General features: G+C 44.6%; 2 protein-coding genes across 2 annotated transcripts; one reads left to right on the top strand and one right to left on the bottom strand.

Moving 5' to 3' along the window:
• Window positions 1-39: 39 nt before the first annotated feature.
• LOC115477021 (X-ray repair cross-complementing protein 6-like) lies at window positions 40-43,442 on the bottom strand. Its single transcript, XM_030213675.1, has 5 exons — window positions 43,428-43,442; window positions 42,929-43,019; window positions 37,856-37,968; window positions 25,229-25,367; window positions 40-302 (listed from the first exon to the last, which is right to left on the bottom strand). The coding sequence occupies exons 2-5, from the start codon at window positions 43,002-43,004 to the stop codon at window positions 40-42; spliced, it is 591 nt and encodes a 196-aa protein (XP_030069535.1). The 5' UTR covers window positions 43,005-43,019; window positions 43,428-43,442.
• Window positions 43,443-58,666: 15,224 nt separating this feature from the next.
• Window positions 58,667-141,008, top strand: LOC115476953 (the record flags this gene model as incomplete). Its single annotated transcript, XM_030213585.1, is given in 7 exon segments — window positions 58,667-58,749; window positions 72,744-72,817; window positions 88,181-88,259; window positions 93,049-93,107; window positions 122,251-122,318; window positions 140,596-140,658; window positions 140,955-141,008. Coding segments are annotated over 7 exon segments (480 nt in total), but the record flags the coding sequence as incomplete, so codon positions are not given.
• Window positions 141,009-144,179: the final 3,171 nt, after the last annotated feature.

The raw sequence follows: 144,179 nt of genomic DNA, 5'->3' as shown, positions 1-144,179 counted from the left end.
AACCTTTCAGCTGAAGGTATTATGCTACTAGCTATTATGCTACTGACCTGTCTCCCTAAGGTCACTGGCTTTAGTGAATGCCAGATTGATTTTGGTGCTGTCGCCCACATGAGGATGATCATCATTGGTGAACAGCATGATGCGTTTGTGGCTCATTCTCAGCTTGACATCACTGAACAGATTGGCACAGATCCAGAGAGCATGACCCAGAGAGAAGTCCTTGCTGTGGCCAATGTTCTCATTAAAATAAGCTCTCCCCTTCTTCCCTTTGTACTTGTCAAGCTCCAGCACTCGCTTGGCACCTGAGGGGGAAAAAGCATTAATATTCCATGTAAATTTAAATAAGATCAGTGCTTTTTTTGTAGAAAAAAAGGTGCCAGTACTCATTGTGGGCGGAGTCACCACGTATGGCTCCACCCCTTATGATAGCCACACCCACATTGGCCACACCCCTTATAGCAGCCATGGTGCATATAAACAGACATCATTGAAAATATACTAGTATAGGAGAAAAAAATATCATGATTTTTTTCATTATAAATAATTTCTGTAAGCTGCTACAGCTCCAGTATACCCAGTGCAAAATAAGACAACAGATGTAAACACTAAAATGAAAATAAAATGATTTTTTCTACCTTTGTTGTCTGGTGACTTTGTTTTTCTATCCATATTGGTCCCAGCCTCTGATTCTGCTGCTCTCTATCTGTTCTCTTAACTCCATTTATTTCTTTCCTTTCCTCTTTTTCATTTCTTGCCCTACATCCATAAGTAAAAGCTGGATCCTCCTCTGCGGAATTGACTGGAGGAGGTACAACATGGATCCAGCTTTTGCCTATTTTCTCCATCCAAGTGCAGTTTTTCTCCTCTCTTTCCTTTCCCTCATCTCCATCCATGTGCATCTTCTTTTTTTCTTTCCTCCGCTCCATCCATGTCCAGCATTTCTCCTCTCTCTTCCCTCCCCTGTATCCATATAAAGAAATAATTCTCTCTCCCCTCTCCTCCATCCAAGTGCATTTCTCCTCTCTCCCCGCCAACCCCTCCATCCATCCATGTCCAGCATGTCTCCTCTCTCCCCTGCTCTCCCCTCCCATGTCCAGCGATTCTCCTCTGTCCCCTGTCCTCCCCTGCCATCCATGACCAGCCATTCTCCTCCGTCCCCTGTCCTCCCCTGCCATCCATGACCAGCCATTCTTCTCTGCCCCCTGTCCTCCCCTGCCATCCGTGACCAGCCATTCTTCTGTGCTCCGTCCTCCCCTGCCATCTGTGACCAGCTATTCTTCTCTGCCCCCTGTCCTCCCCTGCCATCCGTGACCAGCCATTCTTCTGTGCTCCATCCTCCCCTGCCATCCGTGACCAGCCATTCTTCTGTGCTCCGTCCTCCCCTGCCATCCGTGACCAGCCATTCTTCTCTGCCCCCTGTCCTCCCCTGCCATCCATGACCAGCCATTCTTCTGTGCTCCGTCCTCCCCTGCCATCCGTGACCAGCCATTCTTCTCTGCCCCCTGTCCTCCCCTGCCATCTGTGACCAGCCATTCTTCTCTGCTCCGTCCTCCCCTGCCATCCACGACCCATTCTTCTCTGCCCCCTGTCCTCCCCTGCCATCTGTGACCAGCCATTCTTCTCTGCTCCATCCTCCCCTGCCATCCGTGACCCATTCATCTCTGCCCCCTGTCCTCCCCTGCCATCCATGTCCACTGATTATCCTCTCTCCCCTCTCCAGCAATTTTCTCTTCCCTGCCCTCCCCTTCTTCTCCAGCCCCAGCATTAGACCCTCAGCCCCAAACCTCAGCGTCTGTCCTTGGTCCCTTTTTCTCCCAGCCACAGAGTCAGACTCTTCTCCCTAAATCAGCTCCCTTCTCCCAGCCCCAGAAAAATACCCTTCTCTCTCCTCAACCCCTAGCGCCCAGCATGTGCCCTGTTCTCCCATCCCCAGGCTCTGCCATTCATCCAACCCCCAAATCAGACCTTCTCCCCACCCGACGTCGAGATCCAGCGCCCCTGCCCCAGCTGCCCGCCCTCTTTGCTTCCCGACAGCCCTGCTTTCCGGTCCAAACCTCCCCCCCCACGACGCGTTTCAATCTTTTATTTATTTATTTTTTTTACTTGCAGTCACAGCGCCGGCGTTGTTGAGAGGACCAGGCTCGCCTCCTCATGCTTTCCTTCCCTTCGGTGTTCCGATTCGCTGCCTCAGTGTCCCGCCTTCCTGTGACGTGTTTCCTGTTTCCGCGAAGGCGGGACACTGAGAGGCAGCGAATCGGAACATCGAAGGGAAGGAAAGCATGAGGAGGCGAGCCTGGTCCTCTCAACCACGCCGGCGCTGTGACTGCAAGTAAAAAAAAATAAATAAATACAAGATTGAAACGCGTCGCGGGGGGGGGGGGGGGGGGGAGGTTTGGACCGGAAAGCAGGGCTGTCGGGAAGCAAAGAGGGCGGGCAGCTGGGGCAGGGGCGCTGGATCTCGACGGGCGGCAGGAACGCAAGTCAGGAACCCTAGGGAAAAAAGGTGCCGGTACGCCGTACCGGCGCGTACTGGCACAAAAAAAGCACTGAATAAGATCTTCAACCAGTCTCTACTGTAATAACTAAGGTTAGTTTTAGAGGAAGAATGGATTTTGTACCATTATTTTTATCAATTTTTTCCATGTACAAGTCTACATAATTACAAAACCACAAATCAAGAAAAAAAGTTCCAAAACTGAAGTATAAACACAATTTCAGTCCAGACCAACTGAGTAAAAATGGAAAACAAACCAAGTCTCCATTTATGACGGATTAAAAATACAAGATAGTAATTCTAGCAGCATATTTCCATAAAATAAATGCAAGCAGAATCAGATACCTTTCTACAAAGAAGAGAAAATAAAGTGTGATGCTGTCTCTAGAGCAAGTATTACATTCTCAAAGACAGAAAACTAGGTCCACCAAATTTTTTTTTACAAATGGCGTATCAAGACGTTTTTTCTTTCTTGAGTTGTATTTGGTGCATGTCTTCCAGTTGTAGCTCAAGGCGAGTTACTTTTAGGTACAGTAGATGTTTACTGTCACTGTACCATTCAAAAAAAATATTCTTATCTTGGTTTTGACCTTATATTCCTTCCTAAGTCATTAACATGGTTACAAGTATTGAGTGTCTTATTCCTTTGTTCTGTAGGACCTTGCATCCTCTACAATAGTGTTTCTCAAGTCCAGTCCTTGAGTACCCACTGCCAGTCAGGTTTTCAGGATATCCACAATGAATATGAATGAACTTGATTTGCATACACTGCCTTCATTATATACAAATCTTTCATGCATATTCATTGTGGAAATCCTGAAAACCTGACTGGCAAGGAGTATTCCAGGACTAGACTTGGGAAACACAGCTCTAGAATGAAGAGTCAGTGTAGGTAGTGATCCCTCTTTCATCTAGTGGTCCAACTGATTATTTTACTGGCTTCTTGCTTCTTATATACCTAAAAAAGTTTTTACTATGTGTTTTTGCCTCCAACGCAATCTTTTTTTCAAAGTCTCTTTGCCTTCCTTATCAGCGCTTTGCATTTGACTTGCCATCCCTCATGCCATTTCCTATTATTTTCAGTCGGATCCTTCTTCCATTTTCTGAAGGATTTTCTTTTGGCTCTAATAGCTTTCTTCACCTCGCTTTTTAATCATGCCAGCTGTCGTTTGGCCTTCCTGCCTTCTTCCTATATCTAGTCTGGGCTTCCAGTATGGTATTTTTGAATACCATGTAACAGAGAGCGGGAACTAAGTACAAAAAAGGTCCAAGCAGAAAAACAGCACAAAGGGCCTTTAAAAACAAAGGGAACACAGTTCTTTCATCAAAAGAATCCTTTAATAGTAGAATTTGATTGGATTTTTGAATAGCATCCATGCCCAATGTTAACTTTTGACCTTTGCAGCTGCTCCTCAATTTTTTTTTGTTTCCATTTTATCAGAGTCTCTTTTTTGAAAGGTAAATGCTAATATATTGGATTTCCTGTGTGTATTTAATCTAGAGATCAAATCTGATCATAGGTCCTCAGCTTAACTATTAGTTAAATGACAAAATATTTCTTCCTTTTCATTTTAAAAGTGTTACCATGTAACTTCATTGAGTGCCCCCTAGTCTTTGTACTTTTTGAAAGAATAAACAATTGGTTCACGTTTACCCATTCTACACTACTTAGGATTTTGTACACCTCTATTATATCCTCCCCTCAGCCACCTCTTTTCCAAGTGAAGAACCCTAACCTCTTAAGCCTTTCCTCCTATGACTGGAGTTCCATTCCCTTAAATCACCCTTTATTAAACCTTTTCTATTTCAATTTCTGTTTATTGTGAGTCATGTATATTGTGAGTCATGTAGTCAATCACAGCATAGTAAACATAAGATAGAAACAAAATAATATACAAAATTTGAATTTACTTCAACAACTAGTGCAACTTACACTGGGAATACTTTAAACTCTCACATGTCTACCAACTCTACCAAATGTAAAGAAAATTATGCTCACACTTTTCTCCCTCCCTAACTCCCCCCTCCCTCCCTCCCTTAATGGTAAGATGGTAGCAAACTTATACACTAAGTCTCTCACAGGGGTTCACATGTTCATAAGGTGTCCTTTTCCGGCTGGAGTGAGCGTTTGCCAAAAAGGTGTCCAAACACAAAAGAAGGCAGATTCTGAAAACCTCAAATCAGACCTAGCCACTCTCAACTCAAACTTCATATAGTCAATCATTTTGCTGCGCCATTGTTGGATTGTAGGACTTTTGGAGGAGATCCATTCTTTCAAGATAACTGCTTTAGCTGTTGTTGTTGCTCTGCGTACAAATCCTTTGTATCCTGCTGGTATAGGGGTGATCAATAATGGTTTTCCAAACAATTAAAGGGGAGTGCGCTTCCATGTAGTGTGCCACAATGTCGAAATATACTGTAATAGATTAGTCCAGAAGGCTGTTATCTTGGGACAGGACCAAAACATATGGCCCAAAGTGGCGCCCTGAGCTAGACACTTAGGACATGCACCGTCCGGAGACACTCCTGCATAGAATGCCCTTCGAGGCGACATATGTATCCTCATTGCAAACTTATAATCCATCTCTTGATGCGACACCAACTTTGAGGAACTCTTGATACTGAGAACAAAATCTTGAAGAGTTGGCCTTGACACTGACACTGCCAGCTCCTCGCTCCAAGATGCCGCCAATGCTGTGTAATTGGGCTCCTGCACTGAGTCTCTAATATGTCTGTGGTGCATCCGCATTGGCACCTTTGTTTGTGATTGCAAAGAAAAGGCGGAGGACAACTCCTCCTGTACATCTTCCGTTAGTGTTGTCCATGGGATGCTATGGACATAGTGCCTCAGTTGGTAATAATGGAACGATCAGAGGGTAGTAACCTGAATTGGTTTTGTAACTCCTCAAACGACCGCATCTGGCCCTCCTCTGTTAGTACATGAACTAAGTAAATTAGCCCGTTCCTCTGCCATCTGGCAAATGCAGGATAAATGTTTCCTGGAGGGAAGTTAGGATTACCACAAATTGCCATAAATGGAGTCGTTCTTGTTGAAAACTGATGGTGACGGCAGATCCACCTCCATGTTGCTTTTGCCGTGGGAAGGATGTGCGAGTCAGTCAATATGGGTGGAAGTGGGCCCCCTCCCACATGAAGCAGGCAACTAAAATGAGTGTCCCGAGTGAGTGTCGTCTCTATTTTAGTAGCAGAAAATGCTGAAGTTGATCGAAACCAGTCTGAAATATGCCGCATGCTACTAGCTATAGTAAGGTAACGAATGCTCAGCAAACCCAACCCTCCATGCTCCATCGGGACACACAGGGACTTAATGGAAAGTCGAGCCCGCTTTTTTCTCCACAGGAAACATTGTAGATGTTTATTCAATTTCTTCTCGTCTGCTGGCCTGAGGAAGAGTGGCAGAGTCTGAAAGATGTAAATCCACTTCAGCACTAGCAGGATATTGTACAGCGCTATTCTACCTAATAGGGACAGGGGATAATCTGTCCACAATCTCAACTTATGACAAGTCATCTCCATCAAGGGAGTTACATTCTCATGATATAATCTCGTCATATCCTGAGTTATGTACGAGCCAGGGTATTTAATTCTATTCTCTGCCCAAGATAGAGGAGTACCCAATTCCTGTGCGCCCTCAGTTGTAGGGAAAACCCTAAGGCCTATGGATTTATGCACATTTAAGGTAAAGCCTGACATTCTCCCAAATTCTTGAATCATATCCAGCAGCTTTCCCAAAGTAGTCTGCGGCTGAGTAGTAATGATCATGAGATCATCTGCGAAGGACAAGGCCTTAATTGTTTCTCCCCCTACTCGAACCCCTGGGATCTCCCTTGAGTATTTAATGGCCCTCAACAGGGGTTCCATGGCCAGTATAAAAAGCGATGGTGAGAGAGGGCATCCCTGTCTAGTACCCTTTTTTATGTAAAAAGATTGGGACTGAACTCCATTAATTAGCACTGCTGCTTCCAGGCCTGAGTACAGGGCTCTTATGGCCCCAAAGGTCCACCCACCAAACCCCATATGGGTCAACACAGTAAATATGTATTCCCATTCGATCTTATCAAATGCTTTTTCAGCGTCGAGGGAATACATACAGGTTGGAATTTGCTGTTGTTGGCTTGATGCCATGGCCAGTAGTAGTTGTCGAACATTACTAGCCGCTTGTCTGGTTTTGATATGCCATGAAACGTCGGGCTTTCTGATGTAATAAAGAATTAAGGGCCACCTGGACTGTGTGGAGCTGTTACTTTGTGGATGTAGTAGAGTGTTTAAGATGTTGCTTTTTAGCTCTTTTAAGGTCTTTTTCTAACTTTAATATTGCTGAGGCAATTTTTTGTTATGAGCTGAGACATAGGCTATATCATCGCCTCGCAGCACTGCTTTAGCAGTTGCCCAAAATAGGCCAGGTTGATCCTTATGTTGATCATTATTGTTGGTATAATCTTCCCATTTCTGAGCTAGATATGATCTAAAATCTTTATCTTGGTACAGGTGAATTGGGAACTTCCATCTCCTCGCCTGCTGGTAGAACCCGGGGGACTCCACATCCATCCACACAATAGAGTGGTCCGAGACCTCCTCCGGACCAATTTCCACATTCAACACCCATGGAAAGGTGGTGGGAGAAAATAATATGTAATCAAGTCGGAAGGAAGTCCCATGAGCACGTGATTCGTGGGTGTAGTCTCGTTCTGTTGGATGGAAATGAGAAAGAGCATGTGATCTCGGACCTCCTCTATGTGCTGAATGAGGGTTGGAACAGTCATATTGTGGATGGGACACCAGATTAAAGTCACCCATCACCATGAGCTGCATCGAGAGGTAGGGCATACACACTCGGATTAACTGAGCTAAAAATTTAGGATCATAGGTATTTGGGCCATATAAGCCCAGTATCATAAATTCCCTATCTTGTACCCACACCCAAATCAAAATATAGCGCCCGCCCTGGTCCACTTCTACTACCTCAGACTTGACCGCCAGGCCTTTCCGGATTAATATGGCCACCCCACCCTTACGATCACCAAATGCGGATGAGTAGACCTCTCCCACCCACTGGCGCTTTAACTTTGCGTGCTCTGCCGCCGAGAGTCTAGTTTCCTGTAGGCAACCCACATCTGTTTTATGCCAGTTCAGTGCTGCTAGTATTTTCGCTCTTTTAATCGGAGTTGAAATGCCTCCCACGTTCCACGTGGTGAAGCATATGGACTTAACTTTTACATTTGTGCAACTTATCCACCACAGATTCTAAAGGTTTAATGCCATTCCTCGGGCGCCCAGCCTCGCCCAAGGAACCCTGTGACCTAGTTCGCCACCCCGTATCTATAAAACCCGGTATTATATGTAGGTTTCGTGTAAACCCAGTAAGTCCCGTAAAATGTGCATAAATCATGATCTCAACCCCCCTCCCTGACCCAATCCTTTATCCAACCTGCTACTACACATTAACCAAACTGTAACTCTTATGGAAATCAATGATGGTGGCCTCCCCTCTCCCCCACCACCCCGCACCCCAGGACAGCAAGTTGTTTAACCTTCATTAAATTAGCCTGTTCCACTAACATACTCACAACTTCAACAGTTAGAACTCTATCACCCAGATCTCTCTGGTTATTAAAGTTTAATCCTCAAGGAGGAGGAGATCAAAGTAAGTCTGTTGGAACCTCCTGCGGTGCTCTGTAGGTCTGCCATTTCTCCTGGTAATATACTTTTAGGATCGCAGGATATATCAAGGCGAATCTTTGTTTAGTGAGAGCTAAAGATTTACATATAGGTCCAAATGCTTGGCGTCGTTCTTGAAGTGCAGCAGAAAACTCCTGGAATATTTTAACAGGACTACCTTCAAAAGCTAAAGAGTCTCTCTTCTGCTGCATCCCACGTAAGATTTCCACTTTATGGATGTAATTGTGTACTTTTATCATAATTACTCTTGGTCACTGATTTGGGCGTGACTTGCGTCCCACTCGATGGGCTCGTTCAAGGCACAATGGCTCAACACTATCCAACAAGGCGAATTCCGATTTTAGCCACTTCTCTAGTACTTCTGATAAGTGGTGTTCCGGAGTGGATTCCGGGAACCCGATAATCCACAAATTATGCCGCCTCGATCGATTTTCCAATTCATCTACAAGCTGGGTGTGTTTCTGCACCAACTCTGTGAGCTCCGTCAACCGCAACGACATTCCGGCCTCCTCGTCCTCCACCGCCGACATTCGCTGTTCTAACTCACCCGTTCGCTTTGTGGTTTCCGCCAATAGCGATTCAAGGGAGGTGAGTTGACCCGAGAGTTGCTGGAGTTGTTGAAGTTGCGGTTCCATTGCCGACTTTACAACCACGGTCAGTTGCTGTAACTGCGCGTCGGTAAACTCCGCAGGGATTTTCTCTGGTGCCGGGTTTACGGCCATCTTGTTATCGAGCAGTCTAGTCTTCTCCTCTTTCTTCCCGTTTTTTGGAGGCATGCTGGATTCTGAACGAGTGACAAACAGGTCCATAAAGTCCTTTTCAGTCTCCTCCTCTTGGGGTGGTGGTTTGGAACCGTGGCCCTCTATGCTGGGTGCGGGTGACAGGGCGAGGCCTCAGAAGAGAGCTATACCACGTCTGCTCCCTTCAACTCATCACGTGATCTCCTTATTAAACCTTTTCTAATTTTGCTTTATCTTTTTTGAGATACAGCGACCAGAATTGCACACAATACTCAAGGTGAGTTTGCACCATACACCAATATAGAGGCATTATATTATTCTTTGTTTTATTTTCTATCCCTTTCCTTTACACATCTGTAACAGCAGATCAACAGTTTCATGATTGAGTTCTTGTGTATACCATCTGGTCCAGGTGTATATTCCTCCCTATACTAGTCCTGTAAGATGGGCCTGCTAGCCCTCAGATTTGCTGTCATCAGCATAAATTTAGTTTCTCCCTGCAGCTGCATGTAAGCAGAGTGCTTGATCAGTACATGGAAAGTATTGGTCACATGTCAAGGAGAAACAAAGGAAGAACTGAGGCTATGCGGCCCATATATGGTAGATACAAATGGATACAACCTTGATGGTGAAGAGAGACTGAGGACCCTCCAAAGTGCAAGATGTTCCACCGGAAATATGGGTTCAGAGAAGAAGGACACTATGAGACGTATCTTCAAAGCACTCAGCCTTACAAAGTTCCATAGGTTACTATGGAACTTTGTAAGGCTAAGTGCTTTGAAAATGAGCCCCCAGGTGTTTCATACTACTTGTTTGTTAACATGGTTTTTGCACGCTGGGATCACACTTTACTGATAAGGAATTAGCCAATGGCAACTAAGTGTGCATGTGAACAAAAGCAGGAGAGGATGATAGAATAGAGGAAATTGCCATTTTTGTACATATATAAAAAATAACAGATTACTATATTGTGTAATGGAAGGAAACAGGAAAATCCATATATGAACACAAGTTAGATTAGGAGAAATTAAACTTGTAACAGTATATAAATGAAGACTGAGAAAGTTTTGCTGAGAGGATTTTGTTATTCAATCTTTGCGTCTGGCTTTTCTGTGTGACATCCTGCTCCAGAGAGAACAATTATTTTGTACTGGCTTAGTGAAATACCACTAAAGATTTTTACTGGTTGCACCTACACCTAAGTCTGATTGTCTCTCTTATTCCAGCCCCCTAGGGCTGAAGTGTTTTTCCCTCCCCAGGGGAAAGGGATGGGACTACACAAAGGTGATTTACTACTCTTTTTTATATTTAAATTTCTTTATTGATTATCTTTTATAACATTCATAAACGAAATAGTTATCAGAATATCTGAAAATTATACAATAAGAAATACTACATTGAAAGAAAGTTTCCAAATTGCTTTTGTCCACAACATGGAGATCCAAGATATAGGAAAAATTAAAATAATTTGCAATTACAATCTGCTATTAGAGCGGAAGGTATCCCAACAATACAATCAGACAGTAGCATTATTCTGGTTTACTACACCAGAGGGGTTTCTCATACTTTCTTTACTTACTACAAATTCTTGAAGTTTCTTGGGGTCGGTAAAAAGAAAATTATTAGTTTCATAACAAATTAAACACTTACTAGGAAATTTAACAAAGAAGGTCGCCCCTAGGGCTATCACTCTTGGTTTAAACGCCAAGAGCTCCTTCCTTCTCAACTGTGTTTCTTTAGACAGGTCTGGAAATACATTTACCTTCGATCCCATGAACACTTCATTCATATGTCGGAAATATAAACGCAAAACATTTGTTTTGTCCAATTCAAAAGCGAAAGAGACAAGTAAAGTTGCTCGTTCAAGTTCAACTGATGTTTCTAACAATTCAGTAACATTTAAAGCCTCACTAGGCCTTTGATCATTTAATCTCAAATTTCTTTTTATATAGTAAACCGGCAGAGAATTATCTTTTGCAATTCCTAAAATTTCTAAGAAATATTTCTTTAACAGTTCCAACGGAGAGATAAACGTAGATACAGGAAAATTAAGAAATCTTAGGTTATTTCTCCTGAGTTGATTTTCAAGAGATTCCATTTTCTTAGCAGTCACATTTTTCTCCTTAATCAATGTAGTTATTACTTCCTTAGATGATTTCATCTCAAATTCTAATCTTTTAAAGTCATTCTTTTGTTCTTCAACTTTATTGGACAATTGTTGAAAATTATTCTTAAGTTCTAGAGAGTGTCTAGAGTGACTATAGCAGGTCTTACCGAACAGCAATCTCCCCCGGGAGCTCTTTCTCTGGGCAGTGTAGGCGTTGCGGTAACCCTCGTAGCCCCATCCGATATTTCTCCAGCAAAAAGTTCAGTGGGGGAGCCTCCTCCGAGCGCCTGGACAACCAAGCCCGCTCTGGACGTCTCCAAGCGTTCACTATCCAACACACCGTTGCTTCTGGGTTGCGGCGGGGTCATGCCTTGCGGAGGAGGGTTTAAGGTAGCTCCCTCCGTGCTGGTGTTCACGGCTATCTGCCTGGTTTCCCCTGGAGTATTCGTTGGGACACCCGACATCCGAACTCCGTATTGCTCCAAGGTAGGTTGGCGTGTGGGGGGGTTCCCAATCGGTCCCAAGGAGGTTGGGGTACCGATTTTTCCCTTTTTCCCCATATCTTGGGGACGCACCAAACTACCAACCCAAACTTGAGGTTCAGGAGCACTCACGATGTGCGTCCGCTCTCCAGCACCATCTTGGATCCTCGCCCACACTACTCTTTAATTTGTCAATTTGGCTCATTACATATTCTAGGTTCCTCAGCATTATCACCATTGAAACCCATTTCTAGTACATCTTCTTTGGTAGAGACCAAAGAGAAGAATTCATTCAGTCTCTCTGCTATGGCCTTGTCCTCCCCAAATACCCATTTCACTATTTGATGATCCAACAGTCCCATGGTTTCCCTCACAGGCTGTTATTACTAGGAGTTTTCACCTCTGTGGCATGTTTCTCTTCATATTCTCTTTTAGCCTTCTTTATCAATGTTTTGCATTTAACTAGCAAGTGCTTAGTTGCTTCTTGTTTTCCTCATTTGGATCCTTTTTCCATTTTTTGAAGGATGTTCTTTTGACTTTAATAGCCTCTTTCACTTCTCCCTTTAATCATGCTATCATTTGTTCTTTAATACGTGGAATACATTTAGTCTGGGCTTCCAAGATGGTATTTTTAAACAACATTTATGACTGATTTAAAATTCTAACCTTAGCGTTTGATCCCATTAGATTTTTTAAAACAATTTTCCTCATTTTATCATAATTTTCAAAAACTAAATGCTGCTACAGTAGATTTCCTTAGGGACTTCACACGCCAGTTAAGTCAAATTCGATCATGTTATGATCGCTGTTCCCAGTGGACCCAACACTGTTGTATTAAGTCCTGCATTCCAATAAGGATTAGATCTAAAATAGCTCCCCCTCTTGTCGGTTCACGGACTTGTTGCTCCAAGAAGCAGTCATTTATTACATCTAGGAATTTTAACTCCCTAGCATTCCCTGATGTGACAATCATCCAATCAACAAAATCACAATAACATGTATGATTATCTCCCAATTGGTGAGGTGTCATATGTGTGTGCCCGATGCAAAGAGCTCCTAGCTCTCAGAGAACGTGTCCGTTCTCTTGAGGCTAGAGTAGCAGACTTGATGGAGCTGAGGGAGACAGAGAGGTACATAGAGGAGACCTACAGGGATGTTGTAGAGAAGTCCCACCTCCAGTCAGGTAGCCCCTGTGCTACCTTGGAGGAGGGAGGTCTCCTAGAAGGAGAGCATCACCCTGGTGAAGTAGGAAGTACTCCTGTAGCCAGGACCTGCCCACCAGGGGATGTATTATCCTTTCGCACCCAGGATATATCTCCAAATGTTGCCCGGGAGGGAAAGGTTAGGACAGCTGTTGTACTTGGTGATTCGATCATTAGGCATATAGATAGCTGGGTGGCTGGTGGACGTGAGGATCGCCTGGTGACTTGCCTGCCTGGTGCGAAGGTGGCGGACCTCACGCGTCACCTAGATAGGATTCTAGATAGTGCTGGGGAGGAGTCCGCTGTCTTGGTACATGTGGGTACCAATGACATAGGAAAATGTGGGAGAGAGGTTCTGGAAGCAAAATTTAGGCTCTTAGGTAGAAAGCTGAAATCCAGATCCTCCAGGGTAGCATTTTCTGAAATGCTACCTGTGCCACGCGCAGGGCCCAAGAGACAGGCAGAGCTCCAGAGTCTCAATGCGTGGATGAGACGATGGTGCAGGGAGGAGGGCTTTAGATTTGTTAGGAACTGGGCAACATTCTGGGGAAGGGGGAGCCTATTCCGAAAGGATGGGCTCCATCTTAACCAGAGTGGGACCAGGCTGCTGGCATCGGCGTTTAAGAAGGAGATAGAGCAGCTTTTAAACTAGAAATGGGGGGAAGGCCGACAGTCGCTCAAAAGAGCATGGTTCGGGATAAGGTATCTTTCAAAGATATCACCATAACAGGGAAGATAGAGTATCCTGATAGTGAGGTTGCAAAAGAGATTGTAGTAGATCGGGTATCTTTAAATAACAATAAAAATCAGACAAAAGATTGCCAATTAATACTGTCAAGTACTAAGCATGATGTACTTAGGAACAACAAACATAGTTTGAAATGTCTATATGCGAATGCCAGGAGCCTAAGAAATAAGATGGGGGAGTTAGAATATATTGCACTAAATGAAAAATTAGATATAATAGGCATCTCTGAGACCTGGTGGAAGGAGGATAACCAGTGGGACACTGTCATACCGGGGTACAAATTATATCGTAGTGATAGGGTGAATCGGATTGGTGGAGGGGTAGCATTGTATATTAACGAGAGCCTTGAATCAAATAGATTGAAAATTCTGCAGGAAACAAAACACTCCTTGGAATCACTGTGGATTGAAATTCCATGTGCAAAGGGGAAAAGGATAGTGATAGGAGTGTACTACCGTCCGCCTGGCCAGGACGAACAGACGGATGCGGAAATGTTAAAGGAAATCAGGGACGCAAACAAACTGGGCAACACAATAATAATGGGGGATTTCAATTACCCGCATATAGACTGGGTTAATGTAACATCTGTACACGCAAGGGACATAAGATTTCTTGATGAAATCAAGGACAGCTTCATGGAACAGCTAGTTCAGGAGCCGACAAGAGAAGGAAAAATACTAGACTTAGTCCTTAGTGGTGCTCATGATCTAGTGCAGGGGGTAACGATACGAGGGCCGCTTGATAACAGTGATCATAATATGATCGGTTTTGATATTGGCATTGAAGGAAGTGAAACTAGGAAATCAAGTACGCTAGCGTTTAACTATAGAAAAGGTGATTACGACAAAATGAGAAAAATGGTGAAAAAAAGACTGAAAGGAGCAACTCGCAGAGTAAAAAACTTGCATCAGGCGTGGATGCTGTTTAAAAACACCATCCTGGAGGTTCAGGACAAGTATATTCCACGTATTAGAAAAAAGGGAAAAAAGACTAAACGTCAGCCGGCGTGGCTAAACAGTAAGATAAAGGAAATCATTAGAGCCAAAAAACAATCCTTCAGAAAGTGGAGAAGAGAACCAACTGAAAGTAACAGGATAGATCATAAGGAATGCCAAGCCAAATGCAAAGCGGAGATAAGGAGGGCAAAAAAGGACTTTGAGAAGAAATTAGCGTTGGAAGCAAAAAGACATAGTAAAAATTTTTTTAGATACATTAAAAGCAGAAAACCTGCCAAAGAGTCGGTTGGGCCGCTGGACGAAAATGGTGTTAAAGGGGCGATCAAGGAGGACAAAGCCGTAGCGGAGAAATTAAATGAATTCTTTGCTTCGGTCTTCACCGAGGAGGATTTGGGGGGGACACCGGTGCCGGAAAGAATATTTGAAGCGGGGGAGTCGGAGAAACTAAACAAATTCTCTGTAACCTTGGAGGATGTAATGGGTCAGTTCAGCAAGCTGAAGAGTAGTAAATCACCGGGACCTGATGGTATTCATCCCAGAGTATTAATAGAACTAAAAAATGAACTTGCGGAGCTACTGTTAGAAATATGCAATCTGTCCCTAAAATCGAGTGTAATACCGGAAGACTGGAGGGTAGCCAATGTTACTCCGATTTTTAAGAAAGGTTCCAGAGGAGATCCGGGAAATTATAGACCGGTGAGTCTGACGTCGGTGCCGGGCAAGATGGTGGAGGCTATTATTAAGAATAAAATTGCAGAGCATATACAAAAACATGGACTGATGAGACAAAGTCAGCACGGATTTAGTGAAGGGAAGTCTTGCCTCACCAATCTAATGCATTTTTTTGAGGGGGTAAGCAAACATGTGGACAATGGGGAGCCGGTTGATATTGTATATCTGGATTTTCAGAAGGCGTTTGACAAAGTGCCGCACGAAAGACTCCTGAAGAAATTGCAGAGTCATGGAATCGGAGGTAGGGTATTATTATGGATTAAGAACTGGTTGAAAGATAGGAAGCAGAGAGTAGGATTGCGTGGCCAGTATTCTCAGTGGAGGAGGGTAGTTAGTGGAGTCCCGCAGGGGTCTGTGCTGGGTCCGTTGCTTTTTAATGTATTTATAAATGACCTAGAGATGGGAATAACTAGTGAGGTAATTAAATTCGCCGATGACACAAAATTATTCAGGGTCGTCAAGTCGCAGGAGGAATGTGAACGATTACAGGAGGACCTTGCGAGACTGGGAGAATGGGCGTGCAAGTGGCAGATGAAGTTCAATGTTGACAAGTGCAAAGTGATGCATGTGGGTAAGAGGAACCCGAATTATAGCTACGTCTTGCAAGGTTCCACGTTAGGAGTTACGGATCAAGAAAGGGATCTGGGTGTCGTCGTCGATGATACGCTGAAACCTTCTGCTCAGTGTGCTGCTGCGGCTAGGAAAGCGAATAGAATGTTGGGTGTTATTAGGAAGGGTATGGAGTCCAGGTGTGCGGATGTTATAATGCCGTTGTATCGCTCCATGGTGCGACCGCACCTGGAGTATTGTGTTCAGTACTGGTCTCCGTATCTCAAAAAAGATATAGTAGAATTGGAAAAGGTACAGCGAAGGGCGACGAAAATGATAGTGGGGATGGGACGACTTTCCTATGAAGAGAGGCTGAGAAGGCTAGGGCTTTTCAGCTTGGAGAAGAGACGGCTGAGGGGAGATATGATAGAAGTGTATAAAATAATGAGGGGAATGGATCGGGTGGATGTGAAGCGACTGTTCACGCTATCCAAAAATACTAGGACTAGAGGGCATGAGTTGAAGCTACAGTGTGGTAAATTTAAAACGAATCGGAGAAAATTTTTCTTCACCCAACGTGTAATTAGACTCTGGAATTCGTTGCCGGAGAACGTGGTACGGGCGGTTAGCTTGACGGAGTTTAAAAAGGGGTTAGATAGATTCCTAAAGGACAAGTCCATAGACCGCTATTAAATGGACTTGGAAAAATTCCGCATTTTTAGGTATAACTTGTCTGGAATGTTTTTACGTTTGGGGAGCGTGCCAGGTGCCCTTGACCTGGATTGGCCACTGTCGGTGACAGGATGCTGGGCTAGATGGACCTTTGGTCTTTCCCAGTATGGCACTACTTATGTACTTATGTACTTATCAAAGTTAACCAACCCAGGATAACACTCACCCACACCACAAAATTAGTGGAGAATATAAGATCTTAGAATGCTGTACATATATACCCTTCTCATTCCAACTTCACAGTAGACAGTGCACCATCACAGGTCTCAAAAAGAATTCCACTAAAAATAGCAACCATTTAATTCATGCTTTACTATACAAAAAGTTATCCAATGGTATGGCTTAAACCTGTGAAAAGGGAACAGCTCAGTCCAAATCTATGAGCTAAGAATACAATAAACGTGCACTTAGCCCAATTTCAGGGTATCTCTTGAAAATTTAATGCAAAAGCTCCCAGCTTAATAGAAATAACTCAATAGCTCTCTTGATAGGATTTCCTGTTTCGCCTCTGTGGCTACATCAGGAGAAATTCCACTGTTCATAGGCACAACATTTCTCAAAATATTGCTATTTTTAGTGGAGTTTTTTCAAGATCCATGATGGTATGCTATCCATCCTTAAGTTGGAATGAGAAGGGGATACATGTAAAGCATTGAGGTCTTTTTTTCTCCATTATTTTTGTGGTTTGGTGGGCATTATCACAAGAATAAGTAACAAGAACTGTTATTGTGATTTTCTTGGTTTAGAATTCTTGCTCCTGATTAGGTTGACAACTGAAAATCACCATTATACTGTTGCCAAATTTGCTAGCTTTCCTAATTTGTTAGCATTTTATTCATTTCTTTCTGGCCCAGCAGACGGGTAGTACAGCCCTACCAGTATACTCTCCCTTCACACATGGAAGGGAAAGAGTATTCCACATTGCTACCTGTTTCCTGCAGAATTTTACAATTTTGCTCGACTCAATTCCCTCTAACATATAGCGCAGCCCACCCCCTCCAATTTGATCCACATTATCATTGCGATATAATTTGTACCCTGGTGCGTCAACAAAACAAATTATGGAGAAAAGGGCACATCTGTATCCAACAATTCTGAAGGGCTCAAGTGTTGCATACCTGAAGCCCCCTGAACAGCCCCCGAAGCAGGCTGCTGAAAAGGAATCACAGCATGAGGAGCCGCCTAGGAGGAGGGAACTGCAGTAAGTGTGCACTGCTCCAAAATGGCCGCCATTCCCATACTCAGGAAGCCATGGTCCGAAACGGAGCCCAAGTCAGCTGAGGCCCCCCAAAATTGCCGATGACTCCATGGAAAGGAAGAGCAAACGCTGCAGTGACCCAACACCAATTAGCATGCCCCCCCATTTTGAACAAAGCTCAAGAGATTCAAAAGGCACCATTAGAAGATGCCAAGCAGCCCCAATCTCAGAAAGAAAATCCTATTCATCACACCTGAGAGTCAACCTGACGAAGGGACACTGAAAGGTTTCTCTGTACAGAGGCTGAACCAACTCTTTAAAAAGACATGTACCCCCCCCTTTTGAAGGGAAAATTAGGTTCTTACCTTGGTAATTTTCTTTCCTTTAGTCACAGCAGATGAATCCATTAACTGATGGGTTATGCCCGCCTACCAGCAGGTGGAGATAGAGAACACTGAAAAACCATAGTGCTCTATGGACGGCTAGTTCCATCTGCCTTCAGTATTCGAAACTTCCAAAGCAGAGTGTATCCTCAAAGTAGAATAACATGAACTTTCCTCACAGCGAACGAATGCCCCAGAACAGGAGCAATAATCACACAAAGGAGGGACGATCTCAACATCCTGTAACAGAACAGAAATCCTGAAGACTGTTTTCCAACTTCTCCCAATGAGGGAACATGTCTGCAGGAAACAACTGAACAAATAGACAGGGAGGGATCATGGATTCATCTGCTGTGACTAAAGGAAAGAAAATTACCAAGGTAAGAACCTAATTTTCCCTTCCTTGTCATCAGCAGCAGATGAATCCATTAACTGATGGGATGTACAAAAGCACTCCCTAGGTAGGGCGGGAATCTTGTCACTCCCCGAGCAAGCACTTGCGCTCCAAACTGCGCGTCCCGCTTTGCTGCAACATACAGCCTGTAATGCCGGATGAAGGAGAGCTTAGAAGCCCAAGTAGCCGCACTACAGATTTCCTGAAGAGAGAGTGCTCCTGTTTTGGCCCACGAAGAGGAAATCGCTCTCGTGGAATGCGCTTTAAATGCGTCAGGCGTAGACCACCCTGACAGCAGGTACGCAGAAAAAATGGTTTCCTTGAGCCAACGGGCTATAGTGGCCTTAGACACTGGAGGCTCTCTTCGAGGACCTGACAACAAGACAAAAAGGTGATCAGAGGTCCTGAAGTCATTTGACATTTGCAGATACTGCAAGAGAGCCCTGCGAACATCCAGAAGATGTAACTGCCCAAAAGATTCCGGAAACTCCTCCCTAGTAAAGGAGGGCAGATAAATGGGCTGGTTTAGGTGAAACGCTGAAACCACCTTAGGCAGGAAGGAAGGTACAGTACGCATCGTAACTCCGGACTCTGAGAATTGCAGAAAGGGATCTCGACAGGACAGAGCCTGGAGCTCAGACACACGTCTCGCCGAAGTTATGGCCACCAAAAAGACTGTCTTTAGAGTCACATCCTTCTCTGAAGCTCGCCTCAGTGGCTCAAAGGGCAAACACTGGAGCACCTTCAACACCAGCCCCAGGCTCCAAGCTGGACACGGCAGCCGCACTGGCGGGCGAAGCCGGAGCGCCCCTCATAGAAATCGGGCAACGTCCAGATGAGCGGCCAGGGAAAGGCCAGAGACCTTCTCTCGAAAGCATGCCAATGCTGCCACTTGCACTAGCAGGGAATTTTAGGCCAAGCCTTTTTGTAAACCATCCTGCAAAAACTCCAGTATTGGCGAGACTGTAGCCCTCGTGGGTGTGATCGCCTTTGAAACACACCATACCTCAAACTGGCGCCAGATCGGAGCATAAGCAACAGAAGTGGACCGCTTGCGGGCCTGCAAGAGAGTGGAGATGACTTTGTTAGAATAGCCTCTCTCTCTCAATTGCGCCCTTTCAAGAGCCATACCGTAAGATCAAAGCGGCAGGGATCCTCCATGGTCACCGGGCGCTGCATCAACAGGTTAAGTACCAGCGGCAAAGGAAGAGGGGCCTCCACCAGCATCCGCGTACCATGGCCGTCTGGCCCAACCCGGGGCAATGAGAATCACCACTCCTTGATGTAGCCGAATTCGCAGGAGGACTCGCCCTATCAAGGGCCAAGGAGGGAACACATACAGGAGGCCCGGAGGCCAGGGTTGAGCCAAGGCATCCAACCCCGCCGAGTGAGGACCTCTCTGTCTGCTGAAAAAGCACGGGACTTTGGCATTTGCACTTGATGCCATTAGATCCGCTACGGGCGTTCCCCATTTGACACAGATCTGAAGAAACACTGTCTGCCAGTTCCCACTCCGCTGGGTCGATTTGATGCCTGCTTAGAAAATCGGCTTGCACGTTGCTCTGACCTGCTATGTGAGCTGCTGACAGAAGCTGCAGATGTAGCTCGGCCCAGTGGCACATCTGAGCGGCCTCCGCGGCCAGTGCTCTGCACTGAGTGCCACCCTGTCGATTTATGTAGGCCACATCTGTCGTATTGTCCGACAGAACTCTGACAGTCAGCCCCTCCAGAGTCTTGTGAAAGGCCAGAAGAGCCTGGAATATTGCTCTCAGTTCCAAGCGATTGATGGACCACCCGACAGGCCCTGGGCTTAGCTTCCCTTGCAATGTGCTCCCCAGCCGACCAGGCTGGCATCGGTTATCACCAGGCACCAAGAGGGAAGAGCCAGCGGCATTTCTCACCGCAGCATGCTGTTTGAGAGCCACCACTCCATACTGAGCCAGGCCGCAGGGAGCCACGTGAGTCTGCGTTGACAATCCTGGGACATTGGAGACCATCGTTGAAGCAGGGCAATCTGCAGAGGTCTCAAGTTTGCTCTCACCCATGGCACTACCTCCAAAGTGGCCGTCATCGACCCCAGCAGCTGGACAAAGTCCCAAGCTCGTGGGCGAGGCATCCGCAGGAGCAGACGGACCTGATTCTGAAGCTTGCACCGCCTTTGGTCGGGTAGAAAGACAAACCCCCAAATATTTGAGAGATTGAGAGGGGGTTAGGTGACTTTTGGGTATATTGACGACCCAGCCCAGAGATTGCAGTACTGAGACCACTCTGGCTGTGGCCAGATGACTTTCGTCTGCCGAATCCGCTCTGATGAGCCAGTCGTCAAGGTACGGGTGAACCCAGATACCCTGTCGCCTGAGAAAAGCAGCTACTACCACCACAACCTTGGAAAAGTTGCAGGGAGCTGTGGCAAGGCCAAAAGGCAAGGCCCGAAACTGGAAATGTTTTCCCAACAACGCAAACCGGAGAAACCGTTGATGCGGGGGCCAAATAGGCATGTGCAAGTAAGCTTCTTTTAGGTCCAGAGACATGAGAAATTCTCCTGGCTGTACCGCCGCAATGACGGAGCACAGGGTTTCCATGCGAAAATGTCGCACTCTTAGAGCCTCGTTGACTGAGTCGAGGATCGGTCGGAAAGACCCGTCTTTCCGAGGCACCACAAAGTAAATGGAGTAGCGACCGCAGCCGCGTTTGGTGGGAGGCTCAGGGATCACTGCTCCAAGGTGCAACAAGACTTGTAAGGTCTCCTCTACCGCCGCCCGTTTGACGGCAGTACCGCATCGGGACTCCACAAACACATATCTCACCGGGGCGCTGAATTCCAATCGGTAACCTTCTCTGATCAGGTCCAGGACTCACACTGATCGGAGGTAATCTTGGTCCATTCCTCGAGAAAGAGGGAAAGACGTCCTCCTACTGCAGGAATCGAGGAATGGACCAGCACCCAACTCCAGGCCTTGAACCGGCCGCTGCGGAACGCTTGTTCCTCTGCTGAAAATGGCACGTTGAGAAACCCCAGCAGAGCGCCTCGGGCGATATCTGCGAGCTTCAAAGAAGCGAGGTCTGGAAGAGGAGGGCCACAAAGAATCCTTGGAAGAAGGCCTCGGCCTATCCTCGGGTAAGCGCTAGGGTTTAGGGTCCCCCAGGTCTTTCACAATCTTCTCCAGCTCCTCTCCAAATAACAAGTGGCCCCGAAAGGGAAGCTTCACCAGCCTGTGCTTTGAAGCCATGTAAGCCGCCCAATGCCATAGCCATAGAAGGAGGCGGGCCGCAACTGCCACAGACATCTGCTTAGCCGAAGCTCTGACCAGATCATAGAGGGCGTCAGCCAAAAATGACAGGGCCGACTCCATCCGCGGTGCAACCTCAGCGAGGGACTCCGCACCATCAGCGGGCTGTTCCACTGCCCGTTGTAACCAAGAAAGGCAGGCCCGGGCAGCATAGGAATTGCATATAGAAGCCCTTAAGGCGAGGCCAGAGATTTCAAATGACCGTTTCAACGCGGATTCAAGCCACCGGTCCTGTATATCTTTCAGGGCAACCCTTCCCTCTAAGGGGAGGGTGGTCCTCTTAGTCACCGCCGTGACCAAGGCGAACACTTTAAGCATCTCCAAAGGGGCCAAGTGCTCCTCACTTAGAGGGTAAAGCTGACCCATAGCCCTGGCCACTTTCAAAGGCCCTTCGGTTTCAGACCATTGAGCTGAAATAAGCTCTTGGATGGAGTCATGCACAGGAAAGGCTCGAGCAGGCTTCTTAGTACTCGCCATCCTCGGATTACCAGAGGAGGCCTCGCCCTTGGCAGGATCATCAATCGAGAGGGCCTGCAAGGCGTCCGAAATGAGCGCTGGCAGCTCATCGCGGTGGAAAATCCTCACAGCATTGGGATCATCCAGATCCCATGGCAAACCGGCACTTTCCTCTGGCTCTTCAGACCAAGAGGCCCTGCCAGAACCCTCAGAATCCACACCGCCCGACCACGGGGGGGGGGGGGGGGGGGGGAGAGAAGTGCGCCACTCTCTGACAGGGAATTTACCAGTCTGTGTTTTGCGTCCTTCCAACGCTCGGGGGAATCAGCCAGCCCCGGGCCATCAACACCCGGGGGGAAACCAGGTAGCAGCGCAGTGTCAGACACGTGCGGCAGAGCTCTTTTCAGCATGAAAGCTTTATGCATTAAAAGCACAAACTCCAGGGAGAAACACTCACCCTGACCCTCCGTCTCCAAATCAGGAGAAACGGGAACGGGAGCTCCTCTGGTAGCCTTTAACCGAAGCGTCCCCCTGCACTCAGACTCCTCTGCAACAGCGAGGGTCGAGGCGTGCGGCGCTTACAAAATGGCGCCCGCTGCCAGCTCCATTTACCAGGAAGAATCATCGCTCGCCATGCTCGTACTAGCTCTAGCGTCTAAAGAGCACATCTTACAGAGCCCCGCTGCTGATCTACGTTTACCACAACGGGAGCAGCGTTTAACTGCTTCAGCAGCCATCGTCCGAAGGGACGGAATTATATAAGTAAAATGGCGGCTTCGCGGCAAAACTTACCCCAATCAGAACGGCGTCCACGGGACCTCCCCAGAGGAGCTGGGCACCACTCTCACCTCAAAAGACCTAGTCAAACGAGCTCCGGTCAAGCTGCATGTGGAAAATAGCCTCAGAATAGCCACGCAGAACCAATGCATATTCCTTTTTTTTTTTTTTAAATGCTGTGAGGAAAGTTGGAGGCAGGCAGCAACAGAGGTACTCCGGTAGGCAGGGGGACAGGTAAGGCAGGGAAAGGGCGAACCTATATGCCTTCAAAGTGGGCACCACAAGCCACAACACCCCTGCTTCAACTGGCAAAAGCACAGGAGCCACCCCTGGCAGAATTTTTCCAGGAGCTGATCAAGCTACATCCACACCTGCTGGGAGATAGAGCAATACTGAAGGCAGATGGAGCTAGCCGTCCATAGAGCACTATGGTTTTTCAGTGTTCTCTATCTCCACCTGCTGGTAGGTGGACATAACCCATCAGTTAATGGATTCATCTGCTGCTGATGACAAGGAAATTCTACAATTTTTTTTTAAATACAGGAAGGAGACCCGTTCAGATGGGGGAGGGGGAAGAGGGGGAAATGCCCAGCACCACCAGGTGTTCCCTGCACTGCCTAAGACAACTAGCAATACCCATAAATACATACATAAGACGATAAGAGTAGCCATACTAGGTCACACCAATGGTCCATCTAGCCCAGTATTCTGTTTTCTGAACAGTGGCCAAGTCAGGTCAAAAGTACCTAGCAGAAACCTAAATTGTGGCAACACTCCATACTACAAATCCCAGGGCAAGCAGTTGCTTCCCATGTCTGTCTCAATAGCAGACTATGGACTTTCCCTCCAGGAAATTTGTCCAAACCTTTTTTAAACCCAGATACGCTAACCGCTGTTACCAACTGGCACCAGGGGAACTGGACCAGGTGTAGTGTCTAAGTCAATCCAGGAGAAGTGCTAAGGCACGCCCACCACCTGCTGGAGATAGAGGAATACTTAGCCGTTTCACTGTTCACTGCCTATTAGGGCACAACCTCATTTTGTGTTCTCTATCTCCACCTGCTGGCAGACAGGCATAACCTACAAGTCCTAGATTGATCTGTTAGCAACAATAAGGAGCATTTATTTGTTGTGTGTCAAGGGTGAGAGGGGGGGATAACTTTCTACAGGTTTGAGACCCATTCCTAGGACCTCTAACCAAACATTTACGTAGTGCGCTGCTAAACTCTTCCTGACTTGGATCTAATTAAACCACCTATCTTTCAAAGGTAGAAGGGATGGGTGCGATGGGGATTGGGGGTAAGGTGAGGATAGAGACTGGTTGATGGAGAAATGGGAAAATTTTATAATCGTTGCATTGTTTAAAGCGGCTATGGTCTTGATATGTTTTTACACTGTTAACCGAGGAATGTTCAGAATGTGGTTATCAAGCTTATTATGGAAGAAAAAAGTGTGACCAGATTGTTGAGGGAGCCCATGACTGTCAAACTGAGGCATGTCTTCATTTCAAACTGATTTTTTAATGTACAATTATAGAGATGTCCCACAGTATTTAGCAAAGGCTATTGTCCTATATGAATCACCAAGGGCACGTAGGTCCTTGCTGACAGGTCTTTTATACCCATGTTGAAGTGATTGTTGATTGACAGCAAGCATTTGACATCATGAGGCCCCACCCAGTTCTGGAACAAATTTCCTCTGATATTGTGGATAGAGTTGAATATTCTTCAATTTTGGAAGCAGTTAAAGGTGTTTCTTTTAAAAAAAAAAAAAAAGCATTGGGGAAGGGGTGGATTTCTAATTTATGTATTCACTATTCAACATTTTAAAATTTGTGTTTGGTTTTTGATTGTACTCTACTTTGGCACAGGTAACTTAGCTAAAGGCAGAATATCAACTTGAAAATTTTCGCTGATTTTCACAATATAAAAATTAAGCTTAACAAAAATGAAAGGTTCCAGTCAGCGTTACATAAATACGGACTATTACTGTGAGAGACTAAATGCATTTAAATGAAAGGTTTGCTTACAAAGACCAGAAAGTGACTCAGTTAAGAGATCAGGGTTCCATAATGTTCAAAGGACAGCAGGGCAGGACTAACAAACATTCATAGGATTGTACAGTTAAATCCTTTGTACACAATGATGCAGGGTGCAGTACAAGAAAAGATGCAGGAAACTAAAGCAAATATTGCACTGAAGTAGTTCACAATATAAAAGGGTAGTAGTTCATCAGGGGTTACATCTGTTGTACTTAACTTGGAACACTTAAAATGGTCATTCAATTACCTGGCGTGTCCAGTTCATGTAGGACATAGACATGCTCAAAATTCACAGAGTTCTTGTGCTTGTCCGTGCCAAAGAACACCACACCTAAGAGATCCCGCTCACTATTGATAATCTTACTGGTATACACACTCCTGATGCACTGGAAAACAGAGCACAATTATGAATCATTCTGTGACCCTATCAAATTACAGTTCTCATGGAAAAGCCAGTACAAGTTTATTCTGTAGTTTTAAGTTGGTATCAGTTCTGAACCCAGCAGTTTTTTTTCCTGTTCCTTCAGGACTATCAGCAAAAATCAGACCTAAAGCTGGAAACTGGTATCATTCACAACTACCAGGGAATGTTTGTATCCCCTCCCAACTTGCTTTTAGTTCAGCTTTTACAGTGTCTACAAAGCAGGAGTCATACATCAGAGGGTCTTTCCAGGTCCTGCAACGACTCTAAATCTGGCCACTAAGTGTCACTTTTGTACAATGATTTTTCCTTTTATTTTTGAAATGTAGTAAAATATTATCAAATATTCTCATTTTAAATGTAAAAGACATGCTATGCTACAATATTTATGCTACAATATGTTAAAAGCTTCCCTCTGCCACAACTTTACTCTTTCTTCCTCTGCTTTTAAAAGAATAGGCAAAGGACAGCCCAAACAACAAAAGCCCATTATTCCTTTTACATTTTTAAGATTTCTGACATTTTTTCCAGCCCAGCCACAAGCTCTTTGCTCTTGCTAATGTGTCATTTACAAGCTGTGCTGCAGTATACAGAGGTGACAGCAGTATGTCATTCTGTGACAGCTTTCTTCCACAAATTAGAGAAATATCTAGGGCAGGGGTGGGCAACATCGGGCCATCAAGGGCCACAATCCAGCTGGGTTTTCAGGATTTCCCCAATGAATAAGCAGGAGATGTAATTACACACAGTGGAGGCACTGCATACAAATAGATCTCATACATATTCACTAAGCACAGTGGGCATTATAAGTGCGGACAATATGTGTATTGCTGCTTGAGTATTGAAACGGAGAGGGACAAGATTTCACACACTTGGAGAGTTTAAATTACGTTCATATACTAAATCTAAACGTAAACAAGTAATTTATGGAATCATATGTCCTTGTGGAAAAAACGTACATTGGTCAAACCATCAGACCAGTGAAGTGTAGAATAGCTCAGCATTTAAGCAATTTGCAGCGATGGGAGGTACCTCTGGTCATGCATTTGAATCAGTTTCACCACTGACCATCAGATTTGCGACTCATAGTGTAATGAGGGGGAAGGGGGATATTGCTTCAAATTTAATGCAAAAGGAGCAGAAATTTATATATATTTGGAATACTGTGGAACTGGTAGGACTCAAAGAAGCAGAATGGTCACAGTTATGACTTCAAAGACTAATAACACAAGTGTGTTTAGAAAAACTTAATTAGCAAGCAATGGGCATATTGCATATATCCGAAGAGTTAATATATCGGAACGTCATTTCCGGTGGCAGCCGAGATCAAGCAGGTAGTGCTTAAGAGCGACCTGTTGATTTAGTCCATTTTGAGGTGGTTTGAGTGTTTTAACAATGCACATAAGGTAAGAAATTGAATTAATGGCATTGTATGTACAAAATAAGAAGAAAATATTGAATCTGAGTGGTTCATATTTTTATTTTAGTGACTGATCCTGATGACACCCCAGTGGAAAAACATGGTACCATGTAGAGTCCGGACATCAACTGGGTTTTGAAACATGAACAGTTTGTGAGGTTTTGGACTTGGTATAAGGTGGCCTATAACTGTTCAGTACATGAAGAGAGAAATCATATTAAATTTGAAGGGAGCAACTACAAATTTGAAGTTTGGTAAGAAACCGGCACTGACAAAAAGGTTTAATGTTTGGAAACAACTTTTGGGAACACAGAAGAACTTGTAAACCGGGAACTCACTAGTATCCATTTATGACCCTGTAAGAAAGAAATTTTGTTCACAGGAGAATGGGGGTGGGGGTGGGGGGGTTGTGACCCTCAATTCTGTGTTTAGCTACACTGGCAAATTTTAATGAAACTAGGAAGTGATAAAATATATAGATGAAGCTTTTTAGCTTTTAAATATTTGTATTCAATAAAGTAGTATCATTTAATGATAACAATTTGTAGGTGATTTGATTGAGGTGTTACAGCAAATTTACCACTTTGGAATAGACTGTGAATTTAGTTATGTTTTGAACAAAAATACATATTCATTGGGGAAATCCTGAAAACCCGATTGGGTTGTGGCCTTCCACGATCAAGGTTGCCCACCCTGATCTAGGGTCGCCTGTCCTACCAGTCAATGAGCTTTGGAAAATTTGTAGCCAAGCCACTATGAAAAAAACGCAACTGCAGTCAGCCCAAAGAGAAATGGTAAATGAACTTCTCTTTCTGAGAAGTTCTGAGACAAAAGAATATTTCTGTGGTAAGTGATATTTTATTCTGTGCTTGGTAACGTAAAGATTAGGTTTAAAAGAGGAATTGTAGGATATTGATAAACACAGTTAGAATTAAAAAAAAAAAAAAAAAAGTAAATTTTATTAGCTAGTCTCCATACCCTTTTCCCAATAGTTTTAAAACTTGAATTTTCTGCACAGGATTAACAGGTACTCTCTAGAAGGCACCATAGGGCCTAGTTCAGTCCTCATTCCCACCTACCCCAAGCCCAACTCTTCATTTATAAGACAAAAAGAGGGGAGTTTTCATTAGAGTTTTAATTACATTTAATTAGTTTCTGAGAAGCAAACACTAAATAAATCACACCAGTCTTAAGGCTCTTTATAATCATCTGATATCCCTAGTACTTTAAGAAGTTAAGAACTCAATAATATTAAGATGCAGACAGTAGTCCAGCAGCGAGAGGGGGTCTATCCAGTCTTTTGCATCGAGTATCATAAGTATGATTATCTCCCAGTTGGTGAGATGTCATATGTGTGTACTCGATGCAAAGAGCTCCTAGCTCTCAGAGAGCGAGTTCGTTCTCTTGAGGCTAGAGTAGCAGACCTGGAGGAGCTGAGGGAGACAGAGAGGTACATAGAAGCCTACAGGGACATTGTAGAGAAGTCCCACCTCCAATCTGGTAGCCTCTGTGCTGCCTTGGAGGAAGGAGGTCTTCTAAAAGGAAAACATCACCTTGGTGCAGCTGGAAGTAATCCTGTAGACAAGAGAAGCACACCAGGGGATGCAATATCCTCTTGCACAGAGGATGTCTCTCCAGGAGCTACTGCCCAGGAGGGAAGGGTTAGGACAGCTGTTGTAGCTGGCAATTCGATTATTAGGCATGTAGATAGCTGGGTGGCTGGTGAACGTAATCGCCTAAACACTTGCCTTCCTGGTGTGAAGGTAGCAGACCTCACACGTCATCTAGATAGGGTTTTAGATAGTGCTGGGGAGGAGTCAGCTGTCTTAGTACATGTGGGAATCAATGACATAGGAAATGTGGGAGAGAGGTTCTGGATGTCAAATTTAAGCTCAAATACAGAACCTCTTGGGTAGCATTCTCCAAAGTGCTACCCGTTCCACGCGCAGGGCACAAAAGACAAGCAGAGCTCCGGAGTCTCAATTCAATGTGTGGATGAGGTGATGGTGCAGGGAGGAGGACTTTAGATCTGTAAGGAACTGGGCAACATTCTGGGGAAGAGGTAGCCTATTCCAGAAGGATGGGCTCCACCCTAATCAGGGTGGGACCAGGCTACTGGCATTGGCATTTAAAAAGGAGATAGAGAAGCTTTTAAACTAGAACCTGGGGGAAGACCAACAGTTGTTCAAAAACACATGGTTCGGAACAAGATATCTTTCAAAGATATCGCCAAAACAGGAAAGATAACGAGGTTGTAAAAAAGACCATAGTAAATCAGGTGTCCTTAAATAAAAATCAGACAAAAGATTGCAAATTAACACAGTGAACTGCTGAGCAAGATGTAAATAGGAACAACAAACAGTTTGAAATGTCTATATGCGAATGCTAGAAGCCTAAGAAATAAGATGGAAGAGTTAGAATATATTGCACTAACTGAAAAATTGGATATAATAGGCATCTCTGAGACCTGGTGGAAGGAGGATAACCAGTGGGACACTGTCATACCAGGGTACAATTATATCATAGTGATAGAGTGGCATTGTATGTTAAGGAGGGCCTTGAATCAAATAGATAAAACACATCTTGGAATCCATATAGATTGAAAGTCCATGTGTAAAGGGGAATACAACAGTGATAGGAGTGTACTCCCATCCATCTGGCCAGGATGGACAGATGTAGAAATGTTATCAGAAATTAGGGAGGCTAACATACTGGAAAACACTATAATAATGGGTGATTTCAATTACCCACAAAAAATATACCTTTCTACCTTGTATACAATGTGTTTGCAAGCAACTATGGCATCCCCTGGGCGAAAAAATTTAACAATCATCCAAACAAAAGCAAAAACGTGGAGAAAAAAAAAGACATCAGATATTACAGAAACACCTCTTTGTCAAAGGACAAGCCTTTTGTATAATGAGGGAACCATATCAGTCATATGTCTTCAAAAAAAACTCCACAAAACTCTTTTGCCACTGGCTTAACCATGTGCTCTACAAACACTTGTAAAGGAGACCTAAATAACACAATTTATAAGGCTTGGAGAGAGTACTTATCTTGGCTGAAGAATTATCCAACTTTGTATTATGAACCCAGCCTCGCGTACACTGTACTCCACACTTCTATAAAGTCCCGACAGGGTCACCCTGTTTCGCTACAATATAGCTGCTTCAGGGGAATATTTCCATATGTAAGAACAGTCCAAGCTCTTAGCGTCTCGCCGTCTCCACTTTGCTCTGGTTCAAAAAATGGCGGACAGCTTCTCCACTTTCATAATCTGCTTATATACTCAGCGTCTGACGTCACTCAAGAATCTTCCAATCACATAGCATACTCGTCAGAGGAAAGCTTTCCATTCAATCGCTACATTTAAAACCCTGGGCATGACAGTCTTTAACTCAAAAATCCATCGTTGTTCTCTTTGTCTTAAAAGACGTCTAATGTCACCTCTTCTTTCTGAAACTCTCATTTGTTCCAATACAACACATCTCAATTCTGAAAACTGATGATGATATTGTATACAGTGCGAGACCATAGGTTCATATATCTTACCAGCTTGGATACAGTGTCTGTGTTCTATTAACCGAGTTTTTAAAGTACGAGAAGTCTGACCCACATAACATAATGCACATGGGCACATTATGATGTATATTACGTTCACTGAAGTACAGTCCGTTATAGCATACAGCTTGTAAATCTTTTCCGAAGTTGGATGAATAAATTGGTTAGAATCTAACATAATATTACACACAGAACAATGACCACAAGCACTATGAAACCCCTCTTCACGTCTTCTGATCGTATCTCGATTCCAAACCTCTGCTGGACATAAGGTATCATTAAAATTGCTGTTACGTTGAAATGCAAAAATCACTCTTAAGTCCCGAAAACAAGGGTGAACTTGCAACATAGGTAAATGACGTTTGATGATCTTAGACATTTTATCAATTACCCCCATACTGACTGGGTAAAAGTAACATCAGGGCATGAAAGGGAGGTAAACTTCCTTGACAAAATCAAGGATTGCTTTATGGAGCAACTGGTACAGGAGCCAACAAAAAAAGGAAAAATTTTAGACTTAGTCCTTGGTGGAGTGCATCATCTGGTGCAGGAGGTGATGGTGCTGGGGCTGCTTGATAACAGTGATCATATGATCAGATTTGATATCGGCTTTGGAGTAAGTACACATAGGAAATCCAATACGTTAGCATTTAACTTTCAAAACGGAGACTATGATAAAATGAGAAGAACGGTGAAAGAAAAAGAAAAAAAAAAAAAAAACTTAGAGGGGCAACTGAGGTCAAAAACTTACATCAGGCGTGGAAGCTGTTCAAAAATACCATCTGACTACCCCAACTGATTCAAAATGCTACAGCAAGACTAATAGAAAGTTGTAAGTGACATGACCACATCAAACCATTTTTGAATAAACTTCACTGGCTACCAATACAGAACCAAATTTAAAACTGATCTTCAAGGCCCTTAAAGAAAATGATGACCCAAAGCATTTGAAGAACAGGACCCCCCCCCCCCCCCTACACACCTTCAAGGTCACTAACGTCCTCCCAAGGAGATTCCCTAACCACACCCTCTCCAAAGGACATCACAAAATGTGATACCCACGAGTGAGCCTTCTCCGGAGTAGCCCCCACACTCTGGAATGCACTCCCTGAAAGGATCCGCTTAAAACAAGACTACCTCTACTTCAGGAAGCAGGTGAAAGCTTGGTTGCTCAACCAGGCCTTTAATAGAAGAAGTAAATATCATTGGCTGCACATAATATAGCAGGACATCTTTATCCACTCCTACCCTAGCCAAGATAAGGTTCAAGCACCTTTCTGACCTCATTTGCAACTCTCTTTAACTAGTCCCTTATTTTCTTGCTCCTGACATAAGAGTAGCCATAGTGGGTCAGACCAATGGTCCATCAAGCCCAGTATCCTGTTGCCAACTGCCAGGTCAAAAGTACCTGGCAGAAACCCCAATCGTGGCAACAATCCATGCTACAAATCCCAGGGCAAGCAGTTGCTTCCCCATGTCTGTCTCAATATACCAGACTATAGACTTTTCCTCTAGAACTTGTCCAAACCTTTTTTAAACCCAGAAACGCTAACTGCTGTTACCATATCCTCCAGCAAAGAGTTCCAGAGCTTAACTATTTGTTGAGTGAAAAAATATTTCCTCCCATTTGTTTTAAAAGTATTTCCATGTAACCTTCTTGAGAGACCCTATCTTTGTACCTATGGAATGAGTAAAAAATTGATTTACTTCTACTCGTTTTACACCACTCAGGATTTTGTACACCTGAATCATATCTCCTCTCATCCATCTCTTTTCCAAGCTGAAGAGCTCTAGCCTTTCCTCATATGGAAGGAGTTTCATCCCCTTTATTATTTTGGTCGTTCATCTTTGAACCTTTTCTAAATTCCACTATATCTTTTTTGAGATACGCTAACCAGAACTGAACACAATACTCAAGGTACGGTTGCACCATGGAGTGATACATAGGCATTATAGTATTTTCGGTCTTATTCACCATCCCTTTCCTAATAATTCCTAGCATCCTGTTTGCTTTTTTGGTCACTGCCAAACACTGAACAGAAGATTGCAGCATATTATCCAAAACGATACCTATCTATATGTTCCATCTTTGCATACACGCTAGGTTGTCTGTTAAAATGTTTGTGTTGGCATTGTAATGTAGCATACTATTGGGCTCATTTTCGAAAAAGAAGGACGCTCATCTTTCAACATAAATCCGAAGATGGGCGTCCTTCTCACAGGGTCGTCCAAATCGGTATAATCGAAAGCCAATTTTGGACGTCCCCAACTGCTTTCCGTCGCAGGGATGGCCAAAGTTCAAGGGGGCGTATCGAAGGTGGGACTTGGGCGTGCCTAACACTAGGACATCCTCGACCCATAATCGAAAGAAACAAGGACATCCCTGATGAACACTTTACCTGGTCGTGTGTTTCTTACGACCAATACACAAAAAGGTGCCCAAAATGACCAGATGACCACCGGAGAGAAATCGGGGATAACCTCCCCTTACTCCCCCAGTGGTCACTAACCCCCTCCCACCCTCAAAAAACATCTTTAAAAATATTGATTGCCAGCCTCTATGCCAGCCTCAGATGTCATACTCAGGTCCATCACAGCAGTATGCAGGTCCCTGGAGCAGTTTTAGTGGGTGTGGTGCACTTCAGGCAGGTGAACCCAGGCCCATCCCCCATCTGTTACGTTTGTGGTGGAAACAGCGAGCCCTCCAAAACCCACCACAAACCCACTGTACCCACATCTAGGTGCCCCCCTTCACCCGTAAGGGCCATGGTAGTGGTGTACAGTTTGGGTAGTGGGTTTTAGGGGGGCTCAGCAGACAAGGTAAGGGAGCTATGTTCCTGGGAGCAATTTATGAAGTCCACCACAGTGCCCCCTAGGGTGCCCAGTTGGTGTCCTGGCATGTCAGGGGGACCAGTGCACTACGAATGCTGGCTCCTCCCACGACCAAATGGCTTGGATTTGGTCGTTTCTGCGATGGACGTCCTTGGTTTCGATTATTGCCAAAAATCAGAAACGACCAAGTCTAGTGACAACCATCTCTAAGGACGACCAAATTTCAGGATTTGGGCGTCCCTGACCGTATAATCGAAACGAAAGATGGACATCCATCTTGTTTCGAAAATAGGGGTTTCCCCACCCCTGGATGGGGACATTTTGCGAGGATGTCCTCATCAAAACTTGGGACGTCCCTTTCGAAAATGCCCCTCCACGCCATACTTTATATTGTTGTTTGAATATTTTTACTGCTGTAATTACATAAGTACATAAGCACTGCCACGCTGGGAAAAGACCAAAGGTCCATCAAGCCCAGCACTCTGTCTCTGACAGTGGCCAATCCAGGCCCCAAGAACCTGGCAAAAACCCAAAATTTAATAATGATCAATGGACTTTTCCTTCAGGAATCTGTCCAGACCCCCTTTAAACTCAGCAAGGTTAGCTGCCGTCACTACCTTCTCCGCACCTTCTCCGATTCCTTTATATCTTTTTTGAGATGAGGCGACCAGAACTGAACACAATACTCCAGGTGCGGTTGCACCATGGAGCGATATAACGGCATTATAACATCCTCATGCTTGGTTTCCATACCTTTTCTAATAACGCTCAACATTCTGTTCGCCTTCTTAGCCGCCGCAGCACGTTGAGCTGAAGATTTCAACGTCCTATCCACGATGACTCCCAGATCCCTTTCTTGGTCCGTAACTCCTAAAGCGGAACCTTGCATGACATAGCTGTAATTAGGGTTCCTCCTTCCCACATGCATCACTTTGCACTTGTCAATGTTGAACTTCATCTGCCATCTGGACGCCCAATCCCCCAGTCTCATGAGGTCTTCTTGCAATCTTTCACACTCCTCCTGCGATGAGACGACCCTGAACTTTGTGTCATCTGCGAATTTAATTACCTCACTAGTTACTCCCATCTCTAGGTCATTTATAAGTATGTTAAAAAGCAGCGGTCCCAGAATAGACCCCTGAAGGACCCCACTAACTACCCTTCTCCATCGAGAATAATGACCATTCAACCTACTCTCTGCTTTCCTATCTTTTAACCAGCTTTTAATCCATAATAATACACTGCCTCCGATCCCATGACTCTCCAGTTTCCTTTGAAGTCTTTCATGAGGAACTTTGTCAAACGCCTTCTGAAAATCTAGATACACAATATCCACCGGCTCCCCTTTGTCCACGTTTGTTCACCCCCTCGAAAAAAATGCAGTAGATTTGTGAGGCAAGACTTCCCTTCACTAAATCCGTGATGAGTTTGTCTCAGTAGCCCATGTGCTCTGTAATTTTATTCTTAATTGCCTCCACCATTTTTCCTGGCACCGATGTCAGACTCACCGGTCTATAATATCCTGGATCTTCTCTGGAACCCATTTTAAAAATCGGCGTTACATTGGCCACCCTCCAATCTTCTGGTACCACACCTGATTTTAGGGATAAATTGCATATTACTATCAGTAGCTCCACAAGTTCGTTTTTCAGATCTATTAATACTCTGGGATGAATACCATCCGGTCCTGGTGATTTACTACTTTTCAGTTTGCAGAAATGCCCCATTACATCCTCCAAGTTTACCGAGAAATCATTTAGTCTTTCTGACTCGTCTGCTGCAAATACTTTTTCCAGCCCCGGTATCCCTCCCAAATCCTCCTCGGTGAAGACCGAAGCAAAGAATTCATTTATTTTATTTTTGTTACATTTGTACCCCGCGCTTTCCCACTCATGGCAGGCTCAATGCGGCGGGCAATGGAGGAATAAGTGACTTGCCCAGAGTCACAAGGAGCTGCCTGTGCTGGGAATCGAACTCAGTTCCCCAGGACCTAATTTCTCCGCTACGGCTTTGTCTTCCTTGATCGCCCCTTTAACACCACAGTTGCCCAGCGGTCCTACCGATTCTTTAGCCGGCTTCCTGCTTTTAATATACCTAAAAAAAGTTTTGCTGTGTTTTTGCTTCTAACACTAACTTTTTTTCAAAGTCCTTCTTAGCCCTCCTTATCTCCTTTTTGCATTTGGCTTGACATTCCTTATGTTTTATCTTATTTTCTTCAGTCGGTTCCCTTCTCCATTTTCTGAAGGATTGTTTTTTGGCTCTAATAGCTTCCTTTACCTTACTGTTTAGCCACGCTGGCTAACGTTTGGTCTTTTTTCCTCTTTTTGTAATACGCGGAATATATTTGCCCTGTACTTCTAGGATGGTGTTTTTGAACAGCATCCACGCCTGATTCAAGTTTTTTACCCTTTGAGCTGTTCCCTTCAGTCTTTTTTTCACCATGCTTCTCATTTTATTGTAGTCTCCTTTTCTAAAGTTAAACCCTAGTGTATTTGATTTCCTGAGTTCACTTACTTCGTAGGCAATATCAAAACTGATCATATTATGATTACTGTTGTCAAGTGGCCTGCGCACCATTACCCCCTGCACCAGATCATAAGCTCCACTAATGATTAAGTCTAGTATTTTTCCTTCTCTTGTCGACTCCTGAACCAGCTGTTCCATGAAGCCGTCCTTGATTTCATCAAGAAATTTCACCTCCCTTGCGTTAACCGGTTTCGTTAACCCAGTCTATATCCGGATAATTGAAGTCACCCATCAATATTACATTGCCCTTTTTATTCGCTTCCCTAATTTCCCTTGACATTGCTGCGTCCGTCTGCTCGTCTTGGCCAGGCAGACGGTAGTACACTCCTATCACCGTCCTTTTCCCCTTTTCACGTGGAATTTCAATCCACAAGGATTCAAATAGGGGTTTTGTCTCCTGCAATATTTGCAGCCTATCCGAGTCAAGGTTCTCATTTACATACAGTGCTACCACTCCTCCAATCCTATCCACCCTGTCGCTACGATATAATTTGTAGCCCTGTACGACTGTGTCCCATTGGTTATCTTCCTTCCACCAGGTCTCAGAGATGCCTATAATATCCAGTTTTTCATTGTGTGCAATGTACTCCAGCTCTCCCATCTTATGCCTCAGGCTCCTGGCATTTGCGTATAGACATTTCAATGTATGCTTGTTGTTCCGTTTTTATTATGTTTAATACATGGCATTATTAATATGTTGTCTTCTGTCTGGTCATTAATTTTATTTTAGTCCATCTGATCCTCTATGATTTCTTTGTCATCCTTACTCACAAGTAACCCTTTTTTCCCTATCTGGGTGATATCCTCAAAAGATACCTTCTCCCGAACCATGCGCTTTTGAGCGACTGTCGGCCTTCCCCCCGTTTCTAGTTTAAAAGCTGCTCTATTTCCTTTTTAAAAAATGACGCCAGCAGCCTGGTCCCACCCTGGTTAAGGTGAAGCCCATCAGATCGGAATAGGCTCTCCCTTCCCCAGAATGCTGACCAGTTCCTGACAAACAAAAGAGCAGATCGCTAGGTGGTATTAATCAGACTTTATTGGAGAAATAATCGCCCGACACAGACTGTGTTTCGCCCACAAGGGCTGCGTCAGGGGCGAAACACAGTCTGTGTCGGGCGATTATTTCTCCAATAAAGTCTGATTAATACCACCTAGCGATTTGCTCTTTTGTTTGCTTCCACATTGGATTTTGCGGATCATCTGCCTTCTTGTTTTCTTGGACCAGTTCCTGACAAATCCAAAATCCTCCTCCCCATACCATCGTCTCATCCACGCGTTGAGACTCTGGATCTCTGCCTGTCGCTTGGGCCCTGCATGTGGAACAGGTAGTATTTCAGAAAATGCTACACTAGAGGATCTGGATTTGAGCTTCCTTCCTAAAAGCCTAAATTTAGCTTCCAGAACCTCTCTCCCACATTTTCCTACGTCGTCGTTACCCACGTGTACCAAGACAGCCGGCTCCTCCCCAGCACTATCTAAAATCTTGTCTAGGTGCCGCATAAGGTCCGTCACCTTCGCACCAGGCAGGCAAGTCACCAGGCGATCCTCATGTCCACCAGCCTCCCAGCTATCTACATGCCTGATTGAGTCGCCAACTACAACAGTGGTCCTATCTTTTCCCCTGTGGGCTGTAATTGGAGACATATCCTATTGTTTATGTTTGACTTATTCTTGCTGTACACTGCCTTGAGTGAATTCCTTCAAAAAGGCGGTAAATAAATCCTAATAAAAATAAAATAATTTTTGTTCAATAAAGCTTATTTTTAAAGTTTGATTACTAATGTTTTTTGACTGATATTTTTATTTTAATTCTTGACTATTGTTTCAGTTCTCTTTGATGTAATTCACGTTGAACTTCGAGACATATGCAAAAAAACATTGCTAACTATGCTCCTTCCCAAGCTTGCCAGGTTTTCACTTCCAGTGTGTAGGGAGGGGGGTGTTGTGAAACGTTATGATGTAATTTGGGAGAATTAAAAAAAACAACAAAAAAACCCAAAACCTCAACATCTAAAGTTAAAAAAGAAAAACACACACACATAAAGGTGCATTTCTGCTTCAGCAAGAACCTTCCAGGTTACAGTACTGAGCTGATACATGTCTTGCCTTACCTGAATGGTTATGTCAAAACAAGTGTTCCCATCCTCATTTAGGTTTTCAAACATAGCTTTGGAGGCATCAACTAAGAAAATCAAACTGTCCCGGCCAGAGAATCGATAGTCCCCTGAAAAACAGAGCAATAATATGATGCCCTCAGAATCTGTCATTCAAAAAGCCCATGATGTTTTACAGTTTCAGAAAACACATGTCCAGTTCTTGAAAGGACTGACTCATCAATGGCAGAGCAAGGCTAAACTCATTTCAAGTTTTAATACTCCATACCCTCTTCCCCTGTTTTTCTTTAAAAGAAGCCAATGTATTTCAGTGGTAAGAATATTATTATTATTAATTACATTTGCACCCCGCGCTTTCCCACACATAGCAGGTTCAATGCGGCTTACATAGTAAATAGAATTACAAAGTCTTGAAGGAGAATGTTACAAGTTGTAGTAAACATAGTAGTAGCAGGGTTTTGAGCATATGTAAATTAAGCATGGAGAGGTAAACAAAGATAGGATGAGCAAAAGGAGAAGAGATTGGGAGGGGTAAGGAGTAGGAAGGATGGAGAGGAAGAGATTGAGGAATGAGCATAAGGAGATTGTGAGACATGGTCAAAGGTATAATAATCATTGTGGCAGGAATCATGTGGATGGGCTTAAAAAGTTAAGTTGGGTCATTAGGGTAAGGTTTCTTGAAGAGATGGGTCTTCAACATTTTTCTGAATGGTAGATGGTCGTTCATTGTTCAGATGGATCTTGGCAGAGCGCTCCAAAGCTGGCTGCTCAAAAAAGAGAAACTAGATGCATAGGAGGTCTTGTATTTAATACCTTTGCAGTTGAGAAGGTGTAAATTGAGGTAAATACGAGAAGAGGATGATCTATTTCTGGTTGGGAAGTCGATGAGGTTATTCATGTAGTTAGGGGATTCTTCATATATGATCTTATGAATCAGAGTGTGGACTTTAAATGTATTCTTTCTCTGATGGGGAGCCAATGAAGCTTCTCTCGAAGAGGTGTTGCGCTATCGAATCTTGACTTGCCAAAGATAAGTCTGGCTGCCGTGTTTTGGGTAGTCTGAAGTTTCTTCAGGATTAGGGCCTTACATCCTATGAAAACACTGTTGCAGTAATCTGTGTGCATGAGTACTGTGGATTGTACTAGGTTCCGAAAGGTGTCCAGGGAAAGGTATGATTTCACTTGTTTCAAAATCCACATCATATTAAACTTTTTTTTTTTGTGATGAATGTAGCATGGTTTTCGAATGATAAATGGTTATCAATCGTTACTCCAAGTATTTTTAGGTTGTCAGATATGGAGAGTTTAACGTCTGGGGTGCTATGAGTAGTTGGGAGAAGTGGAGAGTATTGAGATGAAAGGACTAGACACTTTTATTAAGCCAAAAAACGTTTTAAGGTGTAAGTTTTTTTTTCTGTCAAAGCAACTTTGCTGTTTTTCTAAACATTAGGAAAAGAACAGTTAGGTTCTGACTGGGACTGTGCATAGTTTTAAGACAGGGGTGGGCAGGCTTTATTTTTTTCAATGTGGGCCACATTAATGACTCTTACCAACACCATGGGCCAAGGGTTCTCCTTAGAGCACCAGCTTAGAGAAGAACTTGAAAGGGAATCCTATTTGAGAGACAGGAGGTCCCCCTTGCAACTCAGGTGGGGGGGGGGGGGGAGGAAAGAAGGCGACACACATCGCTGAGTCCAGGGTGCAGGGAAGAGCAACTTTTACAGTTTCAAACTCAAGTTTTTCTCCCAGACAGCCGTTCATATGCATCTCCATCCTGCTGGCCTGGCAATTGAGGTTGCTGAGAACAGCTTATATTTTTGAGGTATATAATGTCTAATTTAGTGAGTTTACATTGATTGCCAGTGACTGGCAGAGTTCAAATGCCTACATTTGCCCTTTAGGATGTTACATTTCTTTCCATAGTCAAACTTGGACTCTAGACATCAGAAACACAATCCTTGTATTCCAGCCAACAAGAGTTGCTGGTTGTTCCAAATCCTAAAAAAGCATGTGATCTTGTCAATTATTTGTTTCTTTGCTATAGAAATGACAAGATCACATGCTCTCTCTATTGAAGTAGTTCCCAGGATTAGGAATTCTCTTTATCTTGAGCTTTGTGTAGAAGATTATACGAGGTTTCATAAGCAGAGAACTTTATATTTTCGGTCTTGCCATATCATTTTGTGAATTTATATTGTTTGAGTGATGTGATGCGAGACAAAACAATCAGAAGCTAAAATAGGAGTGGAGGAGTGGTCTAGTGGTTAGGGTGGTGGACTTTGGTCCTGGGGAACTGAGTTCGATTCCCACTTCAGGCACAGGCAGCTCCTTGTGACTCTGGGCAAGTCACTTAACACTCCACTGCCCCATGTAAGCCGCATTGAGCCTGCCATGAGTGGGAAAGCGCGGGGTACAAATGTAACAAAAAAATATACTATATATATATATAACTATTTAGTTACATTTTAGATGTATTAATTATATTTGTGAATAGCTGATTATGATCTGCCTAGTATTGTAGAAGATGAGCAAATATTAATAAAATGAAATCAAAACAAAATGAGTGTGTAGTGATTTAAAAAAAAGATTTCAAGCATGGTTGGCATTACAATGGCGCAACCTGGGCAACTGCCCTGGGCCCCCATCCCATGGGGTCCCAAGCCAAACTGCGACTCAAGGAGCAATAGCCTAAAACATAAGAATAACCATACTGGATCAAATCAATGGTCCATCTAGCCCAGTATCCTGTTTCCAATAGCGGCCAATCCAGGTCACAAGTATCTGGCAGAAACCCATATAGAGTAACATTCCACGCTACCAATTCCAGGGCAAGCAGTGGCTTCTCCATAGCTGTCTCAATAAGTACTACAACTACTACTAAACATTTCTAAAGCGCTACTAGGGTTACGCAGCGCTGTACAGTTTAACATAGAAGGACAGTCCTTGTTCAAGGAGCTTACAATCTAAAGGACAAATGTACAGTCAGTCAAATAGGGGCAGTCTAGATTTCCTGAATAGGTATAAAGGTTAGGTGCCGAAGCAGGGCCGTGCCAAGGGTCTGTGGCGCCCCCCTGCAGATCAGTTGGCGCCCCCAGCAGACGAACAGTTGGCCCGCGCACCCCCTCCCCCCCCGTGAAAATGATCGCTGCCCTCCCATCCACGCTCCTCTCTCCCCTGCCCTCCCGCTCCCATGTCCCAACTGCCTGCCCGCCCTCTTCTCCCCCCCCCAAGATCCCTTTTAAATTTACCTCCGTCCGGCAGCGAAGGCGCAGCGTCAGTGAAGGAGGTGGCGCTCCCGTCTATACTAGTCTTCCCTTCGCTCAATGTCCCGCCTTCTTCTGACGCCTCCAGCGTATATATCCAGACTCCTCAGGCTTGTGTTGGAGGCGGTGTGGTAATAGGGGAACAATGGGGCATGTGTGGTGGCATTGTGTAAAAGTCAGAGCGTTCTGGAAATCAATACATAGTAGGCTGCAGAGCTGGCTGGGGTGCACAGTTAATTGGGCCCCCGAGATCTTTCTCTTTTCTGTAAAGGCAGGGGGGTCTAACACCTGCTCATCAGGCACTGTTGAGGCATGCACTGTGTGCAGCAAGGGTGGTCATAGCCTGTTACTGGAAACGGGCTGTGGTTCCTCCATAGAGATAGCTCTATAAATTGAAGTATGTCTGTGAAATTGAGAGACTCTTAGCAGAGCGCAGACAACAGCAGAGTAAATGGTATTCTGTTTGGAAGCCTTTTCTTCTAAGTGCTCAGAGTGTGTAGTGAGAGTTGTGACAGTGGTGAATGGAAGGATGTGTTAAGTGACCTCCCTAGGGTATGGCTGGGGGGAGGGATGGGGGGAGATGGGTGGGTGTTGAGGGGGGGGGGGGGAAGTATTTTCCAGTTAAAAACTTTAAAAAAAAATTATGAAGTTCCTTATGTTTCTTAGCGGGACATTGAAATGTGGAAAAGAGGTGCCTAAGTTGCATGTAAATGCCTGTTTCAATTCAGCAATTATGTATTATACGTACTGCTACATGAGCTTTCTGTTATGTTTTAATGGATAATAAAGACTTCATGAAATAAAAAATAAAAAAAAGAAAGGAGAGGGATGGAAGGAAGGAAGGAAATGTTGAAGAGAGCTGAGAAGGAAGAGGAAAAAAAAAGATGGTGAGATGATGAATACAGAGGGTGGACAATGTGTTCCTGCAGTGTACAGTGGTTTCAGATGGAGAAACAGATTAGGAAGGGAGAGTACCAAGAAGAGAAAGTGTACTGGATCCATAAGTAGTAACTGGGAGAAAAATAAATGTAAAGAAAAAAAAAAGATATAGCAGAATTAGAAAAGGTTCAAAGAAGAGTGACCAAAATTATAAAGGGGATGGAACTCCTCTCATATAATAGGCTAAAGAGGTTAGGGCTCTTCATCTTGGAAAAGAGACAGCTGAGGGAAGATATGATTGAGGTCTACACCACTCAGGATTTTGTAGAACGAGTAGAAGTGAATCAATTTTTTACTCTTTCAAAAACCGAGGACACTCAATGAAGTTATATGGAAATACTTTTAAAACAAATAGGAGGAACTATTTTTTCACTCAAAGAATAGTTAAGCTCTGGAACTCGCTGCCAGAGGATGTAGTAACAGCAGTTAGCATTTCTGGGTTTAAAACGGGTTTGGACAAGTTCCTGAAGGAAAAGCCTCGCCTCACCCTATGCTTGGAATAAACTTCCTGAGCCCTTGCGCCAAGCCCCCTCCCTACCCATCTTCAAATCCTTGCTCAAAGCACACCTCTTCAGTGTTGCCTTCGGCACAGGGCTGTGCCAACACGGTAAGCGAGGTAAGCACGGCAGGAGGGCCCTGATTCAATATTAAACTCCAAGTATTCCTTTAAAACTTTCCTATAGCCCTCCACCACCTACATTTCTATTACTATGCTGGGCTGAGCCATATGGGGCCACCATAAGCTACATCCCTACAATATGAGATAACATACAAAGACAATGTGATCAAACTTTGTTAAATCACTCAAATTGTTTAAGGTACCTTTCCGTCCTCTACCCAAGATCACACCCCTCTGTCCTAGTTATACCTCCAGTTTCAGCCCCTTCTTCCTCCTCCTCCTCTTCTTCATCCTCATCTGGGTTAAAAGACTTCCAGTCTGCCATGGTTGTTTTTGTTTCCTAAAGTAAAAAGTGAACAGCCAAAACATTACACAAAACAGGTTAAATTTTTCTCCATAGTTTCACATTTTGCACAAACCTTTTCTTTTCACAAAATAGGTAAAGAGAATACAGCACCATAGGAAACCAAAACAATATCACACAAGTTCAGAAGCATGAAAACAAGTCGACCAGAAGAGCCTAGAGAAAATGGTGGTGCCATAACCTTCCCACATCCATACAAGCTGACTACCCAGATTACAGCAATTACCACACCCTCAAACACTGCAAAAATACCAAAGTCACGCGTATTAGGTTGCCCTCGCACGTCCACAGCTCCTCTTCACACGCATGCAACAAGAAGGTGCAAGTGTCCGCAAGTCCGTGCGCCACGCCCTCCCCCGGTCAGGCATCTGTCCCTCGTCCCACCTTGTCTTTTCCACTAAAAAACAGCCCGTCACCCAAACTACCTGCGACTAAATTTAGGGTCTTCCCTGTTTGTTTCTCTCTTCCGCGTCCGTCCCGCCCGGAAACAGGAATAGCGTCAGATTAGGGTGGGACGCGGCAGAGAGACGGCTCCGGGGGTTGGTCGCTGCAGGTATCTTGTGTCACGTGCTGCCGCTGGCTATCTTTAGCGGGAAAGACGAGTTTAGGACAGGAGGGGGAGGGGGGGAGAGATGTTGTACTGCGGGCTGGGGTTGTTGGTTATTGTATGTTTTTGCTTCATCGCGTTTGGAAACATTGATATATCGGGCCGGCTTTGACCTCACTGACGTCCTTGTGTTGGGGTTAGCCAGGAGCTGCCTGGAGGAAGGGTGCAGGATTTAGCTTTGGAAATGCTAAAGGAGAGAGACAGCGCCCGTCTCATTCAGAGCCGCAGTTTGCAATAGGCTTTCGATTGCATTCAAGTTTATGCGCGTATCATAACGAAACTATACACGATCTACACAAAACCGAACTCTTAACACATGACTGATTAACCTCTATGATATTAATGATTAAGCTATTCACTTAAACCTTATGCGGAATAGGGACTCTATTTAGTCGACGACCTGCATGTTACTAACCAATCTACTACTCAGGAGCCTTCATGCACTACCACAATTTTTCTCTTCTTTACCATGTATGTATGCACATGTTATATATATATATATATATATATATATATACCATGATCTATTCCATATATGTTATGCTCCATGTTTGCTACCATGTATGTAAGCACCTTAACGCAATACCATTTGTAACTCTGCTACCCGGAAATGGCAATCACCATTACGGCAAATGTAAGCCACATTGAGCCTGCAAATTGGTGGGAAAATGTGGGATACAAATGCTACAAATAAATAAATATGAACTTTATTATTAGGAAAGGAATGGAATAATGTTATAATGCTTTTTTTTTAATTGCTCCTTGGTGCGACCACACCTCGAATACTGTGTGCAGTTCTGGTCACCGCATTTCAAAGCACTTAGACTTACAAAGTTCCAAATTTATAGTGGAATTAGAAAAGGTACAGAGAAGGTGTTTATCTATTGGATCTGCCTCTTCTGTTTGGGCAGCAGCGGCATGGGCTTTCTACTAACCTGGAAAGAACTTCATATCCCCTCTAAATACTTAATTATTCTAACCTTGTATCTGCTCATGACAGATTTACAGTCTACTCCCCTATCAAGGCTCATATATAGTTTTAACCTCCACCTTAACCATATATCATATAGAAATCATTCATATGTTTTTTTATGTTTTTTATCGCCTCAGCAGTGCACATGACCAACTTCACTCTTTTATTGGACATTCAATAGCACCCGAATCCTCACTGGCGATAATATTTTATTAAACTGTTTCTTCATTTACTTATTTAACTGTTCATTTTACTTTTTAATCTCTAAGTTACTTATAAGCAATACTTAACTTGCACTGAACGGTCAGACCAGGGGTTCAACAATGCCCGACATGCATGTTTTGCCCTAAAAGGCTGTGTCAAGGGCTCCCCCTTAGCCGTTCTTAGTACCAGCCTCGCAATGTTTTCTTTCTGGATTTCCTCCTGCTAAGATTTACAGTCTAGACCAGTGATGGGCAACCTTTTGAGCTTGGTGTGTCAAAATTCACCAAAAAACCGAGCATAACTCGGGTGGTGTGTCACTTCGAGAAAAAAACCATAATTTCGCGATATTTATAGTTTAAATAACAAAAATGTATAATTGTAATATATAACTGTATTTAATAAAACAAAACCTAATTATTTAACTTACCTGCTTAGTGACTTCTTTGTTCATCTGTCAGTTGGATTCTTTTGTTGGTCTTGATATTATTTAACTTGTGTGGGGTGCCGTGAACTAAGATAAGTGAGGGGGAGGGGGAATTCTTTAACTAATCTGCCTATTAGTGACTTTTTTGTTGCTGAATTTCATTGGCTAAATCTTCAATTGAAGGTTGGTATTTTGTACACTTCAAGCCCAAGCAAGTGCTACTAACGTCATCTTTCAATCTGTTTCTTTTGTTGGTTTTGATATTATTTAACGCTGAGAATAAGGTTTCACAAAAGTACGTAGAGGGAAAAATTGTGAGTAAAGCCATTGCTATATTTTTCAGGGTGCTAAAAGTGTCTGGTAATCGGATCCAGGCACTCCAAATTTCCTGGTAACTCAGATATTCTCTTAATAATTGCATCTTTATTCTGCATATCGTGAAATAGAACTGGTGCACATCTTAGGAGAGTTTCTTTAATAAATCCTCCCTCACTGAGTGCTTTTCCATGCTGAGCTATGGAGTGAGCAATGCTCAAACTTGCAGATGTTAAATTTGTAGAACCTTTTACAAATGTAAGGATGGAATTAGATTGGCTCTTATAAAAGTGTAGCTGCCTGGAAATGTATTCCTTCCTTTCATCCTCACTTTTTTTCAAGAGCTGGGAATGATTAGTTTCAAAATGTCTATTTATATTCCACGTTCTGCTTACTACCGTTTCAGTACATAGAACAGCAAGCAAGTGAATTAATATTTGAGAATCTGAAAAAAGCAGGTCTGAACAATGAGTCCTGATACAAACTGGTACAACTTTTAAATCAAATATAGCACCTGTAATGAAAGATCAGATGAATAAAATGGAGCTTATTAGTTTTGGTATACAATGATACAGAGGTAATACAGAGTTCATGAAATGGTATGAAAGGTATGAAAAGTATGAAAAGTATTGCAGCCGGAAGATGTGAAACTGTTATCTCAACGCTTCCCAAAACATGTTGATAATTAGCAGTAGCTGAGAACGGAAGGAGGTGGGCACATCAGATAGCAGATCGCGTGGGAAAGTATGATCTCAGAAAGTGAGAAAGATTAGGAGCAAGGTATCTCACCATTCACTTCTATGGAGAGGATAGAGTATAAAAGATGGGAGATTTTGGCTTAGTTTGAGAGTCTTCTCCGAAGCTTCTGTCAGACGGCGAAGCCCTGTGCGGCTGAAACCAGAATCTGATGTCTGTATTTGTATCAACTTGAAGACCTGTGTTTGGGTAAGAAATAAAATGTATCTATCTATCTAAACCTATCTCTGTCTTTATTTTTATTGATTCTATCTTCTCTTTACCTTACATTTAGCCTACAAGGTAGATCATATACAAGTGACACTCAGTCTTTGCAGAAACTTAGACAGATGTTTAATAAGATTTATGTGGGAACATAAATGGCCCAGAGTATATCTAGATCCAGAAAACAAACAGAAAGCAGTAATTATGGGAATTAGTTTTCAATTACGGCTCCTAATGCCACCCCAGAATAGACCTTGTGATTGGGTGACAATGGAGGTCAGAGAAACTATACAGAATCTGTTATATGAAATAAGTACTTTTAGTCCCCCGTATGACAGAGTCAGAAAGAGGTCTATAAGAAGAGGTAATTAAAAACAATAGCCTGTTAGCCCTGCAGGCAATTAGGGGTTAACTAGCCTAACTGACCACCTTATGTAAATTAAGATGGCTGCCGCTATTTCTAATGGCGGGAAACGGCACCCATAGCACATGCCCTCGCCTCTCCCAGCCTCCCCCTCACCTATCTCAGTAATGATGGTCAATTAGAAATCCACGACACCCCAGAACAGTAGATTGGATGATGGTTGCTGTGGTTATGTGGTTGCTGGTAATGGCGATCACAGGGCCCTCAGAGATGCGTCCCCCACGGCATTCCGCTGCTCTCTGCTCCGCTGGCCGGAAGTGAGGTCAAACGGCCGTGCAGGAGCCGGGGCAGAGGGAGCAGCAGGGAGGGAACGAGCGGAGGACTCGGAGGGAGCCAATAGGAGCGCACACGGGTAAACATGCACCGGGGGGGGTGTGATTTCGCCGGGGGGGGGGTCGCGCTGCACCTTGAGGGGGGCGCATCGGCGATCCGCCCGGGTGTCAGCAAGGAACGCCGCTGCTTCTCTTTATGCGGCCACATGCGGCCGCGTGTCATCGAAAATGGCTACGCGTGTCAGTACTGACACACGTGTCATAGGTTCGCCATCAGGGGTCTAGACAGTAGCAAATTCAGTAATTAGGAGGAAACCCAGTATTCAAAAGATATAGTAAGATAGTTTATTAGCATAAGCATCTTACCCAAAGGCAGTACAGACAATCAGGTAGAACAGCACTTCACAACAGATGACATGTGTCTTCATAGATCACTGGCTTCTTCTCCGTCTCACCCCTGCACTGCTTAGGTAGCAGACCTTTTATACTTTTTTGGTCCCATAGATTCCTATAGACATTTCACTTTCCCACCTGCACTTTCGTCATAATTGGCACAGATATCCAATTATGCCCAAATTCTAACTTTTCTTATCTTTCATCCAATTAGGACCGAGTTTCAACCTTAGCAAGTTTGCTTATCTCTAATCCAATCATGACCAAGTCTCAGTTTTCTTATCTCTTATCCAATTATGACCAAGTTTTCAGCTCTCCTATCTCCGAACTTCGCTTTACCCTTAAATTGAACTTTTCTTCACCTGGCCCAATTAATTTTATAGTTTCTCAGTATGTCTATGTCCAGCTATACACAACCCTTTCCAACTTTGTAACTGTGCCAAGGTTAAGTAGGCTGTCACATTTCTTCAGTAAAGTATCAGGACTGAGAAATGCTATGATTTTAGAGGCCTAGTTTACTTTAGAAAGCCTGAACCTGTTTTTCACTGCATTCAATTTGTGACAATTATTTACATCTCCCCTCTTCAAAGGGCAATGAAATAATAAAGGGAATGGGACGACTTCCATCAAACATATAAACGGCGAGTGACCGTACTCACTCGCAAATGCGCAGTAGAGACCTCTGCCCCGCCCCCACGTCAATACGTGATGACGGGGGGCGGAACACAGAGGGTCTGTACTGCGCATTGCTGAGGGAGGGACACCGCCGTCTAACGCTCCCCCCACCCGAGTCGCCGCCGCCACCCACCTTCTACCCGGTCGGGCCCTCACTCCACTATTGAAACAGCGAGGGTCCGGGAACGCAGCACTGAGCTCTGCTGAGCTGCCGACATCGCCCTTCCTTCTTCTTCTCTGCCTCTGTCCCGCCCTCGACGACGTTACGTCACATGAGGGCGGGACAGGCAGAGAAGAAGAACGAAGGCCGACGTCGGCAGCTCAGCAGAGCTCAGTGCTGCGTTCCCGGACCCTCGCTGTTTCAATAGCGGAGCGAGGGCCCGGCCGGGTGGAAGGTGGGTGGTGACAGCTCGGTGGGGGGGGCGCAAACTCGGAGGGGGAGGGGCAGCGGCGAACTCGGCAGTGGGGGCGGGCCTTTCAACCCACCCTTCCTATAATAGCCCATTTTTACGGGCTCAAAGTCTAGTATAAGACTAAAGCGGCTAGGGCTCTTCACCTTGGAGAAAAGAAGAGTGAGAGGAGATATGATAGAGGTCTATAAAATAACGAGTGGAGTTGAACAGGTAGACTTGAATCGCTTGTTTACTCTTTCCAAAGATACTAGGGGACATGCAATGAAGCTATAATATAGTAAATTTAAAACAAATCGGAGAAATTTTTCACTCCAAGTGTAATTAAACTCTGGAATTCGTTGCCAGAGAATGTGATAAAAGCAGTGAGCTTAGCGTGGTTTAAAAAAGGTTTGGCTAGCTTCCTAAAAGAAAAATCCATAAGCCATTATTAAAATGGACTTGGGGAAAATCCACTGGTTATTTCTAGGATAAGCAGTATAAAATGTATCGTACTGTTTTGGGGTCTTGCTAGGTACCTGTAACCTGGATTGGCCACTGTTGGAAACAGGATGCTGGGCTTGATGGACTTTCGGTCTGTCCCAGTATGGCAACATTTATGTACTTAAACTTGTGAGGTTTATATTGTTTTATTAAAGCTCCTAGTAGTGCTATCCAATTCACGATTTGAATCAGTTTAGCTCCAGGAAGAACCCTAAATATATGCACCATATTTTCCAGCTAGAAACTTAAAATACTTTCAATGCATGTAATGTGCTCCAGGACAGTAAATGAATATGAGCAAAGAGCCCTCTGGGTCATTCACTCTAGGACATCATCATCTTAACATCATTTGAAATTACAATCATTCTTCATGTCATATGCACTATTCTGTTGACTATATCGGATGCCTTTGAGTACAGGTTTGAAGAGCTCATAAAGCTAATTTCAATTTACGGTCACAACATAAAGGGAAGGAATTTTCAGTAGCCTGCCTAGGTGCAAAGTCTGCAGATGGTTTTGTATCCATGGTCATGGTAGGTAATTCTCCAAAAAATATTACATAAGTACTTTTAACTTTTGTTTGGAAATTTTCCTTAGGCTTGCACCTGATGCTGAAAGAACCCAGGAACCTTGCACCTGCCTTTTTTTAGGGGGAGGGGAGAGAGAAAAATATATACACACGCAAATTTGATAATATCATTCTACATTCTCTTATACTATATTTACTACTTGATGTTTACGTCCTGACATGGGCCCTAACCCTAAATTACTTTGAAACTTTTATATGATGGTAAATTACTTTAAGTAATTTATCAAAGATATAAGTATTAGACTGCACCGATGAATGTTCTGTTATAATATACTCACTGCTTGATGTTTACTTCCTGACATGGTCCCTAGCCCTAAATCCCAATCTGATTATAATGTATATATTTGATACTGCATACTGTACTACAGGCTGAAACTACAAGCTGTACTACATACTGTACTGCAAGCTGAAACGATTTCTATCTCTGTTTCCCGATTACATAACTCCACCACCTAAACTACCATCGCTAATATCCTCCTGTTTACCACAACTCTCACACTCCACAAGCAACCAACACACCTCACCAAAATGTTCTTCCTAAAAATACTCATCATCATCTACACACTCACGATTATCCTCGCAACACCCACCGCCCCCCTTGAATTCAATACCATTCCAGTGCTCCACCACTACAAAAGAACAATCAAGCTAACCACATCCTCATGTACCGACAACAACCTAAGAAACAAATCTCCACGCAGACAACTTCCGCCTAAAACAGAAACAACCTCACCTAAACCTAAAACATCTATAACAAGACAACTCATTCATATCCACCCATCAACCCTGATTGACGAGCCGTACCTAACCATCCGTGTAGGATACATCAACGCAAGATCAGCAGTCAGCAAAACTGAAATCCTTACAGACTGGATTAGTTCAGACAATCTTGACCTCTTATTCATCACAGAAACTTGGGTTCGTAATCCAAACGATCCCATCATTCTCGATCTATGTCCCCCTGGCTATAAAATCTTACACTGGGCCAGAAAAGAAAAAAGAGGCGGAGGCATAGCGCACATCTACAAATCAAATTTCTTTGCTGAAACCATCTCTGAAACCATTACACCACAACTTGAAATTGCTTCAATCAAACTTCACAGTCTCGCGTTGTTTGATCATCTAACTTGTATTCTATTTTACAGACCTCCCATTAACTGGAACAACAACCAATCCACCTTCATGGAATTTGTACCAAACACTTGCATCAATAATTCCAATGTATTACTAATTGGAGACTTAAACATACATTTAGAAGATTCCAACTCTGCCTGCACCCGTGAATGAAAAGATCTTCTCCATCTCTGTAATCTCTACCTCCCTCCCATTCAACCTACCCATTGCAAAGGCCACTCACTCGACATCATCTCTTACAAATTCTCTACGGACCAAAACAGCTACATATCCAATATCAACTGGTCTGCCACCCCCTGGTCGGATCACCTTCAAACGAAGGAAGGGATCCCCAGAAGCTTAGCCGGTGGTGGGAGGCAGGGCTGGTGGTTGGGAGGTGGGGATAGTGCTGGGCAGACTTATACGGTCTGTGCCCTGAAAAAGACAGGTACAAATCAAGGTAAGGTATACACAAAAAACGACATACGTGAGTTTGTCTTCTTGGGCAGACTGGGTGGACCGTGCAGGTCTTTTTCTGCCGTCATCTACTATGTTACTATCCAGTTTATAATCGAAAGAGAAAAACGCTTAAATTGCGACCCAAATCGGGAGATGGATGTCTTTCTCCCGTGGGCGCCCAAATCGGTATAATCGAAAGCTGATTTTGGGCGTTTCCAACTGCAATCCGTCACGGAAATGGGTAAAGTTGATGGGGGCGTGTTGGAGGCGTGGTGAAGGCGGAACTGGGGCGTGGTTATCGGCCGAGGAGAGATGGGCGTCTTTAGCTGATAATCGAAAAAAAAGGCGTTTTTACCGCGATTTTGGACCCTTTTTTTTCACGAACAGGTCCCAAAAAAGTGCCCCAACTGACCAGATGACCACTGGAGGGAATCGGGGATCACCTCCCCAGACTCCCCCAGTGATCAGTAACCCCCTCCCACCAAAATAAACCCACTTTAAAAACTTTTTTTCCAGCCTCTATGTCAGCCTCAAATGCCGTACCCATCTCTATGACTGCAGAATGTGTTCTATCCTATGACAGCCTTTCCCTGGTTCTGATGTGGCTCTCGGGTGAGTGTGACACCTTTTCTGTTATGCGCACCGCAGAGTCACATCAGCAATGCATTGTGGTGGGTGTAGGGTATTGGGCTCCGTGATTCCAGTAGCTTGTGGCAAATGCTCACGATGTTGGTAGTTGGTAGGCTCTACTCTCTTGGTGCTTTTCCCCCTGCTTACTGGGTCAGAGTGTGCCCTGTTTTGTTTCCGGTAGTCCATGAGGTAGTGGCCATTTTTGTAACACAATTTTAGATCCCTTTCACGTGTTAGCCACGTTACAGAACTTAGTTCTTACCTTGAATGTGGCTGAAAGAGGGCATTGTACACCATTCTGCCAGCTCTGACCTACTGCTACTGCTCATCTCAGTACCAGGGAGACTCGTTGCCAGTGGGGCACAACCTCTGATCTGCAGTTAACTGTGAGTAAGCGTGCTTATTCCAATAAAGGACGTTTTTGAAGAGATTAGTCTTCAGGTGTCAACTGGTGTGCCAATGTTATATAGCAGCAACCAGTCCTAGAGGCCTGCGTGTATGCAGGTCCCTGGAGCACTTTTAGTGGGTACCGCAGTGCACTTCAGCCATGCGGACCCAGGCCCATCCCCCCCTACCTGTGACACTTGTGCTGGTAAATGGGAGGCCTGCAAAACCCACTGTACCCACATGTAGGTGCCCCCTTCACCCCTAAGAGCTATGGTAGTGTTGTACATTTGTGGGTAGTGGGTTTTGGGGGAGGGGGGTTGGGTGCTCAGCACCCGTGGTAAGGGAGCTATGCATGTGGGAGCGTTGTCTGAAGTCCACCGCACTGACCTCTAGGGTGCCCAGTTGGTGTCCTGGCATGTCAGGGGGGCGAGTGTACTACAAATCGTGGCCCCTCCCACGACCAAATGGCTCGGATTAGGACGTTTTTGAGCTGGGCGTTTTTAGTTTCCATTATCACTAAAAAAAACAAACGCCCAGCTGAAAAACGTCCATTTTTTTAAAAATACGGTCTGTCCCGCCTCTTCACGTACCCGTTTTCGGACATAGACGCCCATGGAGATAGGCGTTCGCGTTCGATTAAACCCCTCCACGTTAATCTTACACTGGCGGAAAAATGGCCAGCCAAAAACACAAGACCTTACAAAAATCATCACTAGAGGACGGATCAACAAGGAAAGGTTCTGGGAACAAATTTACAACAACAACTGGTCTGCCCAACCAGACTCAAATCACTTCCTAACAGAATGGGGCCAACAGATGCAAACTTATAGTGGACGAAATAGCCCCATTACATACTAAAACTGTACGCAGGCACAACCCATCACCATGGTTTAATGACCTACTGAAAAGCCTAAAGTCACAAACCAGGAAACTAGAAAAAACATGGAATAAATCTAAAAACAACCTCACCTACAATGCATGGAAGCAGTCACACAGAAAGTACAAAAATGCCATTAAACAAGCTAAAAGATCCTACTACACACAAACAATTACAACCAGCGGCACAGACATAAAAAAACAGTATCAACTCATAAAAAATCTACTCAACACCAACCCAATCATATCCACACCTTCAAACTACCCATCTGCAAACCAACTAGCCAAATACTTCAATGATAAAATCACCATTCTTTGCAGCACGATACCCCAAGATTGTGCAAATCTCGATACCTTCCTTGACGAATTGGACCCCGTACATAGATGAAACCCCAGCTGACCGCTCATGGACAAATTTCACCCCCCTCACCACTAAAGAAATTTCTACAGCAATCACAAAGCTCTCCCAATCTCACTGCCATCTCGACTCATGCCCCAACTACCTAATGAAAGATGCCCCAGAATGCTATATCACAGAACTTACCTCCCACCTAAACTTCCTGCTACAACAAGGCTCATTCTCTATGGAACACAGCAATATACTACTCACACCAATACCTAAGAACCCCAAGAAACCAGCGAGTGATGTCACCAACTATCGTCTAGTTGCATCCATCCCCTTGCTAATTAAATTGTTGGAAAACAGGGTGACCTCCCAACTAAACGACTTTATACAAAAATTCTCCATCCTGCATGAACCACAATTGGGCTTCCGTTCAGCCCACAGTACAGAAACCATCCTACTCACTCTAATATCAACATTCAAACATGAAATCGCATTTGGAAACAACATCCTCCTCCTACAATTCGATTTATCCAGTGCATTCGACATGGTAAATCACTATCCTAACCAAACTACTGGATAAACTCGGAATCGGCGGAAACGTCATTAATTGGATAAAAGGCTTCATCACCTCAAGATCTTACCAAGTGAAATCAACCTCAACTACCTCATCCCCATGGTCTCCAGACTGCGGCGTACCTCAAGGTTCCTCTCTTTCCCCGATCCTTTTCAATCTCATGATGATCCCACTAGCAAAAGCTCTATTCAGACACGGTCTTAACCCTTTCATATATGCTGATGATGTCACCATATTTATTCCCTTCAAATCCAATCTAACTGAAATTTCCGACAAAATATCCTTGGGCATGCACATCCTAACCGCCTGGGCCAACGCCTTTATGATGAAAATGAACAAAGAAAAAACGCAATGCCTAATCCTCTCATCCCAGTACTCTGCGCCCCTCCCTACAAACCTCAACATCTCTGGCACCACAATCCCCATATCCAACAACTTTAAAATCCTTGGAGTGACATTAGATAACCATCTCTCACTCGAAGATCACGCAAAATCCACTACAAAGAAAATGTTCAACATGATGTGGATACTGAAACGCATAAAACCATATCTCCCACTGAAAACATTCCAGAACCTGGTGCAATCCACAGGACTTACCCACGCTGACTACTGTAACAGTATATTCTTAGGCTGCAAGAACCATATTCTGAAAAAAATTCAGACTGCCCAAAATACAGCAGCCAGACTCATTTTTGGCAAACCACGATTTGAAAGTGCAACACCTCTTCGAAAAAAACTCCACTGGCTCCCTATCAAAGAACAAATCAGTTTCAAAGTCCACACACTAATCCACAAGATTATCCACGGTGAATCGCCAAGCTATATGCTCAACCTGATTGACCTCCCCACCAGGAACATGTCTACAACATCACGAACTTACCTCAACCTACATTACCCCAATTGCAAAGGACTCAAGTACAAAACCTACTACAGATCCAACTTCTCCTTCCTGGGCAGCCAACTCTGGAATGCCGTCCCCAGACCAATCCGATCACTCAATGACCATCTGCCCTTCCGGAAATGACTCAAAACCCACCTGTTCAGGCAAGCCTACCCAAATGGCCCAGACTAATCCCTATGTACCTATCTATTCATCACCTATCCAGGAGACATCGACAATGACCCAAACTACATCTCCCGCCACATCTCCCCTGCCTATCCCTCGCTCTATCCCCTGTCGCCTCACCGACCCCTCCCCTAATGCTAACCTACCCTTGCTCTCACCTCTCCTACTCCCTTCACTCTAGCACATCCCCTTCCACCTCATCTACCCCTCCAATTGCTCACCTACACGTGTTCACCCTCTATCACTCCCCTCATCCTTGCATCTCTACATTCTTATCTCTTTTATTACTCCGATTGTATTACTCCAATAACACCCAACTTAGTTATCTTCATCAATACTTTGTAATTCCAACTACTATGTAAGCCGCATTGAACCTGCTTTGAGTGGGAAAATGCGGGGTACAAATGTAATAATAAAATAAAAATAATACATTCATATTTTACTGTCCTGACCTAAACATATCCCTCCTCTCAGGAAACAGCCTTTTCAGTCTGGATAAAAAAAACCCACATATTATGAGACTTGTGCTTATATTTAGGTGTTCTGAAAAGGGCATTTTTTTCAGACAGGCCAAGTTATCCAGGCTAGCAAACTCGGCAACACAATAATAATGGGTGATTTCAATTACCACTAATTATTCACAATTTTCTACTATAGAAAACCCTGTATTGCAGGTGCCAATGCACATGTATATATGAAAAAATACGTGGAGAAAAAAAGACTTCAGAGTCCTCAGGAATAATTCTCTTTACAATGATATTTTTCAAAACAAGAGAACTCCTTACTACAATCATTAGTCTTCACAAAAAAAACTCCACTCTTCTTATTCACAAAATACTAGTGCATGCACTTCAAACAATACAAAAGGTAGAGGCTGTTTCTCACGCCACAAAGCCGGTGAACCACTTCTAAATTATAACTTAGCTTGTATCTTCTGTATATCCATTCTTTTCCAAAATGTCTGCTACTGAAACGCCCAACAGGAGAACCCTGTTTCGCCACCACCGGGCTATTTCAAGGGCTAATATTTTTTCTTTCTTCAAGCGTCATTCTTCCACCACTAACTTGCCTCTTAATGGCGTCTTTAAACTTCGGATGGCTTCCTTCCTAATTATACAACTCACTCTCCCCCGTCATTTCCTCTAACGTCATGTCCTTCTTGACGTCCAATACTTTTCCAGGATCCTTAACGCGTCACTACAGGTCAGGCGTGAGAAACAGCCTCTACCTTTTGTATTGTTTGAAGTGCATGCACTAGTATTTTGTGAATAAGAAGAGTGGAGTTTTTTTTGTGAAGACTAATGATTGTAGTAAGGAGTTCTCTTGTTTTGAAAAATATCATTGTAAAGAGAATTATTCCTGAGGGCTCTGAAGTCTTTTTTTATCCACGTATTTTTTCATATATACATGTGCATTGGCACCTGCAATACAGGGTTTTCTATAGTAGAAAATTGTGAATAATTAGTGATATAGTTTCTACTAATCCTTTACTTTTGATGATTTCAATTACCCCAATATTGACTAGGTTAATGTAACATCAGGGCATGCTAGGGAGGTAAAATTCCTTGACAAAATTAAGGACTGTTTTATGGAGCAGTTGGTACAGGAGTCAACAAGAGAAGGAAAAATTCTAGCCCTAGTCCTTAGTGGATCGCATGATCTGGTGCAGGAGGTAATGGTGCTGGGGCCGCTTGCTAACAGTGATCATAATATAATCAGATTTGATATCAGCTTTGGAGTAAGCACACACAGGAAATCCAATACATTAGCATTTAACTTTCAAAAAGGAGACTATGATAAAATGAGAAGAATGGTGAAAAAAATGTAGAGAAGCAGCTGTGAAGGTCAAAACTTTACATCAGACGCGGATGCTGTTCAAAAATACCATCTTGGAAGCCCAGGCCAAATATATTCAGTGTATTAAAAAAGGAGGAGGGAAGACCAAACGACAGCCGGCATGGTTAAAAAGTGAGGTGAAGAGGAAGCTATTAGAGCTAAAAAAAAATCCTTCAGAAAATGGAAGAAGGATCCGACTGAAAATAATAAGAAATAGCATAAGGAATGGCAAGTCAAATGCAAAGCGCTGATAAGGAAGGCAAAGAGTGACTTTGAAAAAAATAAGACATAAGAAACCCACTTGTAAATTACATGCTCTGTAAGTTAAGCAGGTATTCATAATAGTGTGTAAGTACCCTGATAGCAGTTACATGAGAATGCCCACATATATGCTCATAAGTGCTAGTATTCTAAACATTTACGCTGTCTGTCATCTACTGGTACAATCTTTGGTACTTACCAGCTTAGATTATTGTAATATTGTATATATTGGCTGTAAAAAAATCATTGCTGACTAAACAGACAGTGCACAACATTGTCTCCCGCCTGAAGTTTGAAAGGGTATCTCTGTTACTGGTGAGGTTGCATTGGCTACCTGTTGAGGCTCGATCATTTTTTTAAGCTGTGCTCGTTTATCTTTCAAATAATATATGGAATTGCACTTGGTTATATGCAAGGGCCTATCCAGTTGTCAGATAGGAATATTGATTCTCAGTCTAGGAATTACTTAACTCTCTTTTCTCAGCTGTAGGGATATTATTTATACATTCAGCCAGCTTTCCTTATTTGGCATCACAATGGTGGAATACTCCCACTGCTAGAAATCAGGTTTTTGGGATCTTAGGGACTGTTTTGAAAAGCGTTAACATATTTTTTTATTCTGGAAATTTTTGGATTAACAATGTGACAGTTTTTTTTTTTTACTTTCTTTAAACTTTCTTGTGTTTTACCTAGTTCCAATTTATAGTTGTAAGGCACATAGAACTTTACGACTAATGTGGGATAGAAATGGCAAATATTATAATGTAGTGTACACTCCTAGATTATAGAATTGCTCTTTATGGTGGAAATTCAATAAGTGGGCATCCTGATAATGCAGGGTTAGTGGCTGTTCTATAACGGAATCTGGGTGCCCAGATTCCATGATAGAATACTAGCATAACCCAGTACTGGTAATTTATAGAATTTAGGTGCTCCCTTTTATACTAACCTGAGAATTGAGTGCCTATGTTCAGCAGGAGGCTCACGCAATTTACAGTATTCTGTAAGTTGCCCGCGTAAATGTCTGCCCACCTTTGACCCAGCCATGCTCAACGTGGCAAAACTGGCAGTCAACCCACCTTATTATGATGTAACAGGCTGCCTCTCTTTAGGTATGAATTAATGGTGTAGACAAATTGTTGAAGCAGTTCCTCTTAAGAGAGGTTTTGCATACATAAAACTCATTATTACATTTGCCTGTATGTCACAGATGACAACATAAAGCAAGTGTGGGGGTGTATTGGGCTTACAGAGTTTGCTATAAAGCTTGGATGGGGTGAGGAGGGAGATTTTGTTATGCCCTACATTCAGCTTCATACATAGCAAGTTGAGTCCAGAGAAACAACATGGCACGTAAAAGCCAGAGGCTTCAGGAGCAGGAAGAGGCAAGGTGCAGTGAGGACAAACTGACAGGAGCTACCATGAAAAGGTAAGGCAATGTTATGAGGTTCCATGTCAGAAGAGAGACCAGAACTTTAAATGACAGATGAGGAAATTAAACTCAGTTTTCAAGAAGAAAAATGCTAGTACTATTTGTTTTTGTTAAGGGAAACTAACAGAAGCACAACAATATAGCTGTGTGGGGATGAGCCCTTTATGAATATAACAAGTATTTACTGATGGAGGTTTTAGGACTAGTAATCTCCACCATGCAATAGATTAAAAATGAAGATTACGTTTCTTAAGAGAGGGAGAAGAATGCAGGCTGTGGATATAGGCTCATTATATTCTATTTACATAATGTTTAAGGGGTTAACATGAACCCTGGAGGAGTTGAGCTACCCAGTTATAAAGGAGTGAAGTTGATACAGCTGTGCATTTTGTGGACTAGTAAGTGAGCAAAGTCAGAGAACATATCAGTTGTTTATTCAGAAAGAAGGTAATAAAGCTTAGAAGATGAATGTGTATTAAAACTGGACCTTATCCTGTCTGCCTGTGTGTCATATACTGAACATCTTCATAACTTTGTTTTGCCATGTTTCTCTGTCACTGTATACTGAGATGTGACATTCCTTCTTAGAACTGTCATGCTAAGCAACCCAAGTCTTCTCTGAATCTCCTGGACAATGCACAGGACAGTCACTCGTCTTCCTCTTCCCAGGTTCCTGAAATAGCAACATGTGCAATTGGAATATTGTTAGCAAAATCATTCAGTACCCATGGCTATTGCTCCTCCACAGTGGCATGCACTTCCAGTGTAGAAGTGAAGTGCCTGACTTGCAAAAACTAGAAGTCTGAGTAGGGGCAGGGATATTTAGTGCACAAGCAGTATTTCCATGGTGCTCACTGCCTTTCTGTTGGTAGGGTGATAAGGGGGAAGTGGAGGCTGGTGAAAGTGAGACATTTACGCTGAGAAAAGGTGCATGGAGATTGGACTAAATGAGAGGGTAGTGGAGTCACTGGAGGGAACATTAAAACAAATATACTATTCTTAACATCCTGCTAGACAAGTCCAGGCAAGTGAGTTGTGCCCCCCACCCCAACCAGCACATGAAGGTAGAGGACACTGATTTCCAGTGACGGCATCACCAGTCCTTCAGCAGATGGTTGCATGGTGGACTGGTGCAGCAGGATTCTGGTCATATGGATGGCTTCTTGGAAAACAGACTGAGGTTTGTGGCCCTGAAGTGGAGCTCCAGTGCCATGGGATAGGCTTGGTCTGTGGACATTTCCTCTAACTGAGCCTGGACTTGTCCAGGACTCCAACCTGCAGGTCTCTGTCCTGGTGCGCTGCATCATCATTGGCAGTGTAGTCCCCATGGGGCACTCCCAGGGATAGTACTACTACTACTACTTTTCTAAAGCGCTACTAGGGTTACGCAGCGCTGTACAATTCAACATAGAAGGACAGTCCCTGCTCAAAGGAGCTTACAATCTAAAGGACAAATGTACAGTCAGTCAAATAGGGGCAGTCTAGATTTCCTGAAAGGTATAAAGGTTAGGTGCTGAAAGCAACATTGAAGAGGTGGGCTTTGAGCAATGATTTGAAGATGGGTAGGGAGGGGGCTTGGTGTAAGGGCTCAGGAAGTTTATTCCAAGCATAGGGTGAGGCGAGGCAGAATGAGCGGAGCTTGGAGTTGGCGGTGGTGAAGAAGGGTACTGAGAGGAGGGATTTGTCCTGTGAGCGGAGGTTACGGGCGGGAACGTAAGGGGAAATGAGGGTAGAGAGGTAATGAGGGGCTGCAGACTGAGTGCATTTGTAGGTAAGAAGGAGAAGCTTGAACTGTATGCGGTATCTGATTGGAAGCCAGTGAAGTGACCTGAGAAGAGGGGTGATATGAGTATATCGGTTCAGGCGGAATATAAGACGTGCAGCAGAGTTCTGAACAGATTGAAGGGGGGATAGATGGCTAAGTGGGAGGCCAGTAAGGAGTAGGTTGTAAGCTCTCTTGAGCAGGGACTGTCCTTCCCCATGCTAAAATTGCACAGCGCTGCGTAACCCTGGCAGCGCTATAGAAATGCTAAGTAGTAGTAGTAGTAGGTTGCAGTAGTCAAGGCGAGAGGTAATGAGAGCGTGGACGAGAGTACGGGTGGTGTGCTCAGAGAGGAAAGGGCGAATTTTGCTGATGTTAAAGAGAAAGAAGCGACAGGTCTTGGCTATCTGCTGGATATGCGCAGAGAAGGAGAGGGAGGAGTCGAAGATGACTCTGGGGTTGCGGGCAGATGAAACGGGGAGGATGAGGGTGCCATCAACTGAGATAGAGAGTGGAGGAAGAGGAGAAGTGGGTTTTGGTGGAAAGACGATAAGCTCAGTCTTGGACATGTTCAGTTTCAGGTGGCGGTTGGACATCCATGAAGCAATGTCGGATAAGCAGGCCGATACCTTGGCCTGGGTCTCCGCGGTGATGTCTGGTGTGGAGAGATATAGCTGGGTGTCATCAGCATAAAGATGATACTGGAAACCATGAGATGAGATCAGTGAGCCCAGGGAAGAGGTGTAGATTGAAAAAAGAAGGGGTCCAAGGACAGATCCCTGGGGAACTCCAACAGAGAGCGGGATGGGGGTGGAGGAAGATCCATGAGAGTGTACTCTGAAGGTGCGGTGGGAGAGATAGGAGGAGAACAGGAGAGGACAGAACCCTGGAACCCAAATGAGGACAGTGTGGCAAGAAGTAAATCATGATTGACAGTATCAAAAGCAGCGGATAGATCAAGGAGGATGAGAATGGATTAGTGGCCTCTGGATTTGGCAAGGAACAGGTCATTACAGACTTTAGAGAGTGCCGTTTCTGTCGAGTGTAGAGGGCGAAAACCGGATTGAAGCAGATCGAGGATGGCATGAGAGGAGAGAAAATCAAGGCAGCGGCTGTGAACAGCATGCTCAAGTATTTTGGAGAGGGAGATGGGGCGGTAGTTGGAGGGACTGGTATGGGATAGTATGGGCCCTTAGTAGTCTCACTTGTTCCTCCCCTACTCCTGGTTTCTTGGGAATTGGCTGCTGTGGTTTATCCTCTGTTTATATCTTCTGATATGAAGCTTGTTTAAAACAAATAGATCTAAAAGAGAAAAATTGTCAGTAGCAGTGATGGCTGTGCAAACTGGAGAGTGGTAGGGAAAATCCCTGGGAGTGCAGGTGAGGGGGTATGTGGAAATCTCAGCAACTGTTTGGCAGTGAGTGCTGGGGCAGAAGAAGGGAGCAGTGGTGTGAAATACACCTGAATGTAGTAAGTGGTTTTGAGCCTTGGGAGCTACCGCCCAGATAGCACAATTGGCTCATTTTGTCCTGCTTGCCTCAGAAACACAGCAGGACCATTAAGACAGGTGGTGGAGTAATCTTCAGATTGTCAGGAAGGTTGGTGCAGGTGTCACATCCTTCACCTGTTTTCTGTGGTCTCCAGCAGCATTCCATGCCAAGAAGGATCTGTTTACTTCCTGGAAACCCAGCACTTCCTTCATAGTTGAGTGGCCTTCCCATCCAGTGGCAGCAGGAAACGCCTTCATAAAGCTCCATCTCATGCTGCCACTAATCCCACGGCAGCAGGAGATGACATTTTATGAAGATGTTTCCTGCTGCCGCTGGACAGGAAAGACCACTCCTTTTCCCGCTGGGCGCTGGCTGCAAATGAGGTGTGTTGGGGAGGACCAATGGGTTGGTATGGGCAGAGCAATGGGCAGAGTTGTGGGTGGAGCAATGGGTGGGGTGAGGCAGAGCAATGGGTGGTGGGGCAGAGTAGGCTGGGGGCAGGCCCTTTATCTCCCACTGAGTGGGTTGGCCCCCTTGGCAGCTCTGAAGAGGGTGCTTGGTGATGTCATCACTTCCTATTGGGTAGTATTTAAGGAAGTTCCTGTCTTCCAGCCAGTGCCTTTGCAACAGGTCTCCTAGAGTTGTCTAGTGTGTGTTGCAGCCTTGTTCCAGTTTGTCTCCTGTGCCTGTCTATGTCTTGTTCTAGCCCCGCTCCATGTTCCAGCCTTGCTCCAGCCCTGTCTTCCTGCTCCAGCCATGTCCGAGTGTCTTGCCCACCGCCAGTCAGGGCCTAGCAGCCCTCGGGTTGGCTAGGTAATATCAACTCAGCTGCAGCCCAAGGGATCGCCCCGAGTCATGACAGCGGGTAAGACTCACAGTGCCCGTAGCCTCCTTGGATCTCCTGTCAGTGAGAAAGGTAGATATTTTCCATCCTCCCTTCTTAGTGGGGTGGTCTCTCCATTTTCCAGCTGCCTTCACCACAAGTTGCTGGTCATTTCCCTTTGGGTAATGGATTCTGTATCTAAAGGGGCATTAGATGGTAACCTTATCTGGAGGGACGTTTTGTAAGCCCTTCTGAGGTATTACCCTTTTATGAGGCCCTTAAAGGTGTCCCCCAATTTGTTGGATTATTTGTAGTAAATAATTAGCAGATTTTAGTACACACAGCTTCAGCTTTAGAAATGTTAATTTCTTTCTTCATCTCTCTCTCATTCACCCCTGAATAATTCACTGCTGAGTCACTTTAAAGTTGAAGTAACAAAACATCTGTTTACTCACAGTTTGTAGTTAGATTATAATCAGACAGGCTTATATATACATATTACTATACATTTGTCTTATCAGCTCCTTCCATGTGCTTAGATGGTAATGGATGCTCACACCACCATAGATCCTCTCAGGTTAGGAGAGATCATGAGCTCCATGTGCTCCATGTGCTGCATGTGCTGCATCTGCCCCCACAGGAAGTTGCATAGCTGTGTGACCTCTCTAAGTAATTCACATCAGAGGTCACAGAGTAATCACAGAGAAATAATAGGTGACAGTCAATGCATGTAAAATACAATTACATTCCAACAAACCCCTTCTCATGCATAACTGTCATGCAATTATTTATTCATACAAAGTCCAAGCTTTATACGCAGATTCACAAAATGTTCTCTGGGTAACGGTTTGGTCATGATGTCAGCTGTCATCTCACTGGTGTGACAATAGTGTAGACTGATGACCCCTTCTTTTGCCAACTCTCGCACGTTGTGGTATTTCGTTGCGATGTGCTTGGTGCGTGACTGAACCTTGTCATTCTGTGACAGTCGGATGCAGCTCTGATTATCTTCCATTATCTGGATTGGTCTCTGTTCAGCAATTCCAAAATCCAGCATAAGTTTTTCAATCCACATCAGTTCTCTGCACGCTTCCGATACAGCCACATATTCAGCTTCTGTAGAAGACAAACTCACAATACTTTGTTTATGACTGGCCCATGAAATTTGTACATTTCCATACATAAACACATATCCACTTGTGGATTTATAATCAGAATGATCCCCTGCCCAATCTGAATCACAGTAACATATTAGTTTTGGATTACTATTGGCTGAAATCTTTAATTTACAATCAATGGTACCCTTTAAATACCTTACCATCCTTTTAACTGCAGTCCAATCTGATTTGGTAGGTGAGCTGACCCTTCTGCTCAAAATTCCTACTGCATTTGCTATATCAGCCCTGTATGTGGTAGCTAGATATAAAAGCTTACCTATGGCTGATCTATATTGGATGTTATCTGGTAAAGGTTCTCTTACTGTTTCATCCTTCAGAAAATCAGTGATCATGGGAGTGCTTACAACTTGGGCATCTTGCATACCTAAACTTTCAATAAGCTCATTTATTTTCTGCTTCTGGCTTAGAAGATAAGAACCATCATTTTGTTTCTCAATTTCTATACCAAGATAGTATGACACATTACCAAGTTCTTTTATCTCAACATTGAGGTTTAAACACTTTACAATGTCCTTGTACTCTTGCTCACTTTTGCTTGCAATGAGCAGATCATCAACAAAAGCTAAAATGTATGCATATTGTCCATTTCTGCACCTAGTGTACAAGCATTTATCTGCTTCACCTTGCTTAAATCCTAAATTTGTCAATATTTCATGCAATTTGTCATTCCAACATTTTGCACTTTGCTTTAATCCATAAAGACCTTTGTTTAATTTACATACTAGCTGTCTTTGTTTTGTATTTATGAAACCTGTTGGCTGTTCCATGTACAAGTCTTCAGTTATATCTCCGTGAAGAAACGCTGTTTTCACATCAATGTGTTTGACTTGCATGCCTTTTGAGACTGCAATGCTCAGAAGTGTTCTGATTGTCGTGTGTTTCACTACAGGTGCAAACACTTCATCAAAATCTTCTCCATATTTTTGAAGATATCCCTTTGCCACTAATCTGGCTTTATACCTTTCCACTTTTCCTTGTGCATTCCTTTTTAACTTGAATACCCATTTGCATCCTATAGCTTTCTTGCCAGGAGGTAATTTTGTAAGAATCCAAGTATTATTTTTATCCAATGCATCAATTTCTTCTTGTGCAGCTTTATGCCATTCAGCAGCTTCTTCTGCTGGCATTTTCTCAATCTCATCCCATGTTAAGGGCTCTTGAGCTTCTGCTGACTTTGTTAGGTAAGACAGTCTTGGGGGTGGAACACCTTTGTTTTCCCTGGATGAGCGTCTGACAACAGGTTGGTCTGACCTTTCCGCATCCTCTAAATCTGAGAGTTCTTCTCCAATTGATTCCCCTTCTCCAACTGTACTGTCTTCTTCAATGATCCTTTCTGTGTCTGTTTCCTCTGCCTGTTCCTCGTTAGATACAGATGAGTTGCTTTCAGACATCTGCCTTGGTATGGCATTTATATACACTGGCATGTCTATTATGGTTCTAGTTTCATATTCTGGATGATAAGGCTCATCTGGGATAATCCAGCCTTTATCAACCCTTTTGTTTTCATCAAAATATGTAACATGTCTTATGCCAACAATGCCAGTTTTCAGATTCAAAATTCTATATCCTTTGTGCCCTGGAGCATAGCCAACTAAAATGCCCCTTTCTGTTGTGGAATCCAGCTTATGCCTTCTTTGCTTTGGTACATGAGCATATGCTGTACTTCCAAATGTTCTTATGTGTGACAGGTTTGGTTTCCTACCATGCCATGTCTCATGTGGTGTGCGCTCAGCGCCTTTAGTTGGCATTCTGTTTTGTAGGTACACTGCTGTGAGAATGGCTTCCCCCCATAGTCTTTTAGGGAGATTGCTATCTGACAGCATACATCTGGTCATTTCCACAAGTGACCTAAATTTTCTCTCTGCAACAGAATTTTGCTCTGGTGTGTAAGCTACTGTTGTGATATGCTGAATGCCTTCTTGTTCTAGAAATGTGCGCATGCTTTGTGAAGTGAACTCACCACCATTGTCGGTCTGAAGAACCTTTGGTTTTCTTTCAAATTTATTGCTCACCATGGCTACGTATTTCTTCAGCATGTCTGTGACTTGACTTTTTTCTTTCAGCAAATAGGCCACACAATATCTAGAGAAATCATCCAAGAATATTAGTACAAATCTGTTATTTCCCAATGATGGGATATTAAACGGTCCACATAAGTCACTGTGTATTAAGTCCAGCACTTTATTACTCCTATTTCCTGTGTATGCAGGAAATGAGGGTCTTACACCTTTTTGAGTAACACAGTCTATGCATTTCTCCATTTTACCAGCATCTGCACTTATCTGAATGCCAGTGGCTAGTTGCTTACTGTAAAGATCCTGGATCACCTTAAAATCACGATGTCCCAGGCGGCGGTGCCAGATTTCCAGACTACATTTACCATCATTCTTCCTTACTTGCGCCATATGTGAGGCTTCACCTGAAATGTTCAGCTTATAAACATCATTATGCATAAAAGCTTCAGCATACACTTCATCATTTTTAGAGATTGTGCACTTACTGTTTTCAAAATGAATCACAAATCCCTTCTTATCTAATGTAGATACACTAAGCATATTGCAAACTGCTTGGGGAATATACAAGACATCACTTACAGGAATTTCTTTAACTTCATTAGACACTTTGCATTTTAAGAATCCAATACCTTTTGCTTGGATCTTAGCAGTCCCTGCGTTTGCAGTTTTAAGAATACCTTCCTCTGGACACATTTCCTGAAAGAAATCCTTACAATTGGTTAAATGGCATGTGCTCCCCGAATCCAAAATCCAAGTACTTTCATTTGAATTATTATTTACCATAGTCAAAGATTTTTCTGCCATTAGAAAGCCCTTGTGTTTATCTTTGTCCTTCATACATTTCCTGGTTTGAAAATTCTTTAGTTCCATTGGCTTAGGTGAGCTAGAGGGAGTGTTTTGTGTTTCCTTACACCATTTAGATACATGTCCCTCCTTTCCACATGAGTAGCAAATCAGCTTGCCCTTGGGTGGAGTTTTTCCATAGCTCCGCCTTCCTCTGTTCTTTGCCAAGAAATTTGTTTCATTTCTCTCTGACTGACTTTGAGAACACATCTCCTCAGAATCATTTATTATGCATTCCTGCCTTAGTTTTGATGTTGTCTGTTCAAAAGATTGCCCTTCAATGGCCTCATTTACAGACCTAAAAACATCAAACTTCTTTGATAGTGAGGTAAAAAGAAATGCTCTTTTCAATGCATCACACATGGGAATTCCAGAAAGTTCTAGCTTTTGAAATGAAGACATAAGATACATAATGTGATCATTACATTTACTTTTATCCCTTAATTTGGTTTCATTCAACTCTGCCAACCAAATTGGTTGCTGCTTTGCATATGTAGTTGCATACATAGTTCTCAGTTTATATAAAATGTCCTTTGGTGTATCTTTTCCCTCCACTAATATGGCTTGTTTCTCTGAGAGAGCTTCCAAAAGCATGCACTTCACATAATAGTTTGCATTGTCCCATTCAGCCATATTTTCAGCTGTTCTGTCTTGATCTAAGCATATATATAATCCTTTTGCTCGAAGGAGACATATGAATCTTAGTTCCCACTGCCGATAATTAAACTCAGTTAATTTAGGCACCTTGAGAGAATAGAACAATGGTGAATTTCTTCCCTCAGCCATTTTCTTAGCCTTCTGTCTGCTGTGTGGGGGGAGAGAGAGACAGACTGAATCTTTCCTTTAAAACTTAAGAGAAAAATGTGGCCTTTTTTTCTGCCTGGTAATATTTCTCTTCTTTTTCAATTCCTGGACCCTGGGCCCATAACCCTTTTGTTGGATTATTTGTAGTAAATAATTAGCAGATTTTAGTACACACAGCTTCAGCTTTAGAAATGTTAATTTCTTTCTTCATCTCTCTCTCATTCACCCCTGAATAATTCACTGCTGAGTCACTTTAAAGTTGAAGTAACAAAACATCTGTTTACTCACAGTTTGTAGTTAGATTATAATCAGACAGGCTTATATATACATATTACTATACATTTGTCTTATCAGCTCCTTCCATGTGCTTAGATGGTAATGGATGCTCACACCACCATAGATCCTCTCAGGTTAGGAGAGATCATGAGCTCCATGTGCTCCATGTGCTGCATGTGCTGCATCTGCCCCCACAGGAAGTTGCATAGCTGTGTGACCTCTCTAAGTAATTCACATCAGAGGTCACAGAGTAATCACAGAGAAATAATAGGTGACAGTCAATGCATGTAAAATACAATTACATTCCAACACAATTGCTATCCAGAACCTACCTATTTGTGGCGTTGTTGTGGAGTTCCACACGGAGGAATGGACTAATATGTGCCAATTACATGCAACAGGAGCATCTATATTATGTTTCACACTTTTTCTTAGCGGTTCAATATTTAAACAAAGCAAACACCAACTCCATATGGGTAACCTGCAGATTTATTTTTTCCTGTTCCAGGTCACTCTTTGCCAAATATGATACATTTTAATTCTCATCGCTTCCCCTCACCTTTTCCCCCCCAGTGAGAACATCATTTTCAGATCCACCATGCATCACCCTATTTACTAAACCTCCACAACACTTCCAAAACCAGGTCTTCTATTCTCACCTTCCCATCTCCCCCACTGCCCCCGTCTCTCCTGCCTTCCCACTTCCTCATTTTCCCCTCCCCAATTCATTCATTTATGTCACACATTGGTGTATACCACAGCATCCACTATATTCAAAGAGAATTTAAGCCAGCTTTGAGCTCTTGGCTCCAAAGTAGTCATGAAACCCTGTTTGTGCCTCAGAGTACCCTCTTCCCCTCCCCCCACGCCCTCTCTGTCCCCTAACTAGAGATTGACAAAAAAAAACTGTCGGAAAGCTTTCAGCCAAAACTGAAATTCATCACCTGGTTTTCACCAAAACCAAAACTGAAACCTCAAGTTTGGTTGTGTCAATGCAAACCAATGACAGTGAGAGCTGTTAGGGATTGTCAGAGCTTGCAGTCTGCATCTCTCTGCTAGACTCACAGTATCCTAGCCAGAATAAAATAATTTAAATAATGAAAGACCATATTTTGCCTCCAATATTCAATATGTTTGTTTATTATAGCCCCTGACGCAGCCCTTTTTTGGGTGAAACACGGCCTGTGTCGGGCAACTGTCTTATATACGGTATCTTCAATAAAATATTTTGGATAATATACTGATCTGCTTGCTCATTCTCCATGCTTACTATTGATACAATATTGGCCACTCCCCGAGGAGGGATTGGGCAAGCTCATTGGTGTAACCCAGTGCCGTAGCGAGAGCAGCTGACACCCGTGGTGGGTCGCCACTGCGCACCCCCCCCACCCCGGACCACATTCTTACTAGCATAGGAAAGCGGGGAGTGGGCGGGAGGGCCGATCCGCCCCAACTGCACATCGCTGGGAGCTGCGTCGGCTCCGCTGGTTCCCTGCTCTGTCTGCCCCAGAACAGGAAGTAACCTGTTCCGGGGCAGAGGGAGCAGGGAACCAGCGGAGCCAACATCCCCCCCAGCTGTGTGCACCCAGGGCGGACCGCCCCCCTTCCTACGCCACTGGTGTAACCTGATCTCTATTGGGAGTGGCTTGGACAACAGATCGGTGACGCGGCCAGGTTTAAAAGCCCGGGCGGAGCCTTTTTCATCTGCGCCATCTTTTGAGCATTCAGTGATGAAATTTTGGACTGTTGTTATATTTGGAGGTCCGTGTAAGGATACCATGAAATACCCTTCCTGAGGCAGCTTTTATCTCGGCGAAACAAGGCGCACTTGTCGAAGGGTGACAAGGAATGGTGCCATTAATTGTATGCTAAACAGTTTGAGCACTTCCCGACTACACCACGAACAGCCCGACTTCTACAAGTCAATATAGCTTGGTGCTGAAGACTATAAGATAAGTAAAGGACATTTTCATTAACGAAGTCCAACTGTGTCTTCAGCTTGCAGACAGTGAAGCATTACCAATGCAGCTATGTACCAGGAGTGCTAGAAGAGTGAAGGGTCGAGGCTTAATTAGTGGTTGAGTTTACGGGGAGGATTCTGGAGCAAGTCCGGGTTTATTTCCGGTATGGGAGTTTTGGGGTAAGGTGTCTTACTTTGTTAATTCATAGTATTAGTGAATGAGAGGGAGAGTTTTTTTTTTTACACCATTCGTTTTTCTCATATATTTATGAGTTTTTACGCATGTTTTTTTTTTGCTCTCTTTTTCTCTTTCATTGGAACCAATGATATTACTCTACTCCTGAATATAATAGTGGATTCAGCATTATTTGCAGTGTTTTCCCTATTAGGAGCTTTGAGGTTCCCTGTTGGTTAAGTTTCTAGTAAGGATCTTTGTGATTCTCTGTGAATTACAAGGACAGACACCTGCAAAACTGTAGTTTCAAACTTTTTTTGAGATTTAGAATTTATATTGTAATAAGGCCATCCCTTCTCAAAGCTGAAGAGCCTGAGATGCTTCATAGGGAAGTTGTCCTATCCCCGTTATCATTTTTGTCACCCTTCTTTGTACCTTTTCTAATTCCACTATATCTTTTTTGAGATGTGGTGACCAGAATTGCACACAGTATTTGAGGTATGGTCACACCATGGAGTGATACAAAGGCATTGTAACATCCTCATTTTTGTTTTCCATTCCTTTCCTAATAATACCTAACATCGGGAGGAAGTGACATCATCAAGCTGAATGGCAGCTTGAGCTTAATAATACCTAACATCCTATTTGTTTTCTTTGCCACCACTGCCACACATTGAACAGAGGGGTTCAACGTATCATCAACAATGATGCCTAGATCCTTTTCCTGGTTGGTGACTCCTGATGTGGAACCTTGCATCACATAGCTATAGTTTGGGTTCCTCTTTCCCACATGCATCACTTTGCACTTGCTCATATTAAACGTCATCTGCCATTTGGATGCCCAATCTCCCAGTCTCGTAAGGTCCTCTTGCAATTTTTCACAATCCTCTTGCGATTTAACAACTTTGAATAACTTTGTGTCATCAGCAAATTTAATTACCTCACTAGTTACTCCCATCTCTAGATCATTTATAAATATGTTAAAAAGCAGCAGTCCCAGCACAGACCCCTGTGGAACCTCACTATCTACCCTTCTCCATTGAGAATACTGACCATTTAACCTTACCCTCTGTTTTTCCACAGTCAAAACGCTGTTGGTTCTTTCATATCATTGCTGTCAGCACCAGTTGTTGCAGGCAAATTATACACACATTCTGAACATATCACATTGGCGAATGTAATACGTATTTTGACTCCTGATGCAGGCACACATGCTGAAACACGGCCATATTAATTCTGTTATATATTAGGCAATCGTAATTGCTGACAAGATTAAAGATTTCAAATTACACCCTTGGAATCCTCGTCTTTTTTTGCCTTACTTCCTTTGTTTGCTGTTGCACATTCGTGCAGGGCCACCGAGAGGGGGGGGGGGCAGGGGGAAAAATTCCCCAGGCCTGGGCCTCCAAGGGGGGCCCTGCGCTGGGGTCAGGCCACCGGCACTGCAGTTCCCGGTCTCACCTGCCTGCGTCCTCGGCTCCGGGCCCCCTGAATTCAAAGCGGCAGTCGCAGATCGCCTCCCTTCGGGCCTTCCCTCCCTGTGTCCCGCCCTTGCGGAAACTGGAAGTTACATCAGACGAGGGTGGGACACAGGGAGGGAAGGCCAGAAGAGAGGCGATCTGCGACTGCCGCTTTGAATGCAGGGGGCCCGGAGCCGTGGAGGCAGGCAGTTGAGACTGCGGACTGCAACGACGGGGGGGGGGGGGGGGGGGCGTAGGCGGGGCGGCCTTGTCTCTCGGCGGCCCTGCATTCATGAGGCTTGGACCATTCAGGTTTTTATCAGCCATCACTTACTATGTTACTATGACTGTCCCCTTTTGTCTCTGGACTAATACTAAACCACACCATCCAGTAATCAAGATATCAGATGATCACTCAAAACAACTTCTGAAAATTTACCCCATTTGTGGCACCCCCTCCTGCATGGTTCTATTACCATTTGCTGGCACTGTTCTCCCAATAATGAATACAGATCTCCCTACTTCTGGATGACACCATAGCTGGGATGTCTCATTCAACGTCTGGCAAATTGAAATCACCTATCAACAGCACTTCCCTTTTCATAGCAATGTTGTGAATCTTTTCAATTAAATCTCTGCCTGCAAGAGAAGTCTATATATCACACCAGAACACTGCAAAGTGTAAATAGATGTTCCATTTCCTCTTTCCAGATTAACCCACCGCGCCTCCTTCTTACCTTATAAGCCCTGCAGTTGTATGGCTTTGGCTTTCATATTCATTTTTTTTCATACAGTGTCACTCCTTCTCCCTTTCTTCCTACTATAACCTTCCTGAATATAATAAAGCTAGGTATAACTAATCCCAGTTATGGTTTTCTATGCACCTTGTCTTCATGACCACCACTGTATCCAAGGCAGCCTCTTCCATTACAGTCTCTAAATCTGGATCTTTATTTTTATACTATAGGTTTTATTATATACAACTTTTTGATGTTGTCCTTTTTTTCATTTTCTATACATTTTAAAAAATGTTTTACTTACACGAGAGCTTTGTTCATCTTACCTAGCAGAGGAAGACCAATTAAATTAATAAATGCACCTAAGTCACTGACATATGGGTTTCTCAGAGTAGTTTATCAAGCTGACTTTTCCACTTACTTTTCAATGCATTTTATAATGATTGCTCATCTATTCTTTTTCGCCAGGAACTCGAGGAAACCACACGTGAGTGGCAGTACTAACCAGACATCCTCTGTGGTGGAACAGCGCGACAATATTGGTATGTTTATGGCCAGATATTCTTTAAAACAGAGGTCCTTCTTTAGAACTTTAGAATATTTCTTTCTAAGAACCCAACCTAGTGTGGGTTACCTGTGATATACAATTTATTGACTATCATCTGTACATTAATACTTATTTTATTGTAGGTCTATATTAGACACCCTAGGCAAGCCTTTATGTAAGCTAATTTTAGATCCTTATTTATTTTATTTCTTTATGACACTTATATTCCGCATTACAATTCACTGAATATATTCCATGGGCATATCATGCTGAATAAATATGATCCAGTTATGAATATCATCCAAAACTTTTTTGCTGAACATTTTCTCCCCTATGCCCTAATTTTCCCTTTCCCCTGCCCCCCCCCCCCTTTTGCTTCTAATAGTCCACTCCATATGAATCCAAAATAAGACTTCTGGCCCACTAAAGTTAAACCTTAACCCCACCTAAATATATCGCTGGTACATTCCATTACATATTAGTCTATCCCAACTATAAACTACCCGCTCTCTCTATTACATTCCCCCCCTCATCTGTGCCCCGCGAGGTCTGGGCTCTGATGACCCCACTCGACAACGGATGAAAAGTGTCCTGACTCAACTCCTATATACCCCCCTCTCCCCTTCCCTCATCTCTGATAGTCGTGAGAACTAAAAAATAAATACATAAATAAATAAAACTCCACTTATCAAGTTCTGGCGTGTGCAGCAGGTAGGAAAACCCTACCCCAATAGCAACCCCATAATATCAACTATCCTCATCAACGGCGTCAGTATCTACAGACTGTTTAGAATCAAGCTCCTTACTCTATGTGGAAGGGACTGTATATAAGCATCCCACACTGCTAAAAACAGCTTCTTTTGATTCGGGGAACCATAGGCCCCACGCTTTTCCAGTAGCATCAAAGCATGTAGGCGAGTTCTCCATGCCCAGTAAGATGGCTTCCCATCACCTATCCATTCTCTCAATATGATTCTCTTCCCTAAGGCTACCGCTTTCCACGTGAAGAGTACTATCTCCCGCTTGTGCACACCAAATTGTTCATATTTATCTAGAAGCAGTAATGCAACCGACAATCCCCCCTCTCTAAACTGGCCAAAGAATTCTTCTAAGTGATTACCTAAGTTGAAAGCCAACCCCCTCCTATCTAAAGACTGATGTTAATGTTGTAATTGTAGGTATGCTAGCACATCTCTAGCTTCCATTCCTGTTTTAGCCTGCATTTGGGCCCAGCTAAGCAATTTCCCTTCCTCATTCATCACATGTTGTAAAAGAACCAACCCCTGCACAGCCTATCTCCTCAGACCTTGGAATACCACGTAAGCTTGCACAAACCAGGAACACAGGGCCAAGACAAGACAAAAGTGCTCCCAAGCACCAAAGGGAAAGGCAGGGAAGCCCACAGGGGAAAGCAGGGAAACCCAGCAACTCAGAAGTGTTCCTACAGCATAACCAGACTGAAGTGCTCCTAAGCACTACACTAACAGAAGTGCTCCTAAGCACTATACTAACAGGAGTGCTTCTAAGCACTAAACCAACAGAAGGGGAAGCAGGTGAGCCACAAGGAGAAAGTAGGGAAGCTAAACACATAAACTAACAAAGGTGCTCCTAAGCACCAAGCTACAACAGTGCTCCACAGCACTAAACTAACAAAGGTGCTCCTAAGCACTCCACTAACAGAAGTGCTCCTAAGCACTAAACTAACAGAAGTGATCCTAAGCACTAAACTAATTGGAGTGCTCCTAAGCACTCCACTAACAGAAGTGCTTCTAACAGCACCAAACCAGAAGTGCTTCTAACAGCAAAACAGAAGTGCTTCTAACAGCACCAAAAGGGAAAGCAGGGTAGCTACAAGGAAAAAGCAGGGAAGCTAAACACATAAGTCAAAAGTGCACACTGCACCAACACCTGGACCTAAAGCAAAATGTTGCAAAGGCAGCAAGTTCCCAGGTGGCTAATAAGCTCAACACACTAAGCTCAGCTGCAACAATCTCAAGGCAGCTATGGGTGAGGCTAGCTGCCAAACTTCCACACAAGACTGGAAGGCTAAAATATCTGGACCAGAATGAAAAGAGTCTGGAAAGTCCGGTTCTGGCCACCAGAGGATGAGAGGAGCACAACCCAAGGGGAAAAAAGTCACAAACGTGACATTACTCTTTCTCAAACCAGCCAAATTGACTTCTCAAATCCTAATGCTTCCTCACCTTCCCCTCCAATTATTGATGGTCAATCGCTGCTCTTTTGCGAGACTATGAAAATACTTGGTGTCACTTTTGACTCAAAACTGTCTTTTAAGAAACAAATTGACTCTGTCCTTCAGTCCTCATATTTCACTTCACATAGAATTCAGTCTGTGAAGCCATTTCTACCTTTGTATCTTATTTGAGTTATTCTCTGCCTGGTCAATAGTCATATAGATTACTGTAACACCCTTTCTGTTGGTCTAACTCTTTCCGCCTTAAAACATCTCCAACTTATTCAATCCACAGCTGTCCAATTACTCCATAATGCCTGTCACTTCAATCATGTTTCTTCCTTATTATGCTGTCCTTGCCTCTCAGCATTTGGATTCTTCTTTAGCGCAATTCTTGATGAAGGTTATCCGAAACTTGGCCAGGTTGGGTCTGGTTTCCATTAAACTTACATTTGAGTGAACTTTTGCTGTCTCATCCTTCCCTGGATCTGATGCTGTTTGTACTAACTACTTGGATACTGCAGCAGGTTGTCTCCTGTTTTGTTTCTTCCTTATTGATTGCCAAGCATTAGCTGCCTGTGTCTGCCTGCATTAAGTTTAAGCTTCTTATTTTGGTCATCCATATCCCCCTGATTAGCAAAATAATCTTTTGATCCCCTATTTACCCACACATTCACTTTCCTGTTTGCAAGAAGCCCTTCTGTCTTTACTGCCACCCTCTCATCTTAGGCTGGCTATCTCACTCGACTTTGCTTTCTGTTATGGTGGTCCTAAACTGTGGAATTATCTACCTCTCGCCCTCCACCTTGAACCGTCTTAACCTCAATTCAAAAAATTAATCAAAATCTGGATCAACTTGTAGATCCAGTCCCCTTATCCACTCTTCTGACCTTGCTCCTCAGTCCTTATAATTGTATCTCCTACCTTTTTTCTTTTCTTTCTCCATTCCTCTGTTCCTTATGTCATTATTATTGCAGCTAGGCAGTATACACTTTGCAATTAGTGATATCAAAGTTATAAAATAAATAAATAAGTGGCATGTAGTCTTGGGAAAACCGATAATAAAGGACAGAGGTAGATCTAGAAAAACAAAATCCACAAACAAAGAAACATATAGTCAATAAATAAGACAATATAATGAACCAGCTTGGTATAAATAGCTTTTAATCCAAATAATGTTTAAAATGGCGGTAGAAACACAAAAAAACAACTTGCAAATATATACAATTAAAATTGTTCATCCAAAGACCCCAAACCCAACATGTTTCTGACAGCCACAAAGGTCTAGTATGGGTGAAATTACCCAACCATAAAAAGACTGACTCTTAAATGTGTAACTAGAGTGCAAATATAGTAACATATAGTAACATAGTGTCAAAAGCTTTGCTGAAATCTAAGTAGATTACGTCCATAGCACGTCCTTGATTTAATTCTCCAGTCACCCAGTCAAAGAATTCAATGAGATTCGTTTGGCACGATTTCCCTTTGGTAAAACCATGTTGTCTCGGATCTTGCAACTTATTTGCTTCCAGGAAATTCACTATCCTTTCCTTCAGCATGGCTTCCATTACTTTTCCAATAATTGAAGTGAGGCTTACCGGCAGGTCTCGGAGTTGTCTGATTACATGGATTTTCACAAATGTAATCCCATGAAGTTAACAAAGCTTTCTCTGTTGTAAAACAGCAAAATAACTAGCCAGGTCTCTAATGCAAACAGCTTAATTCTTCAGCCAAGAATATTTAAATGAAATCAGCTACTATAATTGGACACAAGTGGGATCTATTTAACTTACTATGGGCCTTGTTAAGACATTTTTTGGAACCAAGCTAACTTGGGTTTGCTATTAAAACGGGGTTTGAAGTCTTATGCAATACAAATCTTTTGTTTTCTTATTCTTAATTACTTTTTAAATATATGTATTTATTTTTAATAAATTTTTATTGATGATGGTAACACCTCTCAATCATACATTCACAGTAACCATGGGTACATTAATCTGAATAGAGTCAGATACACTGTGAAAACTGCCACATCATCCTTTTACTTAATCCTACCAACTATTAACCTCTCCCCCCCCCCCCCCCCCGTTCACCCCTCCCCTACAATTAGCGTTACTCCAACATCTGTGCATTAATCTCTTATTTTACATGTTTACATGCTTATATATTTAGCATGGGGCCTTTTGCCGCTGGTGGTAATGTCAACTAAAATGGAGTCCAGATTTTACAATAGTCTGATTCTTTAAAACTTGCATTCTGATCCACCATTCTTCTCTCAAATCTCATGAGACAAACCATCTGGCATCTCCACGAATTGTTGGTGATTTATTTGTAATCCATTCCTTGAGTATTACTTTCTTTGCTATAATGACTGCCCGGAGCGCAAAGCCTCAATATCCTGCCGGAGACGTTAGCCCCGGGTTGCCAAACAACACATACGGATCATACCTCCATTTGGCATGCCATGTAGTTGATATATGTTTTAGTAAGATCTTCCAGAAATGCACTATTATTATTATTATTAGCATTTGTATAGCTATTCTTGCACATTGCCAAAACATGTGTCCCAAGAGTACCCCTTGTGCTCCGCATTTTGGGCACGCCCCGTCCGAGGATGCTCCCATGTGAAAGGCCCTTCTTGGTGAGATATATGACTTCATAATAAACTTATATTGCATTTCCCAGTGTGCTATCGTTTTGCAAGAGTTCCGTAGCGACAAAACATGTAACATAGTAGATGATGGCAGAAAAAGACCTGCACGGTCCACCCAGTCTGCCCGACAAGATAAACTCACGTGTCATTTTTTGTGTATACCTTACCTTGATTTGTACCTGTCTTTTTCAGGGCACAGACCGTATAAGTCTGCCCAGCACTATCCCCACCTCCCACCGCCGGCTAAGCTTCTGGGGATCCCTTCCTTCTGAGGAGGATTCCTTTATGTTTATCCCACGCATCTTTGAATTCCGTTACTGTTTTCCTCTCCACCACCTCCCGTGGGAGGGCATTCCAAGTATCCACCACTCTCTCCATGAAAAAATACTTCCTGACATTTTTCTTAAGTCTGCCCCCCTTCAATCTCATTTCATGTCCTCTCGTTCTACCGCCTTATTTATTTGGCTTGAAATTTCAATTCCCAAGTCCAGGCCCCAAGCCTGCGATAGTTTTGCATAGTTTGGCTCCGGTATCACATCTCTAATATGTCTATGATGCATCCTTAACGGGACTTTATTTTGTGATTGCAGAGAGAACGCATCCGATTGTTCCTCCTGTACATTTTCTGTCAATTCTTGCCATGGCAGAGTGGCTATGTAATGTTTCAGCTGTATATAGTGAAAGTATTCTGATTGTCGGCAGGAAAATCTGGTCTTCAACTGCTCAAACGATTGGATTTGTCCCTCTTCAGTCAATATCTGTGATATATATGTTAATCCTTTACTTTGCCATCGCCAAAATACATTATAAATCTTTCCTGGAGGAAACCCTGGATTATCACAAATTGCCAAGTATGGGGTAGTAGTCCGAGGAGAAAATTGGTGCAAATGACAAACCCATCTCCACACCGCTTTCGCCGTGGGCAATATGTGTGATTCCCGAAGTATCGGCGGAATCCGGCCCCCTCCAGTTTGCAATAGGCAGCTGAAATGTGTATCTGTTGTTAATGTTGTCTCTAATTCAGTAGCTGAGAACTCCGATGTATTTCGGAACCAGTCTGTGATATGTCTCATTCCACATGCTACTGTGAGATACCGTATGCTCAAAAGTCCCAGACCCCCGTATTCCACCGGTATGTGGAGCGTTTTAAGAGATATTCGGGCCTTCTGCCCTCTCCACAAAAAGCGTTGCAACTGCTTGTTCAGTTTCTGGTCATCTTCCAACCTGAGAAACAGTGGCAGGGTCTGGAATATATATAGCCACTTGGGCACGATCACCATATTATATAGTGCTATCCTACCCATTATTGATAGTGGGTAGTCATGCCACATTCGCAACTGCATACACGTCTGGGTAACTAATGGTGTCACATTATTGATATATAGTGTAGTCAAATCCTGTGGAAGGTATGTACCCAGATACTTAATTTTTTCTCTCTCCCATGTTAAGCCCTCCTCTCCCAGCCCTAGATAACCAGTCCTTGCATATACCACCAATCCCTTTGACTTCTGTAGGTTAAGAGAAAAACCTGACATGTCCCCATATTCCTTAATTATTTTTAACATTACCTCTAAAGCATCACGAGGGCTAGATGTGATCACAGCCAGGTGCTAGTTCTTTAACCAGCCCTCCTACTATTACTACTACTTATCATTTCTATAGCGCTACAAGGCATACGCAGCGCTGTACACCATACACAGACAGTCCCTGCTCAAACAGCTTACAATCTAGATAAGACAGAACACGTAAGACAGAACAATTAAGGGTATGGGAATAAAGCGGTGAGGATAAAGGACAGGGCAAGTGAGTTAGGAGTCAAAAGCAGTGGTAAAGAGGTGGGTTTTGAGTTTAGACTTGAAAATGGCCAAAGACGGGGCTAGACGTACAGGCTCTGGAAGTCTATTCCAGGCGTGAGGTGCAGCGAGATAAAAGGAGCGGAGTCTTGAATTAGCAGTAGAGGAGAAAGGGACAGATAAGAGAGATTTATCTACAGAACGGAGTACTCGAGGGGGGACGTAGGGGGAGGCGGGGGGAGAGGTACTGGGGAGCGGCAGAGTGAATGCGCTTATAAGTCAATAGGAGAAGTTTGAATTGAATACGGAAACGGATAGGGAGCCAGTGAAGTGACTTAAGGAGAGGGCTAATGTGGGCATAGTGACTTTGGCGGAAAATGAGTCGCGCAGCAGAGTTTTGGATTGATTGAAGAGGAGCGAGATGGCAAAGAGGGAGGCCAGTGAGAAGTAGGTTACAATAATCAAGACGAGAGGTGATAAGAGAGTGGATAAGGGTTCTGGTAGAGTGCTCAGAGATGAGGGGACGGATTTTACTGATGTTATAGAGAAAGAAACGACAGGTTTTGGCAATCTGCTGAATGTGAGCAGAGAAGGAGAGAGAGGAGTCAAAGATGACCCCAAGGTTACGAGCTGATGAGACAGGGAGAATGAGAGTGCCATCCACCGAAATAGAGAAAGGGGGGAGAGGAGAAGTAGGTTTTGGGGGAAAGATGAGAAGCTCAGTTTTAGCCATGTTAAGTTTGAGATGTCATTGAGACATCCTGGCAGCTATATCAGACAGACAGGCTGAAACTTTGGTCTGGATGCTGGTTGAGATTTTGGGGGTAGAGAGGTAGATTTGGGAGTCATCAGCATAGAAAGCCATGGGATGATATCAGAAAGCCAAGGGAAGAAGTATAGATGGAGAACAGGAGAGGACCGAGAACAGAACCCTGAGGTACACCGATTGGTAGAGGGATAGAAGTGGAAGAGGATCCACCAGAGTGTACAGTAAAGGTGCGAAGCGAGAGGTAGGAGGAGAACCAGGAAAGAACAGAGCCCTGGAATCCAAATGAAGACAGCGTATCAAGGAGTAGGCTGTGGTCAACAGTGTCAAAAGCGGCGGATAGATCGAGAAGGATGAGGATAGAATAGAGACCTTTGGATTTGGCCAGGAACAGGTCGTTGGAAACTTTTGTAAGTGCAGTTTCAGTTGAATGAAGAGGGCGAAAGCCAGATTGGAGTGGGTCAAGAACAGTATGAGATGGGAGAAAGTCAAGACAGCAGCGGTGAACGGCGCGTTCAAGTAACTTGGAAAGGAAGGGGAGGAGGGAGATGGGTCGATAGTAGGAAGGACAGGTAGGGTCAAGTGAAGGCTTCTTCAGGAGCAGTGTGACCACAGCATGTTTGAAGGCATCAGGAACGATCGCAGTGGAAAGAGAGAGATTGAGGATATGACGAATAAAAGGGGTGAGAGTAGGAGAGATGGTGTTAAGAAGGTGGGTAGGAATGGGATCAGAGGAACAGGTAGTTCGTTTTGAGGAGGAGAGAAGATGTGATGTTTCTTCATCAGTGACCTCAGGAAAGGAGGAAAAGGACGGAGGGGTTGAGGAATTAGGGGAACGGGCAAGGGGAGGGAGAAGTGGGGGTGGTTTGGTAGAGAATTCGAGGTTTAACTTCTGAACCTTGTCGTGGAAGAACTCAGCTAGGGTCTGGGAAGATATTGAGGGGGGAGTTGGGGGTGGAGGCACATTGAGGAGAGAGTTTAGTGTGGCGAACAGAAGTCGAGGGTTTGAGCCAAGAGAATTAGTCAGTTGGATGTAGTAGTCCTGTTTGGCAAGCAAGAGAGCAGATTGGAAGGAGGTCAACATGAATTTGAAGTGTGAGAAGTCAGCAAGGGCATGAGATTTCAGCCAGAGGAGTTTGGCGGAACGGGTAAAAGAACGTAGGTAGCGGATTTTAGGGGTTAGCTGGGGCTGGGGTTTGGTACATCTAATAGGACGGGGCATGAGAGGTGCAAGAGTGTCTAAGGGAGAGGATAGAATAGTATTGTAGGAAGAGACGGCATCATTGACAGATCTGGATGGTGTAGTGGTAGAGAAGAGGTTCGAGACATTGGAGGATAGGGTATTAGGGTCAATGGCCTGGAGATTCCTAGATAAATTGGTTAAGATTGGACGGGATTGGGAGGGAGGAAGTTTAAGTGTGAAGGTTATTAGATGATGGTCACTCCCTTCACTCCTGGTATCTCCTGCGCAGATTTCAAAGCCCGCAGCAATGGCTCTATAGCCAAGACAAAAAGTAAAGGTGAGAGGGGACACCCGTCTTGTGCCTCTCTTGATCCCAAATGGGCTCGCTTTAACTCCATTGACCAATATAGAGGCCTCTGGGTCTTTGTATAGAGCTGCTATGGCTCGGTAGAACCAGCCTTGAATTCCCAAATACTCAAGTGTTGTGAACAAGTAATCCCATCCCACCTTATCGAAGGCTTTTTCTGCGTCTACACTATATAGGAAGGTCTGTATCTCCATCTGCTGACTCGATGCCATTGCCAGTAATAATCGACGTACATTCCCTACTGCTTGTCTAGATCTAACAAAACCGACCTGCTCCTGTCCAATTAGTCTAGGTAATATTTTGGCCAGCCGATTGGCTAATATTTTGGCTAGAATTGATATCAACATTTATAAATGATATTGGCCTATATGATGCTGCCTGATCTTCTGGCCGCCCGGGTTTAGGAAGTAAGGAAATCAGCGCTATATTAGAATGCTGCGGGAATTTACCTTCTTTTATGACCTGAGTATAATAATCGTAAATAGGTCCTATAAAGGAGCCTGGTAATAATTTATAAAATTCTCCTGTGTACCCGTCGGGGCCTGGCGCCAATCCCAACGGCAGGGACTTAATCACTTCTCGGATCTCTTTCCCCTGTAATGGACTTTCAAGCTCTTTGATTTCTGTTTCTGTTAACTGGGGAAGTCCCACTTGTGTCAAGAAGTTTTTAATTTCTCTGAGCTCTGGCTTTTGGGTAGCAGTATACATAGCTTTAAAATATCTTGTAAAAATTTGAGCTATTTCCTCACTTTTATTACACAATGTTCCTTTCTCATCTCTAAGGGTCATTATTGGTTTTCGGGGTCCCCAGGCCCTAATCAGTCTCATTAACATCGATCCTGACCTGTTTCCAAATCTTTGTACTTTAAATTTTTGATACGCTAATGCTCTGCACATGCGCTCATGCAACAAAGAATTAAGTGCCACTTGCATTGCCTGCAGTTGCTCTTTTGCTGTGGCATGTGGGCTTTGTATATAACGTGCTTTCGCCTTCTTAAGGCTGGCTTCTAACCTCAAGATTGCTATTGAATGTTTTTTGTTTCTAGCATGGACATATGCTATCACATCTCCTCTTAATACAGCTTTCGCTGCTGACCAGAATAGTGTTGGCTGTGCCATATGACCTTTGTTATACTGCACATAATCTTCCCATTTCTGATGAATGAAGGACTGAAAATCCTTATTTTGATAAAGATAGGACAGGAACCTCCAACCCACCGATGTCTGATAAAATTTTGTAGTCTCCACATCCATCCACACCATGGAGTGGTTAGATATCTCCCCTGGGCCTACATCCACTTTGACTACCCAGGAGAATGCTGTTTGACTAATCAATATATAGTCCAGTCTAGAGAGTGTGCCGTGCGCACGAGAGACGTGAGTGAAATCTCGCTCCCCCGAGTGCAGTGCCCTCCATGTGTCCACAAGGCCTAGCGAACGCATGAAAAATCTCATTGCCTGCGCTTTAGGCCCTCCGCGATGTGCCACATTAGGTTCTGAACAGTCTAACTGAAGGTCCGAGACCAGATTAAAGTCCCCCATCACCATGAGCTGGGAAGTTTTATAGGGCATACATATATTAATTAGTTTGGAGTAAAATTTTTCATCATATGTATTAGGTCCGTATAATCTCAGCACCAGAAATTCTGTGTTTTATATCCACAGCCGAACCACTACATAATTGCCCTTAGGATCAGCCTGCACCAATTCAGATTTAGCCACCAGCCCTTTACGTATTAGTATAGCAACCCCACTTTTCCAACCTCCAGCAGAGGCAAAATGGATTTCTCCCACCCATCTAGTTTTTAGTTTTAAATGTTCTTCTGGGGATAATCTAGTTTCTTGAAGGCATCCAATGTCTACCTTATGTCTCTTCAGGGCTGTCAAGATTTTTGCTCATTTCACCGGGGTTGCTATCCCACCCACATTCCACGTAGCAAACCATAAAGTTCTAATCCTCTACTTATTATGGCAATTCTAATATTTATCCACGTCTAATAACACCTCGGGTGCCCAGCCTCACCCGAGGGTCCCACAAGATCTCATTTGTCCTTGCAAAGCATTTATTATCATTGTTCTGATCACCTCCAGCACTCCTTCTGCCCTTGCCACATTTACACTGATGCTTACACAGATGTCTTTCGAGTTCCCCCCATCTATCTCATGATGTCGCTAACTCCCATCCCTCTCCCCCTTCCTCTTTCCCCCCCTTCTCCCCGCCTCTTTAGTCCCTTAAACCTAAACCTCATCCTACTAACAAGCTAATAGAGATCATGCGACACCGAACCCCCCCCCCCCAAGCACTTTTTTTTATTTATTTATTTATTTATTTATTTATTTATTTATTTATTATTTTTCATTTAAACATCCATCTATTAAAACAATAAATGTTGGATACAGAAATATAGTAAAATAACAAACTTATTGGAAAATATTAGTTTCATTTAGACCACAACAACTTGAGACAAGATACAAGGTAAAAATAATAAAAAGAAAAAAGAACAAAAACTAATTAGAGCAGGATCAAAGAGGCAATCCGCAGCCAGACTTCAGCGAGTCCTTCTACCCTATTAGGTTACCTGGGTCGAACATGGTACACTTTCTTTTGAAATCAAAAATTCCTTCAATTTCTTGGGATCCATAAACATATATGTAACAGATTGTAATGTTATTATACAACGACAAGGAAAAACTAATTTAAACAATCCTCCCAAAGCCAAAATTTTGGATTTTAAACCGAGGAACTCTCGCCGACGGGCTTGAGTCTCTCTGTTTAAATCTGGAAAAATTCGAACGGTATGCCCAAGAAATTTACTGTTCAAAAATTTAAAATAAAGCTTAAAGACATTTGTTTTATCCATTTCCAGTGCAAATGAAACAATAAGAGTAGTTCTTTCCGTAATTAGTTCCAATGAGTTTTCAAGAAACTCTGTAATATTAAATTCTGGCTGCTGTGGCTGAGGGTTCAGCGGATTCACTGTTCTCCCAGTTATGTACTGTGTTCGGGTAATAGGCGGAAATCCCTCTGCTGGTATACCCAGAATTTCTCTAAAGTATTTTCTTAACATGTCCATAGCTGAAATTAATGGCGATTTGGGAAAATTAATAAACCTCAAGTTGTTTTTTTTCCCCTGATTCTCAAGAAATTCTAGCTTACGTGCCAGAATCTCTCTGTCCTTCGCCACATTTCCCGCAAAATTTTTTAAAGTGGAAAGTTCAGTTCTCAAAGACTCAATTTGCACTGCTTGAGTTTGAAAATTGTCCACAAGTTGATTTTGCTGGTGCTTTAATGTATCAATATTTTGTGAAAAGTTACTCGTTACTTGAGAAAGCATAGCGTTCATTCCCTGGATAACATCCCATAGGGCATCTAAAGTTACTACTTTAGGTTTTTTTTACCTCCAGTAAAACCAGGGTATTGCTCATCGGAGAAGGGGTAGAGGTCATCAAACCCTTTTGCTGTTCCGCTCCGATTGGGGAAAGACCACCGTCGAGGCCTCCTGAGGGCAGGGGAAAATCAGCCACTTCGGACGTCCCTTCCGCTCTCACCGTCGGGATCACTCTACTTCCTGGTTGTGGAGGATTGGTGTTCCCAGGCGGACTAAGCGATAACGCCTCCTCGCTGGTCTCCGGCGATGTTATTGCGGAGCATTCTGTGGCGGGTTGCCGCATGATCAGTGGCTGAACCCCGAATTGTTCCAGAACCGTTTGTCGCGAGGAGGGAACACTCCCAGGGAGTAAGGAGGCCGACTCCCTGGGTTTTCCTTTCCGCTTCCCCATGTCCTGCACAAGGAAACGAACCTCCTAACGTTCAACGGCCTGGTAAGTCAGGAGCTCAGACACATGCGTCTGCTCTGATCGGCCATCTTGCCTCCCAAGCACTTATTTGTTAACATGTCCAACCCATACACTGCTTCACTCTTTATACACAGTGTCTTAATTACATATTTGTGTATACTCACAGAATATATAACACCTAACCAACTCCAACACATCACAATCACTCACACTTTCCTTTTGGATCTAAACTCTTTTGGTCACCTTCCGCTTCTTTGGAAGCCACACAAACTGTTCCAGTTGCTCATGCCGGGTTTAACCCCGTAAGAAAGTTTTTGGCTTCTTGTGGCGTTTTAAATAAATGCCATTTTTCTTGATGATGGATTTTTAGTGTTGCCGGGTAGATCGGTGCGAATTTCTTTTGGGCGTCCGCCAGGGTTTTGCAAATAGGTTGGAATGCCCGTCTCTTCTCTTGTAAGCTCAAAGAAAAGTCTTGGAATATTTTATTGGGGTTCCCATTGTAAAACAGCTTATCACGCTTCATCCGGGCCCCTGTCAAGATTTCCACCTTATGCACAAAATTATGCACTTTTGTTATGATCACTCTGGGCCTCGGATTTTGATCCGGCTTGCGCCCTAATCTGTGGGCCCATTCCAAGCATAAGGATTCTGTGCTGTCAGAAAGCGCTATTTCCTTCATCAGCCATTTTTCTAGCACCGTTTGCAGCATATGTTCTGGAACTGTTTCTGGGATACCTACGATCCGCAGGTTATCCCGCCTCGAACGGTTCTCCAGTTCATCGATTTGTTGTGATTGCACTAATTTTTGTAGTTCTTCCAGCTGCTTGTTTTTTCCGACCTCCCCCCCCTTCCATTACCGACACTATGAGTTCCAGCTCACCCATGCGCCTTGTTGTATCTTCCAAAAGTGTTTCTAAAGTATTGAGCTGAGTAGACAAATGTTGTAGCTGGGGGTCTAGTGCCGATTTCACTGCTTCTGTTAGCTGGAGTAGCTGCTGCGCAGTAAATGTTGTGGGTGTCGGGTTTGGCGCGGGACTCTGCGCCATTTTGGGATCCATCCCCCGTGGTTTGTCCGCTTCTTTCTTTGCGCTTTTCGCCAGCATCACCGCTTCTAATTTCACAACAAAAGGGTCCATATTTATTTATTTGTAGCATTTGTATCCCACATTTTCCCACCAATTTGCAGGCTCAATGTGGCTTACATTTGCTGTAATGGCGGTTGCCATTTCCGGATAACAGAATTACAAATGGTAACGCGTTAAGGTGCATACATACATGGTAACAAACATGGAACATAACATAAATGGAACAGATCATGGTATATATATACACCATGTGTATACATACATGACAAAGAAGAATAAATTATGGTATTGCATGAAGGTTCCTGAGTAACAAGTTGGATTGTAACATACATTAGGTCATCGACTATAGAGGGACCCATATAAGCGCACAGTCCCTTTTCGCTATTTTCTTGGTTCTCACCCACCTGCAAAACTATGTTTTTGTGCCAGGGGAAAGGCAGGGCTCAAGAGAGAAGCTACTACGCGTCTGCTCCACTCAGCTCATCATGTGATCTCTTTAAATATATGTATAACTAGCCGTTAAGCCCATTAAAACGGGCGAGATTTGTGTTTTGTAAAATGTAATAATTCTCACCTCCATCCATCCATGTGCTGCAAACCTCCTCTCTCCCCTGCCCTCCCCCCCCATGTCCAGCAGCCGTCCTGTATCCCTGGCCTCCCCCCCTGTCCAGCAACCATCCTCTCTCCCCTGCCCTCCCCCCATGTCCAGCAGCCCTCCTCTGTCCCCTGGCCTCACCCCGTCCACCTATCCTCCCCCCATATCCAGCAACCCTCCTGTTTCCCTTGGCCTCCCCCCTCCCCCGTCCACCAACCCTGCCCTCCCCTCATGTCCAGCAACCCTCCTCTCTGCCCTGCTCTCATCCCATGTCCAGCAACCATGCCCTCTCCCTCCTGCCCTCCCCCCATGTCCAGCTACCCTCCTCGCCACCACTCCCTTACCCTTCCGTGCTGGGCCCCCTGCACTGACCTGACAGTGCCTCTCACCTCTGTGTGAAAGCGCTACAGGCAGCAGCAGATTACTCTGCTGCTGCCTGCAGCGCTTCCACACGGAGGTGAGAGGCGCTGTCGGGTCAGTGCAGGGGGCCCGATATGGAGGGGGGCGGGGATGGGGGGGAGGGTGGAGGTTGGAGGTTGGTGCGCACGATGTTCGTTTCCAAGCTCCAGTGGCAGCGTCCGACAGTCTGACTCCGTTTCCCTCTCTGTTTCGCCCTCTGACATCATCACGACGCGAGGGCGGGACAGAGAGGGAAGTCTCTACTGCGCATTTGCAGGTGAGTCAGTCACTTGCCATTTATATGTTTGAATCTTCTTTCACATTGAAAGTGTATACTAAGTTTTGTAGATCAGGGAAACTCCAACTTCAATGCATTTTGAATTGTATATTTTAGACAGTAGAATGTGAAAAATGTACAAGGCACTGTCTGTGTGTAGTAGAACCCATGGGAGTGAGCGTGTGGGGTGGTCTGCTAGTCTGGTTGGAAGTTACACTAACTCTTGGCATCATGCATGTCCTCTACAGGCCTGATGTACGTCTCTGGATCTGGAATGACAAGCCTGTCCCTCACTCTACTGGTTGTTACAGCACTACTGTTAAAGAGGTACTGGAGGAATCACCCACTACTCATTGAAAGGACCTAGAATGATTATTCACTTATACAAAGCAAAATAGTTCCCACTGCATTTTATACCCATTTACTTAAACATGTAGGGACTCCGTGTAGTGCAAGGCTGCTGTGACTTACAACATCATTCTCACTATACTCAACTTCACAAAAAGCACATCCTTGTTATATCACAGCGGTCTAAATGATCAAAGCACTTTAATATGATCCTCAGATCAGCGTACCTGCCTCTATAATGGCTAATGGTTTTTATGAGCCAAGCATATTTCAAGAGGCAGTGCCGCAATCCTCATCAATCCAAATTTTCGATTTTTACTTATTTCTTCATTATAATAGTCACTTATATTATTTATCTTAATTTTTCCACACGTATTTTTATCTTTAAACTTCAAGTTAGTACTTAGCTTTTCAGCCACAGTTGACGATACATGGTGGAGACCCGATGTCACCGACATAGATCCATGTTTCGCTTAATGTTGTTTCAAGGTAGTCTCCAAAACTGTTTTCTTATTGGCGGTTTCTAAAATCCGCCAATAAGAAAACAGTTTTGGAGACTACCTTGAAACAACATGTAAGCGAAACATGGATCTATGTCGGTGACATCGGGTCTCCATGTATCATCAACTGTGGCTGAAAAGCTAAGTACTAACTTAATTTTTCCACATGTATTTTTATCTTTAAACTTCAAGATAAATAATATAAGTGACTATTATAATGAAGAAATAAGTAATCGAAAATTTGGATTGATGAGGATTGCGGCACTGCCTCTTGAAATATGCTTGGCTCATAAAAACCATTAGCCATTATAGAGGCAGGTACGCTGATCTGAGGATCCTATTAAAGCACGTTGATCATTTAGACCACCGTGATATAACAAGGATGTGCTTTTTGTGAAGTTGCCCCATGTAAGCCGCATTGAACCTGCTTTGAGTGGGAAAGTGCGGGGTACAAATGTAAGAAAAAAAAAACTCCCTTCACTACTTAAATTGTATATCTGCCTAGTTATGACTTACAATATGACAGAGTCAGTGATTCGTAAATGGAGCATGACCTGATTTGCTTAAGCCTGAATGCTTTCTGGAACTAAGAGCAGGAAAAGGTCATTTGCATTGAAAAGAGCCTATGAGATTGTATTCAGGGCCAAAGTTGTAGTATGAAAAATGAAGACACATGTTCAGGGCAGTCACTGGACAAAACAGTACCTGTCCTTTATGGGCTTGTGTGGCACATGCTTTTCTGCAAAGGGTGAAAGCATAAATAATTTATAATGGTGAAGACTCTGAGAACTTTGCAAATCACGATGCCCTGTCAAAATGTCCCATGGCTGGCACTTACTCGTTGAGCAAAATGGCGCCCTGGGTCTGGACTGCATTTGGTGCCCTTTTACCTTCAGGGCTGGTGTGTGTGCAGACTCAAAACTGACTTAAAAGAGCAGAGGGTGCCCATGATGATTGCCCTGCTTGAGCCCCCCCCCCCCCCCCCCTTGTGATAGGCCTGGATATATACTGCACTCTGTATATTAGTGGCAACAACATCTGTTTGCCTCTTGGAAAAAAGATTGTACTGCTTATTCATGCATTGACAAAGCTGCCGTCTGTAGACAGATGTCACTGGTGTTGGAAATAGTTCCTGAAAACTCTGATAAAGGTTATTTAAATATATATATTGATGCAGGAATTACCACTATTGTTAGCAGAATCTGTGGTACTTCAGGAGTCAAACACCACACACCAGAATGAGAGAGAAGTCTTCTTTATTTGCCAGCAAACAAAGTAGGACATCAGCGCTAGCCCTCTCCTTCTCTTCAGCTCTCTGTGTCTCTTCTTCTGAGCTCTCTGGGTCCTGCGTCTCCTGTCTGTCCTATAAGCTGCTTCTGTTCTCATTTATATATTGTTCTAAACCCCTCTAGCCCCCCTTTCTCACCAGATGGTAAGGAATAGATTGATTACCCTGTCTTGAACTAATTATCTCTACACATTACTTAAAATATCAGTTACATAGGTTTCAGATATTTCCTAAACTGACCTACGACCTGGGGCCTCTCAAACTAGACAATGTGGCATCTATCTCCTGCATTTTATTATTATTAAATTCTCAGATTCCCAGTCAACTTCATAACTTAAACTCCTCGGGGCATTCATTAAGGGGCCAGTCCTACACTTAGCTATAATCAATCAAGGAAAAGAGTTGACTTTTCCTGACCTCTTTCACCTTTAGCTTCATACACAGAACTAGCTAGGACTGTGGATAATTCAAACCAGATGACCTCTTAAACTGCAGACAATCTCACTTGAAAGTCAGACACTGAATTGAAAAGATATTTTACAGGGAGAAATAGAACTTATTAAGTAAACAGAATAAAACATTTTAAAATAAGCAGAAATCAGAATTCCTTATAAGACAGAATCTAAATTATCAAGAAATTATTTAAATCTAAACTATCTCCTTCTCTCTAAACAGCATTTAGCCTAATCTTTTATATTTAAATCTGTTTATTATTTTTACAAAGTGAACATAGAAGTAAGCATTTTACAACACATAAAAAAATCTGCAGCAAACTTTTCAATGTAAATCAAAACACTTCAGTGCAAGGGCAAAGGGCCTTGTCTCTGATAGCCCCATGTCTATATCCCCACCTTCTATGAAATCCCACTATACAGTGGTGGAAATAAGTATTTGATCCCTTGCTGATTTTGTAAGTTTGCCCACTGACAAAGACATGAGCAGCCCATAATTGAAGGGTAGGTTATTGGTAACAGTGAGAGATAGCACATCACAAATTAAATCCGGAAAATCACATTGTGGAAAGTATATGAATTTATTTGCATTCTGCAGAGGGAAATAAGTATTTGATCCCCCACCAACCAGTAAGAGATCTGGCCCCTACAGACCAGGTAGATGCTCCAAATCAACTCGTTACCTGCATGACAGACAGCTGTCGGCAATGGTCACCTGTATGAAAGACACCTGTCCACAGACTCAGTGAATCAGTCAGACTCTAACCTCTACAAAATGGCCAAGAGCAAGGAGCTGTCTAAGGATGTCAGGGACAAGATCATACACCTGCACAAGGCTGGAATGGGCTACAAAACCATCAGTAAGACGCTGGGCGAGAAGGAGACAACTGTTGGTGCCATAGTAAGAAAATGGAAGAAGTACAAAATGACTGTCAATCGACAAAGATCTGGGGCTCCACGCAAAATCTCACCTCGTGGGGTATCCTTGATCATGAGGAAGGTTAGAAATCAGCCTACAACTACAAGGGGGGAACTTGTCAATGATCTCAAGGCAGCTGGGACCACTGTCACCACGAAAACCATTGGTAACACATTACGACATAACGGATTGCAATCCTGCAGTGCCCGCAAGGTCCCCCTGCTCCGGAAGGCACATGTGACGGCCCGTCTGAAGTTTGCCAGTGAACACCTGGATGATGCCGAGAATGATTGGGAGAAGGTGCTGTGGTCAGATGAGACAAAAATTGAGCTCTTTGGCATGAACTCAACTCGCCGTGTTTGGAGGAAGAGAAATGCTGCCTATGACCCAAAGAACACCGTCCCCACTGTCAAGCATGGAGGTGGAAATGTTATGTTTTGGGGGTGTTTCTCTGCTAAGGGCACAGGACTACTTCACCGCATCAATGGGAGAATGGATGGGGCCATGTACCGTACAATTCTGAGTGACAACCTCCTTCCCTCCGCCAGGGCCTTAAAAATGGGTCGTGGCTGGGTCTTCCAGCACGACAATGACCCAAAACATACAGCCAAGGCAACAAAGGAGTGGCTCAGGAAGAAGCACATTAGGGTCATGGAGTGGCCTAGCCAGTCACCAGACCTTAATCCCATTGAAAACTTATGGAGGGAGCTGAAGCTGCGAGTTGCCAAGCGACAGCCCAGAACTCTTAATGATTTAGAGATGATCTGCAAAGAGGAGTGGACCAAAATTCCTCCTGACATGTGTGCAAACCTCATCATCAACTACAGAAGACGTCTGACCGCTGTGCTTGCCAACAAGGGTTTTGCCACCAAGTATTAGGTCTTGTTTGCCAGAGGGATTAAATACTTATTTCCCTCTGCAGAATGCAAATAAATTCATATACTTTCCACAATGTGATTTTCCGGATTTAATTTGTGATGTGCTATCTCTCACTGTTACCAATAACCTACCCTTCAATTATGGGCTGCTCATGTCTTTGTCAGTGGGCACACTTACAAAATCAGCAAGGGATCAAATACTTATTTCCACCACTGTATGTGCACTCCATGCTGCTAATCTTTACTAGCCTAATCTTTTAAAACTGCCTGCGTGCTGATCCCCTCGAGACTGTCCAGTATGCCTTGCTTAGAATGGCATCCAGGTGTGGTTTATTATTATGCCTATGAACTAGCCTTAACAATCCATCACTCAAAAAGGGACAAAGAAAGTTTTATTTCTCGCTGACCTTTCTAACCTCTAGTCTAGCAAAAGCTAGACATTTGAGTAATTAAAACCAGATGGCATTCTACCACTTACAGGACTGAACCAAAGTTAAACAGAATTAGCAAATTAATATGATTTCTCTGTCCAGGCTGCCTCAATATTATTGGCCATGTTTCATGTCGTCATTGACCTTCACTGGGTTGGACTGCCTTTATGACTTGTTTAAAAAGTGTAATCATGACAGTAACTTTTACGCCAAATACTGGTTTCAGTCCCTTCCCTCAACCTGAAAGGGTCAATTAGGATGCTTTCTTTTCTCAAACTTTTTCTTTTTACTTATTTACAGGAAAATGTATCAACACAAGCGGCTGATTTGGATTCTCCTGACAACCTCAGTCCTTTTTGGTAGGTCTATTTCATTATAAAATGTTGTCCCTTGACCAGTAGCAGGATACAAGGGTCACACATGGGGGTTGCGCCATAGCTAAACAAGCTGGCAGGCACTGAGAAGATCCCAGCTATTTGGCCAATAAACACTGTTTGTGAGAACTAAACAGTGTATCGGCATGCAGTGTCCTACGATGAAAGATCGATCCTCCAGCCCTACTTTTTCCCATTCTTTGAGGCACTGAGAAGACCATGAGTTCAGGGGGCAGTTTAAAGCAGTTTTCCTGTATAATAATAGTAGTCTATTCTACAGCTCCTTAGAGATTATAATATCTAACCCATCCTACAATAGCAAACGTCTGCTAGTCAGGTTTACAGCCTCATTTTACATAGAATGTAGAGATTAGAACTGAAATGTCCATGTCGGGATGTGCTCAGTTCTGATGGTATTTTAGAAAAGGCTCTTCCGACACAGAGCCCTTTCTAAAATACCTGCAGGAGTGTACTTGTATTTCTCCGAGGACAAGAAGGCTCCATATTTTTACGTGTGGGTTGTCATCCGCGATGGCCCAGGAGACCGGAACTTTTCTTCAGAAAAAAAACAGATGTTTTGAGAGGCTCGCCCGCCCGGGCCCAAACGCACCGTGCATGCGCGAGCCGCTTCCCACCCGCGATGTGAGCGTGACTGAACTAGTTCCTTTTTTTCCGCGATTGAGGAGAGTTATTTTCGGACTGCTCTCCTTCGTTTTTGGCTCAGGAGACCGTGATTTTTTTGCGTTTTACGCGCCCTTTTCTTCTTTTTTCTTTTTTCTCCTTCAAAATAAAAACTAAAAAAAAAAGTTGTTCCTTTATTTTTTAGTTTTCTGCCCGGTTGGATGTTTCCTTTCTTTTTCCGTTTGCGGCCGCCCTCAGGCCGCTCGGTCGTGTTTTTCCCTTTTTTCCTGTGCCTTTTCCTTTGGCACAATCGAGCCGTTTCATTTCGCGGACTCTATTTTTCCGTCCATGACATCGAGGACTCCCAGCGGCTTCAAGCGCTGTATTCGCTGCAACCAGACCATCTCGAGTACCAACCCCCACGCATGGTGCCTTCACTGTCTTGGGCCCGATCATCTTCCGGCTGCTTGTAAGCTGTGCAAGTTGATGAAAAAGAGGACCAAGGGAGCTCGAGAGGCTCAGCGTGAGCGGCTTTTCCCAGATTGGTCCGGTCCTTCGACATCGGCATCGACATCGGTACCAAGGTTGGCAGCGTCGACGTCGAGGGAAGCAGCACCGAGAGTCCAGGTAACGGCTGCTGAAAGACCACTTCGAGCTGGGAGCAGCGAGGCATCGAGCGGGTCTCCACCTGTCTCGAGGCCTACTGCTATGCAGGCCCCCTGGGACCGACCTTCGTCGGACCCGTCCCCGAGGAGGCGTGAGGATTCCACGTCCTCCTCCTCGGTTCCGAGGAGTGTCGATGACGGGCGTCGAGCTAAGGCAAAGAAGCACCGTCAATGATCTCCTCCTCACGGTACCGAGCTTCGGGGAGCCGAGGGAGTCAGCACCCGAGAAGCGTCGGTGCCGGGAGGACCGCTAACCCTCCATTCAGGAGGTGCCGATGCGTCGGTCGTCCGGCAGCCTGGTACCGGCTCTCGAGCCCCTTCAGATTCTGGCACCGACTCCTACACCGGCCCTGCAGCCTTTTCCGATGGCAGCTCTCAATGAGCGTCTCCGGGCCATTCTTCCAGAGCTTCTGGAAGGACTGCTCCGTCAGTCTGCTTCGGTACCTGAGGTGCTTGCGCCTCCCGTACCTACTGCTGAGATGGGATCTGGCCCATCTCCTGTGAGGAGGTCCCCGCCTTACCACCTGGGTTGACTCTCCCTCGACGTCGGTGGAGGAAGCTTCGCCGGAGTCCAGGCAGGAGTCGACTTCTTGACATCCCCCGTGAGGACGTCGGTCCTCGAAGTCGAGACAGGCTCAGGTTCGGGCTGCTCTTCGAGAGCTTTTGTCCGACACCGAAGAGGAGCACTCATGGGGAGAGGAGGAAGACCCCAGGTATTTTTCGGAAGAAGACTCCCAGGGGCTTCCTTCTGATCCTACTCCGCCTATTGAAGTTAGACAGTCTCCACCTGAGAGCCTTTCTTTTTCATCTTCTGTGTGGGAAATGTCTAAGGACAGTCCATTTCCCATGGAGACTGTGGATGAGCCCAGGGCTGAGATGTTCGAGGTCCTGGATTATCCTTCTCCGCCTGCAGAGGTTGCAACGGCCCCTCTGCACAATACACTCAGGGAAGTGATGTTGCGGAATTGGTCTTGCCCTCTCTCTAATTCAGTTGTCAACAAGAAGTCCGAGTTCCAGTACAGAGTCCATGGTGAGCCTGTGATGGTGAAGGCCCAACTGCCTCACGATTCTATGGTGGTGGACTCTGCTCTCAGGAGAGCCAAGAGTACTAGAGACTATGCCTCGGCGCCCCCCCGGGCAGAGAGTCTAGGACCTTGGATTCTTTTGGGAGGCGTACGTATCAGGCTGGAATGCTCGCCGCCAAGATCCAAACATACCAACTGTACACCAGCATTCACTTACGGTACTCGGTTAAGCAACTGTCCAGTTTAGTTGAAGCTCTTCCTCCAGAGCTTGCTGAACCTTTTCACTAGGTGGCCAGACAGCAGAAGGCGTGTCGCAAATTCCTGGCCAGGGGGGCTTACGACACTTTTGATGCCTCATCCCGAGTAGCTGCTCAGGGTATCGTGATGCGCAGACTCTCATGGCTGCGTGTCTCAGACCTGGATCAGAAGACCCAGCAGCGAATGGCGGATGTTCCTTGCCGGGGGGATAACCTTTTTGGAGAGAAGGTTGAGGATATGGTCGATACCCTCAAGAAGCATCATGATGCTATGGATTCTCTCTCCCACCGGACGCCTTCTGCTAGTACCTCCTCCTCTAGGAGGTTTTTTGGAGGGAGGAGGAGTGCTCCCTATTCCTATAATAGGCGTAGGTACACTCCTGCCTCTCGAAAGCCTGTTCAGGCTCGCTCCCAGCAGGCTCACTCTCGTCAGCGGCGTGCGCCACAACAGGCCCCTCCGGCTCCCCAGCAAAAACAAGGAACGGGGTTTTGACTGGCTCCGGAGCACCATAGCTGAGGTAAGAGTATCCATGCCGGACGGTCTGCCTGTTGGGGGGAGGTTGATATTTTTTCACCAAAGGTGGCCTCTTCTAACCTCCGACAGGTGGGTTCTTCAAATAGTCTGTTTAGGATACGCTCTCAATCTGGAATCAAAACCTCCAAATTGCCCACCGGGAGCTCAATCCTTCAGCTCCCAGCACAAGCAGGTATTTGCAGAGGAACTCTCCGCCCTTTTAAAGGCCAATGCGGTCGAACCCGTTCCACCAGGGGAAGAAGGGCTGGGATTCTATTCCAGGTACTTCCTTTTTCAAAAGAAAACAGAGGGGATGCGTACCATCCTAGCCCTAAGGGCCCTGAACAAATTTCTAGTCCGAGAAAAATTCAGGATGCTTTCCTTGGGCACCCTTCTTCCCATGATTCAGGAAAACGATTGGCTATGCTCTCTGGACTTAAAGGACGCCTATACTCACATCTCGGTTCTTCCAGCTCACAGGAAGTACCTTCGATTTCATCTGGGAACTCAGCACTTTCAGTACTGCGCGCTGCCCTTTAGTCTAGCATCTGCGCCCAGGGTCTTTACAAAGTGCTTGGCAATTGTCGCAGCATCGCTACACAGACTGGAAGCGCATGTGTTCCCTTATCTCGACGATTGGCTGGTAAAGAACATCACGGAGGCAGGAGTTCTACAATCCATGCAGATTACTATTCAACTGCTCACACTTCTGAGGTTTGTAATAAATTATCCCAAGTCCCACCTAGTTCCAGTTCAGAAATTGGAATTCATAGGAGCTCTGTTGAACACAAGGATGTCTCGAGCTTATCTCCCCCAGGCAAGGGCGGACAATCTTCTAACCTTAGTGTCCTCTGCTCGAACATCTCAACAGATTACAGCTCGGCAAATGTTGAGGCTTCTCGGCATAGGCGGTCGGTGGCCCAACTGTTTGGGGAGGCTAAAGGGGGCGGGGTTAGGGGTGGGGCCAGGGATGAAGCTTAAATCCATAATTGTCTGATAACACGCAGAAAAAATAAATAAAAATAAAAGTCACAATTAATACCTTTATTAAATTTAGATATTAGATATGTATCATATGTCAAAGAATAAAGTGGTTGCTCAAAGCATATTCTAACCACAATCGCTCAACTGCAAAACACTATGCACAACTTTGTCCAAAAACACACTCAGAACCTTACTGTACCATAAATATTACACTGGGCAGACCTAATACATCAATATACCACCCATACGGAAAATGCAGACCGTCAACAATATGAAACAAGGGATCATATCATCACAATTCTCATGTAGAGCCACAAAACACCCTAATTCATGTTTAATGTGGGATAAAATGCCATAAATAAGTAAATAAATATAAACTTTTAATGTTGAGCACCTGATTCTCAAAGTGGACATATGTATTCCAAACACTATAATGAAAATAAAATGATCTTTTCTACCTTTGTTGTCTGGTGACTTTTTCTGATCATGCTGGCCCAGTATCCGTTCTGCTGCTATCTGCCCTCAGTGCAGGTCAGGAAGTCATCCTCGTTAAATATCTCCCTGGCAACCCAGGACACCTCCAGCCAACCCCCCTGCTTTCCCAGCAGTAAGGTAAACAAACCATAAACCAATTTCTACAACTGCTAGAGGGCTTTCACTGCAGCTCCTGCTGTGAGGATGGAGGTAAATCAACAATTTAATCCCCTCAGAGCAGCTGGACTCTACAGCTGATCCATTCTGCTGCAGCAGGGGGGAGGCTTAGCCTTTCCAAGCCTCTTATACCGGACGCCTATGCTTCTCGGCCACATGGCCTCCACAGTTCATGTGACTCCCACGGCATGTCTACATATGAGATCAGCTCAATGGACCTTAGCTTCCCAGTGGTGTCAGGCTACAGGGGATCTAGAGGATGTCATCCATCTTTCCACCGATTTTTGCAATTCCCTACAATGGTGGACCATTCACTCCAATCTGACCTTGGGACGTCCATTCCAAATTCCTCAGCCACAAAAAGTGCTGACGACGGATGCATCCCTCCTGGGGTGGGGAGCTCATGTAGATGGGCTTCACACTCGAGCTTGGTTCTTCCAGGAAAAAGGTCTTCAGATCAAACTCCTGGAATTGCGAACGATCTGGAACACTCTAAAGGCTTTCAGGGACCGGCAGTCCAACCAAATTATCCTAATTCAGACAGACAATCAGGTTGCAATGTATTACACCAACAAGCAGGGGGGCACCGGATCTCGCACTCTGTGTCAGGAAGCCGTCCGGATGTGGCTTTAGGCGCATCAGCACGGCATGATTCTCCAAGCCACGTATCTGTCTGGCATAAACAACAGTCTGGCTGACAGATTGAGCAGGATAATGCAACCTCACGTGTGGTCGTAGAACATGGATGTTGTCCAAAAGATCTTCCAAGTGTGGGGCACCCCCTCGGTGGATCTTTTTGCCACTCAGACCAATCACAAGGTACCTCAATTCTATTCCAGGCTTCAGGCCCACGACAGACTAGCATCAGATGCCTTTCTCCTACATTGTGGGACAGGCCTTCTGTATGCGTATCCTCCCATACCTTTAGTAGGAAAGACCGCGGAACCATGATTCTGATAGCACCTTTCTGGCCCCGTCAGATATGATTCCCTCTTCTTCTGGACTTGTCCTCCGAAGAACCGTGGAGATTGGAGTATTTTCCAACTCTCATCACTCAGAACGAGGGGTTGCTTCTACATCCCAACCTCCAGTCTCTGGCTCTCACGGCCTGGATGTTGAGAACTTAGAGGTTGCCTCTTTAGGTCTGTCAGAGGGTGTCTCGCGAGTCTTGCTTGCTTCCAGGAAAGATTCCACGAAAAAGAGTTATTCTTTAAAATGGAGGAGGTTTGCCGTCTGGTGTGACAGTAAGGCCCTAGATCCTTTTTCTTGTCCTACACGAACCCTGCTTGAATACCTTCTACACTTATCAGAGTCTGGTCTTAAGACTAACTCAGTAAGGGTCCATCTTAGTGCAATCAGTGCTTATCATCAACGTGTAGAGGGTCAGCCTATCTCTGGACAGCCTTTAGTTGTTCGCTTTATGAGAGGTTTGCTTTTGTCAAAGCCCCCTGTCAAACCTCCACCAGTGTCATGGGACCTCAATATCGTTCTCACCCAGCTGATGAAAGCTCCTTTTGAGCCACTGAATTCCTGCCATCTGATGCATTTGACCTGGAAAGCCATTTTCTTGGTGGCTGTTACTTCAGCTCGTAGAGTCAGTGAGCTCCAAGCCCTGGTAGTCCATGCGCCTTATATTAATTTCATCATAACAGAGTAGTCCTCCGCACTCATCCTAAGTTCTTGCCGAAGGTGGTGTCGGAGTTCCATCTGAACCAGTCAATTGTCTTGCCAACATTTTTTCCCCGTCCACACACCCACCCTGGTGAGGACAAGTTGCACACCTTGGACTGGAAGAGAGCATTGGCCTTTTACGTGGAGCGGACAAAGCCATATCGACAGTCCGCCCAGTTGTTTGTTTCTTTTGATCCCAACAAGATTGGAGTTGCCATCGGAAAACGCACCATCTCCAATTAGCTGGCAGATTGCATTTCCTTCACTTATGCCCAAGCTGGGTTCACTTTGGAGGGCCATGTCACGGCTCACAATGTTCGGGCTATGGCTGTGTCAGTGGCTCACTTAAAGTCAGCCTCCATTGAAGAAATTTGCAAAGCTGCAACATGGTCATTGGTCCACACATTCACATTTCACTACTGCCTGCAGCAGGATACCCAACACGATAGTTGGTTTGGGCAGTCGGTGTTACAGAATCTGTTTGGGGTTTAGAATCCAACTCCACCCTCCTAGGCCCATTTCTGTTCTGTTCCAGGCTGCACTCTCACTTAGTTTTGTTTGTTTTCAGGTCAATCTCAGTTATGTCTTCGCCATTGCGGGACCCAATTGACCAACGTTCATTGTTTTTTAGTGAGCCTGAGTGCTAGGGATACCCCACATGTAAGAATATGCAGCCTGCTTGTCCTCGGAGAAAATGAAGATACATACCTGTAGCAGGTATTCTCCGAGTACAGCAGGCTCCATATTCTTACAACCCTCCCTCCTCCCCGTTGGAGTTGTCTGCTTTTATCTTGTTTGCTTTCTATATAACTAGTTCAGTCACGCTCGCGTTGCGGGCGGGAAGTGGCTCGCGCATGCATGGTGCGTTCGGGCCTCTCAAAACTTCTGTTTTTTTTCTGAAGAAAAGTTCCAGTCTCCTGGGCCATCGCGGACGACGACCCACACGTAAGAATGTGGAGCCTGCTGTCCTCAGAGAATACCTGCTACAGGTATGTATCTTCATTGTGCCACCACATGCAGCAGAACCAGCCTTTTTAGAAATATACACATGATAAAAATGAATGGCTTAAACCCAGCAGCTTCCACACAGAGGTGTCACACTTCAGTAATGTATTTATTCCAAGTGCATGTGTTGCACACGTACTCCCTGTCAGACCGCCCCACCCCTCTGTGCCTTAAAGTCATCTTCCTCCAGTTTATGCTCAGGCAGTGGCAGCGGCACTTATAGGCTGCCTGCAGCCTGCACCAGGACTTTCTCTCTGAACGGTCCCGTCCCTTCTGACACAATTTCCTGTTTTGTAATGGGCAGGACCATTCAGAGAGAAAGTCCTGGTGCAGGCTGCAGGCAGCCTATAAGTGCTGCTGATGCTGCCTGGGCGAAGACTGGAACAGAGCAGAGGTGATTTTAAGGTACTGGGGGGGGGGGGGTATAAGGGGCGCTATGGGGGTGCACTCCCTGTTAACAATTCCTGGCTATGCCATTGTTGCACATATATATGGAAGTGGTGCCCCATTTAACAAACCTACATGTGTAAGTGCACCCAAGTAAGTAGTAAGGTCACAATTTTAATTTGGTTTCAGTTTGGAGGTGGAAATGAACTACATGGGCTTAAGGAGAATGATTCCTGAAATCCGTGGTGTAAAGCCCTTGCTGAAATCAACACCTTATTTAAACCTACAGTATGGGCTGGATTCAGTAAATGGTGCCCAAATTTAAGCACTGGAAAGATCCATGCAAAACTAGTATTCTATAAAGTGCATTCCGTACCAAGCGCCCTTTACAGAACAGCTCTTAGTGCTGATTCTGGTGCCCAGCTTTGAGCACAAGGACTTAGACCTGCTGAAACCTGGTATAAATCCTGGTGCGTAAATTGGGCACGCAACCTCAGAATTCTAGAACACTGCGCCTAAACCTTTGGAATGCCCCTGACCCGCCCTTGCCCCTACCATGGCCACACTCCCTTTTGGGTTACAGCCGAGACACTTTGGGCACACAGTGTCATAGAATAGCGCATAATGATGGTAAAAAGTAAGCAGACTAAAATAGAAAGGTCAAAACCAAAGTTTATTAAAACCACATAGATTCACACTGCCTGACACAGGCCATGTTTTGCCCAAATCAGTGCTGCATCAGGGGCTCTAAAATTACAAAAAAAAAATTGCTATGCATAAAATATATCTTAAAGAATGTGGAATAAATGTATGCAGACATAAATCATAAAATAATATAGAGAAATAGCACAGTTATAGTTCAATGTACTCATACATCACAAGTAATCTATATAACTACAACCCAAAAGTGAAACTGCAAACGTAAAAGCCACTTTCCAGCACAGAGTGTTATTTAATTATTTGAAAGACAGATCAATAGTGTTCACTAAATTGTATGCAAACATAGAACCCACACTTATATAGTGGAACATCACAGATATCTACTATAATAAAACGCACCCTCAACGTTCTGAGGACACTGACGTCACTGCAGGCACTCACACACCGGTTCGTAAGTTCATGGTGGTGAAGCCACAACACTCACCATGTCTTCATGCCCCGCCCTTGCGTCACACGTGATGACGTCGAGGGCGGAACAAGAAAACAAGGCAAATGAACGCACGGGGAGCAGTATGTTTCCCTACTCCTCCCCTTCCAAGAAATCCCAGCCGACGACGACATGCCCATCACCCCGGCCCCTTTCGCCCCATCACCCCGCCCCTTTCAAGGTACCGCCCCGCCCCGGTAACACACTCTTCCCCTCATCACCTTCCCTCCCCCCTGTCACCTCCCCTCCCCTTACGCCACTATCCCTGGTGGTCTAGCGGTACCTGTTCGCTCGGGCAGGAACGAAGGAACCCCCGCTTTCCTGCCCGGAGTGCTGCTGCTAGCTGCCCGGCTGCATCGTGTCTGAGTCCGGCTCTCGGCGATTCAAAATGGCTGCCGAGAGTTGAAGCTGCCTCACGAGACTTCAACTCTCGGCGGCCATTTTGAAACGCCGAGAGCTGGAATCCCACACGATGCAGCAAGGTGTCACGTCTGTGGTCGTGACCACCCTCAGACTTACCCTATTTCTGGGAATCAGTGTCTGTGCTGGTTTCTGTCTACTTCTGAGTTGGCTCTGTTTCTGTCTCTGGGTGCTGGCCACTTCCAGCCTAGCACTGATTGCCTCAGTATACTGCACCTGTGTGGGTTTAACCTCTCTGTGCTTCAGGATACTGTTCTTGAGTTAGCTCTATCTCTGTCTCTGTGGGCTGGCTGCTCTAATGGCTTCACTACTCTACACTTGTGTGTATTGGGCCTCTCTGTACTTCAGTGGGCTGTTCCTGAGGTAGCTCTGTCTCAGGCTGGGTGGGCTGGCTGCTTCCAGCCTGACACTAATTACCTCATTAGACTACACCTGTGTGGGTTAGGTCTCTCTGGGCTTCTGTATGCTCCCTGCCTGTGGCCTGAAGGGGTGACCTCATCTGTCAGGGCCTTCTTAAGGAACTGGTGTGCTAGTCTTCATGGCCTTTGCATTGCCAATGCCTACGCAGTGCCTTAGGTCCCAAGGTTAGTGTGCTGTTTGCACAGTTAGCTTTCCTTGTCTTTTCTTGTGGGCTTCCAGCCCTTCTGCTTTGCTAGTTACTATCACCTGTGGGCCTTGCCTTCTGGCTCAGGGTATTATTGCTCTGTGGGCTTTCATCCTTTCTGTGTTTATTGCTCTGTGGGCTTCCAGCTCTTCTGTGTCTATTGCTCTGTGGGCTTCCAGCTCTTCTGTGCCCATTGCTCTGAGGGCCTCCAGTCTATCTGCGTATATCCCTTTATCTGTGGGCTTCCAGGCCTTCTGGTGTATTACTGCGGCCTGGGGGTTTCCAGCCTTTCTGTGGGCTTCTAGCCTTTCTGGGTGTTTCTCTCTGACCTGTAGGCTTTCAGCCTTTCTGTGTATATTTTTCTCTGTGGGCTTCTTGCCTTTCTGTTATCCCTGTGCAGTGGCTCTGCTCCCTGTCTGAGGTTGGTTAGCGGCTGCTGCTGCAGCCATTTCTCTCCTTTCTGTCTGTTAGCTACTGTAGCTCCAGTCTAACCCTTCCTCTGGCAAGCGTATCTGTCATTCCCATTCCCTTGAGCTTAACTTGTATGTAGCTCCTGTGTCCTCTTTCCTGCCAAGCTAAGCTTCCATGGACACCTTGCCTGCCTAGTGTTTGGGTGAACCCGGATCCAGTCAAGCTGTGCCAGTTTCCCGAATCCTGTGGGAGAAGCCTGTATTGAGTATCCTGTATCCTGCTTCTCTAGCCTGAACCCTGCTGTAGGACGTTGTTCCTGGATTCCTTGTTGCTTTCCTCTTCAGCTCCAGCCCAGCCACTCCAGTCCTGTCTACTTCAGCCCGGCTTAGGGTTGCCTGTCTCCTGTTGGGTGTTTTTGCCTGCTGCTGCCACCTCCGTGACAGCGGCCCAAGAGCTCACATTTCCCCGAGAGACCTGACACAAGGCAGCTTGCAGCACCGCTACGGGCAGGAAAGAGGGGGCTCTTTCTTTCCTGCCCCGACCGAACAGGTACCTCTAGACCACCAGGGAGACTAGCGTAAGGGGAGGGGAAGGGACTCCCGTGCCCGCTAGCGCCCGTTTCATCAGAGGCAGAAAAGGGCCTTTTTTACTAGTAGCTTAATAAACTAAAAAAAAAAGCATACACAGGTGACCATATGACTAACCCAATAGTGAAACAGCATGCTAGAGAACCACTATCCAGCACCGAGTGTACTTTTAATTAATATTGAAAGAATAGATCTATACCTTACACTAGATTCAAACATGCTTCATTAAAACCAGAAATCAATATAGAGACAGATCTCTGAAAGCATAAGTATTTCTCAGAATTGGGACACATAGAGGGGCATAATCGAATGCGAACGCCTATCTCCATGGGCGTCTATGTCCGAAAACGGGTACGTGAAGAGGCGGGACAGACCGTATTATCGAAAAAATGGACGTTTTTCAGCTGGGCGTTTGGTTTTTTTAGCGATAATGGAAACTAAAAACGCCCAGCTCAAAAACGTCCTAATCCAAGCCATTTGGTCGTGGGAGGGGCCACGATTCGTAGTACACTCGCCCCCCTGACATGCCAGGACACCAACTGGGCACCCTAGAGGTCCGTGCGGTGGACTTCTGACAACGCTCCCACATGCATAGCTCCCTTACCACGGGTGCTGAGCACCCAACCCCCCTTCCCCAAAACACACTACCCACAAATGTACAACACTACCATAGCTCTTAGGGGTGAAGGGGGCACCTACATGTGGGTACAGTGGGTTTTGCAGACCTCCCATTTACCAGCACAAGTGTTACAGGTAGAGGGGATGGGCCTGAGTCCACCTGGCTGAAGTGCACTGCGGTACCCACTAAAAGTGCTCCAGGGACCTGCATACACGCAGGCCTCTAGGACTTGTTGCTGCTATATAACATTGGTACACCAGTTGACACCTGAAGACTAATCTCTCCAAAAATGTCCTTTATTGGAATAAGCACGCTTACTCACAGTTAACTGCAGATCAGAGGTTGTGCCCCACTGGCAATGAGTCTCCCTGGTACTGAGATTAGCAGTAGGTCAGAGCTGGCAGAATGGTGTACAATGCCCTCTTTCAGCCACATTCAAGGTAAGAACTAAGTTCTGTAACGTGGCTAACACGTGAAAGGGATCTAAAGCTGGCTTACAAAAATGGCCACTACCTCATGGACTACCGGAAACAAAACAGGGCACACTCTGACCCAGTAAGCAGGGGGAAAAGCACCATGGGAGTAGAGCCTACCAACTACCAACATCGTGAGCATTTGCCACAAGCTAGTGGAATCACGGAGCCCAATACCCTACACCCACCACAATGCATTGCTGATGTGACTCTGCAGTGCGCATAACAGAAAAGGTGTCACACTCACCCGAGAGCCACATCAGAACCAGGGAAAGGCATAGAGGCTGGAAATAAAGTTTTTAAAGTGGGGGGTTTTTGGTGGGAGGGGGTTAGTGACCACTGGGGGAGTCCGGGGAGGTCATCCCCGATTACCTCCAGTGGTCATCTGGGCAGTTGGGGCACTTTTTTGGGACTTGTTCGTGAAAAAAAAGGGTCCACAAAAAGTGACCCAAAATCGCGGTAAAAATGCCTTTTTTTTCGATTATCAGCTAAAGACGCCCATCTCTCTTCTGCCGATAACCACGCCCCAGTTCCGCCTTCACCACGCCTCCGACATGCCCCCGTCAACTTTACCCGTTTCCGCGACGGATTGCAGTTGGAAACGCCCAAAATCAGCTTTCGATTATACCGATTTGGGCGCCCACGGGAGAAAGACGCCCATCTCACGATTTGGGTCGCAATATAGGCGATTTTCTCTTTCGATTATAAGCAGGATAGAGAGGCATAAATTGAAAGGGACGTCCAAGTTTTGTTGAGGACGTCCTCGCAAAACGTCCCGAAGGAGAGGAGGGGAAACCCGCATTATCGAAACAAGATCGATGTCCATCTTTTGTTTCGATAATACGGTCGGGGACGTCCAAATCTTGAAATTTTGGTCGTCCTTAGAGATGGTTGTCACTAGACTTGGTCGTTTATGATTTTCGGCTATAATGGAAACCAAGGACGTCCATCTCAGAAACAACCAAATGCAAGCCCTTTGGTCATTGGAGGAGCCATCATTTCTAGTGCACTGGTCCCCCTGACATGCCAGGACACCAACTGGGCACCCTAGGAGGCACTGCAGTTGGCTTCAGAAATTGCTCCCAGGAACATAGCTCCCTTACCTTGTCTTCTGAGCCCCCCGAAACCTCCCCTAAAACCCATTACCCACAACTGTACACCACTACCATAGCCCTTACAGGTGAAGGGGGGCACCTAGATGTGAGTACAGTGGGTTTCTGGTGGGTTTTGGAGGGCTCGCTGTTTCTTCCACAAACGTAACAGATATGGGGGGGATGGGCCTGGGTCCGCCTGTCTGAAGTGCACTGCACCCACTAAAACTGCTCCAGGGACCTGCATACTGCTTTTATGGACCTGAGTATGACATCTGAGGCTGGCAAAAAATATTTTGAAAGATATTTTTTGAGGGTGGGAGGGGGTTAGTGACCACTGGGGAAGTAACGGGAGGTCATCCCCGATTCTCTCCGGTGGTCATCTGGTCATTTTGGGCACCTTTTTGTGCCTTGGTCGTAAGAAAAACACGACCAGGTAAAGTCGACCAAGTGCTCGTCAGGGACGCCCTTTTTTTTCCATTATGGATCGAGGACATCCATATGTTAGGCACACCCAAGTCCCGCCTTCACTACGCTTCCAATACGCCCCCTTGAACTTTGGCCGTCCCTGCGATGGAAAGCAGTTGGGGACGTCCAAAATTGGCTTTCGATTATACTGATTTGGACCAGAGGCGTAGCCAGGTTTTGATCTCAGGGGGAGCAGACTTTTATTAAATTGGCGCTGGTTGGTGTCAGCTAGACAGCAGCGTCTGTGTTGTTGCTCAAGGACTGTGGCGGGCACTGATTAATGCAGGCTGTCTCTGTTGCATCCTGCCTACAAGGAAACAGTAAGTTACATCAGGAGGCAGGACACAGAAGAGGTCCCTGGACTGGCCAGAGCAGGCAACCTGTCTTCTTAACTACAAAGTAAAAATATTCAAATCGTGACCATCACCTCAGAAATAGCACACACATTCCTTCCACTGCTAGACACCTTGTTTATGTTTAAACTGTTTTATTGACGATTATCACAGTACAAATTAACTTGGAATATTCATACAGCATTGATTGATATACAAAACTACATTCCAACAACATATTCAACATCGCCATACACTTTTCCCCCTTTTTTACTCCCCCCTCCCCTCTTAACAAGTTTCCTTGGCAAATGCTAACATTAGATGTTAAATGACTTTTTATTCCTAATATCACATACTTTAATTAACTCGTTAGGTGAAATAGTACTTATCATAAAACACCCGAAAACTATACATCAAAGTGCTGAATCACTGCCAAGCTTTAGCAATATACATCTCACTCAACCCCTCCAACCCCCCACCCAATACCTCCCCCCCTTGCAAGCAGAATATCGCTCTAGACTAAGTCTACCACTCCAGGCTTCCCACACTCCCCCATTGTTCCTCTATTTATCAGGCATTAACAAGCAGACTGCGTCCCCTCGGGCTTAGAATTTGCAGGTATGGCGTCCAAATCTGAAGAAAACGTACTCTGCGTTTAGGCGATTGTTTTGAATCCCTAGCCTCCCAAGAGGCCAGGAGATGCACCTGATTGTGCCAGTGCCAGTATGCTGGCCCCTCCGATGAGACCCAGTATTGCATGATGCATTTCCGAGCTACCAAACTCAGCTTCCTGCATAACATTATAGCGGGGGCGCCTAGTGGAGCAAACGCTCTTGGTTGATCCAACAGAAACTGCCTCTCCGTTCCTTGAATTCTATTCCCCAATCGAATCAAAAACCCTCTTACCCTCTGCCAGAACATACGCACCTTGGGGCATTGCCATAGTGCATGATATAATGAGCTGGGACCCCCTCCGCATTTAGAGCACCCCGAGTTGTCCGGCCCCAACATATGAGCCAGTTGTGCTTTAGACATATACCCCCGAAGGACCACTCTATAGCCACATTCCCTCAGCCTCTCGTCTGTTACCAACGCCCGAATGCCCTTCAAGGTAGCTGACACATCCCATGTTGCTAATGAGGTCCCAAGATCTTGTTCCCATTTCCGCTTAAGATCAACATATTGCCTCTGGGACCTGCGCCTAGCCAGTGCCCCATACAATGCTGATACCGATTGCTTCTCTGTCTGCAACTCCTCAAAGAAGACCCGTAGAAGTTCCCCCATCCGCCCCTTCAGGGGTGCTTGGTTCAGGGATTTCATATAATGTCGGACCTGCGCGTAGGCAAACCTATTGCCCCAAGCTGATCCCACTCTATCCTGAAGAGCGTCAAATGTCATCATTTCCCCGTTTTCCAATAGCAGGTGTTCCAATCTTGTGATGCCCAGCCCTTGCCATCTGCCAAATGTCGGGTTATCTATCCCTGCCTCAAAAATAGGATTGCCTACAATTGGGATTTGATCTCTAACGTGCGGTTGACCCCCCATCTGCCGCATCCACCACTGCCACGCCTCCCGAAGAGGCTGTAGTATTATGCTTTTTTTAAATTTAGAAGGGAGCCGACCACGAGGTAAATGAAGCAGTGCTAATATATCATATGGAGCAAAAAAGGCTCCCTCCAAGCCTATAGGTGTATAATATTGCGTGGTATTCACCACATCTCCTAGGTGACGCAACAAACACGCCTGATTATATAAGAACATATCCGGGATACCCATTCCCCCCTGTCTCCAGCTCCCTATTAACATGTTTTGGCTAACTTTAGGTTTCTTGCCTGTCCAGCAAAACCGACTAAAAAGACGCATCATCCGTTTCAAATCAATCCGTGACAGGCGCATGGGTAAGGTTTGTAGGACGTACAACCAACGCGGAAACAGCACCATTTGGACTAAATGTATCCGTCCCATTAATGACAATGGAAGACTTATCCAAGAATCTAATTTAGCCTTGGTATGTTCCAGTAGGATTTTAACATTCAACTGATATAAGTCTGAAGTATTCATTGTGAGTCAGATTCCTAAATATTTAAAAGACTCTCTAGCCCATCTCAATGGAAACTCAGGCTCCCAGTCCCTCTGATTCACCTCTGGCGAAGCCAAAGCTTCTGACTTGTCTAAATTGATTCGGAAGCCTGAGTAGTCTCCATATTCCCGAAAGGTTTCCAATAACGTGGCTAAGGATTCCCTTGGGTTAGTGAGATGTACCAAAATGTCATCCGCAAATGCTGCGATCTTAAACGTGTGGGTCCCTAAGCCAACTCCCCGGATCAAAGGGTTTGCCATGATATCTCTGATAAGGGGATCTAAAACTAAGACAAAGAGAAGAGGGGACAAGGGGCACCCCTGCCTCGTGCCCCTCCTGATACAAAAACTTTCCGACTCCATCCCGTTTACTCTCAATGTGGCACTTGGGTTGGCATATAAAGCATGAATTGCCTCAACAAATCTCCCTGAAAATCCATAATGTTCCAACGTATCAAAAAGAAACTTCCAGTGAACCTTATCAAAGGCCTTTTCCGCATCAAAGCTGACCAACAACGATGCTGCCTTCGTCTGCGAGCTGTGCTCTAGTGATGTCAATATTGCTCTCAAGTTTTTACTCACTGCTCTTCCTCCCACAAAACCCACCTGACTTTCATGAATCAACCGTGGGAGCAACCTCGCCAGTCTATTAGCCAAGATTTTTGCCAACAACTTGGTATCATAATTTAATAGGGAGATAGGCCGGTACGATGTCGGCTCTAGAGGGTCCCTCCCCGGCTTTAGCAAGACTATTATTTGAGCCCTATTCAAGTCAGGGGGTATCCTCTGTCTCTCTATTAGTTGGTTCAAAAACCTAGTAATGGCGGGTATAACTTCTCCTTCCATCAATTTATAAAATTCTCCTCTTAAACCGTCCGGTCCCGGAGCTTTCAATCGTGGGCTACGGGCTATGACCATACTAACTTCGTCCTCAGTGATTAATTGATTAAGGCTGTCCACCTCTTGTGTTGTGAGCTTTGGTAAGGCTAAATTTTCTAAGTACATCTGATTTAGTAGGCCGTCTTCCTCTGGGGGAGCATACAGCCCTTGATAGAAGGTCCGAAAGGTTTCACAGATTGCCTTGTCTGATGTGTGGAGCCCTCCCCCCCTTTGCCTCAGTGCCAAAATGTTCTTAGTCCCTCCCCGGGGGGTAATTAGTTTTGACATCAACTTGCCTGTTTTGTTACCATGTTTATAAAGCATATATCGATAGTAGAGCTGTGACTTGTGTGCCCTCTCTTGCAACAGTTCATTCAAGGCGGTTTGAAGCTCTAACACTTGTTGTTTATCACCTATCGCGTGTGTCTCCCCATACCTTTTCCGTGTCTTACAAAGTTGGCTACTTAAACGCAAGATCTTTCTATCTCGTGCCTTCCTCACAAAATATGTATGACTTATAACTTCGCCTCTAAGAACCGCCTTAGCCGCTTCCCAAAACAAGACTGGATCATCTACATGATCTTGGTTATGAGTGCTATATTCCGCCCAGCTAGCTTGTAAACGGCCTTTAAGCACTGGGTCTGAGCTAAACTCCAGGGGGAATTGCCATTTATGTCTCTGTTGGGTCGTACCACTTGGTATCCATTCTATCTTAACCCAGGCGTGGTCCGACACCATGTACGGTCCTATTTCCGCTATTGTCACTTCCCCAAACATCTGACGCGATGTCAGAATATAGTCAATTCGTGATTGAGTTGAGTGGGCCCGTGAAAGATGCGTATAGTCTTTCTCGCCTGGGTGTAGCACCCGCCACACATCAACCAGGCCCAATATCTGGCTCAATTGCAAGAGGCCTCTATTATTATAACCTGAAGAAGCCGTCTCCGGAGCTGATCTGTCCAGAGAGGGGTCCCAAGCTGCATTAAAATCACCCCCCATCACCATAGCTGTGTGCGGTTGCCTGAGCAGAAAATTAATCAAGGTTTGATAGAACTTCCGATCATATCTATTCGGAGCATAAACATTACAGATTAGCAGTTTCCGTCGCCCAACTACCACTTCCAAGATAACATAGCGGCCTTCAGTATCGATCAGAAGTGGGTTGATTGCAGAGGCTATGCCTTTTCTGATTAGTATCGCTACTCCTCCCTTTTTGCCTTGTGCATTTGCTGCTATACAATCCCCAACCCACCAGGTGCTGAGTTTGGCATGCTCAATCTGGTTCAGGTGCGTCTCCTGTAAAAGTGCTATGTCTGCTTTCTGCCTATTTAATTGTTGTAAAATCTTAGAGCGTTTTATTGGCGAATTTACTCCGCCTACATTCCACGTTATTATTCTTACTATTCTAGGACTTGAAAGTGTGTAGCTATATCCATAGATGTCCTTTTTTGTAATCGAGGGGGACATCCCAGCCTCTGCCCCCCCTAACTTGCACCTCCATTTTATCAACATCACTGCTGTGTTCTGCCCCCGCTTCCATCAGAGCCTGTCTCCCGTTGCCAAATCGCCTTTCATTGAAAGCTCGTGGAGACAAAGCCCCCCAGAAGCCTTCATTGCTTTCCTTTACATAGTTCCCATTTAATATTTGTACACTGCTTGCAACCCTCCTCCCTCCCCCCACCCCCTCCCCCCGTCCCTCCCCCACCCCCCACATCCTGTATCCCTTATTCTCTGGTCCACCAGTTGGGACCACGACTTCCTTACGTCTCTCCCTCCCCCCTCCGCATTAAACAGTGTTACAGTAAACATAACTTTCAATGTCAAACTGATCAGACACTTACAGGTCTCACCCCTCTTACCAGGGGTTCAAACCATTTCACCCATTGGCCATGTCTTCCAGAAAGTGTCTTATTCAACAGCAGAGAAACTCAAAAGAAAAGTCTAATTCACAAACCATAAAACGTTAACCTTCCAACTGCAGCCGTCTTGGCAGGCCTTTCTGCTGCTACAGGTAGTTCATCTTTGTAATTGGCTGGGATTTTGCTGTATTGTCATAGACTGACCAGACAGGTCTCCTCTGACCCCTCATTATAACATTACTCAATACTCTCAGAGTGTTCGCTTCCTCTATGTTGTTCAACTTGCATCCGAAGGTGCTGTTCCCAACTGCTGTAGAAATTCTTTAGCCGCCCCTGCCGTCTCATGTGTCTTAGTGATGCCATTATGCGTAACCCGCAGCTTGGCAGGGTATTGTAGTGCAAATCTTATTTTCTTTTGAAAAAGCGTTGAACAAACCTCCGAAAACTGGCGCCTTCGGGCTGCTACCCCTGCTGAATAATCTTGGAAGCATCGCACTGAGATTCCCTCGTACACCAATGCTTTTCCGGTTCTAAGCAGCTGCATCACCTCTTGTTTCTGCGCATAGTTCAAAAATCTTAGGATTACCACTCTTGGTTTATTGTTACCAGTCATTTTCATCCCTATGCGATGAGCCCGTTCTATCTGTAATGGCCCCGAGGCTTCTGGGAATTGTAGTTCGCTAGTAAACCAGCGTGTCAAAAAAACCTCCAAGCCCCGTTCAGGTACCGTTTCTGGCAGGCCCACCACTCGGATATTATTTCTCCTGGACCTGTTTTCCAGGTCCTCAATCTTTTCCTCCATCGCCTGCAGCTTTTTTTGAGTTATATCCTGCACTGTCTCCACTTCCGTTACTCTGTCTTCAATTTCATTCACCCGTGCTTGAAACCCTACACAGTCTCGAGAGAGATCAGTGAGCTGTTCTTTTACCTTTTCCAGGTTAGTATTTATGGGGGAGAGCCGGCGGTCCAACATATCCTCTAGCACTGAGGACATTTCCGAAGTAATTTCGGCGATCCAGGCCGATGACACTGTCGGGCCCGGCGGGCTAGCGGGCGGCGCCATCTTGTCCTCTGCTCCTCTACCACGGAGCTTGTCTTTATGCAGGTTTTTAGCTGCCATCTCGCCGCTAGCAGATTTAAAGTGTTCTTTGTCGGCCACTCCAACGTTTCAGGCTGCAGCGAAAATCAATTTTAACTCGCGGTTGTGGGCTTAATCGTGCGGAGGGGGGATTGGAGCCGGAGAGATCTTTTTCTTCAACCCCTCGCGGTCATGACGTCACCGGAAGTCCTAGACACCTTGTTTAAATCAGATGGGCTTTTGTTTGTGTGGTGACTCTACAGGATGTGGAGACCACTAGTCTTCAGGATTTTTATTTTGGTTGACAAGGACCACCAAAGGCAGCCCTTGCCCCAGAGTGGCTGAGCCCACTTTCAAATAGGGCTAGACACTTTTGCCATTCAGGTTTTCAGGCTATCCACAATGAATCTGCATGAAAAAGATTTGCATGTAATGGAGGCAGTATATGCAAATCAATTTCATGCATATTTAATGTGGATATCCTGAAAACCTGACTGGCAAAGGGGTACTCCAGGACCAACTTGGGAAATGCTGCCCTAGAACACAAAACTTACCACCCCATAACAGCCCTAACCCACCTATGAAAAGACAATGCAATATATATTACACTGGGTTTTCGAGCACCAATATACCTACTATTGGGAAACTGGAACAAGCTGCACTGTTACACATTCCTACACAGACACTACATGCTAGCAGAATTCTTCACCTCAGTTGCACATACAGAACATGAGTAGCCATACTGGGTCAGACCAAAGGCCCATCTAGCCCAGTATCTAGCTTCCAACAGTGGCCAACCCAGGTCACAAGCACAAGCAGAAACCCAAACTGTGACAACATTCTATACTACCAATCTAATACAGAATAGGGAGCCACAAAAACCCCCCCAACAAGAACAAAAATTGAAATAGAGACCCCCTCCTCTCTGCCCAAGAAAACCAGACTCTATAAACAGTGGAATACTGGTAAAAAGAAACAGAAAAGCATTTTCTCCTGTACTTTGCAAAATAAACATAGAAAAATATACATTTTACAAAGTAGGTACATCTCAGTCCTTACAAAGTATTAAATAAAAATAATGTTTTTTCTACCTTTGTTGTTTGGGAATTTGGCTGGTTCCAGTCTTTTTTTCCATGTTTCATGAGTCAGCCTTACAAATTCTTTTCCAGGCTGGCCTTTCCATTTCTTCTCTCTCCTCTTGTCTTCTTCCTTTCCTTCTCTACATCTTTTGGCACTGATCTGTGTTACCATCTTTCCCCTTTTCCAAAATTACCTCTTTGTCCCCCATCTCATCCCTTTTTCACGTCCCTATCTCCTCCTCCCCTTTCCAATAGTGCCCTCTCTGTGTCCCTATCTCCTCCCCCCTTTCCAGTATTGCCCCTTTATGTCCATATCCAATCTTAGTTTTCCCTTCCCGGTGAAGCCGTCATCGCCATACTCTCAAAACAAAGCAAGCAAACCTAAGAGCTGCTGCATCCGAGTTGTCACTCTTTATTGTTGGTAGCATTTGTATTTAATCTCACTTATATTTTCAAACATGCCAATTTGTGCAGTATACGGATGTACACAGAAAAAATATAATAACGGAACGGAATATAGGTAGAGTAGTAATTTGTTGTAAATCGTAATCAGTGTGTCATTTGGAGGGGCTAGTTATAGAGGCACTCTAGCACGTGTTATATTCGTGCAGAGATTTTTTTTCTCCTGGTAAAGGCCACTAAAACAGAATATGTAAGCCACACTGAGCCTGCAAATAGGTGGGAAAATGTGGGATACAAACACTGGCGATTCAGTCAGCCTTCTGCCAGCGTCGGGGCTTCTCCTGAAGAGAAAGCCCCGACGCTGGCAGTAGGCTGACTGTGAAATCGCTGGTGCCAAGGGAGAACTCTTCAGGGCAGTAAAAATGAGGACGGGAGACAGCAGGCAGCAGAAGAAACAAGAAGAAAGATGCAAGACTAGGCAGGCAAAGTTACTGGCACTTGGCACATAGGCGCCATTTTTTCAAAAATCTGTTTGGGGGAGCGGTCTGCGCCCCACCTAGCTACGCTTCTGATTTGGACGACCCTGGGAGAAGGACGTCCATCTTCCGATTTGTATCGAAAGATGGGCGTCCTTCTCTTTCGAAAATGAGCCCGATACCTAAAAAGTGACACCAAATTATACCATAGCGGTTTGACTGAAAAACATGAATTTTTAAAATGCAATTATATACTAAATTTAACAAAAAGTAGCCTAATAACATTAAAACAAATGCTTCTCAGAAAAGACACGCACCAAACTTAGCCTGAAGACTACAGCATCAGTATATAAGATTCAGCTTCTACACAAACAGCATTACATGACAATATGTCAGTAATAGTATGCAGTGCAGTCCAGTGATGTCTTTATGCATTCCATTCCATTTATAGTATGCAATGGGTTTCAATGATATCAGAAAATCTATGCAATGCGTATTAATGACAACCTTATGCATTCATTCTAAGTATGTGAGACAGAAAAATAACATCGGTTCACCCAAAGTATAGATAATCATAACCCTAAATAATGTAAAATTTGAAATGTCAATTTAAATTAAAATATATTAATAACTACACAGCACTTCAAAAGAAATCCAGGGCTTTGCATAAATGCTGTCCTTCTTGTATTACATACCATTCGGGGTTGTCAATAGTTATAATAATGCACTATATATCAACTCTAAGCCAACACCCTAAAGCATCTAGAGCAAAAATTATTATGATACCCGTCCACATAAAATACTTGTACTAGCATATGAATGCTCATCAATATCATGCCCATATCATCCAAAAACAATATATAGTGATTTAAAATAGAAACATTATATAAATTAATGATGATATACAGTGCTAGACAATAGCATCCTTATATACTCCATACCATAATATGCATTGCAGATCAATGATGTCAGTGCAAATATTAGTTATTGCATGCAATTTCACACAAATAAACAATCTGCAACGAGTGTGTAGTTATAACAAAGAAACTATCAAACACATCACTCCAATATAGTGTCACACTGGGGATTCAGATCTGAAGGATAGAGTATATTAAATTTTAAAAAATAGCCTCAGTGTAACAGGGAGCCTGACTTTTATGCTCCACAGTAAATATTACCATCACAGGCTTCCACCACCTTCCGAGAAAAAAAACACAGAGAAAAACTCCCAGAATATTTCAAAAATTGTAAAGAAGTGGGAGAAAAGTCTGTGTTTAAAAAACAGAAGGGAGGGTAACACAATACAGATCCAAATACCCACAACACTAAATCTCACTATGAATATAAATCACCCAAGTAGACACTAATTAGCAATCCCTCACTAGACTAAAATCCTCATTCAAACAGAGAAGCCTTCCTGCAAGTAAAGAAAACTCAAAATAGAGCAAAAACTCTTATAACATTACTAGAATTGCTTAAACTTCCATCCTTACTAATGAATGGATTCTCATTCTGACAAAAAGTAAACTTTACTTAGCTCAGAACATCCAAATTGTCCTGACAGAAGTGCAGCCTCATAGGATTTTCACAGTCTGTGGGGTTTCTCCAAAATTAAAGTGTCCAATTTATATTATCCTTCTGGCAAAAATGTCCAATTTCCTTGTTTCTCGACAGTAGGAAATCCTTCTGTTTCGCTATCTTCATCAGGACAAATACATAGCAGTGCATAAAAACTGCTTTACAAATTATCCATAGGACTGTGAAAATCCTATGAGGCTGCACTTCTGTCAGGACAATTTGGATGTTCTGAGCTAAGTAAAGTTTACTTTTTGTCAGAATGAGAATCCATTCATTAGTAAGGATGGAAGTTTAAGCAATTCTAGTAATGTTATAAGAGTTTTTGCTCTATTTTGAGTTTTCTTTACTTGCAGGAAGGCTTCTCTGTTTGAATGAGGATTTTAGTCTAGTGAGGGATTGCTAATTAGTGTCTACATGGCTGATTTATATTCATAGTGAGATTTAGTGTTGTGGGTATTTGGATCTGTATTGTGTTACCCTCCCTTCTGTTTTTTTAAACACAGACTTTTTTTTGTTACATTTGTACCCCGTGCTTTCCCACTCATGGCAGGCTCTATGCGGTGGGCAATGGAGGGTTAAGTGACTTGCCCAGAGTCACAAGGAGCAGCCTGTGCTGGGAATTGAACTCAGTTCCTCAGTTCCCCAGGACCAAAGTCCACCACCCTAACCACTAGGCCACTCCTCCGCTCCCACTTCTTTACAATTTTTGAAATATTCTGGGAGTTTTTCTCTCTGTTTTTTTCTCGGAAGGTGATGGAAGCCTGTGATGGTAATATTTACAGTGGAGCATAAAAGTCAGGCTCCCTGTTACACTGAGGCTATTTTTTAAAATTTAATATATTTTATCCTTCAGATCTGAATCCCCAGTGTGACACTATATTGGAGTGATGTGTTTGATAGTTTCTATGCAATTTCACACAAAATCTTTTAAATGGCAACACAATGCTTCACAATAGTATTAAATAAAAATGTTATAATAACCAGCAACATCAAAATGAAATGGAGTTATTTAGATTATAAAATCTAACACAAATCAACCTTCAATGATGATCAAGTGTTTTGCAAAAAACTGACTGCCAGCTCTAAACCATCACCTTGGTTAGGGTGGTGGACTTTGGTCCTGAGGAACTGAGTTCGATTCCCGGCACAGGCAGCTCCTTGTGACTCTGGGCAAGTCACTTAACCCTCCATTGCCTGCCACATCGAGCCTGCCATGAGTGGGAAAGTGCGGGGTACAAATGTAACTAAAATAAAATAAAAATAAAATATGAGATCAACAGCCTGGTTGAAACATCTACACATTCACATCGAACTAAAATCATCCATATTAGTTAATGACATCAGAATTACAAAAACAAAATGTTACTGATGTCCTTACCATCATTATAAATCAACACTATTATGTACCTTAAAAACAATCAACATTACTAAGACTTTTCTTTTGAGAAGAAAAAAACCAGAACAAATATCATTTTTAATAGAAATAATAATAATAATATTTAAATAGTGTCCCATAAAAATTACATGTTTTATAAAAACACAGATAAATCTGTTTCCATATTAAGTCCCCCCAGTAGAGTGCCTAAATCAAAAATAAACCTCTGTTTCATTCTCAGCAGTTGTATATCTACTGGGCCACCTGTCCAAGATATTTTGAACACAGCAAGAACACAAAATTTATAATCATCAAATTTATGACCTTTTGTAAGGTTGTCATTGATACATATTGCATAGATTTTCTGATATCACTGAAACCCATCGCATACTATTAATGGATAGAATGCATAAAGACGTCACTGGACCATACTGCATACTATTAGTAACGCCATTAATCCATGCAATAAGATATTTATATATATATATATATTTTTTTTTTTTTTAAAGGTCTAATCACTGTTTTTGGTTAGTGAATCATATTTGATGGTATATATAGCTATATATATATATAATTTTTTAAAGAAGTAGTTAGGTTTTCCTGCTCTTTTGTGGACATTTTTCAAATTAACCACTGACATCAGACTTTAAGTATGAGTGTCATCCATATTGTCATGTAATGCTGTTTGTGTAGAAGCTGAATCTTATATGATCATGCTGTAGTCTTCGGGCTAAGTTTGGTGAGTATCTTTTCTGAGAAGCATTTGTTTTAATGTTATTAGACTACTTTTTTGTTAAATTTGGTATATAATTGCGTTTTTAAAAATGTATGTTTTACAGTCAAACCGTTATGGTATAATTTGGTGTCACTTTTTAGGTATGTGTCCCAATTCTGAGAAATACATATTCTTTCAGAGATCCGTCTCTATATTGATTTCTGGTTTTAATAAAGCATGTTTGACTCTAGTGAAAGGTATAGATCCGTTCTTTCAATATTAATTAAAAGTACACTCGGTGCTGGATAGTGGTTCTCTAGCATGCTGTTTCACTATTGGGTTAGAGTCATATGGGTCACCTTTGTGGGGTTTTTTTTTTTTTGTTTTTAGCTTATTAAGCTATAGCTATGCTGTTCCACCATATCAGTGTGGGTTCTATGTTTGTATACAATTTAGTGAACGGTATTGATCTGTCTTAAAAGCACTGATTAAAGAACACTCTGTGCTGGAAAGTGGATTTTTAGTTTGCAGTTTCAGTATTAGGTCAAAGTTATATGGATCACTTGTGATGTGTGAGTATATTGAGCTATAACTGTGTGTGTTCCTCTATATTATTTTATGATTTATGTTTGTATACATTTATTCAACATTCTTGAAGATATATTTTATGTATAGTAATACTTGTTTTTTTTGTAATTTTAGAGCTCCTGATGCGACGAAACACGGCCTGTGTAGGGCAGTGTGAATCTGTGGTTTTAATAAACTTTGGTTTGACCTTTCCTATTTTGGACTGCTTACTTTTTACCATCATTTTGGAACTTGTTGATTGATTACCCTGTTGTTTTCTGCATCATAGAACAGTGTATAGGCAAATGAGTGTATAAGTCCAAATTAGTACCAAGTAATGCCAATAATTAGTTTTAATTGGCTTGTTAACTAATTAATTTGTGTGGCCTCATTTGAGTGATCTATGTAGAATCCGGGGGGGGGGGGGGGGGGGGGTATGTGCTTCTGAGCTGGTGTAAAATCCTATGTGGAAATTTTTTCTTATACATGTGTATTTTCTTTGTAAAATGGGGAATACACTGTAGGTTTTAGTCTGGCACAAACCATGCACTCTTAAAATCTCCTCATGATGTAATCTCTACATGTAAATAGCAGCTCTAAAATGTGTATATGTATCTGATGTGCAGTTGTAAACGAAAGATAAAAGTAAAGAATATAATTGAAAAAATATAAGAAATTAGTAACACACATACAGAGGTTTTTCTGGCCAATGATGAAGAAGCCCAGCCCCCGAAACTTGTAGATACGCTGGGGGCTTCTCAAGGCCTTTTCCTCTGTTTTTCAGTCAGACCTTTTGATGCATATTATTTTGAATCTCCTAAATTTTCTAGATTGAATACTGTTGTTTACACATGGATATGTTTTTACAGCAGGAAACCGGCCAAAGAGTCGGTTGGGCCGCTGGACGAAAATGGTGTTAAAGGGGCGATCAAGGAGGACAAAGCCGTAGCGGAGAAATTAAATGAATTCTTTGCTTCGGTCTTCACCGAGGAGGATTTGGGGGGGACACCGGTGCCGGAAAGAATATTTGAAGCGGGGGAGTCAGAGAAACTAAACAAATTCTCTGTAACCTTGGAGGATGTAATGGGTCAGTTCAGCAAGCTGAAGAGTAGTAAATCACCGGGACCTGATGGTATTCATCCCAGAGTATTAATAGAACTAAAAAATGAACTTGCGGAGCTACTGTTAGAAATATGCAATCTGTCCCTAAAATCGAGTGTAATACCGGAAGACTGGAGGGTAGCCAATGTTACTCCGATTTTTAAGAAGGGTTCCAGAGGAGATCCGGGAAATTATAGACCGGTGAGTCTGACGTCGGTGCCGGGCAAGATGGTGGAGGCTATTATTAAGAATAAAATTGCAGAGCATATACAAAAACATGGACTGATGAGACAAAGTCAGCACGGATTTAGTGAAGGGAAGTCTTGCCTCACCAATCTAATGCATTTTTTTGAGGGGGTAAGCAAACATGTGGACAATGGGGAGCCGGTTGATATTGTATATCTGGATTTTCAGAAGGCGTTTGACAAAGTGCCGCACGAAAGACTCCTGAAGAAATTGCAGAGTCATGGAATCGGAGGTAGGGTATTATTATGGATTAAGAACTGGTTGAAAGATAGGAAGCAGAGAGTAGGATTGCGTGGCCAGTATTCTCAGTGGAGGAGGGTAGTTAGTGGGGTCCCGCAGGGGTCTGTGCTGGGTCCGTTGCTTTTTAATATATTATAAATGACCTAGAGATGGGAATAACTAGTGAGGTAATTAAATTCGCCGATGACACAAAATTATTCAGGGTCGTCAAGTCGCAGGAGGAATGTGAACGATTACAGGAGGACCTTGCGAGACTGGGAGAATGGGCGTGCAAGTGGCAGATGAAGTTCAATGTTGACAAGTGCAAAGTGATGCATGTGGGTAAGAGGAACCCGAATTATAGCTACGTCTTGCAAGGTTCCGCGTTAGGAGTTACGGATCAAGAAAGGGATCTGGGTGTCGTCGTCGATGATACGCTGAAACCTTCTGCTCAGTGTGCTGCTGCGGCTAGGAAAGCGAATAGAATGTTGGGTGTTATTAGGAAGGGTATGGAGTCCAGGTGTGCGGATGTTATAATGCCGTTGTATCGCTCCATGGTGCGACCGCAGCTGGAGTATTGTGTTCAGTACTGGTCTCCGTATCTCAAAAAAGATATAGTAGAATTGGAAAAGGTACAGCGAAGGGCGACGAAAATGATAGTGGGGATGGGACGACTTTCCTATGAAGAGAGGCTGAGAAGGCTAGGGCTTTTCAGCTTGGAGAAGAGACGGCTGAGGGGAGATATGATAGAAGTGTATAAAATAATGAGTGGAATGGATCGGGTGGATGTGAAGCGACTGTTCACGCTATCCAAAAATACTAGGACTAGAGGGCATGAGTTGAAGCTACAGTGTGGTAAATTTAAAACGAATCGGAGAAAATTTTTCTTCACCCAACGTGTAATTAGACTCTGGAATTCATTGCCGGAGAACGTGGTACGGGCGGTTAGCTTGACGGAGTTTAAAAAGGGGTTAGATAGATTCCTAAAGGACAAGTCCATAGACCGCTATTAAATGGACTGGAAAAATTCCTCATTTTTAGGTATAACTTGTCTGGAATGTTTTTACGTTTGGGGAGCGTGCCAGGTGCCCTTGACCTGGATTGGCCACTGTCGGTGACAGGATGCTGGGCTAGATGGACCTTTGGTCTTTCCCAGTATGGCACTACTTATGTACTTATGTACTTACAGTAATGGCCATAGGGTACATATATTCTAAGTTCTGAAAAGCACTGAGTTCTTTGGCCCTTAACTGAAGATTGTCACTGCCATGGTTGGGTTGGATGGGAGATATATGAAATTGTTTAGATTGCTGTAAATGAAGACTCATTTACTGTAATCTTACTTGGAGCATGTTCCAATTGAGTCGGATGCCCAAAGAAAACTGCATGATCCAAAGTCATTCTAAAACACTGAAATATTCCATGACCCAGCATGCTCTGCCTATATATATCTATACTTGATACTGCTTGGAAGCTGCTGGTAAATAAGCCTTCCTGTTGTACAGATACTGATGGCTGGATCCTCCTTATTTTCTCTCTCCAGGTGTATTCTATATCTTCTGGCTCAAACCATTGACAGTGTCAGACAAGGTGCAGGTCCAGGCATTACAGGTACTAGATTTACAAATCTTTGGGATGTTGAGGAGGGGAAACTCAAACCACTGGTGCTTAAGAACATAATAACATGCCATACTGGGACAGATCGAAGGTCCATCAAGCCCAGTATCCTGTTTCAAACAGTGGCCATTACAGGCCACAACTACCTGGCAAGATCCCAAAAAAGTAAAACAAATGTTATGCTGCTTATCCCAAAAGAATAAAACAAATGTTATGTTGCTTATCCTAAAAATAAGCAGTGCATTTTCCCAAATCCATGTTAATAATGGCTTATAGACTTTTAGGAAATTATCCAAACCTTTTTTAAACCCTGCAAAGCTAACTTCTTTCACCACATTCTCTGGCAACAAATTCCAGATTTTAATTACACAGCAAGTGAAGAAATAATTTTTTATATTTGTTTTAAATTTACTATTTTCTTAATGTGTTTCTAGTTGTGGATAGTTGTTTTTTGAATGTGAGCTCCAGTTTTGCCATGTTTGTAACTGTTGTTTGTTGAACTGTGGTGCGCTCTTGCTTGTATTGTATTATGATAAAATCCAATAAAAGATATTAAATAAATTTACTATTTAGTAGCTTCATTGTGTGTACCCTAGTCCTTGTATTTTTAGAGAGAATAAAAAAGTGATTCACGTCTACCCATTCCACTCAGTATTTTATAGACCTCTGTCCTATCTTCCCTCAGCCATCTCTTCTTCAAGCTGAACAGCCCTAGTCACTTTAGCCTTTCCTGATAGGAAAATTGTCCCATTCCCTTTATCATTGTTGTCGCCCTTCTCTGTACCTTTTCTAATTCTGCTATATCTTTTTTGATATGCGGCAACCAGAATTGCACACAGTATTCGAGGTGAGGTCGCACCATGGAACAATACAAAGGCATTATAATATTCTCAGTTTTGTTTTCAATTCCTTTCCTAATAATTCCTAACATTCTATTTGCTTTTTTAGCCACCGCTACACACTGAGCAGAGGGTTTCAACGTATTATCAATGACGACACTTAGATCTTTTTCTTGGCCGGTGACTCCTAGTGTGGTGCTTTGGATCATATAGCTGGAAATATTTTTTCACTCATTCAGGTAGATGGGTCAAAATTGTGGTAAATATTGATGGTAACCCCTTAACTCTGATTAACATATATGCTTCCAATGCAGACTACCCTGAATTGTTTCATACCATTGCTGACCAAATTCTATCTGAAGGTGATAATCCAGCAATACTGGGAGGGGATTTTAATTTTGTACAAAACCCAAATACTGACAGAAAATCAATCTATCCTTTCATAAAAAGCAAAGCCTTACAGGACATTATGTCACAATTAAGAGTGCAAGATATGTGGTGTCTCATGCATAATGAATGATCAAGATTTTTCTTGTTATTCTCCTCTACATAACTCATACTCCCATATTGATTTCTTTCTGATATCACCCTCACTACTGGGCTAAATCATGTCATTCCAGTATTGGCAATATCTCTTTATCAGACCATGCTCACATGATCTGATAAAGAGATATTGGCCAACTCCACCACAAGGGCCCTTGGAGCTTTAATGCTGGCCTCATGGATAATACAGTGTTTCATTAGCATGTGTCTAAAGACATAAAAGAATACTTTCATTTCACCTCATTAGAAGACACTAGCTGGGCCACCAGATGGGATGCCTTTAAAGCATTCATTAGAGGCATAATATTATTCCTAAATCAACACCCCTCCCCCCAACCTAACACGTCCTCTAGTTCCAGGGCCAGCCCAAGGTAAGATGCTGCCTGAGCTAGGATGCCACCCCTCCCCCCAGGTTGAGATGCTGCTCCCAACCCCATGCTGAGATGCTGCCCCCCGTCAGACGTCACCTACTATCACCTACCCCATGGCAAGTTGGTAGGAATATGGGGCATCAGGTGGACCTGCACTGCATGTGGCCCACAAACTCTGATCAATGTTGGTGCGTCTCTTCCCAACAAGAGTAAGATCTTTGTATTTGGGTCCAATGCAGATACTCAGATATAGGTTGCAAATGATGATGGTGTTATGCAGTCTCTGGTTTGGGAATTTCCTCCTTGTTATCAGGTATTTGATTACACTCAGTAAGAGTCGATAGATGGGTCTTGCTGCTGTTATCCATCACTTCTTTCACGTATCCACTTGCTCTTCTTCCTGTCCTCGTTGTCATCCCTGTACAGGTCTTAAGGTGGTAGGGATAGCAATTTCCATAGATGTTGAATAAGTCAAAGAATTCTGTCGACTGATTACTCTGCTCATCTATGATGACATATATCTTTACTGCCTTTTCTGGTTGCTCCTTTGGATATACTTTAGCTACATATATCTTGGTGCATAACTGTCCACTGCAGCCTCCTCCACACACCTGTGTACAGTTTGGAGTAACATTCCTTCTTCTCCCACGTAGAAGTAGGCTTATTCTTGTCAGGATGTAAGGCACTAATATAGTGGTCACTATTGCACTCCCTACACTTGATGGCTTTATAATCTTTAGCCATATGCTTGGGTGAAGAGCAACATTTGTAACAAATTCTGTACTTTCTCAACAGTTCTTTATGTTCTCTCAAGGGTTTCTCTCTAAACCTTTGGCATTCCTTGAGAGGATGAAGTTTTTTATATTGTCAGCCGCTCCTCCCAGCCGCGTAATTGTCTCTCTCACTTATCCGTGCTGTCCGCTTCCGACTCCACACTCGTCCGTGCAGTTCGCTCTCACTGCCACACAGTTCCGCTAGCAAGGCGGTGCAACACAGTTCAGCTTGCCAGTCTTTTAAACAAAGTTCAGCTAGTCAGACTTTAAACACAGTTCTGCTAGCCAGGCTTCAAACACAGTTCGGCTAGCCCGGCCTTCCAACAAAGTTCAGCTAGTCAGGCTTTGAACACAGTTCTGCTAGCCAGGCTTCAAACACAGTTCGGCTAGCCAGGCTTCCCCACCCCGCCCTCTTCAGCAAGGCCTCAAAACAGTTCAACTTAGCTAGGCTTTAAACCCAGTTCTGCTAGCTAGGCTTCAAACACAGTTCGGCTAGCGGCTAGCCAGACTTTAAACACAGTTCTGCTAGCCAGGCTTCAAACACAGTTCGGCTAGCCCGGCCTTCCAACAAAGTTCAGCTAGTCAGGCTTTGAACACAGTTCTGCTAGCTAGGCTTCAAACACAGTTCGGCTAGCCAGGCTTCCCCACCCCGCCCTCTTCAGCAAGGCCTCAAAACAGTTCAACTTAGCTAGGCTTTAAACCCAGGTCTGCTAGCTAGGATTCAAACACAGTTCGGCTAGCCAGGCTTTCCAACAACGCCCTCTTCAGCAAGGCCTCAAAACCGTTCAGCTTAGCTAGGCTTTTTTCCCCAGCACAGCTTAGCCAGGCTTTTAAAGATCCACCACCCTCACTTGTCAACACTTTACCTCTTGACAACCACCCGCCGGATCTCTCCTGACTATTATTCTTCTTTGATACTTTTGGGCTCCTCTAGAAGTCACTCTTCTTCCCCAGCCACTTCCTCTCCCACCTCCATTTCCTCTTCCACCCCTTCTCCTCCTACCTGCTCCAACTCCTCCCATTCCATCCCCCCATTCTCCACCCCCTCCCTCAGGTGTTCCACCCTCTCCTCAGCTGATTCCATCTCCCAATCAGCCCGCTCTCCTTTCCGCTCCTGCAGCTCAGGTACTCGTTTGTCCTCCTCTCTCCTATTCTTCCAGGCAGTCTGAAATCTGTGTTCTCTACGCTCCTGCCTCCGCCCCTCCCGCAATGCATTCTGGGATCTGTAGTTTTTCCACTCTGGCTTTTCTCTCTTCCCCCCTGCATTCTGGGCTCTGTGGCTTCTCTGCTTCTCACAATATATACGACACTGTTGTCTGGATCCTCTACTTTCTCTGTAGTAGGAGAACGATCAGTTGGTGGGGTGGTTGTTGGTGACACATCTGTCATGTGTACAGCTAAAGGCTTCCTGGTATTTTGCAATACTTCTTGACTGACCTTTCATTCAGGAAGTAGCCTGTCTTGCCTGCTTCAGGTACATCAAACATGAAGCTAGGGTCATTTCTCCTCTTGGCCAAATGTCAAATAAACTTCACAAAGACTTTGAAGGGAGAAAACTTCTTTTGGTGGCCCTCTTAATACTTGGCACCTACTAATGACCATTTTTCTCTTATGTCATACAGCAGCTTTGATATATAATCTCACTGATGCCCAAAGCTGTATCTAAGTAGTACAGGCCAGGAAGGTTCGGCTCAGCTTTAAGTGCTTCTAGTTTCTGGAGGAGATTTTCTAATCCCTGTAACTAGTAATTATCTTTATTTGTGACCTTTAGGAAATCCCTTATTCTCTTCATCAATGCCTGTTGGATAGCTCCTGGACTGCCATAGCAGTCTCTCCCACATTTCTTTCAATCCTCTGGAGGGGTCGTGCAAATATGCATCCGGTAATCTCTGCACACACTCGGCCGACTGTTCCCAGCCATTATATTATCAGGTTCATTTCTTAGCTCAAGGTGGGCTTCATAATTGCCATGATGTCCTTAAACTCAGATTTCCATCTTCTAAACATTCAACCCTATTGAATGCTTTTTCAGCATTGATTGCAACACACTTAACTTTTGTTTTATCCCTCTGGATTTGATCTAATCTCTCTTCTTATATTGGCTCCCAATATCATCGCTTCACAAACCCTGTTTGATCCCAATGTACAATTTTCGGATGCAAAATTTCCAGCCTTGTCACCAATGCCTTGGCAAAGATTTTCATGCAGTGTTTAGTAATGCAATTGGCCTGTAACTAGCACAGAGCAATGGATCTTTCCCTGGTTTGGGAAGAACCATCACGTGCGCTTTATACATACTAACAGGTAAAGAACCATCTTGGAGGAGGTCAATAAACAAACAGGCTAAAAAGGGGGCAACTTAATCCACTATGCCCTTTTAAAATTCTGATGGAAATCCATCCTCCTCTGCAGCCTTCTCTGTTTTTAGATACTTTATAGCTGTCACAACTTCCTGGGAATAAAGCCATAGTTGATCCTGCTCTGAGATAGTCACCAAGGACATCTTGTCTAAATAAGCTTCGATCATAGACTGGGTGGTTTCACTTTCTGATTTCTACAGTGATTCATAAAATCGCCTGAACTCCGCTGCAATTTCCTTATTTCTGCTCCCTCTGGGGTATCCACTCTATTGGCTATTGTCATGGCACTTTACTAGAGCAGCGCGAGCCGTGATGCCATCCCAGCCATGAGTGGTGCACCCACGCTTTCATCCTGCAGATTGGGCAGCTCCTGAGGTATTGCATGCGTGCTCTTCACGCTAGCCCAAACCATTCTGTCTGCCACTGTACTGGATGATGTCAGACGCCCTCAACCTTATCTGCGGCCTTGGCGCATTGCCCAGAGCTTCAGCTACTACCCATCTCTGTAGTTCCTAGTGCTCTGTTCTCCATCTGCCTTACTACTTGACTTGAACCTTGACTGGACACCAACGCTGACCTGCCCTGCTACCCGCCTTGGACCTTGACCGGATATTTATTTATTTATTGCATTTGTATCCCACATTATCCCACCTATTTGCAGGCTCAATGTGGCTTACATAGTTTTGTTAACATTGTCATTACAGGGTGACAGATACATTGAATATTGTGCAGAGGTTAAATAAGGGTAGAAAGAGGAAGGAAAGGAATGATTAAGGTAGTTCTCCGAGGACAAGCAGGCTGCTTGTTCTCACTACTGGGTGATGTCCACGGCAGCCCCTTCAATCGGAGACCTTCACTAGCAAAGACATTTGCTAGCCCTCGCGTGCACACGCACACACCGCGCATGTGCGACTGTCTTCCCGCTCGAACTCGCTCGTGTTCGCTAGTCTTCTTTTTTCCGCGCTCAGGGCAGCTGTGTTTTTTCGTCGTTCTGTGCCCTGAGGAGACCCTCGCGCTTTGCCGCGTTCTTCAGATTCAGAAGTCTTCTTTTGATTTCAAAAGTTCTTCGTTGCGTGTTTGTCTACAAAAAACAAACCTTTATTTCGAGTTTGTTTTTCCCTGTTAAGTTTCCTTTCGCTTTCGAAAGCGGCCCTGTTGGCCGCCCGTACGGGTTTTTCCCTTCTTATTTTTGGTGCCCTTTGCCATCATCGCGGATTTTGACTTCGCCGGCGTGATTTTTCCGCCCATGTCATTGAAGCCTCCCAGCGGCTTCAAAACGTGCACCCAGTGCAGCCGGGCTATCTCGCTCACTGATAGGCACGCTTCGTGCCTTCAGTGTCTGGGGGCTGGGCACCGTCCTCAGGCCTGTACTCTCTGTTGTCTGCTGAAAAAGAGAACTCAGGTGACGAGATTGGCCCAGTGGAATGTTTTGTTCGGGGCCTCGCCTGGTGTTTCGACGGTCTCAGTATCGAGGTCATCGGCCGGTGCATCAACGTCTGCGGTACCGAGGTCATCGACCGGTGCTCCAGCGTCTATGGTACCGAGATCATTGTTGGTACTGATGTCGTCGGAGGGTGCCTCTTCGTCAGGACTGCAGGTGAGGGCTGTCCATTCCCCTGCTGGTGGCGGTGAGCCCTCGAGTAGGTCTCCCCCTACCTCGAGGGCTCCTGCGGTACAGCCCCCCCCCCCCCCCCCCGGGATCAACCTTCTTCGGACCCGGCCCCGAGGAAGAGGCACTTGGATTCGACGTCCTCCTCGTCGGTACCGGGAGGTTCCGATGACATGCTTCATGTGAAGGCAAAGAAGCATCGGCACCGGTCACCTTCCCGACGTGGTACCGAGAGCTCTGGGGCGCCGAGGGAGTCGGCACCCACTAGACATCGACGCCGGGAGGACCGTTCACCCTCCATTCAGGAGGTGTCGATGCGCTCTACCCTGGACAGCCTGGTACCGCCTCCGCGCCCTGAACAGATTCTGAGTTCGTCGCCTGTACCGGACTCCCAGCTTTCCTCGACAGCCGCTCTAAGCGAGAGCCTCAGGGCCATCCTTCCAAGGATCCTGGAGGAGCTGTTGCGGCCCTCTCCTCCAGTACCAGGGGTGCTTGCGCTGCCGGTGCTGTCGAGTGAGGCGACGGCTGGCCCCTTGCCCGTTGTGAGGTCTCCGATGCCGGTACCGCTTGCGGTGCCCGCGCCGGCTGCCTCCCAAGCGGACTCCCCGACGACGTCGATGGAGGGAGCTTCATTGCCGCCGATGCAGGAGCCTACTTCTCGATGTTCCCACCGTGGCCATGTGTCTATGGAGTCGAGGCGGGCACGGCTTCGGACAGAAGTCCATGAACTAGTGTCCGATACCGATGGTGAGGCCTCGTGGGAGGCAGAGGAAGACGTCAGATATTTCTCAGATGAGGAGTCTGGCGGTGTTCCTTCTGATCCCACTCCCTCCCCTGAAAGACAGCTTTCTCCTCCCGAGAGTCTATCTTTTGCAGCCTTTGTCCGGGAAATGTCTACGGCAATTCCCTTCCCTGTGGTTACGGAGGATGAACCAAGGGCTGAAATGTTTGAGCTTTTGGACTATCCTTCGCCAACTAAGGAATCGTCCACAGTACCCATGCATCATGTCTTCAAAAAGACACTGCTGGAGAACTGGGTGAAGCCGCTAACTAATCCCCACATTCCCAAGAAGATCGAGTCCCAGTATCGGATCCATGGGGACCCTGAGTTGATGCGGACTCAGTTGCCTCATGACTCTGGGGTTGTGGATCTGGCCGTTAAGAAGGTCAAGAGTTCTAGAGAGTATGCTTCAGCACCCCCGGGCAGAGACTCTAAAACCTTGGATTCTTTTGGGAGGAAGGCCTACCATTCCTCAATGCTCGTAGCCAAAATCCAATCTTACCAGCTCTACACGAGTATTCATATGCGGAACAATGTGCGGCAGTTGGCGGACTTGGTGGACAAGCTCCCTTCTGAGCAAGCCAAGCCTTTTCAGCAGGTGGTCAGGCAGCTGAAGACATGTCGTAAATTCCTGGCCAGGGGTGTTTATGACACTTTTAATGTCGTGTCCAGGGCCGCTGCTCAAGGTGTGGTGATGCGCAGACTCTCATGGCTGCATGCCTCCGCCCTGGAAAATAGGATTCAGCAGCGGATTGCGAATTCTCCTTGCCGGGGGGATAATATTTTTGGTGAAAAGGTCAAACAGGTGGTAGAGCAGCTCCACCAGCGGGACACCGCATTCAACAAATTCTTCCGCCGGGCGCCTTCAGCATCTACCTCAACTGGTAGACGTTTTTATGGCGGAAGAAGGACTGTTACCTATTCTTCTAATAGGCATACAATCCTCCCTCTCGTCAGCCTGCTGCCCAGGCCAAGCCCCAGCATGCTCGTTCTCATCAACAGCGTGTGACGCAACAGGCCCCTGCAGCTCCCCAGCAAAAGCAAGGGATGGGCTTTTGACTGGCTCCAGCAGAGCATAGCCGATATCAAAGTGTCTGTGCCGGACGATCTGCCGGTCGGGGGGAGGTTAAAATTTTTTCACCAAAGGTGGCCTCTCATAACCTCCGACCACTGAGTTCTTCAAATAGTCCGGCTAGGATACTCCCTCAATTTGGTTTCCAAGCCTCCAAATTGCCCACCGGGAGCTCAATCCTTCAGCTTCCAGCACAAGCAGGTACTTGCAGAGGAACTCTCCGCCCTTCTCAGTGCCAATACGGTCAAGGCTGTGCCACCGGGGCAGGAAGGGCTGGGATTCTATTCCAGGTACTTCCTTGTGGAAAAGAAAACAGGGGGGATGCGTCCCATCCTAGACCTAAAGGCCCTGAACAAATATCTGGTCCGAGAAAAGTTCAAGATGCTTTCCCTGGGCACCCTTCTTCCCATGATTCAGGAAAACGATTGACTATGCTCTCTGGACTTAAAGGATGCTTACACTCATATCCTGATACTGCCAGCCCACAGACAGTATCTTCGATTCCGTCTGGGAACACGGCACTTTCAATATTGTGTGCTACCCTTTGGTCTCGCCTCTGCGCCCAGGGTGTTCACAAAGTGCCTGGCTGTAGTAGCGGCGTCTCTACGCAGACTGGGAGTGCACGTGTTCCTTTACCTCGACGATTGGCTGGTGAAGAACACTTCCCAGGCAGGAGCTCTACAGTCCATGCAGATGACTATTCGACTCCTGGAGCTACTAGGGTTTGTGATAAATTATCCAAAGTCCCACCTTCTTCCTGTTCAGAAACTCGAATTCATAGGGGCTGTGCTGGATTCTCAGACAGCTCGTGCCTATCTCCCAGAAGCGAGGGCCGACACTCTTCTGTCCCTTGTTTCTTGGGTACGAGCGTCTCAGCAGATCACAGCTCGGCAGATGTTGGGATTGCTCGGCCACATGGCCTCCACAGTGCATGTGACTCCCATGGCCCGCCTCCACATGAGATCAGCTCAATGGACCCTAGCGTCTCAGTGGTACCAAGCTGCTGGGGACCTAGAGGATGTAGTCCTGCTGTCCACGAGTTTTCTTCACTCCCTTCATTGGTGGACAGTTCGGTCCAATTTGACTCTGGGACGTCCTTTCCAAATTCCTCAGCCTCAAAAGGTGCTGACGATGGATGCTTCTCTCCTGGGGTGGAGAGCTCATGTCGATGGGCTTCACACCCAAGGGAGTTGGTCCCTTCAGAAGAAAGGTTTACAGATCAACCTCCTGGAGTTACGAGTGGTCTGGAACGCTCTAAAGGCCTTCAGAGATCGGCTGTCCCATCAAATTATTCAAATTCAGACAGACAATCAGGTTGCCATGTACTACATCAACAAGCAGAGGGGCACCGGATCTCGCCCCCTGTATCAAGAGGCCGTCAGAATGTGGCTTTGGGCTCGCCAGTACGGCATGTTTCTTCAAGCCACGTATCTGGCAGGCGTAAACAGTCTGGCCGACAGATTGAGCAGGATAATGCAACCTCACGAGTGGTCGCTCAATTCCAGAGTGGTACGCAAGATCTTCCAAGTGTGGGGCACCCCCTTGGTGGATCTTTTTGCCACTCAAGCCAATCACAAGGTCCCTCAGTTCTGTTCCAGACTTCAGGCCCACGGCAGACTAGCGTCGGATGCCTTTCTCCTGGATTGGGGGGACGGCCTCCTGTATGCTTATCCTCCCATACATTTGGTGGGGAAGACTTTGCTCAAACTCAAGCAAGATCGAGGCACCATGATCCTGATCGCTCCCTTTTGGCCGCGTCAGTTATGGTTCCCTCTTCTGGAATTGTCTTCCGAAGAACCGTGGAGATTGGAGTGTTTTCTGACCCTCATTACTCAGAACGAGGGGGCGCTTCTGCATCCCAACCTCTGGTCTCTGGCTCTCACGGCCTGGATGTTGAGAGCATAGATTTTGCCTCCTTGGGTCTCTCAGACGGTGTCCCCAGAGTCTTGCTTGCTTCCAGGAAAGATTCCACTAAGAAGAGTTACTTCTTTCTATGGCGGAGGTTTGCCGTCTAGTGTGACAGCAAGGCCTTAGATCCTTGCTCTTGTCCTATACAGACCCTGCTTGAATACCTTCTGCACTTGTCCGAGTCTGGTCTTAAGACCAACTCTGTAAGAGTTCATCTTAGTGCAATTAGTGCATACCATTACCGTGTGGAAGGTAAGCCGATCTCGGGACAGCCTTTAGTTGTTCGATTCATGAGAGGTTTGCTTTTGTCAAAGCCCCCCCCCCCCCCCCCCCCCCATCAAGCCTCCTACAGTGTCATGGGATCTCAATGTCGTCGTCACCCAGCTGATGAAACCTCCTTTTGAGCCACTGGATTCTTGCCATCTGAAGTACTTGACCTGGAAGGTCATTTTTTTGGTAGCAGTCACTTCAGCTCGTAGAGTCAGTGAGCTTCAAGCCCTGGTAGCTCATGCTCCTTATACCAAATTTCATCATAATAGAGTAGTCCTCCGCACTCACCCTAAGTTCTTGCCAAAGGTGGTGTCGGAGTTCCATCTGAACCAGTCAATTGTCTTGCCAACATTCTTCCCCCGTCTGCATACCCGCCCTGCTGAACGTCAACTGCACACATTGGACTGCAAGAGAGCATTGGCCTTCTATCTGGAGCGGACACAGCCCCACAGACAGTCCGCCCAAATGTCTGTTTCTTTTGATCCCAACAGGAGGGGAGTGGCTGTCGGGAAACGCACCATCTCAAATTGGCTAGCAGATTGCATCTCCTTCGCTTATGCCCAGGCTGGGCTGACTCTTGAGGGTCATGTCACGGCTCATAGTGTTAGAGCCATGGCAGCGTCAGTGGCCCACTTGAAGTCAGCCACTATCGAAGAGATTTGCAAGGCTGCGACGTGGCCATCTGTCCACACATTCACATCACATTACCGTCTTCAGCAGGATACCCGACGCGACAGTCGGTTCGGGCAGTCGGTGCTACAGAATCTGTTTGGGGTTTAGAATCCAACTCCACCCCCCTAGGCCCATTTTTATTCTGTTCCAGGCTGTACTCTCAGTTAGTTGCTTAAGTTAGGTCAATCTCAGTTATGTCCTCACCGTTGCGAGGCCCAATTGACCATGTTTGTTGTTTTGAGTGAGCCTGAGGGCTAGGGATACCCCAGTAGTGAGAACAAGCAGCCTGCTTGTCCTCGGAGAAAGCGAAAGCTACATACCTGTAGAAGGTATTCTCCGAGGACAGCAGGTTGATTGTTCTCACCAACCTGCCCGCCTCCCCTTTGGAGTTGTGTCTTCCCTTGTCTTGTCTTTGCTTTGTACTGGACTAGCGAACACGAGCGAGTTCAGGCAGGAAGACGGTCGCGCATGCACGGTGTGCGTGCGCACGCGAGGGCTAGCAAACGTCTTTGCTAGTGAAGGTCTCCGATTGAAGGGGCTGCCATGGACGTCACCCAATAGTGAGAATAATCAGCCTGCAGTCCTCGGAGAATACCTTCTACAGGTATGTAGCTTTCGCTTTATAGTAGGTGTGCTATCTTAACTGAGTGGATACCAACGTTGACCTACATTACTGCCCTCCTTGGACCTTGATTGGATACTGGTGCTGACCTGCCTTGCTGCCCGCCTTGAACCTTGACTGGATACCGATGCAGGCCTGCCTTTCTGCCCATCTTGGATCTTCCCGGATACCAAAACTGACCTATCCTATTCTCTGCTTTGGACCCTGCCTGGGCATCATCCTTATCCTGCTCAGTGGATAGTGTGACTCACTTCATCCACTCCTTATTCAGCTCTACTTCCCATGCCTCAGCCCTTGCCTACTGGTCTCTCTGCTCCTCCTCCTCCAAAATCCCATTGGCCGTCCGAGCCTGGGGGCTCAACCCTTGGGGAGCAGCGGTCACCGTGGGTGAAGAACCTTGAGTTTGTAGACCGCCTATGCCTACCTTGAGAAAGGGCACAAGGGCTCACACAGTCTGACGACCTGTGGGTCATGACAGCTATCTTTTATGTCATCTGCAAAAAGCAAACTTTTCCTTCTAATTCTTCAGCTATGTCTCTCACACATATATTAAACAGAATTGGCCCCAGTACCAGCCCCTGAGGCACTCTACTACTCACCTTCCTTTCATCTGAGTGGATTCCATTTACCACCACCAGTTTCCAATCCAATTCACCACTTTGGGTCCTAAGTTCAGCCCTCTCAGCTTATTCAAAAGCCTTTGGTGAGGAACCACATCATAGGCTTTGCTGAAATCCAAGTAGATTACATCCAGCGCATGTCCTTTATCCAGTTCTTTGGTCACCCAGTCAAAGAAATCAATTGGATTCATTTGACAGGATTTTCCTTTGGTAAAGCTATGTTGCCTCAGATCCTGCAACCCATTGGATTCTAGAAAGTTAACTATCTTTTCCTTCAGCAGTGACTCCAGTATTTTTCCTACCACCGATGTGAAGCTTAGCGGCCTGTAGTTTCCTCTTCTTCCCTGTCCCTGTCCCTGTCCCAAAAATCTATTAAATAAGAGGTCCTGCCAGGACTACTCTGAGCTCCCTCAGTATCCTGGGATGTATCCCATCTGGCCCCATTGCTTTGTCCACTTTCATAAGTACATAAGTAGTGCCACACTGGGAAAAGACCAAGGGTCCATCGAGCCCAGCATCCTGTCCATGACAGCGGCCAATCCAGGCCAAGGGCACCTGGCAAGCTTCCCAAACGTACAAACATTCTATACTTGTTATTCCTGGAATTGTGGATTTTTCCCAAGTCCATTTAGTAGTGGTTTATGGACTTGATCTTTAGGAAACCGTCTAACCCCTTTTTAAACTCTGCCAAGCTAACCGCCTTCACCACATTCTCCGGCAACGAATTCCAGAGTTTAATTACGCGCTGGGTGAAGAAAACTTTTCTCCGATTTGTTTTAAATTTACTACACTGTAGTTTCATCTCATGCCCCCTAGTCCTAGTATTTTTGGAAAGCGTGAACAGGCGCTTCACATCCACCTGTTCCACTCCACTCATTATTTTATATACCTCTATCATGTCTCCCCTCAGCCGTCTCTTCTCCAAGCTGAAAAACCCTAGCCTCCTTAGTCTTTCTTCATAGGGAAGTCGTCCCATCCCCGCTATCATTTTAGTCGCCCTTTGCTGCACCTTTTCCTTCGTCTGCTCTCTGTATTTAGAAAAGGCCCTAGTATCAAGTGGGCTTCTCCCGTGGCATCCTCTTGAGGCAGGGAGCTAGAGGAATGTGCTGGGGCCTGGAAACTTCTTGGCCCTTTAAATCCCAAGAGGACATTGGGAGGGGAAGGTTTCAGACTGGGCCAGGGATCTACAGTTCCTATTCCCTCTGATGGATGACCTGCCTGATGAGGAGGACCTATATGTTGACAGCGCTTTGGGTAGCCTGACTCCAGAGGAAGAGCAACTATTCCCACTGAGGGAAATGAATTGCACCTGAGAAATTGAGTCCCCCAGTGCCAATCTTCAAGGGCATTAGATGACCCTTCACTTCACCAAGTCCTCTCAAAGATGGTCCTTGTGGAGTAGGAACCTCCAGAAGCAGTGCTTAAGACTCCTACGATCATGGCCAAGCTTTATCCCTTTCTGTAGAGAGTCTGTTCAGGCTTGACAAAGTGGATGCCTTGGACACAGCTGAGACTCAAAGGACAACAATTCTTGTTAAAAATAGAGCAGCCTCAAGGTCATTCAGGACAAGAAGGTGGAAATCTTCTAAAGCAATCCTCTGCTTTGTGTGCTGTTGGCATCCAGGTATCTGATGGGGGGGGGGGGGGGCTATGTCAGATTATTGCCGTGGGTTCAGCAGCTTCCAGAAGTCCAGAGGTTACACATTTGGAGTAGGTTATCAACCTTCCTGTTAGATACACCATATGATCTGCTGTGTTTGTCATTATGGTTGGTGGCCTCAATGGTGGTAGTAAGGCATTAGTTGTGGCTGCATTCTTGGGCAGCAGCCACCAGTTCAAAATCCCCTCTCAGCAAGCTCCCATTTAAGGGGAAGATTTTGTTTGGCAAAGATCTAGAAAAGCTTGTCAAGGATCCAGAGGAGGCTAACCTTTAGTGGCTGCCTGAAGACAGGACCAGATCAACAGATCAAACAGCCCAGCGTTGGTCTAATTTTAAAAACACATGATCATGTAAGCCTAGAAAGCAATAACTGTACCAGCCTTCCTTTCAGTCTGGTTGATTCTGAGAGAAAGACTCAACCCTTTCATGGATCTAAGAAGATAAGGAATGGTGGGATTCCTATTTGAGGAGGAGCCCATATATTCCAATGAGATACAGCAGGTTCATGCTGGGCAATACCTATGGTGGAGAGGGATCCTCCATTTGTTTTCTCCAGCTTGGTATCCGTGGAGTAATCTGCAAAGGCTATTCCCTGGAGTGTACTTTAGTGCCCCCTTGTGGCCCGGCGCTCAAGTGCCAAGTAGTGGAGGTGATATTTACAAGGTTTCTTTAGCTGGCGGCAGTGGCCCCCAATCCAAGGGAGGAGCAGGGCCAGGGATACTACTTCTTCTATTTTGTGGTTCCAGAGAGGGACAGTTCATTCAGATCCATCCTTCACCTCAAGGGAGTTGGCGTTGTTCGTGAGTCTCATGTTTCCATATGTGTCCAAAATTTTTGTGAGGCTAATATTTATGCACAGAACAACATTCCAGTTCATGTGCAGATGTATACCAGCACTTTTGTTTTCTTCAGACATGCACACAGGCAGAATCTTTGCATGCATGTGTCAGGCAGACGCCTCCCAATATGTGCACAAATTCAATGTGCATAAAATTTCCATCTCATTAGCTTGCAGCATCGCCATAGTGTATTTTATCAATATTTTCACAGTAGAAGTTGCATGCTCAGCCATTAGCTCATGACTGTACCATGTGGCTTTCTGCATCGGCCTCTGTGTGAAGTAACACAGAAGCCTGGAAATGGACACTCAGAAACTTACCATACCATACCAACACCAAGTCCAATAACTAAAACTGTACCATAGTAAGCTATGAGAAGTGCCCACTGCAAATATTCTAGAACATCAGTACACCTTCTCCCAACTCAACTCCCCAGCATCTGCCAGTCAGCCCCCTTTTCTCATTTCTACATCTAACAATTAGCCCCCTTCTTCCAGCTCCAGCATCAGACCCTTCTTTTAACATGGTACCTCTTGACTCCAATTCTCATCCCCGCTATCTGTTCAATTGCCCCATTCTCCAGCCTCCTTGACTCTCTGCCATCCCCGTCTAGCATCTCCCATCTGTCTCCTATTACTGCTTTCTGTATCCAGCATCTCTCTCTTTTCTCTGTCCCTCCCCAACATGGTCCAGCATTTTTCTTCTCCTCCCCCTCCCCCAGTATTCCAAAATCTGCTGTCTCTCTCTTCTTCTCCCCCTCTTGCCTTCCCCTAGTTCACTCCCTCCCTCAAACCTCATTTACTCTTGTTGCGGTCACAAGTATCTACAGTAAAATGAAGCAGAATGAAACACAGAGCCTTGCATTGAAGCACTCTGCAAGGCTTCATTGGTCCCATTCCTTCAGCAGCAGGAAATGCACATCAGAGGGCAGGACTGGCAGAGAAAGAGGGGGAGATACTGAATGTGAGGGGGCAGAGGCCAGAGCCATAGAGATGGCTTGTTTATTTCCCTCTCTGCTGTTTGCTTAAGGAAGCAACATAACAGTGATGATCTATATCAACAATCAGGGAGGTACAAGTTCTGTAGTGTGGCACAGAAGATAGACCTTCTGTTCTGGTGGGTAGAGTAACACCCGAAGGCAATTTTGGCAGCCCACATAGTCAGCATGGAGAACGTTCAGCTGGGTTTCTCAGCAGGAAGTTGCTGGACCCAGGTGAATGGAAGCTGAGTGCTGAGGACTTCCATCTCATCAAGAGTGATGGTGTACACCACATTTCAGTGATAGACTTGATAGTGATACATGAGAACACTAAGATCCCCATTTCTTCAGTCAGTGGAGGAAGCAAAAGTCCTGCAGGTCAAAGCTTTCTTCCAGGCCTGTTTCACCAGGGTCTCTTCTACATCTTTCCACTTTAGCCTCTGATCGGGTAGATCCTTGGGAAGATAGTCATCCCTCTCTGGTCCTGCTGGTGGCCTCAGAGTGGCCCAGGTTGCCTTGGAATATAAATCCAATGAATCTAGTAGTGGAGTCCTCGCTCCCTATTGCAGCAAGGCCCAGTTCTGATGGATGACCTGGATTCCCTTTTAGCTTTTGATCTGGCCCTTGAGAGGCAGTGACTGAGTAGAAAAGGTTATTCCTTCTCTCTAGTTTTGACCCTACTGAAGGCTCGTAGCTGTTAAATATAGGATCGCACAACACCTTAGGGTAGGCAGGAATGAAGCTCCCCTCATTGATCATTGGGCACATTTAGGCCATGATATCAAAGATTTACAATTTGTGGTTTTGCGATAAATACTTTTGAAACAAGGGGGAGATATTTCAGTGGTCCTCTTACAGAGTGAGCAGCAACTTATTTTTAGGTGGAATACCATAGAACCTCACGGACTTAATAAGGAGGTTGAATGGGCACATGTGTGATGTTTGCATTCAGTATATATTGCATCATCTCCGCTCTCAATCCCACAATAGCTTGGGGTGCTGGGTTTGGCACCCTGGGGTTGGAGTTGCTAACCCGGTGGATACAGTGGAAGTGTTTTTGTTACATTTATTGGTAAAATATTGTTATTATTGTTTTTAATGAGTTTGGGTATTAATTCATGGTTTGAGTGATTGGATGTTCATTGGGATTTATCGTAGTTTGTCTCCTGAAGTGGCTAATGGAGTGAAACATGAGCTTGTGTTGAGACTAAGAGATTAAATTTGAAGTCTTTTGACAATGGATTCTCTGTGTCTCTGAGTTGGGCTTTGGTTGTGTGAGACAGCAAAAAAAGGGGGGGGGGGACACAAAGCTTCCACAATAGACCCCTAAGGAAGGCTTTATGCCGAAACATGGCCCATGTTGGGTGAGGTTCACTTACGCCTGTGGCGGGTCAAGATTGTACATATATTTGAACACCCATTGAAGAATAAATTGATTCTTAGAAACTTGGGCTTCATTTTTTTGTCTGATTTTTCTTGGAATATATTACTTCCACTTTTCTTGTTTCCCTTTGGTTGTGTGAATCATATGATCATTGTGCAAGAGCACCATAACAAGACTTTGGGGATTTGTCCACGAATGCAAGCTATCAGTCAGCTATTAGATGATTATTTTATAAAAAGATACTGGAATGCTTCAATTTGATGAAGGGGAAGACTTTAAGAGAAAGCAGGACTCCTGCTGTGAGTGATTATATTTATATGTATAGAAGCCTATAATGGAATTTTGGATGTGTCCTCGACCAGTCTAGTATCCACAGAGTTGAAGATTTATTGGACTATTGATTGAATGATGCAGTTACTCAAATATGTGATACACCGAGTTTGTGTTATGTCAGTGAAACAGGGAACAGCTTAGAACAATTGTTTTCATTTCATGTATTTGCTTTTGTATCAATAAAGATTTGTATTGTGACGTTTATGGTGTTAGAATTTACATTTATGATTAATCGAATAAGATGAATATTCATTAGGAAAATCCTGAAAACATGACTTGTTCGTAGTTCACCAGGATTGCAGTTTAACACTCTTTCCTTGGACCTTGTCATTTTTATGGTTTGTAGGTGATTTCAAATACTGTAAATTCCCTTCTTCTCTAGAGCTCCCAACACCAACAACAGCTCTGTGGGTGCTTGAGCATCTCCAATATTGAAACACTCCTTGACTGTATCCAGGAAGCAGTAATTTCCATTGGGCTTAGCACCCCAATAATTTTGAAAAGTTGACTTCTATGGTTTCAAAATCTACTGATGATGACATCATGGACTGGATATAGGAGATCCATTGCAGAATGTCACTGGTCAGGTCATGTTTAACTATTTTTTTCTCTCCTTGCCCTTTTCTTCCTTTGCAGAAACATCTTAAAAAAGTGGACTATGAGAAAATGATGATTGAGCGAAGGAATCGGATGATTGAGGTAAGGATAGAGGGAGTGAGTGTCCCATTCCCCTCTCCCCTTCTCCCTTTGGTGCAGATTTGTTCAGTCCTGCTGACATACCAGAGCTTTCTGGGATTTGTAATTCCATTTCTCTAAATAAAGTTTTTTCACAGTCTTCTATTTGCTTAGTTTTCACTCTGAGAAAATCACAGGCAGTCTTCTAAGCAAATCTATAGGCTATTTTTATCCCATCTGTCTAGCCCCCTCCTATCAGCCTCCCTGATAGTCTGTGTATTTCTCCTGTCACACTGTCCCTTTGCCTCCTTTCCTTGTAGAGGAAGCTCCGAGAAATGATCAGAGGGGTGACGGCATTGCTGAATCACCGAACAGTGAGTTGTGCTTGTAAAAGTTTTAAACAAAATGAATCATCCCTCAGGTGTACTGTTGAAAATGTCTTGGAATAGCCAGTGGAATCTATGGAATTTAATTACGTGGGTGGGCATAAGTTTCCAACAGAGTAGCCAACAATGTATGGCTACTGAATTCTGACACGTGCTTAAAATACTGTTGTTGTCATAAATTTTCGTTTCTTTTCAACTAGTCCAAAAAGAAACACAAAGGGCTCTCAAGAATGGAACAAGTACTCTTTTATTGATGACCCGACACGGGCCGTATTTCGGCGTAACCTAATGCTTGCCTCAGGGATCAATGCAACAGAGCAACACTAAATACTTTTGGCATGTTTTCGTGGTGTCCAGCTTCGCACTAGGAATTGTTTCCGCTTTCAGTAAGTTTGGATTATTAATTTGATGATTTACTGCAATGTGAGCAACTACTCAAGTTTTAGCATTGCTTTGTTGAATTGACCTCTGAGGCAGAAGTTAAGTTATGCCGAAACACAGCCCCTGTCAGGTCATCAATAAAAGAGTACTTGTTCCATTCTTGAGAGCCCTCTGTGCTTCTTTTTAGACTGCTTGTGCTGTGTACTTTCATCTTCTCTGTTGCATGTTTTTTTTCAACTAGTCATATTACTCGGATTCCATTCCAATCAATCTCCAGTTTGGTGGGCGTTATCTAACCCAGGCCCTGTGTGATTTGGGTGCAGAGTAGCTGGCCCTGGCAGGCTGATCATTCTTAAAATGGTATAACTGGAGGAAGGTACCCTGTCCGCAGAAAGCCTACAGTGAAAATAAATGAAGTGATGAACGTTGCAGATATGGTATGTCATAGCTAGGCAAATTAGAATATTGGCTTTTTTGGGTTGATAGGGAACAGGATGACTAAATTCAGAACCAGCCCTCTGTGGTGGCAGTTTTATGTGAACAATAAACCCATATAGAGAGCTGTTCTATAACAGCGTGCCTATATTTAGATGACTATTCTATAAAGGAAAGTAGCATAGGCAGAAACGTTTAAGGGGGTACCTTAAAATCACCTCGCTCCACTCCACCCGGGCAGCAGCAGTGGCACTCATAGACTGCCTGCAGCCTGCACTTGGGCTTTCTCTGTGAACTGTCCTGCCCTTCACAAAACAGGAAGTTATGCCAGAAGGGGCGGGACCGTTCACAGAGAAAATCCCGGTGCAAGCCATAGGCAGCCTATGAGTGCCGCTGCCTGGGCAAAGACTGGGGGAAGATGATTTTAAGTTACGGGCAGGGATGTGTATGCAACACACGCATCTGGAATAAATACGCCAATGAAAGCAGGTGCTTACTTTCCTTTATATGTTTACTAGTAAAAAGGCCCGTTTCTGAAACCTATGAAACGGGCGCTAGCAAGGTTTTCCTCGGAGTGTGTATGTTTGAGAGAGTGTGTGTGAGAGTGACTGTGTGAGAGAGAGAGTGAATGTGTGAGTGTGTGTGTGTGACAGATATTTGATAACCCACCAATTCTGAAACAAGTTTCAGCGGTTTACGATCCAATAAAAACAATGTAAAAGAAAGGAACGCCATAATAAATAAGACAGAGTACACAACCATACAACACATATTCTAAGGCTAAAACTAAAACAAGAGCTAAGGACTAAATCCTACATTCTCTTGACTGCTGAGGCAATGGAGACCCAACTGGCCTTGCTATGGGTGTGTTTAATTGAATCCCAATGCCAATTCAAACAAGTGGGCTTTAAGGACAGATTTAAATTTAGGAAAAGATAATTCTGATCACAGAGAAAGAGAGCTAAAAAGAAATAAGCTGAACGGTGAGTAGCTTCCTAGGAGATGGAAGTACCAGGCGATGGGAATCTAAGGAATGCAGTGAATGCGAGGGAGTGTAAGGAATGGTGACAGAGCAAAGATATAGAGGGGAACCCAAATGCATCAATCTGTGAGCCAAGCATAGAACCTTAAACCAACATCTGTAATGGATAGGCAACTAGTGTAATTGAATAAGAAGTGAGGAAGGGTGATCCAAATGTTTAGCATGACAGAGAAAACTAGCAGCCGAATTGTGAAGGGTCTGAAGATGGTGAAGAAGGTAAGGATGTATCCCACAATAAACAGTATTACAGTAGTCTACATGGGTAATGACAAAAGTGTGAATAAGTGTATGAAGTGCAGGGAAGTCAAGAAACCTTCTAATTGAGCAAATTCGATAAAGCCAGTAAAAACATTTTTTGATAATCTGAGAAACAGGGGCATAGCTACGGGCGGGCCCAGGCCCGCCCACCTAGTTTTAAGCGTGGTTGAATTAAAACGCACAGAGCAAAGCCAAAGCAGCAACCTTCCACTAATTCATATCTACTGTTGTCGCACTGCGGCTCACTCAGCTGATCTCCCAGTCCCACCTACCTTTTGGGCAGACTTGGCACGGCAGTGAGTCAACCACACTGAATAAATATGGTTGCAGCTCTTGACTTCGTGGTGACCTACAGCATGCTTACCGTCCTCTTCCTTCTCAGCCCCCTGTGTGCTGATGACTCATGTTCCATCCCACGCTGCACGCTCAACCTCGTTCTCACAGGCTAAAAAATAGCTGCATGCTCAGATGCAGGCGCCGGGAATTGGGACCATGCAGCACTGACTGCGCCTCCTCCTCCCCCCCCCCCCCCCCGGGCCCGGACCACAGATGGAAAGGCTGGTGCCGCCTGGGTGTGTAGCAGCAGGCGCGGTTTCTTAGCTCTCTTACATTGTGCCTTAGTGCAGTAGCATTCCCCAGCGTCCCAGTAGTGCCCCACGGTGGGCCACAACACACTCTGCCTGAGTCAGCTACAGGAGCCAGGGTGTTCTGCACCACGTGGCAGTTGCAACTTTACTGCAAGCAGCTGCCCAGCACTGCAGTTAATAAAATTTGAAATACTTTTTCTTTTTTTTAACATCATCATGTAGGTTTTTTATTTTTTTTGTACTCAAAATGCTGGCTGGTGGTGGTGGGATTCTGGGTGGGGTAAGCATTTCACTTTTTGATGTTATTCTTGCAGTACTTGCTGAATTTTCAAATGCTGCTGGACAGACAAAACTAGATTCCCTATCTCTTCTACATCAGATAGAGACAAAGAAATTCTTATTTCTGGCAGTTACATTTGGGAAATTATTTGAAAGCAGTGATTTTGCAACAAAAGG

The sequence above is a fragment of the Microcaecilia unicolor genome, chromosome 1 (assembly GCF_901765095.1).
Source record: "Microcaecilia unicolor chromosome 1, aMicUni1.1, whole genome shotgun sequence".
Lineage (NCBI taxonomy): Eukaryota > Metazoa > Chordata > Amphibia > Gymnophiona > Siphonopidae > Microcaecilia > Microcaecilia unicolor.
Note: the sequence above shows the minus strand (reverse complement) of the source record. Positions and strands in the feature narration are given on the sequence as shown.

Coding starts and splice junctions, on each gene's coding strand:
- LOC115477021 (XM_030213675.1), bottom strand. CDS start 43,004: ATGGCAGACTGGAAGTCTTTTAACCCAGATGAGGATGAAGAAGAGGAG. Junction 25,368..37,855: donor GTTTTGACATAACCATTCAG/GTAAGGCAAGAC, acceptor TCTGTTTTCCAG/TGCATCAGGAGTGTGTATAC. Junction 303..25,228: donor ACATGAACTGGACACGCCAG/GTAATTGAATGA, acceptor TTTCCCCCTCAG/GTGCCAAGCGAGTGCTGGAG.